Source organism: Apteryx rowi, unplaced genomic scaffold (assembly GCF_003343035.1).
Source record: "Apteryx rowi isolate R43461 unplaced genomic scaffold, aptRow1 scaffold_157, whole genome shotgun sequence".
Lineage (NCBI taxonomy): Eukaryota > Metazoa > Chordata > Aves > Apterygiformes > Apterygidae > Apteryx > Apteryx rowi.
The window spans coordinates 1,371,219-1,515,397 of NW_020447830.1; the positions used below are offsets into that span (position 1 = coordinate 1,371,219).

The window sequence follows — 144,179 nt, forward strand, 5'->3', positions numbered from 1 at the left end:
GTGTTGACAGACTGACTGTACTTATATTGATAATGTTGAACAAAGTGCTTTTATTATTATTATTTTTTTATTCCAGGCAAAACTTTCAGGGAAGACCGCAGAAAGTGGAGCCCTGCAAGAGAAGTGTCTATGCTACTGTGAAGCCAGATTACTGTAATGGAGGATAGTCAGTGGATAGTGGGTTTGAGTCGAGACAGAGGAGGCTAAACAAGTTTATTTTGAACACATAATATCCGGAAGGGACAGAAATACAAGTTTTTGACAGTAAATGAGAGGAAGTAGTCATAAAACAAGAATGAAGGCTTGATGCTATTGTCTTAATTTGCATGTTTTAAAGTCTTCCCTGTAATGCTGTGCACCATGAGGTGTTAATCTTGTGAGATTCACAGATAGGTAAATGCTATTAATTTCAGAAGTTTCTGGAAAATAATGGTTGAGGATTTTGTGTGCTTACAGAATGTCATTATGCCTGTTCTGTTAGGATGTCATCAAATACATTGAGTAATTTTTTTTGTCATCATTACTATTCTTTGCAAGGTATGAACATCCATAAGACTTTTAAAGTTGCAAGTCTTTGATGCAATTTTGTGCACTTGCATTATTTAATAGTGTAGCTATCTCGGTTTAAAATCATTTAGGAATTCATTAAGAGTGGGGACATTTTAGCAGAGAGCTGTCATCAAATGTTGCTAGAGAATCTGTCAGTTTGGCTCTTGCCAAGGTGTACAGTATATGGAGGTACGCAGGAAAAGGATATGGAAAACAGGTCAGGCATAGAAAGTTCTTCATTGTCATTTTCTGGCAGTTATTAATTTATGGACTTTCTCAAGAGTGTTTGCATTTTGACTGTATCTTTTAATAGATAGCGATGGGCCAGCACTGGCTTTTAAAAATGGGGTCAAAGAGGAATGTGRCTTTTGGCCTCCAGCTTCCTGTGGCAGTGAGATTCTCAATTAAGAAGAATGGGGTATGTGTGTGGGGGAAATACTTCCTTTTTTTTTTTGTTATTTTTTTGTTTGAAGCCGCTGCTTGGTGGGTCTGACTTCTTTGTATTTTGAGAAATGGGGAATGGTTCCTCGGTGACCTCTTTGTGCAGTTATCTTATAGGTTTACTTTGTACTCGCTTCAGTTATTTGGTTTTCAGACTGAAAAAGTCTTTGTACTGTTGCTTTCCTCCGATGGAAGCCATTCCATGTGCCATCCTTGTCAGACTTTTTTTTTTTCTTTTTTTTTTTTTGGTGCCACTTTACTCTTTGTGGGCGGTTGTTCAGGACTCTGCTATTCAAGGCCAATTCTGCATAGGGGTGAAACAGTGTTTGCTGTGTTGGTTTGTTTTGTTTCCCTAATAATTCTTCGTGTTTCATTTCACTTAGATATGATCTTTCCTTTGAAGTCTCTTCATTTTCAGTGACCTCCTTCATTTTGTTGCCTGTCTGTGGTAGCTTTTTTTTGCGCCTTAGTGGTTTCTTTGGTGTTACAGCATACCGAGCGTGTGGTCAGGCGTGCTGTACTGTCTGGGACTTGGCGAGGCGGGTGCCCTCCCCTGCCCGGTCCTTCCCTATCTGTCTGCTTGTCACTGCTTTGCTCTTCCTGTCAGTTTTATTTCCTCAGACAYGCTGTCACACGTGACTGTTTGCCCAATATCTCCCTAACCCAGTTTCATAAAAATGATTTGTTGGGAAAGCAGAGCAATAAAAGTGCCTAAGCTAACTTAGATCATCCTGACAGAAGTGGGTAAGACAATCAGATTATTATTTTATTTTATGCTAGTGGATCTGGTGTGTAGTTATTTCCAGCAGAAAATTGATGGTTGATGATGGTAAACTTTTAGCTCAGCTCACCTGTATCTAAAAGAGGGTGTTTAACCTGGGATTACAACTTGGATATTTACAATGTTGCCTTAACTGTCTCTGTTCCACTACAGGTGTTTAGCCCTTTTCTTCTGTTTTAACTGGCTTCCTTTATTTCTTTAATGTAGTTAGATGGCAATAATGCTCAACTTTCTTTTTCGTGACTGTTTACCTTCACGATTTTTTTTCTTCTACTCTGAATAGTGAATTTTCTAACAATCTGAAATGTGCCCCACCATCAATGAAGGTAAAGTCGTCTTATGCTTTCCTTTATGTTCTTAAACATGCAGTGAAGAAAAATAATTCAGTACAACTTTGTCACTGTGACGATATGAGCTTAACTCGGCTTCTGTATTGCCCTTGGCTGTCTTGTCACAACGATTGCCAGCAGGACTGGAGTACTAAAACTACCTGTTTTGTAGAGTGATCACCTCCAATGTTAAATAATAGTATAACAAAGATTTACTTGTGACGTTGGCCTTGCTTTGAGCAGGAGGCTGGTCTAGATGACCTCTGTAGATTCCTTTCAACCTAAATTATTCTGTGATTCTTGGCATAAATTTTACTGCATTCAAGTAATATTGTGACACTAGCACAAATGTTTACTTTCTCTAATAGCAACAAATACTTCTGGTTTGGATTTCATTTTATTGCTCTAGCCATATTCAGGATTCATTTTCTTTATATAAAGTCAATATGAGATGTTGCTTTCTCAGGGATTTTGAATGAAGAAAACTAAGCCTTGCAGATATTTTTGATCAGTATATTTGCATTTCCTGAAAGACTTGGAACCAGCTACTTAATTCAGAGTGAGGAGAAGTTGCAATATGTCTCTGCCTGTCAAATAAGTTAAATCTTTCCATTTTTTGAGTGAGGTACACTAGAGAGAGTATAATGTGAAGTCATATAGAATATTAAGTTAACTTTTCTTAAAGAAATGTGCATCGCTTATAATGCAATCAAGATATTAGGCAGGATTATTTTCAGTGGGGTAAATCTGTATCTAATATCTTGAATTATTTTAAAAAATCCTCTCATCTGATTTTTGAAAAATGATAAATGCCTTTTAAATTTTCTGTTAGCTTGTGGTAAAAATGTTCGTGTGGAAAATCTTCAAAAATATAAAATGAACCATTTCCCTTTAATTTCAGCAATTCAGACAGTGCTGACTTGTGATGTTACAGGAAAGAAGGTTGCTGCTGCAGCTCTCTGGAAAATGAAGCAGGGATCTGTCTGCTCATGTGTCTTAAGGCAGAAAAGCTTGGTTTGTGAACGTGTAACCTGTATTGAGTTTGAATTTGCTATTTTGTTAAGAACTCGAATTAAATTTTATAAACCTCTTTAGTTCAACCAGATACAGTATTGTTTTAAAATATTTAGATGACTTAAGCTAGCGCTCTTCTTTTAACAGTACCTAAATCATCATGAACACAATACTCTTTTGACAGTAGTGAAGACAGATTTTAGAAATACATAAATAGTTTTAGAATTAAGCAATAGGAGATAATCTCCTTTTGCGTCTGCTGCAACCATGTCTCGGCTACTGTGAATAATTTTTGTGGGCTGGAGTTTTTAAATTATATTCTGATTTTTATTTTAGTTTTAAACTAAGACAACATTTTTTCCAGAGTTCCTGGAAATTTGCCTGACTTACCATTTAAAGAAGACTCTAAGTCATTAATTTTTACCTCTCGGACCAGAATTACTAAATGGTCAGTCTTACTCAAACATTTTTGACAGTATATGAAGCTTGAATATTTTAAGTTCCTGGATTAGTTTTTGGCCAGGTCGGTTCTGCATAAGTTGAGGAAGCTTATGGTTGCAAAAGAGTGAATGGAAGCAGGAGAAGGGTAAGGATGCTACTTATAGCATTGCCAGTTAATGCATGTTTATAACATTTGTTGAAGTAAAGCCTGTTAGGAGTGATTATCTTACAACTTTAGCTCTTTGAGTTCAGTTGTGGGTTTATTGGGAACATTCCAGTTTACCTTAATTTCTCATATATATATATATATATTTTTTTTTCCTAGCTGGATTGTTTCTGCGTTTTTTCAAGAAAAAATGCAAAAGCAGAATAAGCAAATTTTTAACAATGGCGCAAACCATTACTGCACAATGTATTTTTGGAACTGGGAAGAGAAATCTACATCTTACTGCTTGTAGAAATGAAACCGCTAGTTGCATAAAGTTGTCACTCTCTAATAAAGGAGAATCACATCACTTTTCTTTTAAGTTGCATCTTTAGTTATGAAAGGCTTTGCTTTAATATTGGTTTGTGTGTAATCTGTCTTGTCCTGAAGTCATTCTGTGGGTGCAGTTTCACCTTGTGCTTTGTTAGAGATAATTGTAGGCTGCTGCCAAAACGGGCCAGAGCTTTGTGGTTCCTCTCCTTTGCTTGCTTTGGCTCTAGCGGTTATGAGGCCACAGTGTGAGTTGATAAGCTGGCTGATGTGGGAGAAACTTCTTGTTGGCAGGTTATTTTTTCATCCTGTCAGCAAGCTGAATGGCGTTACTCTGTGGTTACACAGTCTCCTGTACAAGAGAGGGGATGGGAATGTATTTCAGGAGCCAGRGGAGGGAGAGAATTTGTCCTTTTTCATGTTAGCCTGTAGTTACTTTGCACTTGATCCAAGCTGAAACTTCTTTAGTTTCTCCTGAGTGTCTATTTTAATTGCTCTCTATAGTGTCTGTGATCCAGCAAAATGGTTATATCACGTTTCTTGTTCCTGATCTTTAAAATACTTTCCGTTCTCCTTGTCCCCTCCCCCCATTCATTTTAGCCAGGCAAGTGGCTTTTTTTTAAACTGAGTCTGTAACTTAACGTTCCTCTTTAYTGACTTAATAATGGCTTAAAGGGAAATTAGTTCATAAACAGTTAGATCTTGCTCTTCAGTTACTTCTCATGTTTTTGTGGTTTTTGGTTTGTTTTTCTCAGCAATGTATATGTTTGGAGAYTGTGTTAACTAGCTTGAACACAGTATGTACTTTCTGTACTTTACCTTCCAATTTCCTGCAGTTGGCTGAAACTTAATGTTCCTGTCACTTGAATGCCTTTTTTTTTCTTATTTAGTACTGTTATAAAACAATAATATAAACAATTTTTTTTTTTTTCCCCACTCATTTACCCATCACCTGTAATTTGAATGTTTCTGTTGGTGAAGTTAATTATGAGAACAGATTGCCAAGGCAAGCACTGGATTCATCATTTCTGATATGGTCAAGCCCTTGGATGATGCCCTTATCAAAATGTTCTTTAACGTTTTGGCAGATTTAGMGCTCATGTGTCTATGGGATGTCCTGGTTCAAGAAACTAGCCAGAGTTAAGTCTTGCTCAAAGAGAACCAGCTGGCTGATTTGGCAGCAGACTAAACTGACACACCCTGTAACAAGCATAATTGCCAGACCAGCGTGAGGGAAGAGGCAGTTCGTGGGAGSGAGTAGGGAGAGGACAAGTGTGCAGGGTCATTCATTTCTGTGGCATCCTGAAATTGTTGGATTAGGGGTAACAAACTCTATTTTCTGTAAATAACCAAAGCAAACATTCCTGAAAAGCAGACCAGTGTATCCAGTTCAGTAAGTGCTTAAGTGAAGAACAGAGATTTTCTTGTAAAACTTCACAAATTTAGCTAGACTTACAAGCTGCCTGGGAGTGTCTGCGGAGTTTCAGATTGTCATCTGAAGAGTGGGCCATGGGCGATTTGAAAGCTCAGTGGCCTGTACGGCACTACTTCTTTTGTTCATGTGAATTACCGCTGTTTTGAAGCCAGGTAACATGAAGTGCCATTCTGAAGTTGGGGCRCTAGAAATGCTTAAGGGAGTAATTCATAGGACGAAAGTGAATATATTAATCCCATGCTACTGTGGTTATGTTGGATAAGAAAACAACAGATCTTTCTGAAGAGTGTTTACAAACACCAGAATATAGTCTTTTCATTAAGGATAAATTGTTATAAACTATGCTATTTTGCTTTTGGAAATCAAATCAGTCCTTCATATGTCTGAGCCAAATTATGCATGGTACTGAAAGTATAGCACGTTCTTYAGCACAGGAAAAGAGAATGAGTCTAGAAAGGGGAAGACAATYGTAGATTTTGAGAAGCTTAAGTATAATAGGATCTGCTTTTACTGAATGCCATTATTTGTGTAAGAATGCGATGCAGGGAAACCAGGAGACTGGAAACCACCTCAGATGAAATCTTCTGCAGCTTGTACTGGAGGAGTACTTGAAGGTGTTTCTTGCAGCTGGATATATTACAGAGCTGTATGTGAATTGAACCAGCAGTTGTTTTCAAGTAGAAGCCTAACTGAGCTTACATAAAATTCGGTTTTCTCTGATTCTAGAGGGAGAGCTATAAAATGTATGGATTATTTCATATATATTTATTCTGCCCTCTGAGAACAGTTAAAATGGCAGTTAGGCATGTCTTTGCAGTTGGGCTTAGGGAGAGATCACTAGTGCCTGTTGGTGTCGATGAGAACAAAACTTGTCCTTGGTGGTTACTTTTGACAGGAAGCCTCAGACTTGATGAATACTAGCTGAAATAAAGCTGTTRTAAAACATGACAGGTGCTTTCAGTAGGGTAAGGTGTAGTCTGCCGTCTGCATGCAGCAAGGAAACCATACTAATTTCATATCGAGACAGAGTTCTTGGGTTTTGCTGTATGCGGCTTTATCCCATTTTTGCAGTTCTAAGTAGTGATTGAAGTAGTAAAACCTGTTCTGTATTTTTTTAAAAGACCCTGACACTACATTGGTGATYCTCTCTTTATTTTTTGTGTGATTAGGTCATCAGGCTTTTGCCTGGTAGTTATGAAAGTGCATGGAGACAGTCAAAAGATTTCTTTGGTTTTTGGAATCCTAACTACCTCTTCAAGTGAATGTGCTGAGAATGGTAGAGGTGATGGTTAGCTTTCTATGAACTTGTGTTCAGTTGCTCTGTCTCCTGACTGCCATGACCAATATCCCTTGCCCCAGACAGTTTTTTTGTAACATCCTGTAATGTCTCTGCTCCCTCCTCAAATTCTTCAAATACCTGCAGTTCTGTGTTCCTATCAATTAGCTATGCAAGACACAGCACATGCTGTAGCTGTTTCCAAGCTGCATATTTGATGATTAGCCAGCCAGCAGCGTAGAAGAGCAGCAGTGTTAGGGTTGTACTGAAATCTTTTCMTCAGTGGGGACTGTAATTTGGATGTTTCTGTGCTGACTCTGCAAAAAATTGTGTGACTCGTATTTTTGAGACATGTACTCTTCCGACGTGTTTCAACCAAGTGGATGTGTAGGGAAGGAGTTRTGGGGAATAGAGGGGGGACAGGCTGATAGGCAGGCTCACATAAGCTTTGTTTCATTCAAGTGCACAAGTTCATGCTTAGGTACCCAGAAAAGAGACCTGACCTGTCCAAAATTCTGAGTACCTAGCACGGAAGTGGACATGATAAGAGCAAAAATGAAACTCGGGTGTTCTGCAGAACATCTCTTGGATACCTACCAAGATCTTATAAAAACAAAATCAGAGAGCAAATATATCTTTGTTACATTCTGGGCTTACCGTTTCTTTCCTAATGAARGGTAAGGAGGAGGATCTGGGGRACTGCAGGCAGCCTCACCTCAGTTCCTGGCAAAACTGTGGAGCAGGTCTTGGGAGAGCTGTTTCAAAGCATATGAAGGAAAGAAGGTGATTGGGGGCAGTCAGCATGGATTTACGAAGGGCAAAACATGCTTAAAAAATCTGGTTGCCTTCTGCRATAAAATTACTGGTTCTGTGGACAAGGAGGGAATGGTGGATGTCTTTTACATGGGCAAAACTTTTGAGTGCTTTTTTTAAATTTATTTTTAATTTTTTTTTTAAGCAATTTGGTAGCCAAACTRAGAAGTTATAGGCCAAATGGTAGACTACAAGGTGGTTGAAAAACTGGGTTGGAAGTGTAATGGTTGACAATTTGAGGCCCAGCTGGCAGCCAATTGCAAGTTATTCTTGGGTCGATATGGGGGCTGTTTAACATCCACAGCAGCCCCGATGGTGGGACAGAGTGCGCCCTCTGTATACTCCAGACTGAGGGGCTGAAATTGTGCTGGACGAATGGGCCAACAGTAACCTCCTGGGTTTTCAAGAAGACGAATGCATACTCCAGCCGCTAAGAGGGAACAGCCTCATGTATTGGCGCGGACTGGGGACTGCCTGGTTTGATAGCAGCTCTGTAGAAATGAACCTGGGAGTCCTAGCGGGAAGTACAAGTCAGCAGCCAGCCCTTGCATCAGTAAAAGCTCGCTGGGTACCAGGCTGCGTTAGCAGGAGAGTAGCTAGCAGGACAAGGGGAGGGATTGTTCCCTTCTGCTTGGCACTCGCAAGGCTGTAGCGAAAATAATAAAAATCTAAAATATTGTGTCCAGTTTTGTTCCTCTTTCSCCTCAAGTGCAAGAGAGAGGCCAACAAACTGGTGAGGGTCAAGCATGGTTAGGAGGCTAGTGCACAAGGGTGTACAAGAAGTTTGCTTAGCCAGTATGAGAGAAGGCTGTGGGKGTAAGGGAGCTTTAAAAGCAGATTGCTGCTGCCTAAAGGGGAGTTACAGAGAAGGGTGGTGGGCCATACGCTTCTTGGATGTGCAGTGAAAAGGCAAGAGGCAATGGTTGCAGTTGCATCCCATTGGAATTTCCGTTGTTGTAAAGAAAAGAAAAAATCGCTCGGCGTTAAGTGCTGGAACAGGTGCCCGGAGACAGTTGTGTAATCTTCATTCTTTGGAGACTTGCAGAATTTGGCTGGAAAAAGCCCTGAGTGACCTGATTTAACTTTGGAGTTAGCCTTGCTTTTAGCAGTTTGGAGTAAGTGACCTGCAAAGCTCCTTGCAAACCTGTTTTTTCTGTGATTCTAAGTATTGCAAATCATGMTGATTTAAATTGTGATCTTATAATCTTATGCTGAAGTTCATATAAGATAATAATTTTAATTCCTCTAGATTCAAGTTACAAATAGATGTTTAAAGGACTCCATCTYCTAACTTTTAGAACATGGTAATTGAGCTAATGAAGCAATTGTATCTCATTTAAAACTATCTGGCTGAGGTTGTAGGGTGCCCTTGAGCATTCACAAGTTTTATTGGCTTTTATTAAAAAAAAAAAAAATCTGTTGCATAAGGATTTCTCTATGGTTTTCAATCGACAGTTTGTTTCTTATGGACAAAAATTWCCACACTAAAATATAAATTGACTTCATTAATGCAGTAATTAGTACGGGACATCCTGACTGAACGTGAAGTCAGATAGAAACACTTGCCTCTGTTTTAATGCTAAGCATATTTTGTGGTTTTTGAAAGAACCCAATCTGGGACCATTCAGAGGATTGCATCATTTCTGTTTTTGAAGATGAAGGGAACACTTTGTGCATGCTCCGTACGATGCTTTTAAGTTTCCATAAATTTATTTCAAAGCCAGATTTTTGCCATGTTTGCAGAAATACTAGTTGTCATTCTGAATTAGATATGTGCCAAATTGTAGGCCATCTATCAAAGCTTATTTGCATTTTTTATAGCATGAAAGGAGTTTTCTTTTGGTATTAAACCAAAAGGCTTTCAGAGGCTTTCTCGTTTTTGTAACCTGTGAATTCATAACCTGGAGCTATGATCATGCTGTCCTTTTTGGCTAGATGAGAGTCCTCAAAACCATCTGCAGGAGGAGCTGAGGCTTTTGTACTGCTTTTGTAACACAGGGTCCTGGTATTGAAAGAAGGAATCTTTTATATAATTCAGATACAAAGATATTATATATATATATATATATTTTGTAACTTGTAAAAGTACTTTTAGCTAAGATGAGCAAGAGAGTCTTCTGCTTCAAATGTAGTTTTGTGAGATAATTAATTAGTGGGGGATTTCAAGAAAAAATGTTAATGAGGGATTTCAGGAAAAAATGCTAATGAACCTTTAAATATAGCGTTGACACTGATGCTTTTGTTGCTTATTTAGTGCTTTGGACTCTAAATGAGTTACGATCATTTTGTTCTTTAGAGCTTTTTGGCATGGTTTCGCTTTAGCAGACTAGTTTGTTGGTGTTTCGTGACTCACCTTGAATGTTTTGCCAAATAGATGTTATAAAATTAACTTCAGGGCAGGAACAGAGGAAGAGACAAAAGTCTATATATGGAACAGTATCTGAGTCATGGCTTAAGGAAACGTGGCTTTTTTTTTTTTTTTAATCGCTCCCCTGCGCCTTCTCAAATCCCTCCGCCCGCAATATCGAGTCAGTGGCAGTGTTCACCTTGGCTTGTGCAGCCCGCGCTGCCCTTCCTGCAGGCGGCACCTCTCGCTGCCCGGCTGCTCCCTTGCAGCGAGCTCTGCTCAGAGGTGCAATGAAAGAAACTGCAAGAAGCATAAAATGTCACTTTCTGCTTAACTTGATTTCCTAGATGAAGCATTTTGACCTCTTCTGTCCTTATAAGGTAGTCTGAAATACCTGTAGTTACTACCGATTTTAGTCTAATGCTTCCTCTTTAGCGTCTTATCTTGCTACGTTCCTGCAATTGGGGAGAGGGTGGGAATCTAGTAGTTCTTGCTAATAGAGGTGAGGGGGCGAAAGAAAATCCACAGTTTTAGGGTGAGTTTACTAATTTTGTGACTGAGTTTAAGACATAAGTGTTTCTAATAATATTGGACAAGACTTACTTGGAGGCATCATCTAGTGTCAGTTTTATGTGCAGTGAGGAATGTATGTCTAAAATACCGTCCCCCCCCCCCCCCCCCCCCCCCCCCCCCCCCCCACTGGCTGGTAATGATGACTTATCCGTTAGCGTATTCTGCAGGGTACATTTGTTTAATTCTGCGGGCATGTTTGGGAATGGCTTGCTTTTGGGAGATGAAAACTAACATACTTTTTATTTTTAAATATTTTCTTTCAGTTCATACAGAAAGTTAAACACAAGAATGCATGTTAGAAAATTAGGGAGAACTGGAGTAGGAAAATGAGGCATGTATTCTTTGTAATGTTTCAAGGAAGATTGCTAGAGAGGACTTCTGCTATGCTGTTTTTATTTAATTTTCTTCACAAAGTTTTTTTTGTTAACTGTACTGAAGCCAGCTTGAGAAACATTTTTGAGAGAGTTACTTTTAGGATAWAATGAGTTTCTCATTACTTAAAGTAGTTGGATTGGGAGGAAAGGCATACATTTTGTTACAGATTTCGGTTGTTCCTTTTCTTAATTACTTCAGCCATTCTTACTGGTTTGTAAAATTAGACATAATCTTTCATTAAAAATGTGCATTGAGGCACTTCTTGAATAAGTCAATGGTACTTTCTTCAAACTGAAAATGCCAGGAAAATCCAGGGTGGCTTCCAGACAGATTAGTTCTGTGGCTGAAACCAGGGGGCCTGTTTTTTGTCACTATCTCATGAGTAGACTGCTATTTTTTGTTTTTAATTCTCTTTTTGGGCAAGCCATTGCTGAAGCAGAATTGCTGGTGTAAGCAGAAAATGCTTGGGCTAGAAAGGAGTGACATGGCATAAAGCTAGTTACAGACACAGTAAGGAAGTATGGTAGACACTCAAAAAAGAGAGAGAGACAAAAAAAAGGCAAAGCAAAAAAAAAAAAAAAAAAGCGGAACTTTACTCAAATTGCCATATCATTGAGTGAACAGAGCTGGCCAGGAATCGTACTGTCTGAGAGTTAGCAAATGGGATGTCAGTGGCTTAGCAATAGGAAGTTATTTTGGGGAGAAGGGTTCAGTGGTTAAAATTAACTTGCATTTAATTTGGCCGCCTACTGCAGAATTGCATGTGAAATATAAATGTAAAATTAGAAGTGTGAGAAACTTAATGAGGGCTCTGGCACATCATTTGGATCACCTATCAGTCACAGTATGTCTCTGAAAGAGAACATACTGATGCCAGTTAGTGATACGTTTTATTTGTATGACAGCTAAAATTTTGGTAAACTCTCATTAAAAGACTATTCTGTGCTTATCATTGCAAGGTATAAGACCTGGTGGGACCCCATACTTTAGGGGGGAAAAACAAACAACCCCCCACCCCCCAAAAACAGAACTACCTTTTAGCTCCATCTTTCCACACTCGCAATAGTAACTTTTGTTTTTGCCTTGATGCTCAAAATATTTAATCAAAATGGCCCAAATGTGATATCGGATTTTGTGAGTCTTGCAGAATATGTTTGCGAGTTTCTTTCTGGTGTGGGTTTGAATTTCATTCATTTCCATTCTAAAAACTATCGATAGAACAGTATAAAATACCCTTACTGTAAGCACTGAAGGGTACTTACTAAGTTGATAACTAATTTTGTAAACCATCACATGTTSAACGTCTTTTTTGTGATGGCGTGTAATGTAAAGAATTTACTGAATCCTTGGAGAATACTTTCTTGATAAGCCTCACTACGGTCTGTGGTTGAAAGGACTTTTTTTTTTGTTTTAATTGTTTTTATAAAAATGACTTTTTTGGATGATACAGGAAGCTATGGATGGGGTTGGAAGACTTGGTTGGCCAGACACCTGCAGTTTGGGATGTCACCTCAGGTGCAAGGCTTTGGGTGAAATCTTGAGAAGCAAGAACGAACTGAATGTTTTGCTTTAGTTTGTATGATTGTACAGACCTCATGTTACGTCTTCGCATACCCACGCTGGCCCTCTTACAGCAAACTTACTCTTTCCAGTTCAGTAGTGACCCTGCTATTTCCAAGAGATGGTGGCTTGTCTTTGCACAGTAGCCCCTGGTATTGGGAGGCTTACTGGTTCAGGCGCAACACCGCGTGAATGCGAGCTCAGGCTGGGACTGTGCTCTGGCTGCTGAGCTCTTATGCCAGAAAACTGGGAAGTGCRGGGAGGTCTCGTGGGGTTGTTTAGAGTTTGATCCGACTATGCAGCGTGGCATCAGCACACCGTTTTCATCTAAAGCCGCGCCTAAGCTAATAAGCCTTCTGACGCCAGGAGTGTTTCAGAGTAAGAAGGCTATTGCTGTGTATGGGGCAAATCCAACTCGGATCCAACCTTGAGTCTCTTGTCAGATGTCGGCAGGGTTTTCACTGTGCTTCTGGAGTTTGTGTTGCCGCAGCTGAGCTAGTTTTATGTAGAGGCAGCTTGGGTCCGACAGTGCATTGGAGGTGCCTCTGTCRTTTAAAAGCAATATTTGTTTGCTCAGCACCTGAGCTAATAAATTCTACAGATTTAGGTTCTGTATCTTTGAATAATCTACAACCAGGATAATAAGCTTACAGCTAATTGGGAGTTAATTGTATATGCTTAAAAGAAAATATAGCCAGAATGGCATGAAAATCTTTCAATTTAATAGATATTTCTTTTTTTAATTAAAAACCTATAAATTAATGAAAAAAAATCCTGATAGCTGGGGGCAATTTTTGAATAAGACTTTAAGTCAGTATTTGAATATATTAGACCAGCATTATTTTAACTCAAAAGTGCTTCCTTTGCCTCATCCCTTCCTTGTGACAGAAGTTGCTTGTTAGGGGTATAGATGATCAAAGCTTAAGGAACAGGAAGTAATATTCCTGCTTCAGTATAGTGCTCTTTATGAGGACCAAAGGTGGCATGACTGGTGTAGCTCACTTGGGAGTAGGCACACGTAGGACTGGCTCTGTTCTGGGTCGCTGGCATTTCAGGGGCGGTACGCCAGTGTTTGACTTCCTTTTGAGCTATTCTGAAGGCAGAACGTCTTACTCATGACACTTAAAGGATTTAAGTAGTCCTCAGGAGAACAACTGAGCCCCAGCCTGAGAACTGCAGTGATGCAGTTGTTCTGTGAGTCTTCCCCGTGGAGTATGAATGAGATGGCTTTGCCCAGCTCTGCTCAACTGCARTGTTTGTTTTTCCATAGAGCATGACCTAAACCTACTGTCTTACTGAAGGACATGGTGAACTGTATTGTGAAACGTGTAGGCTATATGGTCTCTGCTAGTTAAGTGTACTCCTTCGTTGTTCAGTTCCTTAATACTTGGAAGCGGATGCCTTAAATAAAAGGCTACTGGATTCCTGTCAACTCGCCTTATTTAAATATTATTTTAGCGTGTGGTTTCATGGCAGCTTTTGGCTATGTGCAAAGCACTGAGTACAGAAGGGCAAAAAGGATAGATCTGTAGAGAGAGATGGCTGGTGTTGGAGACATGTTTTGGGTGTTTTTATTTCATCCTAGTCTTAGCCTGGTCCTGTGAACTTAATGCACTCTAATCGTTACTGGGCATTAAGGGTGCTGCTGGGATACATATCTCTGATTTAACTTCATTGAAATCCAGCTTAATTTCTGTGAGTGCTCCACATTGTGAACCAAGGCATAGTAAATGCGGATAATTTGGAGAGTCACTTAGAAGTGCACTCCTGATCTCGACTGTAGCAATGATGTAGATGTTGACCTAGGTCGGTTTCAATGTGATCCTTCTCCTCTAACCCCGCAGTGAACCATTTTAGGCAGATAAACGTGTGGAAAGTTGGCACTAACAATTTTTCTCTTGGCCTGTTTTCCTGATCTGGCTTACCAGGAGTTCAGAGAAGTACTAATTTCAGTGTAAAGTCAGGGGGAAGGTACCATGTCACTGGGCATGGAGGAGTTCATGGCATCCCTGGCTTAAAATGCCATGGAGCTACAGCTTTACAGGTTTCCTTCTTCGCACTAATGATGCGGCTATCTTAGACACCATCAGAAGGAAGGTAGGTGGAAATACTGTACGGGTCCATCTGCTCAAGATGCATTCTGTCTAGGCTTGTTCTCAGGATGATGCTTATTGGAGTCTGAAAGGAAGGGAAGTGCCTACCTTTTTGCATAAGTCTAGTGGTCAGAGTGGTTTCCCAAAAAGGGGGACATGTGGGGCACTTACCTGCTCAGTGTGAAGAAAACTGTACTCACGTCTGGACCACAAGAAACTGCTTTAACCACTGAGTTACCATTTAAGCTCTGGTAATGACTGGTGTAAGTGAGCTTTCTCCTTCAGTCCAACAACTGTTTTTGACTTAGTTGTAAAGAGTTGAGTGATCATTAAAATAATAGGATTGTGTTTATGGCTGCTATAAAACTAAAATACCTTTGTAACTCTATGTGTGTGTATCCGTACGTGATGCCTAGAATGTTGGTTTAGTTTGAGAGATTAAACTTGTTCCTGAAGAGGGTTATATAAGTGAAAATAACAGCACTGTAAAGTTTGTTTCAGGCACCTAGCGACTGCCCATTATGACAAATTTGAAAAGTAAAATCTCTGTTTTTGTCTTAACTGCAGTTCTGGTGAAACACTTCTGGAGGCCACACAACTTCTCAGGCTTCATATTCCAGTAAATGACTTTTCAGGCATGTTTTTGGTCAGTTCAGATGAAGAAACATTCGTGGAGTATGGCATGCAGTTCCTTGTGGGTTGATGCTAGACCCAGTCCCTCCAGGTCTGCTAAATGTTTCAGCAAGGCTTCCTGAATAATTCAAGAGTTTTATGCAAGGATTTCAGTCATCCCACCAATGATTTTTCTTTTTAGGGCCATTAAATGAGTTTTACAAGGGATTTACTGCTGCTACAGAAAGGTAACAGGTTCTGACAGTGTTGTAGTATCTTGAACAAAGTCCCAGAAATGTGAAATTGTTCTCTTTGCTGGACAACAGTGTCTGACACTTGGTAATTTCTACTGAAGACCCAGGCATGCTATAATTTCAATATATTTTCTGGTCTATTCCTTGATTTCCTTCCCTGCCCCCCCGGGTAGGGGTCCTAGAGAGCCATGGCTGTCTATACTAGCCAACTTTAGAGAGAATCTTGAGGAGCTGAAGACTTGCTTTGTTTAAAATCAGTGAAAGACAGGCCTTGTGCAGTAGGGATTATCGACAGGCCTGCCTTCTGCATGGGCACCGAGATACGGTTGGCAGAAGAGCCGATTATGTAACTCTTGGAGCTGGAGCGTTCACCTATGCCTGCAGTAACCGAACTCCCTTGTGCAGGCTACRTTGCTGTATTGGCTAATAACATTGGCTGTTTTATCAAGGAGTCCGTGGTGGTATATAGGACATTTTTCACTTCTGCCATTGGAAACAATGTAATTAATCCTGCAGCGGTTGACAATGCTGGCTGGCTTTGAGGAGTTTGGTCTGTTTTATTAATCAGGTTTTCCTCTTACTTGAAACCAAAGGTTGGACAGAACACTGCCATAAAGCCTTCTATAACCACCTTTCCCCAGAAGATGTCCAGTTAGTATTTTTTAACTAATATTATTGATTTAACCAATCCCCTTCCTCCTTTTCACCCCCCCCCAAAAAAAGGTGAAAAACCTCAAAAATCAACCTCTAGAAAGTTCTCTAATTCCATTGAATGCTCTGCCTAAAAACTGTCATGGTTGGATGATGGAAAGCTACCACCTGAGGTAAAGATTTGACTGGATTTGGTCACAGAATCACTGAGGTTGGAGGCCCCTCTGGAGGTCATCTAGGCCAACCCCCTGCCCAGAGTAGGGTCGACTCAGGTTACTCGGGGCCACATCCAGTTGGATTGTGAATATCTCCAAGGATGGAGAATCAACAGCCTCTCCAGGCAACCTCATCTAGTGTTCAGTCACCCTCACAGCGAAAGATTTTTCTCCTGTGTTTAACTGGAATTGCCTGCATTTCAATTTGTGCCCGTTGCCTTTTGTCCTTTCACTGGGCACCACTGAGAAAAGTCTGGCTCCGTTGTTTTCATTATTGCTTCCCCCCCCCCCCAACCCTTTACAAAATCAGGTATTTATACACATGGATAAGATCCCCCTGAACCTTCTCTTTTCCAGTCTGAACGATCCCAGCTCTCTCATCCTTTCCTTATATGCCAAATGCTCCAGTCTCTTAATCACCTTTGTGGCCCTTTGCTGGCCTCACTCCAGTGTGTCCATGCCTTTCTTGTACCGGGAAGCCAAGAGCTGGACACTCCAGATGGGTCTTACCGGTGCTGAGTAGAGGTGAAGGGTCACGCACGTGGAGGAGCAGCAGGAGATAGTAGTCTGAGGGGTGGACAAGCCTCGACAGTTTCTCCACAATGTCCCAAATCTGAACCAGCAAGCAACAAACCTCCCTGGACAAGAAGTCTGGTCACAGATGGAGACCAGACTTGGATTCTTACCAAAACAGTGTTGCTGTTTACCTATTAGAGGTCTGGGATAAAGAAATACTTTGTACACAGAGCGGGAAGAGGTCTGTAATGGCCTGTACTACCTGTGAATACTCATTCCACAGTCTCAGCCAGCCTAGGAGAATGTTGTCTTCCTTCCAGATGAGCTTTGGTACTACTGGATGTGCAGGAAAAACACAGTTCATCTCTCAGTGTTTATGCTCAAACTTGAGCAGACTTTTTTTTTTTTTTAAGTGTAAGACTCAGTCACTATGGACTTTTAAGCTACAAAGCATTATTCTGAGTTGGATTTGAAATTGAGATAGCTGTGAAAAGGGCAGAGGGGAAGTAGGATAGGTGTTTTTGGTAGTTTGTGTTGCTGAGATGTTCAACAGCTTTCAGAATCTTAGTTCATCCAGTTACTAGATGTTTTAGTAGCTGAACAGTTTCCTGCCCATTGCACTGCCATCTGAATTACCTGATCAGTTTATCTAATGGCTACTTGCTGATGTTGAAAAGCAAAAGTGGTAAGTGTTCCTCATGAGGGGTATGTAGCTTGCTGTTTCTATGCCTTTTCTAGAAAAATACATGGGATGAAACTATCCTGACATTTCCCATGGACCCCCCCMCACACACATACACACACTTCTCGGGGAAAAGAACAGTTTAGGTGTTTTGTGTAGTTTTTCATAAAAATGAGGATGGGCATCGCTGAGGAATGCAAGAGAAACTTTGGCATCTAAATTTCAAAAATAAAAAATTGGTATTCATTTGCTGCTTTGTGCTGGTGGAACATGGAGACTTCCTGCAGTTGTTGGCATGGCCGAGTCTGTGCTTTACAGTCTGGGAAGTTGACCAAAATGAATGTTTTGTGTATTTCGAGCACAAATATAGGAATACTCCCGCGAGGAAATAAAGAGGCTTTCAAAATAACTAGTTCATGTTGACATAGTGTGGTTATGTTTACCTACTTCAGACTCTCCTGTGGAAAAAGGATCAGGTGTTTGGCAGTTTGGATCATCGTCAGCAATGCTATATGGAGTTACAATGACTCCCCCTGTATTCTGGTCAGTTTTCCACATATAGGACAGTTTTACACAGTTAAAACCTGTATATGGAAATCTAGTATCTGCTAATATCTTTAAAAATCCAGTTTATCTGGAGAGATTTTATATTGCTACTTCTTACCTTTTTACTTATCTGTAGGTTTCCAAAGCAGTTCAGTTGAATTGGTTGGAAGATGACATTTTCATTTTCAGACTGTCGTTGGTAAATGGCTATTGCCTTTATGATTTGTGTCTGCCAGGCTTTCCTATCTGTTCAGCACTATTTCATGTCAGCCACTGAGAAAAAAGCAATTCAGTGCAGCAGCAAGACATGTTTACTGTGCTTGCTCCAGGCAGTAATGGAAAAATATGATGCTTCGAAGCAAGTTTAGAGAATATATTTGGCAAAAATAAATGTATACACTATAAAAATGTGTACGATAGGAGTTCCAAAGTTTGTATTGTGAACAGGTAACTATGGTGATGACTTCTGTTCGTAATGAAGAAGAGTTAAATATTCTATCTCTAAAAACAAAACAAAAAAAATTAGTTAAAGGGAGAAAAAGGCAAAAAAAAAAAAAAGCTAAGTTTTCATGTTTATATTTGACTGTCTCCTCTGTTAATGGGTGTATTCAGAAAATAGCTTGCCAGAACAGATCATTCTAGCTGCTGTTGTATTCGTGGCACCATCATGTAGTTCTGTTTTTTAGCAAGGATTTTCAGACTTCGTGTGTTGGCAGCAAAAGGATAAATGTTATGTTGGAAAATGCATTCAGCAGCGCTTTTGGTAAAACTGTCTGTAGCTAAGAACTATAAATTTTAACGAATTTGTAAGTTCAGTACCAGGAAAAATACTTTCTTGTATTTGATTTCTTATTTGTGAGTTAATCGATGGATGTTATTATGCACTGATAGAACGGGGAGGAATCTGGGAAGAAACCTCTTCAGCTGTTCAGGATATCCATCTTTTAACTCTGTTACGCTCTCCTCTTCGTGCACGTATGCTGTGATCTGCGGAAGAGTTGGAGGCTTCAGTGACAACTTCCCTAGGTTTTGTATTGCCTGGTTGTCCTGACTGGATTTGAGTGGAAGGGAAGGTTATTTGTTTACTGCAGGTTTGTGGAAATTCCTGGCATAAACAGAATTTCTTGATGAGCAAATGAGTCTTTATTGCCAAACAAGCCTTAAGTAAGCAACTCTCATGGATCTCTCATGGATGTTGTGCAACAGGTGCACAAATATGTAAATATATTGCCATGCTTCGCTGAGTAAACATAATTATGTCCAAATTAAATCTTGCTTGCATAGTTTTCTTCATACAAAACCAGATGAATCTGGAGGAGGGTGCCTTCTGAATGTGTGTGCAAATTAAGGAGTTTGATACTGTCAATCAGACGCTTGTTCAGGCTGTAATAAATTTCTTGGATCAAAGTTACAAGAGTATTTTGTACTTAACTGCTTCTCTTTTGCAAACATAATAGCAGATGCAAATCTGAGAATTAATAAGGCGTTGTATGTACGTACCATACATGTAGAATTTGAACCTTACTCTCTGATACCCCAAATATGCATTTAATGACAAATRCTTCTCATGTAGGCGGTGGTTCATAGTGAGTAAAGTCTTGGGCTGGGAGTTAACACTCCTTTTCCACTGCCCCCCCTCCCAACCCCAAACCTTGCCAACAAAAAAAATCCTGGGTAATTTTGCTAGCATTATTCTAATAGATGAGTTTGTCCAAGTCCCTTTCCACTGGTTTTTCCCTCTTGAGAACTGTACAATTCACAAATAAGTACTGTTATAAGAGAAATGTAGCATTTGTTCTTAGGTCTGCCTTTTTGTATTTGCGTGRCTTTGAAGTTGTATATTATCACATGTCTGAATTACATTCACTGTGTTTTTTTCTTTCTTCTTCAGTGGACTATATCGTGGAGTATGACTATGATGCAGTGCATGACGATGAGTTAACGATTCGAGTTGGGGAAATCATCAGGAATGTGAAAAAATTAGAAGAAGAAGGATGGTTAGAAGGGGAGCTAAATGGCAAAAGGGGCATGTTCCCTGACAATTTTGTGAAGGTGAGTTCTGCATTGACTTTTTTTTACTGGAATCATACAGTAGTCTATTATTGAAATGGTTAGAATTACATATAAGTTGTATTTGTAACAAGATGAGKTKTTTTTGTTGTTGTTGCATTTTAACCGGAAGACCTTTTAATTGACTTATTTTCTTTAGTATGTGTTTGAAAGGGTTTTTTTCTTAAGTTGTGCTGTTTATATTCACTTAAGCATTTCTTTTGGTCTGTATCGTGTCTCCTTGATAGCGCTTCAGTGCGCTAGCAGTTGWCTGTAGCCATGGTGACCTGCTTTAGTGAGATAAACTGATTTAAAAAAAAAAAAAATCTACACCTATAAAAGACATCAGGTCAAGGGAGAGCTGGGAAAGTGGGGTCATGGATCAGTCAGCTCAGCTATAATGAAAAACTGCATCCTCAAGCTGTGGTTATGTGGTCACTTCAATCTGGGTTAAAGCTGTTCTCCTGGAAGGTGCAATCCTGCTCTTGCTTTCCTTGACCGCTCAGTGCTGGCGCTGCCTCCTGTGTGGCCTTGCAAAAGCCCAGGTCAGGGAATGGGTCCAGCTGAAAGCTAACTATGAAGTCAGGTTGTTTTTCAGCTAGTTTGATTTCCTGAACAGGCTAACCCTGCGTCAGGAAGAAACGTCTGAAAAGGAAAGGGTGTGTAAGTAGTCCTCTGGGCTGCAGCATAGTGTGTGCTTCGGATTAAAGTCATCTTCTCTTTGAATATGACCTCTTTTCTGGGATCTAGATTTGGCTCATTGCTGTGTGACTAATGACGACTGTCTACCACTGTGAAATTGCTTCTAAGCCTTTTATTTAAGCTTTTATATTTATTGTATGTACTTGGAGGGGGAGGTAAGTGCCTAATTTTAAAGTTCCTGTTTGCAGCTTCCACATTTTTCCTGTTTTCTGTGTAATTTTATAAATCTAGTATTGAGCATGTAGCTATTTCTAGGTAGGAGGATTAGTTACAATAAAGAAGTCTGCAAAGTATCTAGGTATGCTCTTCCGTGAAGAACTTAAGAAATTTGGCATSTGCTTGAGCTGCCAGATATTCCTAAACTATGCAAGTGATGTTGTGATATTACACTTCTTTTATATGCCTTATAATCTTTTTGAATACCTTTCCAGGATTCCATAGTTTAATTTCCCTAAAGCACGATTACAGAGAATTTAGATATGATTCCTGTCTCTTTGAAGTAAAACTATTTCTTTACAAAACAGAATTCTGTTTCATTTTACTGTGATGTTTTGATATTTTTGAAAACCAAATGGAAACTCGTCCAGTATGCTACAAATTTTTTTTTATACTTGCTTACATTAAATTTGACAATTTTTCTGCTCAACTTGTTGAAAAAAGCAAAAAAAATGCCTGCTTTTGATTTACTGCTGAGAGAATCAAATTTGTCTTTTAAAACAGTTCTATTGGAAATAATCCAGTTGTTTCGCAGTGAGGGTCTTTTACAAAGGAGGAATTTATAAGAATGCCTTTCACTTGTCTAGTATTTTTAACTTGTTTGCACTTTGTAGTTTAGCTCAAAATCTGCTTTAGGTTTAGAGCCCTTTATAAATAGTAACTTAATTTTACCATAAGTGGTGTTTTTATGCTGCTATTKTATTGATGGTATACTTGATTGAATGCAAGAAAGTATCAGACATAGCTCTTCTTGTGTCGCCAGGCCATCTTTATACTGAACAGCAAAGAAGGATCAGGGTTGGCTTGCTTTTGTGTTACAAACTAAATTTGTTGGATGTTTTCTTGTCCTTCTGCTGTTGCAGGGTGGCTTTCGCAGTCTTTGAGTTAAATTGTTTCTATGCTGAAAAATCTTTGTATCTCAGCTCCAGGTAGTTTTAACTCTACAACTTTTTGATATTTGTAAGGAAGATCAGATTTTCTGAATTACAAGAGACTTGAGTTTTCTAGAAAGCTTAGGAATTTGGAGAAGTGAAAAGGAAGTTTTGTAGTAGAAGAAAATCTCTTTGCTTTATTGTTTGGTGGGCAACTATGCAGGCTAACTTGCCTTCCTGGTACAGACCTTTAGTGCTCAATTGTGAGGTTGACTTGGTGAATTTTTTATTTAAGACTGCATGCGTAGGTTGAATAATCTGTCTTGCAGTGATTAGACTATGGAAAAACCTTAACTGTTGCGGAAATGAAAGTCCAGATTTTCTTTGTGACCCTTTTGATTATGTGACCAAACTGCTACAAATGTCAAGCCCACAAAACTAAACTTTAGTCATCCAGCTGACAGCTTGGCCTTGTGCAATGCTGTGTTAACACACTTAAGGGGTCAGTGAACTGCAGTAAGAAGATGGAAATAAACTGAAGCAAAATTGTACTTTGGTATCGTGAACAAGGAAGGTCCTTTTGAGAAATGGATTTACTCCTTAGCTGCCTCACCTAATAGTTGTTGAAGCTCTAAATGAGCTGCTTGCTTATGTGTCCTCTGGACCTCTCATGGAAAGCTAGTTGCGGTCTTAGGGAGACTTCTGCTCTGAGTAGTAAAGCTCCTGCAAGGGGATGTAGGGTTGAGAGTAACAGCAAAACAGTGAGTTGGGGGTGTCTGTGCCTCCGAGAAGAATGCTGAAGAGGGACAAATATTACTGACTCTTTGTGGCTCGCACAGAAGGGGAAGGAGACTTGAGGTCTGGGTGATGCAGTGAGTAGGAAACAACTGTAAAGAAACGAAGCTAGGAGGATTGGGGAAACCTGGGATGAGCTTGGTCCAGGTGCCAAAATATCCTGCTGTCGCTCAAGGGGAAGGCAACGTGGGATGGATCTCCCAGGTTAGATCAGTGAAGAACCTGACTGGAGACAGCAAATAGCGGGGACAGAGGAAGAGTAGCACCAGGTTTACACATTGTAATGTGAGATTCTGGGACTCTAATTTTTATGTCTTTCTGCCCAGTTCTCCTTATTCTCCTTTTCTGTATGTTACTTCATGCATCACATGGAGATCTGGCCTGAACCTGTTACACAGATAACTTTTTTTCTGTGATATACGCACTAGCCTATGAAGAATTTAATTGAGGCCAGTATATAAGCTGTCCATTCAGAATTTGGGTGGTAAAGTTCAATCTCTGCTGATCTGAAATGCGTTAATATTTGTTGAAAGAGTGCATGTTTTCCACTGAATTTGTCTGGCCTTTTGCTTTATAAAATATTTAAGAGTACAATTATAAGACAGATTAAACTGGGCAAAGATGGACGCGTTTTCTTTGTTTTCAAATGTTAGATGTGTTTAGAGAAGTATCAAATAATTCTTTAAAAGAAGTCCTTGGTTTCCATCAAACAACTGCAAAAGCATTTGGGGGGGGCAGTAATTCCAGACTATTTGGTGATTGTTAGTTTTGTTAGTTYGTCTCTTATTAATCGTGTCCGATTGCAGGAAAAGATCCTGTTGCCTGGTGGCAGCTGCAAACTGTCCTTGGCTGCCAGGCAACTTACGGCTGCTTCTTGCCTGTTTGAAGGACAACCAAAATGTCAATAGGAGGATTATGGCTGCATGCCTTTTTGATGTGTTGGATGCCCCAGATTCTGACTGTATCATCACAGCTACAGCAGACCACAGTGCTGTTTTGTTCCCGCATTCTGGGCTTTGGTAGTACATAGGATTTACTGGCATTTTTATGCCATTCCACATTCTTTAACTTTGGATCAGACAAATGCAGCTTTTCTGTTTTAAGTCTGAGTGCCATCAACTTCTTTTCGAATTAGACTTATAGGAAATAGCTTTTGGATGATGTCTTAATTTTTCTGAATTGTAAATATTGCGCAAAAAAAAAAAAAGTTTTATGAAGGCTATGTAGTGGTAGTAGCTGGTTCTTTGCTTTGTCAGGAAGCCGAAATTTTTTTCAGAGATGTATTAAGGTTATTTTGTTGCACGAACAAGTAGGTGAGCTAAATACTACCTTAATTTGAAGTGCTCATTTACAGAAGGGAATGTATGGAAGCTCCTGGAGGATGCTGATGTGATACTGCTGCTTGGTACCTTGTAACATGTGCTGTTAGCAGGACTTCTTTCAATTTCTCTTTGGCTTCTACCCGAATCTTTTGCGCTGTTGAGGTTAATATCCTGAAGAAGGAGAGGAGGTAGGTGGTGCCTGGCTACTGGTGCCAGCTGGGATTGGGCATTTGCTGCAGGCCTACCACTTTGACAGGTTGAAGAATGGCCTGAGAGAGAGTATGCCAAAAGACACAGCTCTTGGTGCTGAATTGCTTCCGTCTTATTATGAGTTAATAAGAAAGGGAACAGATAGACCCAGCTAAGGAAAGCGAGACTTCCTATAACGCCAGGGCACTGGGATAATAACGGCATGACAGTGTCATGGGGTCGGGAAGCGGAAGGTATTTTAAAGGATGGGAGGGGAGGGATGTTCAAAGCTGTCCTGAAATGAGAGCTCAAATGTGGTGGAGAAGCTTGTAGTGACTTCATAGTTGTTAAAATAAATAAATAAATAAATAAATAAAATAGTTGAAAAAGATGGATACAATTATAATGCCCCCTTTTGAAGCTAATTTACTTGAATTCACATTTCAGTAATAGTCATTTGTTTATTTATTTATTTTCCTGTAGTGTGAAGTTGGATTTTAGAGTATTTTGGGAACTTTTGTTGTTTTTCCTGCTTGACTTATAACAAAATGCAACTTTTGCATTCTTTGTTTTCTGCTCCTGGTTTTTACATGTCTTGTTAATACAGACTGCATTCTTCTCTTGGTGTTATATAGTTCCTCTGCAGGTGAAAGCTTTCCGATTTTATCAATGAGTTTGGATTAAAATTCTCATTTGGACTCTGTGTGTATACGCGTTCTGGTGGATGGTGTAATATTTGAATTGAAAGTCTTGCTCCTGACATTATTTCATCATTCTTTCTTCTTCCTATGTGGGCAATAGAAGATAGGCAACTTCATGAATTCCTGAAAGGACACTCTTAACATCGGAAGCGTAGCAGACTTCTATTGTTTTCTTTGACAGTGGCTTTTCCTTTTTAAAATTCATCACTGTGTAAAATGTAGAAAGACATTAATTTCCAATACGGGTTAAAGCAGTGCAGTAATGCAGTTGAATGGAAAGTGCAGATTTTTTTTGAGAGAGCAAGTTGGTTTTTGTAGTGGGGTGAGTGTGGTTGTTTTTTTAAATAGCTTTGTTTGCTATCCAGCTAACTCTTGTGTTAGTTCGTAAGCTTGAAGTGACGATTTGGTGTCGATTCTTCTGCTTGTTTTTAAAGACTTTTTGTCTGTTTGTAGCTGATAAGGTATTTCAGATTTTAAAGTTGTAAATTTTACTTCCACCACTGCTGTCTTAGCTTTGTATTTAGCTGCATCACGAGTCTGTTTTTTCACAGTAGTGAAACTTTGGATTGTAAACTCAAGGCAGTAACTTGAGTGAGGGAGGAGCCACAGATTAATAGTTTTCATCGGATAAGGTAGAACAGTTTCCGGATAGGCTTAGGTGGCTTTCTGGTGTACAGACTGGCATACTTCTGCTAGTATGTTTTGGATATGCACCGTTTCTCTTTAGTCACTCGCTCGGCGGAGGAAGTATCTGCGACAGATCTGGTTCAGAGAAAACTCTGCCAGCACAGGTGTGCTCAGCTGCTCCTGCTGGCTTAGTACAGAGCCTGGATCCTTTGCAGGTTAATATGTGAACTTTGCTCGCTACGACATTTTTCTTCCTCCCCCTAAATAAAAAAAACATAACGCTGGGTGTGTTCGGGCAAATATGTCCTTGGAAGAGGTAAGTTTATTTTCTGTATGTTTTTAAAATCAAATATTGCAAACTGAGTTTCAGGGCAATAAGCATGGATTTAATAATTTCTGGCTGCAATACAATTTTTAGATTTTATTTAATATACTTTGTAAATTCTTGGCCTCAGTTGTTCATATAACAAAGTTATTTGTTTTCGATTTAGATTGGCTACTCTTCTGCAATTTATTGAAGCACCTGAGAATTTTAGTCAACTGCGGTGCTTGCCTGAAGAACTTGTTTAAAAAGGGATGATTGTTTTTAGGGCTAAATTTCATGTACAACTTCCTGGTCTTTGTGTTCTCTGTCTAGTTAAAACCAAAACCAAACCCCCCTCCTCCTGCAGAAAGCCCCCCAGAACCAAACTTTTTCGCTGAAAAAGTTACAGTATTAACGCAACTAACCTACTTTCTTAGTGCCTCTTAGCTTTGTTCTTGCTGCTGTTGGGCTGTCAGTACAGAGCATGCTGTTAACCGATGAGRGAAGTGTTGGCTGACAACTCTTTCAAATGTAGTGTCTTCTGTAATTCCCTTTTAAAAACAGAAAATTGGCCTCACTCGGAACTTTAAACAGGAAGTATGGAATCGAGGGATTATGGACTAGATAATGTCGACCTTTACTGGATTGCTTTATAAGAACTCTAATCTAGTTGCACTTTAATATAATAAAACATTAATTAAAAAACAGTTTAACAGTATAAGTTTTTGCACTTAATGTATAAAAAATAAGCCACTCTCTCTGTTTATAAGGAAGCAGAGCAGTATACCGTAAAGGGACTTTTCCATTTTTAGGGAAGAACAATTTTGCTGATATGATTGTCCCCTATGTTATTACTGGCAGAGCTAACTGTTGCCACAGTGGAAGGGGTGTGATTCAGTCTATATTATACAGTCCTGTCTTGCACAGAAACAAAAAATAAGTAAAGAACATGCAAACAAGCAAGCCAGTCTGTCTAAAATCTCAGTTTGGGATTTGACAAGGGGATTAAAAGGGTTTTTCYGTGTTTCTGCACCTAACTTAACCTCTGATGCCAAGATGTGCATCTAGTTTGAAGAGAATGAGATACCTGCACTGTAATAGAATAAAATACATATTTATTTCCTGAATTTTTGGATTTGCTGTTCTGCTGGGTCTTACACTAGGCTGTATGTTTTATTTCCTGTTCTGTCACTATACTGTCTGAACTCTTGGAATGCAAGTAATGCTTGAAGAAAATTAGATATACAGGGATTTATTGATCTTATTGGTCAACTGAGACTTTGGTTTATATGGCGGCTTCTGTTGTTTTGTTGCTGAGTTGAGGAAACTGGTCTGGAAATGGGTTGCACAAGGACGTGAAACTCAGGAGCTTTGAGGTTTTGTTAGCTTCCCATTAAGAGAGGTAGTCAGCTCTTCAAAGCAACGTTCAAAGCAATTGAAGGTGGCACTTTCGTTTTTCAAAAACAAAGATAATAAGGAAGGTTGAAAGCCGGATCAAGTAACATTGGTTTTAGTGCTGATTATATTAGAGAAAATATGGGTATAAGCTGGCTATTTTTGTCCTGGCAAGGAGTAAGATTAAGAGTTTGTGCTGATTCTTTTAGTCCTATTGCTTGTCTCTGATACCATGGTGCCATCATTTGTGCTGGTTTTCTTCTGGCTTTTGGAGAAAATAGTCCCACCGGAGAGTGCACTCTTCACGGGTGAGCCTGGGTAGTAGCACTGCTCTTTGCTCTGGAGGAGGGCCCACGTGTGGCTGCGTAAGCTCCTTTCACATTAATCCCATCGATTGGTGTATATAGGGAACTCGTGGGAGCAGTGATGAGGAATCCGGTGTTTATGGGATGAGACACGGTTCTCGACTATCCGTCTATTTTGGCCTTTCTGAATAAACAGTGAAACAGGTTTCTCCTAACCTGAGCATCAGGCTAAATGACCTGGGTGAGGCTTCTGTATGATGGGAATCTTTTAAGAAACAGCTGAAGATATTGGCCCCTTCAGCGGACRGAAGAATTCACATAAGGCAGCAAGAGTTTTCGTTAGGATTCGGAGCTCGCTGTGAATTATCCCTGCTGCTGTGACTTTTTAAGCAGATCACTGGATTAACTACTTGGGTTTATACCAGTCAGGCCTTGACCCTGCAAATCCCCCCTGTAAACTAACCTATCTAATGTGAAGAGTGAAAAAACAGTGCTGAGGGTTTTTTGAATTTACAGTGGGGCTTTGTCTATGCCCTAGAGCTACCGTTGCTGACACGGTCGTGCCGGCACAGCTGTTCGTAGGCACCTTGGTGAAAGCAGTGCGTCTCCCGGGGTAGTTGTGTTGGGTTACGAACGGAATAAGCTAAGCAGATACAGTCTCGTAGTACCATAACTGTGTCCACACTGGAATTTTGTTGTCTAGCTGGTGTTAATTATTGGTGTCACATGTATGAAGAACTTCATATTCCAAGGCAGTATAGCTATGTGAATTATGAAGAACTTGCATAAGAAAGATGTCTGGGTATATGAATTGCTTTTGCTTATCTTGGTGGACTATTAGATCTGAAACGTTACAGATGCTTTTGTCAAACGTTAACTGTTTAAGTGCAGAACATGTGGCGAAATGATGGTGCTTTCCAATTCTAAGCAGGCACCTGCGCTTTCAAAATGTTTAAAATAGCACCTGTAAAGGAGGCTGTAGTTTGCATTTGAAAAAGTGGTGTTTCATTTTAAGAATAAAAATCTACAACATCTTGAATTCTTCTGTGGCTGAATGTGAACATTGAATGAAGAAAACACTAGCACTTATTTTATTTTTAGTATTTTAAAATGCTGTGTTACAAAGAGCATGATTAGTTCGTGGAAGTGCTCCTAAATTTTGCATCAGGAGACAGTATTGAGAAGAAGGGAACTTGAGGTATTGTTCCTAAGGAAGACCGGATAAAATGTGATGACTCATTTGTGTGAATACTGCTTAGTATGCTAATTATTCTCTCTCATTTGAGTAATCAACGTTTCTTGATTGTACGTGCTCCTCTTGCTTTTCTAGATGTCGTGTCTGCTTGTGACTTTGTTCTGTTGTCACTCTGCATACTCTTGGATATCTGTAGTGCTGCTCAGCTCGGATGTAATGTTTTGTGCGCAAGCTAGTATGAAAAGGTAAAAAATTATATGTAAACTGTTATTTTTTTTTTAAACCACATGAAACCATCTGCTCTTTTGTCTTTCCTCATCTATTTTTTAAACCTGGTTGTGCATAATTTTATGACTTGGTTTTACAGCCCTGTAGGAAGGTAGCCATTCGCTACTGTAGGCACATAAGCCAGGAGTACGTTGCATCAGATGGCATTTGCAACCATCCTTAAGTAAACTCCACAAAATGCGGACAACGTCACAGTCAGAAATAATTGACTAGACATTTGCAGAAAACATGTTTAAGTTTAGACCTTTTCTATGTACAGAAGTCTAAAGTAGTCCCATAAATATGTACTCTGTAATTAGCTTATGTAATAATACCAAAGAGGTCTGTTACTCCAATTAATATATGTAATGTTTGTTATATCCTGGGAATCTCAAGTTCTCTGTATGTGAACCCCAGAATGATGTTTTTAGTACTTTTTTACCTGTATAGTAAATCAGCACATGTTTACACCCAACACTGCTAATATTAAATTTGTTCTGTTACTTTCTCCTATAAAGCTGAATGGAGGGGATGGATTTCTTACAGTTTAATTTATGATAGTCCTGGGAAGGATTAGAAAATTTAGGTCAGGGTAATAATACTTGCAAATTTGAAACTCAAAAATTTGCATGAGGGTAGTTCTTATAGCCTGTGGTCTTGCAACCGTTGGATCACTTGTGAGTTTTTTGAAAGCGTCATTGTTTTGCAGGGGAAGCTACCTGATATGTACTGTAACTTTTTCAGTGTTAAATTTATTTTTAACGTGTCTTGCTTCCTTGAACATTGAGTTCAGTATTTGGAACTGTTATCAAAATTGAATGTGCTAAATGATTTCTAGGTCTGAAAAGCTTTTCGGATATTTTCCGCTTCCTAAAAATCTTACTTTGGTGTGGATATATATGTGTGTGTTAGCTTTGGACTTGCTGTACTATGCTGTCAAACCAGTGATGACGATGGGTGGATGCTCTTTGTCATCTCTTATGAAACATGAGCAGAAAGCAAGACTCATTTTTCGTTAAAAATGTTAGTTATTGTGTGAAGTTTTGATGAAATTAATTTTCAAAACTAGTTTTTTTAAACAATGATAAGAGGTGGGATTTTAAAACTTGCACTTTTGTGATTACATTCTTAGTCCTGATCCAGCAAGATGCATAAAATGCATGATCTTTGTATCTTAGGCAAGAGCTGCAAAGGGACTTGCAGGGACTTTTTTTTGGCCTCCGCTTTGGGAGGAAGTGGCCCTGAGTTAAGTACTGAAGGTGGGACAGGGAACGGAGAAAGCTGGATGCCTTTGAAGAGGGATGCACAGCTAGAAGAAAGTTATATTCTGCCGTCAGAATACACGGAGCAACGATGATAGTGAGAATGAGCAAGGGATGATGTCCTCAGTTAAACATCAGAGTGGACCTGTGGTGGTTAATTGGTCTGGACCAGCATACAGACACTTAACTGGGAGAAGGGAAGGAAATGTGTCTTTCCCTGTCTTCCTTTGCAGTATTGCTTGATTTAAATACTGAATTCTGCAGAAGCTGAATCAGTGTCTTGCCCTCTGCCGCATGCCTGGTTTCATTGATCTAAGGCGCTATTTTACGACTAGCTGTTTGCAGGACTTTAATAACTAGCCTATAAAACAATTGCAAGAAATGAAAATCAAATTTTCGTATGTCTGAGCAAGCAGAATGGAAAAGAAATGCAATTAACATTTTAAGATGTTTTTATTTGGCTGCAAATAAATGTGGCAGCCCTATAAAATATCACTTGGATGTTATTTTTAAAAATACTTCAAGATTTATTTATTTTTTAATTAAGTGGGGGGGGCAGCACTGACCTAAAAATTTCTGCCTCCTCTAATTAATCCTGTTAATTTTGAGATTATTTACTGTCGGTTGCACTAGTGATTAGACTGCAGTGTTTTTCTGGATCTGGGCTTGAGTCTTTGATAGAAGCAAATGGAAAAAGTTTTTTAATGTTTGCAAAAATTTAAGATGCTTAGATGTTACAAGTTTCTAATATTTGTAAAGCTCAAGAGGCTTAGTAAGAGCTCAGATCAGGATCTGTTTTGGCCCTTGTTTTGCATGAGCTTTATAGGTATCCAGAGTAACATATGTAGCGAACTCTGAAATTCCAAGTCCGCTTCTACCTTCCCACCGTAGAGATGAACTTTCCTTGTCCAGACCTAAATCGGGGCAAAACATTAACCCGCGTGATGTTAAACTCCTAAACAGCCCACGAAGTAATTTGTTTTGCTGAACAAAAGTGAAGGCTGTAGTCAACTCTGCATGCTGCTTCAGGGGACTCTAACTAGTTCCATCTTTGAAGTGATTTATTTCTGTTTTGAAGAATAACTTTTAATCCTTTGAGGTGTTGATGGGCTCCTTGTGACGTCTGCCATCTGAGCTGTGTTGTCAGGAGATGGGAATTACTGCAAACGCGAATGTGCTCCGTGGAAAGAGTTCAGCTAGCATTTTATCTAATTTTGTTGATAAATTGTCTTGTTCCATGGCTTTAATTCATGGCAAATATGATAAACGAACAGGATAAATGTGGATAGTTGCAGATTATTCATTTTTCTCTACTTGCCCTTATTAAATATTTCCGTTTTTGTGTTCTGTGGATGCCTGCATTCAGGATGTGACAACTTATTTTCTGTTCAAGGAGGGAATGAAATTGCTATTCGAAGGGGCACTGACAGGCAAAATTAAAGGACTTAGTGACTTAGATTTGAATAGGCAGAAGCTGTTCAAGCTGTCTCATGCCTTCTTCTACTAAGAACCTAAACAAATACACATTTTAAATTATTTCAGAGTTAAAGGGTGCTTGAATAATTAGATATAGGAAGATTTTTGTATTCCAGGAACCATAATTTTTAATTGTACCTGAAAAGAGTTTTTGCTGGCAACATTATATCTGTATGCAACAATATATTTCATATATATATAATATATGTGTGTGTGTGTGTGTATTATATATATATACACACACACATAAAATGCATGCACTTTTGTTTGTTTTTTTGGTGAAAAGTGTTTTGCAGGCTCTAAGGTGGAGAGAGAAGCTTATATAAACAAAACTCTATTGCTTGTAGATTTATTGCAAGCTTCCAACTCTTCCTTTTCCTCTAAAATTGAGTGGCAGGTTTAATTCTGACTTCCTTTTTTTCTGCCCAGTAAAGTATGAATCACAAACTTAATTCATGAATGGACAATGCTGTTACTGCTGTTCTGGTGGGGAAGAAAAGAGCTGAGAAAATCATGTGTTCAGACTCAGATGTTTACCTTTATGTATTTCTCATCTCAGCCTCCTTGGATATTGAGACCATTGGAGATCTCATTTTGAAATATGATCAGCCAATAACACAAATGTATGTAGAATAGGTAGTTTTTGTACAAGTTGACATTTATTACAGTTATACAATGGAAATGAYGTAAAAAGTCTAAAGATGGTTGTTTTTGGTATAATGACATAGGAGAATTAAAATCTTTTATGTTCGAAGATTCTAGCTAAGGATTTAGGTTAATTCGATAACTAACTTCTCTCTGCCTTGTAATGCAGGAGTAGACTTCGTACTTACGAGCATCTRTCCCGTTCTTGTTCCTTCAGACAATCTGATCTGGTTCCTCTATCACCAGATTGTCCAATTGATTTTTAACGTTCTGTGCTTCTGCTACAGGAGGTAAGGAGGATCCTCCTCTTCCCATTTTAGCTAACAGTGGGAAGGCTGCTGGCTCGCTTACAGAGTAGGTCAGGACTGTCTGCTTGTTTATTTAATGAGCATCGTGAGGTTATAGATGAACATAGACATGTTAGATCTTGTGCATGTTAAAGCAGCAAGGAATAAATTCTTGTTTTACATTTTGATGTACCCAGATGATCTTGAGGTTTTGTTTTGTTTTGTTTTGTTTTTTCCTGAGGAATTGTTAGACTGGGACAGGTCCTCTCGGGTGTCACTGCTGATCTCTTTTCCTCTATTGTGTGAGAATTATACACATTTTTAAAATAACACCCTGGTAGTGATTTCATATTTTGTGAAAGTGTTGTGAAATATGCATTTAATGGCGATTATATAAAAGTTGTAAACCTTAATGACCAGAGCTATAGTTTGCAACAGAAAGTGTGGGTGGTTACTTATGATTTGAGTGTTTCATGCCAAGATAACAATGTGTAGTGAACTTGTACTGCCAAATCATAAATTCATAAAATCTGTGTTGCTGATGGAAAAGCTGACAAGCCTTTTATTGTGGTGGCCTGGCATAATAGAAATATTAAAATTTCCAGCTGCAGCTAATGTCAGATTTCTGTTTTGTTTTTGCTGGCTGGCAAATAGTGGTGGCCTCATCTCATAACAAGCTGACCAGTCCAGTATCCTGGAAACTTTTTATTGGTATTGTCATAACACAAGCTCCGAGTCTGTAAGTCTAGATGGACAGATCTAACTTAAACCGCAAACCCAAAACCTTACTTGTTCCAAAGTGAATGAACAGGAATTTTGGAATTTCAGGTTAGATATAATGATAACTGAGACTTTTTATCTGTAGTTTGGATGCAGACGTTAGACTTTTGTGCAGTGTTTTCCAACAACTTAAACTCAAGCCAGCTGTTTTGGCAGAGACTTAAGTATTGCAGACTTGATAGGGACCTTTGACATTTGAATAAATTATTAGAGTCAGTTTCCAGAGATCCGAACTGTGATATGTCTTGGTTAGCAATGATTTCCCTTTGTAAAATCTTTGCACGTTCGAAAGGTCAGAGAGTCATAGCAATGATGTTCAAGATGAAATACCTGGAAATGGTGGTTGGGAAGTATCCTAGAGGATCCTGAAGCGTGCTTTTGCAAATGAATCTAGAGCAATTTCCTGCCATCAGAGGACTGATATGAAATACAGGTTTGTGGAATAGTGGGCCAAACGCAGGCCTGGAAATGAGGGATTCCTACATTTGTTTTACCTTGGCTTTAATGTAGTTTTTAATGCCCTGGGGAAGGATAATTAATGCTGCAGTTCCTCTTTAACAAAAAGATAGTGCTAGCTTTACGTGGAAGTTCCAAAGGCGGTAGGTTAAATATTGAGAAAAGTTTTTGGCTTATCCATACGCTGTTTATTAACTCATTCTTTTGTAGTATTCTTGCCAAAACTAGATTTATCACCTGCCACTGTCCTTGGTTGCAAACCAGTTTTACTTGATGTTATGATTACAATGTGTATTCTAATGCATTAAGTAAAATATTACTATCCGTTGTCTTTGATTCGAGCATGGTTGACATAAATCACTCTTTCACAGATGTCTATTCGTTGCAAATCTTTTCATATTGGTTTGCAGCTCTGCACCTGTCTTTATCCCATAATCATCCTGGTCTTTCCCTTGCTGCCTCTTTCCTTTTATATATCTTGGTTTAGTTTCTCTGGGAAGTCCTTGTCTATCTGCATATTGAAGTGTTCAATTGTCATATCTTAACCGGGGTCTTATAATACCAGTCTCTGCCAGTGTCTGATCATTCATTCTGGTTTCTGCTAATGGAATTCTTCATCAATAAATCCTTAATCTTTGAATGTATCCTCAAGATTTTCCTCATGTATCTGCTCACAGAATTCTTTTATATCTCTTTTAAAATCTAATTCCCCTGTATTTTCTGTTGTTGTATTTGCCATTGGTAGTCTTTTTATGTTTGTATTTGAATATTTCCTTCCTGTGACTGCTTCAATTACCGACTGAACCCAGGTATTAAAAGGTTCAAGCATTCCTCCTTTCCGTTTTGGGTCTTGATCTTTTGTTGCCACTGCTTTTGTCTCAAATTGTTTCCTATTGTTTATAACCTACCAATTACTTTGGGTGTAGTATTACTATTGGACTTTAAAGTATGTTGTCTGTTGACCTCAAATTACTGATAAAGGTGTGGCTTATCTTAAAGCCTCTTCTAGCACTTGGAAGCAGTCTTTTATTTAAAGTAGGTCATATTTTTGGCCAGGCTGCATGTGTATGTCTTCCCCATCTCCCTTTTGCTTTCTTCATGCTGCTTATGAAGCATGTTTCAAAGTTATTACAGCACCCGCTTCTGAGGTTGCGTGTGAAGTACAGCATTAGTGCAGACCTGGAGAAAGGAGTCTGTAACAGGCTCCTTCATAGGAGAGCCTTATGATTGAAAAATCAGTTAAATGGAGAAACTTTTAATTTTTGGAGCAGCTGGAAGTTTTGGAGGTTATTTAAGTTCCATAGTGTAAGATTTTTATCTTAAAAATCCATAGACAGATCTACTCTAGGCTAGTTCTCAAGTGACACTATGTTTTTTCAGCAGAGCAGAATGGCCTTGTTAGTAAGGCAGCTAGATAGGGGACTTTTTTGGGTGGTAAGCTTTTTAACTACAGCCAACTTTAAATAGCTTATCAGACTTTCAAGCAACTGCCCCCCCCCCCAAAAAAAAAAAGATTGATAGCCCAAGAATGACAAAATCTTTATTTGTAATGCCCATTTGAAAGGGAAATAGTCATAGTACTTTGCTTTTCTGGAGCTTTTTTTGACTTGGAAGGTGAGGCTTCTGTAGAACAGGCTGATCAAGAGAAGAGGGCTCAATGAATCGGGGAGAAAAACATTAGGAACTGCTTGCTTGTTTTTTGAAAGGATCCTTTATGTAATGTAAATGAGTGGGAGGAATAACTCGTTCTGTGGGCCCTGCTTATTCTGCTCTTCTCTGTCCTCTTGGGAAACAGGAAGGTGCCTTAGATTGCTTGACTTGGTTGGTATGTTTTGAAAGCTTCAGTAGCTTTCTGGGCCTGTTGAGTTTTCCAGCGGAACAGTTTCAGTCAGTAGCCTGGGTTTTCATGTTCTAAAAAGCATCGGATAAATCCTGGCAAATACGTTTCTAATATTTTTAGCATTTCAGAGATGCACATGGTTTTCTTGTCTGAGAGCTCATATTTAAGCATTCAGTGGATATCAGTTAGTATATATGTTGTACAATCTCTGTTTCTGAATAGTATTAAATATTCCGTTGAAGTAGCTGAAATGACTAGTGGCGTCGCTGACCAGTGGCTATTGGTGATGGATGCAAGAATTGTTCTGAAGTGGGTCACAGAAAGGTGCAAAGTAATTATTTATGTAACAGACTTTCACAATGGATATCTACTTTCCTCAAGATTTTATCCAGCTGTGGTGGCTGTTTCTATCAGAGTAGCTAGTGGGAATGCTACGGAGCTTTGAGGGGGTTGGTAACATACAGATAAATGAGATCCAGTGGACATAATACACTCAGATTCTCAGAAAGTCTTTGACAGAGTTTTACATCAACTTATTGAAGAAGTGAACTTCAAGAAATGAGATTAAAGCAAAAACCCTTTTATGGACTGAAAGGTGGTGTTCAAGATTAAGAAGCAAAGGACTTCTCAGGATAGAGAAGAGTCTGCGGTGGGATCCTTCAGGAATGGGCCCTGGTGCCAGTTTTATTCAGCAGCATCTTCAGTGAGCTGGAGAAGGGATTTAACCATGGAATCTGCACTTTTGTGAATGTCATTAAACTCTTTCCAGTAGTTTGGATGATGATGGCAAGGAACTGAGTGATCAAAAAGGTGGCAGATGAGCTTGCAGGTAGATAAATGCTGGTTAATGTATGGAAGGAAAGGTAATCTATAACATACCTACATGCAACTGCCAGTTCCAAGCTGAGCATCAGCTCATGAATATTTTGGTTTTGTCATTTTTCAGTTCTTTAAAATCATCAGTTCCACTGGCAATGACAGCCCCCAAAGCCAGCAGGATGCTGGGCCTCATCAGGAAGGCTATTAGGAACAAGACAGCTAAATGATTAAGGGGATGGAGCAGCTGCCTTGTGAGATCAGGACTAACAAGGCTGGAGCTCTTCAGCTGAGAGAATGAGGCCGAGGGGGGATATAAGCAAGGTTTACACAACCATGAAGGAAGTGCTAAATTGGATGCAGAATAGCAGCTCCCCAAATTCCATAATACCAAAACCAAGCAGGAGGGACTTGGACTAGTTGAGGCATCAGTTTAAAACAGAGAGAGAGAAACTTCTTTACACAGTAGGGAGTGAATATCTGGAATTTATTGCCAAAGGCAGCTATGGAGGCAGGTGGGATCAGGGGTTTAAAAAGGGATTAGACAAATTTACTGGCAGATGTTAAAGGGAATGGGCGGGATGTACTTTCCTAATGAAACCTTTATGGGTGCTCGGGGAATATGAGAGGAAAAGACAGCAGAAAGCACTTAGGATTGCATGCTTGCTCTCTCTAAATAGCATCTCATACTGCCACTGTTGGGAGCAGTATTCTGACTGGATGGACCAGTGGTCTAGCTCGATGGGTAATTTCTTATGTTAAGTGACTTCCTCCTCCCCCCCCCCAATTTCAGAGTATTCATTCTCAGGTAGAGTCTCATTTAATGAGCTAATGCAGTAGAATAACTGCTGAATATATGGCCTCTTTTGTCAAGAACTGATGCTTTCTTATTTATAGGCTTCTGTGTCTTCATTAGCACATTCCTTCTAAATTAAGGTATTAACATTGTAACCGGTAGGGAAACAGCAGAAATATTATGGTTTCTGTTATTTTCTTCCTGCACCCTCCCCCCTACTCCCACTTGTTTTATGTATCTTGTTGTCTTTTCCAGTCATATCTTCCAGCAGTAGTACCATTACATCTTGCCTGTAAACATCACTTGAGCTTTCTGAGGCAGAGATGATCTGTTGTTAAAGATTTATGTACTAGAATATTGATTTTTATTTAGTACCCTACACCATGGATCTGTAATTGAGGTTGTATTCTTACAATTTTTAAAATSTTTTTTATATAAGCCATGACTTCAAAGTTGTGTTAATTGTGACTTTTCTGGGCTCAAAGCTACTTAGGATTGGAGTAGATGACTAAAACACTGCCTCTGTTTAAGTTTTCTTGGCACATTAGCTTGCCTGTTTCCTAACAAATTGTGTGGAAGGTTCATATTTATAAAGGCCTTTAGTATATTTAGATGCAGGATGCCGTGTGTGTTGAGTATTACATGTCATTATACACCAAATGGTAAGTGCAACTGAAATCTGGTAGGCTATAGAGTGGCTCATTAAAAACACTGTGACATTTTGGGTAATTTAAATGGCCTCTCAGTCTTTTAAATCTCTTGTTTCAGGAAGTTAAGAAGGATGTAGAACCCAAGGATGACGTTCTACCAGTCAGGAGGGAGAAATCTGGCAATGTAGCAAGTCTTGTGCAGCGTATGAGCACCTATGGGCTTCCAGCAGGAGGATTTCAGCCTCATCCCCCATCTAAAAGCTTCAAGAAGAGTATGTAGTCTTTCCAATTCCTTCAATTGCATAAGCTGCTGAAGTGTAATTTTTTTTAAATAAAACATTAATTGCTTAATGCCTAACTTAGTTTTAAGTCTGTACAGAAAGCTAGAGACATAAGAGATATTTTACATTCTAAGCCAAATTCTGCCCCAAATGCATGCAAAGCTTGTATGTAGTTCTTAATGAMAGCAACAGTAAGGAGCAGAATTTTAGACCCCTTCTAGATTCCAGAGCATATTACCTTGATTTTTTTTTTATTATTATTTTTTTTGATCAGCACAGAGCAACAGTCCCTTTCAGTTGTTTTCTATGACTTCACCTGGGCTGTGTTTGTATTGTGAAGTACCTGAATGAGAACCGAAGGCCTCTTCATGATAATTAAAAAACTTTCTGGGGTTGTTTCTTCTGACTAGAAAAGTCTTGCTAGAAGTACAKGGCTTTGTGATGAGGAAGTACTGTTACTGTCTAGCTTAGATTTCTCTTGTTTAGGAAGTTTGCTTGTAGTGTGAAACAAGGCGAAGTTGGAGGAGCAGATTTGGTGATGCCTAAGAAAAGGTGGTGGAAGTCTTCCTTTGAMTGTAAATTTAACCCCAGGATAGTCAGTAGTGGAGACTTCTGTGTCTCCATATCTGTAGTTCCTAGGTTGTGATGCCGGTGTTTAAGTCAAGCTGGCTAAAACACAGAGCAGAAAACTTAGTACTTGCTTTATCTGGAAAACTGACTTGTGATCTGTATTTAGATGTCTCAGTCTCAAAAGAGAGATTCCTCTAAATTAGTCTGGCTTCATCTCTATTACAATGAATTGCAGGCGTTTATGATTAAAGCTTGTTGTTTTTTAAAACTTCGTAACTAACTGTTTTTGGTATGTTTACACTCTGAGTTATTGCTCATAAAAGGAGAAGGGCCCCTAGCTGTCTTTTAAAGCCCTAAAATGGGACCACCAGATTTACAAGTTTGTCAAAGCCCTCTTCTGGGCTGCTAATGACCTTATCTTCAAAATAACTTTTTTGTGAATGTGTTCTGTATACGTTTATTGGTGATGGCATGTATGTGCCAGTTAGATGCTTGCATCAACAGGCTTTTGAAAATCTAATCTTAAAGATTAATGCTTTTGCTAGTGTAGTGCAACCAGGTTCCAAAAGGGAGTCATTTTGATCTGATACCAGTTCCGCATATCCTCATACGCCTTCTGGTCTCCCTAACCTTTGAACAATCATGTCTTTCAACAATTTTCTCTTCCTTGTGTTGATTTCTAGGTGGCCCTGGCCAGGGTAGGAGTTACAATTTGATCTCAGACACTGCAGCTCTGTGGCCATCCTCATTCTCCTGGAAGAAAATAGAATTCAAGCACCTTCCTTAAAGCAATACATGTTTTTAAAAACAAAATGGAAAAAAAAACCCACAGAGCAGTTTAATTGGCATAACCATGATCTTGCATTTCCATTTTACTAGCTGTTCCCTCTTTCCTGGAAGACTATTTAAAGAGCTTCTGCAGATCCTTTTTGTTCTTAGCCTCTTTGCCTGGGCAATCGCTTACTCCCCTCAAAAGGTTTTTAATGCTTTAGTCATCTTTCGGTTTCTAGTTCTAACTTGGCAAAATGAGGTTTACAGTGTTAAAAACAAAGTTAAGCATCTTTAAGAATAACAGCAAGTTTCCCGTGTGTGGTGTCTTAGGTTTTATCTACCTAGGAGGTCCCATGTGTTGTTTCCCCATGCAGTTCTCATTGAATTCAGGCATTTTATATCAGGTGAATAAGCTGCTTGCAATATTCCTATGAGTTAGACTGCTGCATTTATTCAGGAAAATCAAAATATAGAAGGTGCACTAACTTGTGATAATGAAGGGCTTAATTTGGTTTACCCTGCACAAAGCAAACAAAACCTGATGAGAGACAAGTTGTTCTGGAAACAGATGAATTGCTCTGGGGCTGCCAGTCTAACGGTTCCACTCGACTATATGAAGCAGAAGGATTGGTTTTTGACCTGATCAGTTAATTTCCTATGTTAATCTAAGGACTTTCCAAAACTGGAAAACTCTACTTCCTAAAATGGATATAACTGAAAAAGACTTCAGTGAGAGCTACTTCTAGATGTGACATGCATCTGTTTTTTCTTTTCTCTTTTTTTYCCCCCCCCATTCCCTAAAAAAATAACATTACAATACATCTAATTTCAGCCTTCCTTTTGTATCCCAAATGGCCAAGTGACAGTTTAATTTGTCTTTTTTTCTGATTATCAATTTGTCTGCCCTCTCTGAGGTAGGGAAGCATGTGCAGCCACCTTGAATTTTTGCTTGCTTACTCTAGCTTAGACAAGTAAAAGCGATACGGAGCAGGTGTAAAGACAACCCTAAGCCTGCCATTCAAAGGAGGAGCCCTGAAAGGGCAATAGGAGGTAGTAAAGGCCAGTGGACCATTTATTTCAACTGTTAAACTAATAATCCTTCTTGACTGATAATGAATTTCAGTAGAGTAACTGGGAGGGCGTGTTATGTGGGGAAATGACATGTCAATAGAGATAACCCATAGACCTTTATAATATTTTTGCTTTATTTGATTACTGCTTTTTTTGTCCTCAGAGCAGAGGTGATATATTAGCAGGTAGGAAAACGCTTCTTAGTTAGGTGAGCCCTGTCTCAGCAATTTTAGATGCTGAATATTACTCAGATATCTGRCTTGTTCCGTACTGAGAACATTGGGTGTAGCAGTCTCTAAACTTCTGATTTTGGACTTCCAACAGTACTGTAATTAGACAAGGAACAAATTCAGAGGCAGTATCTGTGTTTGTCGTGTTTTCACCCAGCTAATCTTAATTGCTCAAGTTTGAGAATGGATGGAGTGCAAAGTGTAAGAGGGAGTACAGAAATTATACAGCTGCCGTAGCGTTACCACTTAAAGAAGCAAATGTGATCTATATCAAGCTTTTGGTTCATTTTTTCACTGAAACTTGGCGGCAGGTTGTTTTGGGGGAGGGATAAGGAGTAGCTATGGAGTGTGCATGGAGCTCAAGATGATGGTTGCCTTCARAAGTTTGCTGGCTGTTCTGTTCTGAAAAAGGCCTGGAAGGGATGGTCTTAGTTTGAAGAAGAAAAGCCGAAAAACGTTCAGAGTTCAGGAGTAACATCACTCCAGTATGATACGTGTAGGGTAGCTGCGTAATCTGAGGTTCACACACATGCGGCTGCTGAGGCTGTTGCTGTTAGAAGCCGGTTGAATGTTTCCCCCATCAGTGTGTCATCATGTCTTTAATGTCTGCACAGTTTTAATGATTTGTGGCAAACAGTCTGTTGATTTGCTATTTATTTTAATTTTGCCTCTGTGGAAACACTGCTAATTGAAGTATAGATTTAATTTCCAGGCTCCATACTGGCACTGGGAAAAGGGATTTTTTTGCATTCTTGGATGAAATAAATTTGGATTTTGAAATCTGAGCAAAGCAAATGTTAACATTACCCCAGACCTGTAGTTAGCAAGATCTTTGTTACAGGGCAGAAAGGCTTTTGGTGTTGGGCAGAATAAAACGTTTGTTATTTTTTGGGGGATGCTTAAACATTGGAGTCTCAAATTTGCAGRCTCTTTCGAGCAAGTGCTAACGCTGTAACGGGCTGCTGTTGCGATTTTGCAGGTTTCAGTCAGGAAATAGCTTGAAAATCATTGGACTGGGGGCTTATCTGACTTGCTTATGTCACCGTGTTTTTTATAGCATGTTGGTAATCGGCAGCGGAGTGTTTACTCATTTGTAATTGGTGGTGTGGGAAACAGGTTTTTTTCAAGCTGCCTCTGTGGTATAGCTACCTAGTTTGAGTAACACAAGCAAACTGGAAAAACAGACACAAGACCTACTTTTTCTGATGATTTCCAGGTGTTCCAGTCCAAATTTGATCTTCTGGAGAGTCAAGTATAGAAAAATTAGTTCTTTTTACGTGTTCTTTTTTTTGTGATTTCCCTTCTCTCAGGGTCCAAGAAGCGCCAGTGCAAAGTGCAGTTTGAATACATCCCGCAGAATGAGGACGAGCTGGAACTCAAACTGGGGGACGTTATTGACATCAATGAAGAGGTAAGCTGTTTTACAGGACTGATCATCTCTTCATTTGGCCAAAAGTGAAATTGTTTTTTGGCAGAATACTTGAGTTGTAACAATGCTGGAGAAATAGCGTAGGAAGTTTGAAGGCTAAAATTAATAGTTTAGAAGTTCTTTCTCTCAGGATCTAATCCTAAATCAATACATACTAGACACGTGTAAAGGAAGTATTTGATCTTTGCAGTAATAAATTATGATCCATTACATTGATTTTTCTAAAGACTCTTACAGTTCTTTGGCCCTGTCTGTGATTCTTGCTTCTAGGGCACTTAAGTTAAAACTATTTGACCAATTACCTATAACTTTACATACCCTAACTTGCTTTAGATGAAAAATGTTATTTGACCTGATTTTCCAGTTCTGCGCTTTCCGGCGAAGTCTTTCATCATTGAAACTTTGTACTGATCAAGATAGTAACAGTAGTCAGTGCAATAAACAGTACAATGTACTTAAACCCACTTGCTCAAAAATACAGAACATAACAGATTTATCTGATGTATCGGAGAAGACCAAGTAGCCAAACAGAACAGAAGGATCACAGCAATTCTAAACAGTTAGGCTGTTTTTAGTCTGTTTTCTTAAGGAAACATGGATTTGGGGATCATGCTGTGTATATTCTCTCTTTTTYTGTTTTGTTCAGTTCCTGTCCTTCCTACTTTGATATACCCCACCTGGCTGATTTCAACAAAAAGCAAATGTTTCGAAGATGACATACTTCTGCAGAGTTTCATGGAAAAAAAAAATAGGAAAACCTTCATATAGCAGTCTTTCCCTCAGAAGGGGTGCTGGGAACACATCTGTTTCTTTAAAAACAAAATAAAAAAAAAAATCACATACAGGAAATCCACTTAGCTTAATGATTTGAAAATACAAACTTGTAGTAGCCTGCCTGTGCTAGTTATGCTGCTACTAGAGCTACGTGCTTGTTTTTACTGTATTCTGCTTATATTCTTCCAGTGTATATGCTCTACATTTGGACAGTGTCAGTGCCTTTACTCTACTCCAGCAGGTTTTTTTAGGGACTGAATTAGACTGAATTGCTGTGACGAGTTGCTGTATAACTATGGCAGCTGTTCTGAGGATGACTGTTAATCAAATGTTAATAGGTGGAAAAATGCTGTAGYGAACTATTAGCACAGAGCTGTTTGCAAGCTGTGGCGCAACAGTTTATGATGTGGTAGGATATATCTTTCTACGAAGGTGTAGGATAGATCTGTCAGATACAGAATAGATTTGCTACACAAAGCTGTACTGATGGGCAAGAAATGTGAAGAATTTTAGAAAATACCATTGGTTGTAGAATATGCTGAGATAGCTTGTCTCAGATAACATCTTCAATAATGTGAAGCAATCCTTGCTTTCCTTTAGATATAAAAGGTGCTATATATATATGCAGGTAACTTTGTTACTTTTAGTGGTATTTAGCCACTTTTTTGCAGAGGAAAAAATAACAAAGTAAAACTAACTCCAGCAAGGGGATCGTTTCTACCTGTTACCCCTGAAAATATTTCAGTATTTAACACTTATAATTGTTTTTATAAATTGAGTAGTTATTAATGTGCACTAATGCTCATAAAATCAGAGCTGGAGGCAGATGGGTTCAGAAATTAAATGGCTAATATTGAAGAGAAAGCAGGCTACAAGGAGCAGAAGTAGCTGTTAGGGAAGAAGGCTGTTGTACTACATGGCGGCTGAATCTGTAGGGTTTTTTTATTTTACATAACATGTAGGTTATGAATGCAAAATACATACTTAAAGTGCACATGACAACTGTGTAATTTCCATAAACCTTTTGTTTCCGCTTCATACCTTTCCTTTTCCCCCCACTCCTGCCAGATGCAGAAATAAGTAGTAGACTTATTTTGGTTTATACTRTATGCGTAATATTTGCACACTCTTATCAAGCATAATCTACTTTTAAAACCCGTTGTAAGCTATTTTCATATGACTTCATTACTTTTTTTTTTTAAATCAGATTGGAGGAAACTGATTGTTTTAATCATTTTTTCCCCTTTGCTTGGAAGTCTTGAGTTTCTATCCTTTTATAGAAATAAGCTGATGAAATTCACACGCGTACACACAAAAAAAGTACTGCTATGAATGTACCAGAACTGTAACTCCCTCTTGTGGAAACTTTATTATGTAGTAAGATTTTGAAATGAAAGGTAGAGTTCTGAAATCATCTCACTTAAATGTTATAATTCAGAAATCCGTAGATGCTTCATAATCTCTACTAAAGTGATTTGAGCCTTCTTGCCCGTTTTTTAATGTTGGTTAAAGGTGCCTCCTTTGGTAGTATATTTTGTACATAGTGGTTGGGGTTTGGGTTTTTTTGTTGTTGTTATTTAGTTGTTTTAAGACAGCATGGTGACGAGGCAGAAACATGTATGCTCGAGAAACTTCGGTTCTGTTTCCGATGGTCTCAGTTGGCACTTGCCTTGCTGGTCTGCACAGGGCTTTGACAGCCTCAGTTCATAGCAGAAGAGTGAAGAGAAAGTGACTCAAGCCCCATATTGGAAGCATTAAAAGTCCCTTTCTTTTGGCTCTTTGGTATTATTTATGAGTCAAGGCATTTTAATTTTTAGTTTTGTGTAATGTAGCGTGTAAAGCAAGAGGAGCCAAAGCCCAGTCAGCACTTGTCAGTGGTCTGGACTTCAAATTCTGTTTGGAGGACCAAATTCTCAATTTGAACCATCTAGAGAAAAAGCTGGATTTGAGGACCAAGGTGTCTTTAAAACGCGAGATGTTCTTTTTGTTCCATGCCTCTCTTTGTGGCTGCCAGGTTTTGCATGTGTTTCACTTGCCTGAAGATAGGCTAACATTTAAAAATTACGTCTGTGTCAGGCAAAGTGGCCTAGAACACAAGGCTAAAAAAAGATTATGTGAACAGCTGCTGTTGTTGTCTTCTTTTGTTGCTTTTCTTTCTCATCTAAAAGTATTTTCCAGCCCCCAAAACAGAGCAACTAAAATAAAATATTTTGAAAACTTATGTTTAATTCTTAGTTTTTAGTGGTGCTCATTAGGCAAGTAGCCTCAATTTATTTAGAGACATCTTAAACTGTTCGTAAATAAATGGAAGAGGCCAATCCTTACAGAATCTGCTGGCAATTATCCCTTATGCTTGCCCAGCATCTGTTAATTCTGCTTTGGACTGCAGGATTTTCATAAGCGTTCTTCCATTAAATTTTGGAGCGATGCAGTGAACTTGCACACCAGGAATCTGGGCACAAAACAGAGCATCGCAGAGTCATTATGTTCTTGAATTCCTAAACAGGCGTCTAGTGTGAAAACAAGTTGTTTTGTGAATGGCAAAGCTAACAGAATTTGGCATCTAGTGGGCTTGTACACGAAGAACTTCTGCGCGCCACCAGAAAATCTTTGCGTCTCTTAGCTACCGTTGCTGGCAGGCCAACTGAGTAGGGGAAGGATTCGTATCTTCTGGCTGGTCTGGAGCTATGCATATGCTCTTTGGCCAACTGTCTCCTGCCAGAAAGAAAGGATAACAGCTTAGTTCTCTGTTGCTCTGTAGTGTCATTAAGGACTTTTCTCTATTCTGTCCAACAAAATTTGTTGAAGTTATGTCATTGAAACTGATATCTGTTGATCAAAATTGCTCGAAGCTGGCCAATGAATACCAGGGCAGTGGAAATGGGGATGGTGCAAACTGGACAATACAGGAGAAGAGGCAGATGGGCAGGAAGGCTGTATAAAAATCTCTTTGGGAATCCAGGCTACAAGGAAAATATTTTGTAAGCAGTTTAATACGTTCTTCCCCTGTCAAATGAATAATGCTTGCTGTTCTGTGTGCTTTTGAGAGAGCTGACAAACATTTTGCCGCTCTTCTGGATTAATTCATGTAGGACTGGTGTCATGTTTCAGGATCATTGCTGTAGTGATAGAAGTGACAGGCAATGATTTCCTTCTTCTTTTGGCCTAGTGGTTCTACATCTTTGGTAGGTTTCTTTTAAAGAGAAATCATAGTCCTTTGAACTTTCCTAGAGTTATTGTTAAAGCTTTATAAGTGACATACGGATGGGATATGTTTTTCTAAAATTACTTAGTCTGCTATAGTTGAATGTTGAAACAGCAGTTGTATTTAGGTTTGCTTTTGCTTTACTGATAATCTGCAAAATCTTTCTATACAGGTAGAAGAAGGTTGGTGGAGTGGAACACTAAATGGCAAGTCGGGATTGTTTCCTTCAAACTTTGTGAAAGAATTGGAATTGATTGATGATGGAGAAACGCAGGACACTCTGGATGACACAGGTGGTAATCTGATGTGTTATAAATCCTTAGCAAAGTCATTTTACATCTCGGTTGTAACTTGGAACATTATGGTTTTACTGGAACAAAGGTAGTAAAGAACTCAAGCTGCCTGAGAGCCTGCTTGAGTATTTCTTTTTTTTTTTTTTCCTAGAAAATATTGCTAGTGAGGATTGAAGTTGCATAATGTTCTCCTAATAATTTTCTCCCAATACATTTCTAATAAAATTGCAGTTAAGGTCTTGATCTTACAAATGCATATTCTGCATTTTTTTTTTACCAGAAATTTTATCATATTTGGAGTTGAGCTTTTTTAGTATTGGGCTATAAAATTATATTTTCATTCAACAATTTTTTTTCAGCGTCTCATTATCCTACACAGAAGTTTSACATTGAAAACTTAAGCTTCTAACCACGTCAGTTGAAATTTAAAACTTAAATCAAAGCAATTTGAAGAGCCTCTGCTTAAAATGAATCCTGGGAAGAAGGCCCTGGTTTCTTACTGTATTTAATTCTAAGAATAAAGTGTTTTTGATGCACTGGCTAACTAAAATATAAAAATGGACAATGGATCAGACATATACTGCTTAGGTTTTGTTGTTGTTGTTGTTGTTGTTTTTTTGTTGTTGTTGTTTTAAAGACAGTATTTAAATTTAGCCATTCCTTTATGGCTGTGACTGTAAAGCTAAGATAGAAGCAGAAGCAGACTGTCTGTAGTTGAACAGTAGTTGTATGTTGAGTGGGTGCCAAGCAGGTGCGTGCTGGAAAGGAAATGGCTCGGTCTGTTACCTTGAAACTGTACTTTAGAGGCACTCGGTCTTTGAAGACCTGTTTGAAGGCTGGGAACTCGTGACGTGATACTGCTGAAATGAGAGCATTCTTTATCCATGGTGTCTTACAGCCATCTTTAAGCATTAATTCACTTTATAATGTTAAAAGGAAAAAGTGGGGGGATTTTGGTAGCAATGTGCACTCTCATTTTCAAGATGTTCTGTGTTACTTGTTTCTAGCAAGGATGTGCTCACAGATGGGAAAGAAAAATCTGGCTTGGGTTTTTATTTTATTTTATTTTTTCTTYTTTTAAATTCTGGAAACAGTTGAAATAATGCTGACCATGAATTGTTTGATTTGAGCAGTCCCAAATAGTTCAATAGCTATCTTCTTGGAGTTCAAGATCACTAAGTTTAATGGTRTCTGGTAAGATAAACTTACAAATGTACGTGTCAGTCTTAATTCCKGAATACAGAGATCAGTGAGACTTGACAGTAATTCAAAGTGATTGTAATTTCTGTCAGTAACTAACACGATGYGACTTCCACCTTCTCACACCCCCGAAGGGTTTTATTTAATGCTCAGTACTTTACAGTCAGGATCTCAAGTGTATGCTACGTCTCTCCTCATTCCTGAGAAACAATAAGTGCCACAGTCACTGAGCTGTGTGCTTTCAAACAGAGATGCAACTTGGAATTTTCTCATAAATGAAATTTCTGCTTATCTTTTAGATATCTAAGAGGGAAGTGACTAACTGAAGAATAACATGGTTGAGAAAGGATGAGAAATTGAAGCTAAGAGGCTGTGCAGTATCACAGTATTATCAAAATTCCTTRAATTTATAGCTGAAGGAAGAGGTCTGCTTAAATCTTTGTTGCAATTGCCAGGAGTTTGTACGCTAGAAAGAACTTAGTTGAATGGCTAAAAGCTTATATGGAGACTGTTTTGACTTTGACTTGCAAAGCTTTCTAGTTTCAGATGACTTTCTTGTGGAACTCTGCACGTACAAGTAGTTTGCCTATAAATACTAGTTTGTAGGTTTATAAGAGATTTGACTATTAGAAAAATTAAACAAGTATTGTCTTAGCAGCTTCTAACACCTAAATTCGGTTCTTCTCTGAACTTCATTTTTTGGGGAAGAAAAAATATTGCCCCTTAAACTTGAAAGATGATGACAAGAATCCCAAATGCTTGTATTATCTAACTAACAGTGATTAAAATCAAATGAYTATATGTGATTTGAATGTTTAACTCATTAAAAATATGTCCTGAAGTGTTATCAGATTTAGAAGTTACTTAAATCACAATTAGTAAGAAACTTTCTCAGGTATTTTTGGTAGTTCATTCTGAGGAATAGAAAGGTTTCACTTTAGTGCCTTGAGAGACACCACTTTCTGCTGCTGAAACCAAATTTTCTCTTTGCTGTTGAAACATGGTAGGACTCATTATGGGCCTTATTAGTAATTGTTTTCAGCAGCTATAGCTGTGCAGTAATGGACAAGCTTTTATATGCGATGTTGAACAACACACCTTCAAAAGAATGCATAAGCAAAGTTTCATTAAAATTAATGAAAAATTTAACATTGATAATAACAGGTTGTGCAGCCTGGATGGTATTTGAAATGTCAAGAAAACACAGTGATTTAATTCTACTTGCCAGAATATTCAGTGCAGTAATAATGTCGGATATTAAGCAAAAGACCATTTGAAACACTATTAATCCTACAACTGGAACCAAATATGGGGGATGAGAACTACAATAATGTTCTTAGGAAACTTGGCAAGAGTAGTGCACACAACTGGGTGGCTTTTTCCCTAAGAGAAAAGAAATAATTTCAGATATTAAAACTCTTTTTTTTTCTTCTTCTTCTTCTTCTTCTTCTTCTTCATTTCAGAGTCTGTTTTCAGTGGTCCTACCTCACCTGTGGCCTCTCCAGGAAATGGAAATGAACCTGGATCTGGACCAATAGCACAGCCAAAGAAAATCCGAGGTGTTGGTTTTGGAGATATCTTTAAAGAAGGCTCAGTGAAACTTAAGACAAGATTATCCAGTAATGAATCAGAAGATAAAAAGCCAGATAAGGTTTGTAGTGGTTCATGTTATTTGGGGATTTCCTTAATAATTAAAGAAGTGTGGAATCTCAAGACATCGTATCTTGCAGATATTAAATACATTGGTTATTTTAAAATGTGTCAATATTATTCAATAATCATACCTTAATCATTTCATGGGGTAACCAGAAAGTCAGGAGCAGTCTCTTGCTCTTAAAAGCAAAAAAACAAAACCCAAACTTCTGTCATAGTAACTTATATTTAATGTTGATTCTAAAAGGTGTATTCAAATGTCTTGATGTTTAAAAAAATTAGGAGAAAACAAAGTTRGTATGAAAGTTATCATTTCAAAGCCATGTGGGTTAAGAAACAGTAAGTTCTCTAAAACATCTACAGTATTACGACCGGGTTAAGACTAGCAATAAGTGAATGCGGTAGGTTTTGGTGCTTATCTTTATTTGGAAAAGCAGAAGAATTTCCTTAGRCTGTTTTGGGGATTCTTAACGTCACAATAAAGAGGGAATGAAGGGGGACTTGGTCAGGGTATTTATCACTTCTTTTCATGATGTCCAGAAGTACAGAGATGTGTGGTGTGGTTGTGGTTTGTTGTTTTGGGTGGGTTTTTTTTTTGGTTGGTTGGTTTTTTGTTTTTTTTTGTTTTTTTTCTTTCTTCTGATCTGGGGCAAGACATCTAAATCTTTCTATACCAATTGTATTTGACCTCTAAAACGGATTTTTTTTTTTCTCTGCGTTTTGGTGAGTGAGATTGCAGTACTAGCTGTCATGCATAATGGCCAATGTCTTCTGAAGAATGAATGGGGCACTTTTGTTCTCAACCTCTAAAATAAAGCTTAGGAGAGAGCAGATAGTGTGATGATAATGTAATTGCTTTGAGGGTTTTTTTTTTTTTTTGATCTGAATTTGAGAGAGCTTTTATCCCTCAGAAGCAAAAATAGCAATGCTCGTGTCTTTATCTTGAATTTATGCGTAGTTTATACCAAGAGGTTATGTACAGGTCTCAGCTTTTTGATAAATTAAAGCCAACTGAAATAATTCAGCATTTCAATTTTTACTTAGATGAACAATTCAAGAAAGCTTTTAAAGTCTTTGTCCAATTTGGCTGCTTTTGACTGTGGGTTGTGTTCACTGAAACTATTTGTCGGGGGAAAAAAGTCCTGCCTCCCAAATTTTGGTTTCCTATGCTTTGCTGACATACTCATGCAGACATGGTATTTTTGTCTGCTCTCTGAGTTAGATCAGAGATGTTGCCTGGTTGAAAATTAACAGCGTCTTTCTGTGTTACTTCTGTCAGTTCAGTTGACTGATCTGGTCTCCTCTGCCTCCAGAGAAATGGTTGTGGTGGTGCGGTGCGAGAGGTGAAGTGAGGGCAGGGGGAAGGAGGCGTCCGGCAGCGGGCGGGGACGGAGACTTCTAACTCTTCTCTCTCCGTAGCAGTGCTGAGAGAAGTGCTCATCACACCACAGACAGGCTATGCATCTTGTTTCCGACTCGGTCAAAACTTCAGATGATTCAGAATACCAAAATTATGAGTGTGTCGTCCTCTGTTTACCTTTTGGGGAATGTAAACTCCTAATAAAGGCACGTTCCTTTTCTTCTGTTCTCTCCAGGCCTTTCCCTCAAAGTAGGAGTTTGGGGGAGCCGTTGCATCTTTGTGCAAGTGCTGTCGCAGCAGGGATTCAGGAGCTAGCTTTCGCTTTGTTTTCTTGTCGTAAGATTGAGCGTTCAAAAGTTTCAGGGTTTTCTACTTCCTAACTTGTAACTTGGGAGTGTGATTATCCTTTCTAAGATATGTTGAAATAATATGAAGTCTGCTCAGCCATTATAAACTGCGTTACTCACCACGTATAAGCGCTAAAATATGTTGGTGCTCTGTTTTGTTAGCTGGCTTGTCTGGTAAGTTGTTGCAGGCTGTTTCTCAACAAGGCAGGAAATGAAGTGAGAATGCAGTTTTGCAGGGCTTAAAAACAATGAAATAAACAGTTGAGTTTTGCATTTAACGTTCCACTTATCTTTGCACGTTGCCAAAATCATCCCACAGGCAGATGGAGACAATGTGAAAGAACAGGGAGTTAATTCTTGTTAAGGTTTTGCTGAAAATTGATGGATTCTTAATACTTGTGCTTGACTTGCTTTGTAGTTAGATGGAGGGATGATGGAAGGGCGTTCTCCGTCTTCGAGGCAGTAAGGAAAAACGTTGCCTTCAGGAAATTCTGGAGCAGAGAGGGCTTTCTTCTCTGAGGACTGGGAGACTAGTCAATACAGGCAGGAGGAGCACTTACGTATTTCAAGCACTCAAGAGTGTATGTGCTGTTGCAAGCTTCGGTAAGACAGGTTTTAGTTAATTCCAGCATCCTGACAGGGTTCAGGTTATTTATATTCTCTCTACCTAAACTTCCTCTTGTGCTTGTAATTGCATCTCGTTTTGAAGGGGGGATGTAGAAAACTATTTCTGTGTGCCGTTAAATTTATTTAATCTCACAGGTGGGTTATTTTAGTGCTTCCTTTATATAGCACTCTGGAGAGAGTTAAATTGCATATGTACTCTGAGAACGTCCCAAATGACAAGCTTCCTCTATGGTATGTCATAGGTATCAAACACCAGCCCACAGACAAGATGTGTTTTTAAGGAGAGTAAATCTAGTTTCTCTGGCAGTAGGTCTATGAAGTTTAATTGTAAATAAAAATGAGCAGAGGCAATGGGATTTTTCACATCAGTAGCACTGTTAGGGTGGCTCAGGTAAGCACCGATTATCAGATCGTGTTTGGTGTTTGTAGCTCATGTGATTGTGAAGAAAAAGATGTACCTGAAGCTGTCTGAATCATCCTGACAACTCAGTAAATCTGAAATGAAAATTGGAACAACTGTTTTTGTTAGATGTTAACTCTGAAGCATGGTACCTGTTGAGATGTCTTCATGGTCTTTTTGGTACAGAAGAAATCTCTGGTGAATGTTTTTATCTGTTTTGATTGTGTTCTGTAACAATTGCGAGGAGTGCAAAGAATTTGGAGTAGCTGCTTTAAAATGCTCTTACAGTTCTGTGAGTAGTTAATACGATTGCAAGACTGTATATATCTGACAGTATCCTGAGATTTGCTTCCAGTTTGGAAGCTGCATAAGTCAAATACTTAATAGGAACATCTCAGTTAGTGCATTGCTTGGTGGTAGTGATTCATGTCTCAACTAATGAAAACCTGAGTGTGTCCTGTAGCCTAATCAAAAATAAAACTTAAAAGGAATTTTTATTAATGCAGTTCTCTTTCATTTGTGTAGTCACCATCTAGTCATCCACCTGCAACCAAACTAATGCATTTTCCTAGTATCACAAAAGTGGAGAACTCGTCAGAAGCAACAAAATTGGAAACTGAAAGTAAACCAAAAGGTAAGGTTAGTCAGAATTTGTATCTATTACTTGCTAGTCCTCTAAAGAGGAATATAGAGTCATCAAAGCAGATATTTTTTTTTCCCTATTTAAAATCTTAAACTTTTCTCTATACTGACTACTTGTGTAATATTCTTTACCTTTAAGGAGTTCTGCAAATGCAGAGTCATCTGAAGGAGTTTTTGCTTGCATTTTTGTGGAAGCTGAATCAAAAAGATTTTTGTGAGGATGTTTTCCAGAAGAAAGTAAGACTAGGGTATCAGTTTTTATTGCAGCAGCTACTTTACATTAATTTGCTATGTTGACATACTTAAACTGACTTTCATTCTGTCTAGCTTGTAGTGTTTAGCTGAGATGCTGAAAATCTGTTGCTGTGGAATAGTCCACTAATTCAGTTTCTGTCTCCAGGCTATAAAATTGTCTTTCTGTTCTCAAGATTTACTGTGGAGTTGCTAGTGTGCATGCTGTATTATTTGTATCCTCGTTGTATTTCATTGAAGTTTGTTCTCCAGGTAATCCAGTTCTATTGCCATCCTGTGAAAAATAAAAGTTGTCTCTAAAACATTAAGACTTCATTTTACTGCTAAATTGCATGGTTTTAACTGAAGAGATGTTCCTTTTTATAAACTTTAATTAAGCCAGCTCAAAACTTCTTGTGGGAATGCCAACCCCATATCAAAATCAACTTCTGTTATCCGATCTGCGGACAGCTCAGCTTAGTTCCAAAACAGATGTGTTTTCGATGTCTGTATTGTAGTTTCAAATGTATTTTTATCTTATGTCTAAATTCCTTATTTTGGTGTAAGTGGGTTATTTCACTTAGAATGAATAATTTGCAGAATTCAGAAAACTAAATCAGTTCACTTTTTGCCTGTATTTAGAAGTTGCATAATCTAGCAGAACAGGACACTAAGTGGCAGGTTTGTTGGTAAAAGCCCTAGCTTGTCTGTAGCTATAACGGTATAAGGCATCCATGCCATTTTAGCTGTCTTGTCTTGTTGAGCTGGATAGCTATAAATAGCATGACCGTGTTTATAAATACCCAATGACTCTCTAGGAGTGCTTGATGTAATGGGCTAATGGCAAAGTTTAAGTATTAATTACTATTACGAGGCAAAGAATAAATCAAATTACGTATGATATATTCAACTGATGGAAACTATTGCTTCCTTTTAACTTCTAAATCTTTACTAAACTATAAAACTGGGATGGTTTGGGGATCTTGCTTTTGAACCRTTCCGGCGCTATTGCTGTAAATGCTTTTCTGCAGAGCCAACATGACTGCGCAGTACTGCGCATCATGAAATTTGACTTGGCTAAAACTTCTAAATAAAAATTAATCCAAGTCTGGCTAAAAAGTCTGAACTAATCTAGCAAAGTCGGAGGATCCAAATTGAAGAATATTCTGCGCTTAGCTGTTTTCATAATTTCAGATGCTAAAAGCATGGAAATTGGACTAATCMATTTGCCGTGCTGTGCTGAGTTGTTTGATTCAACCTCTGCTCCCCAAAGAAACAAAATGATCTGAAAGAAACATAAACACTTTAGCGAAAGATGGAATAGGAGAACAGAATAATGCCTATATACAGCATTAAAGAGCATCTTATACCCTTCAAAAGAAAACTTTATTTTCTTTCTTAGTATTTTTATTTTAATATAGACTTTATTCTTATAGCCTATGTATGTCRTCCTCAGTTTTGAGAGAGAATTTAAAACAATCTGTGTTCATTATGTTAACAAACAGATCTCTAAACTGTTTAGACTAGTGTGACTTATTTTGGTGTGCCTCTCCTATTTCTGGGAAGCCTGTGAATTTTTTTTAAACAAAATATTTTTATATACTTGTACCCTTGTACCAGAGACCAAAACCCTTTGATCCCTCCCCCCTGCCCCCTCCAGTTTATATCAGAATGCATCATTTGTGATTCCTGCCAGTGTGCTATTAGTCCTGAGTCTTTGGAAAAGATATAGTTTTTAAGTACAATATAATTCAAAATAGCTGCTAATGTTCAGATTTAATATTATTTTTTAAATACAGTGTTCTATTTAAGTGCTAGAAAATGAAACTGGGCTCTTTCATCATCTCAACTAGTTTGCGAGCCTGATATTCAGTAAATAAGGTGGCGAAATGGCAAATTGTAAATAGTTTCAGCTTAGCYGGGTGAATTTCTCGGGAGGAGCTGACTGCCAGGTTTTGCAGCCTGGCGCCTGTAGATGACTGGACAGTCYGCAGAGTTCAGCGCCCTGGCGAATCGCAGCCTTCCCAGCATCTGCGCCAGAGTGAAAGGTTCCCTTTCTGGCATGGTTTTCTGTGGGTTGTGGGGCTTTTTGTGTGTGTGCGGGGGCCGGAGGGTGGTGCCTGGAGGAGGAGATAAATGAGGGATTTGTCTGGTTCAGCTAGACTGACCAAATCTCCCATGCCTTAAGGAAACACGTATATTTTTACAAAATCAGGACGTATATAAATGTATTAGATTTGAAACCAGGCTAACGAATAAAATCGCTGAATTTGATAAATATCTGCAGTGTAGCTGCTGATTTATTTTATTTTTTCTAGAGTTGATGTGATATTTGGAGCTCAATTTAAGTATTCCTCTCTTTGACATTCCTCAGCTTATAGTTCTGTAATTCTTCAGACTCCAGCAGATTCAGTCTATGATTAAGCGTTTGTGATCACTAGATAAGACAGTAAAATGATATCTTTTTCTCGTACCTGACATTACTGATGTATGTATATCTGAAGCTTGGCATGCTGTTGGATTTTAACACAGCGGTTGGCAATGACCAGACTTTTATTTAAAAATCAAAATTGTGCATTTGTTTAATCAAGGTACCAGTCTTTGATTTAAATGCAACTCACTATGTTTGATTTATTTTCTTACCATCCAGCAAAAGTCAGTTATTAGCAAGTTGACTTGCAGGCAGTGGCAGGGATGATGCTAGATATTGTGTTACCCTTTAACCGGGAGTTCATGCAGCTGCTGGCTTGTGTGTGTTACCAGTGTTGAAGACCTGATACGTTATGTAGGCACGTTAGGTTCCTCTGCTTTGCTTCCTCTTCCTTAATCTCAGTTCTGGAAATCCAGTGTTTTTATCTGTTGAATTTTAAATGTGCTGGGTTTAAAAAAGGTGCTGAACATGCTTTGCAATTAAGACTTCCATACTAGTGAATCTTAGCATTTATCACCCAGTTTTCCTTTGCTGTGCTAGAATAAAAAAACAAGTCTTCCTGCTTTTTCAATTGAAATTGTTTTTACAATTTTAAATTGATTAGTTATTGAGCTGTACCAAATAGAAAGGAATTATTCTTTCTGCTTTTGCAGAAGAGACTATGACTGTCAAAATTAATTATTCAAATGAGCTCTGGTTTCAGGTGGTTCGCCAAGGAATTGCATTCCTTCAATTACTTGATTTGAYTTCAGAGTTTCAGCAAATGTACTTCTTGGGTATTTGAAATTTCTGTAATGGAAGTGTTGATGAAGGATGTCACCATTAAATATTTACATGTATTTAAATAGAACTGTAAACTTGAAACTTAGATCAACTCTGAGATTATAAAAAAAATCTGATATAAATTCTCAATATAAAACAAAGTTTGAAACCATTTTTGTGTAAAGCAGCTCATAAAATGGAATCTATAGTGCAACTGGGAGGTTTAGACAGGCCTTTCTAGTTTTAACTGACTAGACTCTCTTCTCTCTGAAGTCAGAGCACCGTCCACTGACTCCACAAAGACTTACCTCCCTCTCTCTAAATACTACTGTATTCTTATTTTTATTGTGATATGAATTACACAGTGAACACTTGTAAAACAGTCTCAGATGGTTGGTCTAGAAGAGAAGTATGTTAACTTCTGAGCTCTCCTGTGGACAGCAAGAGTGAGCTGTTCTATGTACTTGAATAACCATGTTATTGTGCTGCTTCGTTTCAGCCAAGGAATATTGCAGGACAATATTTGCCTATGACGGCTCAAATGATGAACTCAGTTTTAAAGAAGGAGAGATTATTCAAATAATCAGTAAGGTAAGATATGCAATCTGCTTTAATAATTTATAGCTTTTGCAGGTTTTGTGTAAGGAGGTGAAGCATAAATGTTAGAGCAGGAGACTCTTTGGGGTTGGATATTCACAAAGACTAATTTTTTGACTCCTGTGAGGTCCCCTTTTTGCTTCTATAGTCAGTGGAGATACAGGTGCCCTTAAAGACACTTCCAGAGTGGGAAAGTAACTTAGATTCCTCAAAAGTCAGAACAGTGTGTGCCCTGTACCGAATGCAAAAGTAGCTTTCTTTTTTATGAGGAAACTGGAAAACCTTTGGAAATAGTTCTTCTCACTTTCAGCTTTATTGGGCTTTTTCTTTGGTAATATAACAGTTCTGACCTAAAGGTAATGGTTAGGAAGTGTTATGGTGTCAAAAATGAGAAATGAAGATTTGTGCCTACTGTTTTTCAATCTAGTCGTTTTGAAGAAAAAATGAATAAACGTTTTCAGTAAGAGTGAATCCAGCTTTCAGAAACACTTGCTGTTTCAGAATAATGATACAGTAGTTAATGATACAGCCTTGCTGCTTACCAAAGGATAACTGAGTGTTCATATTTGTGTTGAATACTTGTTGGAAGGTCCTGTTGTTACAAAGACAGTTTTTAACAACAAATGAGCCTACCCATATTTAATTTTCCTGCTATACTCTGCAGTCTCTTGTTAGTTACAGTCCACTTTCAGGCAAGTTTTAATTTTTTTAATATACCAGCAAGAACTGAGAGTTTTTTGTTTTGTTTTTTCTTCTTTCRAATTCAGCTTTCACGCGGTTGCTTGTACTAGAGGGAAGAGAAGTAACATTTAATGTTTCTTTATGAGGATTAATGGAAAAATGCTACATTTCTTAAATGAAACAAAATTGATACTGTCAGTATTATTTACTTTCATTATAGTGAAAATCAGTAGTTTATGGAAAGCACTTTGTTGTTTAAAAAAAAAAAAAGAAGAAGAAAAAAGACAGTCCAAGCCCCAGGAAATTATCTTCACTATCTCTTGCCTGTCTGTCTCTCCTGTGTTAACTGCTTCACCCAAAGCGTATACTGGTCTATACTGGAGCAAGGCAGAGTTATCCAGGGCAGAGCTCTCCCTTCTGCACCATATTCTGAAGTATATTAATGCAGTTATCAGGTGACGAATTCAGCCCAGGGTTTTGCTCTTGCTAGCACTTCTCGTTTCATGTCATAATTTTTAGGCACAGATATGACCTGGAGTAAGTAACTTTTCCGACTTTAAGTCTTCTTCTTTTTTCCACTTTACAAGTGAGGGGGCATGGTTGTAAAGTAGCTGTCTTTTAGCATACCTACTTCTGAGCCATTGACAGATCTTCCATATRTTTCTGATTTGCTCAAAGCAAAAAATTTTTTGCAATTGCCTTTAAAAAAGGTGCCTGTGGCTTAATGCTTGGAACTAGATAACTAATGTTTGAATAAAGTCTTTGTTTTTTCACCACAATGTATGAAGATTAGAAGTTCCTGGAATATGACTGATGTGTTTGAAAACACCCCTCCCCACCACCACTTTTCAGATAACAGTTGTTAAGTTGGTAAGAGGCTGAGGTTAGCATGTTTAGTAACTTTTTTTTCTGGGGGTGAGGTAGAGGGGGTTGATTGCCCTACAAATACAGAAAATATTCTCCTTTTTTTTTTTTTTTTTATTATGGGTTTTAAGGAGTTCTCTTCTAGCATGTATGCTTTGTATAAAACCTGTCCCTATTGGCCCCCTCTGGAATAGTTTGGCGGCTTAAAAATACAGCATTGAGTATTACTGCTCTGCCAGTCTGTTAGCTAAACCGGGCTTAGGGTGGAAAAAGACATCAAGTTTCTTGTCACTCTTTCCAGAAAAGCACACAATTTTTCTGAACACAATTCAGAGATAAAAATATAGGCTTGTATAAAGAAGTTTGTTTATGATTTGTTTTTCCTTTGCTCGCAAATGACTTTTCTTAAGCCATTGTTACTGGGGTGTAGGGAAAGTGTAGATCTTCTCATTTCTTTTCTGTTTCTTCTGCGTGTGATTATTTTCCATGGAGCTGTCTCTGGCATTCTAGCATGCCTTAGCCCTGCCTAAATTAAGTTTAGCAATAGACACCGTACCCAGTTTATGACTTTGCAGTGTTCAGAAGTCAGACTCTGAAATGCTTAATTGAAAGCCTGGTAGAAAGAGAAACTTAAACTTGAGCACATTTTTACTTTCAGCACTAATAACCTATGTAGGTCTCTTTCCTGCTGCTTCCTCCCTTAGTTTAATGTGTGGTGTGATTATTTTTTTTCTTTTCTTTTTTAATTTCATTTTATTTTATTATTCTCTTTTCCTGTACCTGTTCAGTGTTTCTTGAACTGAATGGTTATTGGCTTTGGTAGCTAAACTCTGGAAAGAACTAGTTGGTGCCGTTAGCAGCAGCACATTATCAGTAGTGATCCATTCACACTTGTATAAAGGAGCAACATCTATAGTATTTTGTAGCTAAAGCAGGGAGGAAAGCTTTTGTGCTGCTAAAATATTTGAGTAACTTGGTACTTCCATGCAGATAGTTGTCTTATGGAAAAGACTGAGCAAATTAAGGCTTCTGTCCAGTAAGTTCATATAATAGAAATCTATGCCGTTGAATTAATTTGCCATTTTTTCTTGCATCTTAACTTGCTTATTTTTTCCTCAGTATGGTATATCCTGTTGTTTCTTTGCCTTTTTCAATCCAGTGAATCTAATCAATCACATTAGATTGTGCGTTATTCAGTAAATATGAGTGTAATTGGAATAAGATGCCACTCAAGGAAGCTGAGGATACTGAATATGGTGCCTTGGGTCTTAGCTGTTTTTACTTACTTACTTTTTACTTTGCTTACCTACTTACTTAGCTTCCCCTCATAGATCTTGAGCTATGTATGCGATGTAATATACCTCCATATTCTGCTTTATGAGAGGGAAAAAAAGACCAAGCCTGGTGTGACTTGTAGCTGTTTCCCCTCTCTTTGACTTAAGTAGCTAAACCGTTCCTCTAACTGTGTCCATTCTGTAAAAGGAGTAAAGATTGAATGAACTATACTATTATTTGTTTTAGGATGGAGAGCCAGGCTGGTGGAAAGGAGAACTTAATGGTAAAGAAGGAGTCTTCCCAGATAACTTTGCTGTTCAAATCCAAGAGTCTGATAAAGACTTCCCTGTAAGTTCTTATGTGTGCCTTTTTTTAACTGCTAAAAAGTATTAACAGAAATGGAAGGAATAAAAGCAGTTGCAATACATTATGCTACTTATAATTTTAATATGATTCTGGCAGTGTTTAACTTTATCTTCAATTACTTGTATCAAAGAAGATTTAAAGCTTAACATTTGTGTAAAACTTCTTTAATATTAAACTGAAATGTACCTTTTCAGATTAACTGCTATTAATGAGGGTGATTAGGTCTTACAGAAAAGAATACAGTTCTGGTCCCACATTACAAAGAAATTGTGATATGTCTAACTGATTAATGAGTTAAACCCATACTGTTTTGAAAGGAGATGTACATTAGGTCTCTCCCATCCTTGATCCTGTAATTAACTATCATTGCAAAATGCTGAATGACTCCTGGGGAATGAACTGGAATTCTTCCATGTTAAAACTTGCCAGGAGGTTTCAGTGAGTGTGGAGGTTAATCCTTGCCTGGTATCTAGAAGTCCCCCCTGCCCCCAACCACCATTTGTTGTGCTAATCTAGATATCCATGTTTTTGTGRTACTCCTTGGTCTTGTAATTTCAGTTCCTCATCCACTTTTTCTTGTTGTAGCACATCCTTTTGCTGAGATTAGCATGATATTTTGATGCTGACAAATTTGTGTGACAAAGATGGTCATGTTAATTCACAGGCGTACATTATCCCAAGGTGGGATGGATTCAGCTCTAGAACAAGACATCTAAATATTGATGTTTGTGTATAGGGAGCTGAACTGAGTTTCTGAACATACTTGTTCAGTGCCATTTGGTCGAGGATTTGAGGCGTTCACAGAGGATTGGTAGGTATGATGTCATGGGTAACCTGATAAACTTTAATTTACGGAAGTTACTAACTTAGCATTTAACCTCAGTTACTTAACACACACAAAAAGTCTAGTTAGTCCAAGTCAGCAGTCTCTCTTCAAATTGATTCTCAACTTTGCCAGGACCGTGTAAATGCCGTAACACATGGCTGACCAAGCGCCCTGCCCTGGTCTTAACACGGAGAGTTGAGGGGAGGGTGGCTGCTGCTACGATCTTGCCCTACAGAATTGCTGCCTCAAGAGAGAGAAATTATTCTGTGACCAAGAGCAATGTCTTTGYGGACAGACTTTGCTTTGATCCACGCTGCTGCCATGTGCAGCGTATCCCAGTGCAGGGACTCACCTTGCACTGAGCAACGTTGAAGTGCGAGGCATTGGGTGGCTGGTCATGGTAGCCCRCTCTTTGATATAAACTTAGTAAAAACAAACCGGCATCATCCAACGGCAGGCTCACGTTGAACTCTYCATCTAATTGTTTTGATATAGGCAGCAGCACTGCATCAAAACAGCAGAATGTGTTTGTTGCTTAAAAATTTGGGTGGTATACTTGTTTTTTCCAGAAAAGACAGAAAATATTGTGGTGTTAGTTAAGTACATTGGCTTGTGTTTACTCTGGGGCTAGGGAAAGAAATTTTAACAAGAGTTTTCCTGCTTGCTTAATTGCACTTTATTGGTCAGAGTAAAATCTTGCTGCATTAAGAAAACCTTATTCAATAGTTGTAGTGGCACAACAGTAAAATCCACATCCATAGCAACTGTTTCCAAAGTACCCATTACCAGGAATTTTTAGGGGTGGTGTATTGGACTGGCCCCATGAAACTTCCAACAGCGTTTACAGAATGAGTTTAGTAGACTACTTCGATCTTTTTATTGGTGACTCTTGTCCTTCCTAGTACAACCAAACAGATACCTCTTCTAGCGTGTTTTCATAACGGGATCCAGGGCCTGGGGTGGGTTGCAGTGTCTGCCTGGAGAATATTCCAGTCCTTCCACAGAGGAGAGAAAGTCAAACCGTTGATGACTGCCTGCCTGTTAAAATAGGGCTAATTCCAATGTACGAGCTGTGGCATGATAATTTGAAATTTCTTAATGACTAAAGCCGTTTGTGCATCTTTCTCCACTTAAACATAAGCTGATAAGGAAGCTCAGAACAGAACATTTTTCATGCAATTGCCCTGTTGGTTGCAAACACTGCTATTTTTTGTCTTATAACATTGTAATTTGGAACTTCATGAATAGAAATAGTTCTTCTAATCTTCAATATAGAACCTTCTCTTCAGCAAAGGTTCAAATTTGATCTGATTCCTCCTTTAAACTTAGAGTGTACTGATCGATATTAAGTTTTATATGTTGGAACAATCTTTTGGACTGGAAAAGACAATTCTTAATTTTTAGTTKTTCGTACCTCTGCTGCTTATGCACATTGCATAAGCACTGATCCGAGATTTGAAGAAACTTGTTCCTTGTTCCTGGATTTGCAACTGGCTGTCTGGGAGATATCAGATGAATTATTTCAAATCTTTTTGTTTCCTGTCTGTAAATTGATTGCCTCCTTTGAAAAATACTTTGTAATCAACCAGTAAACAAGCTAGACATTGCAAAATGTAAAACAAAAAGCAAGCAAGTCTGTCTTCTATAGAGAATATAATTTTTATTTTTCTTTCAGAAGCCAAAGAAACCTCCACCTCCAGTTAAAAGTCCAGGTATGTAAGATATGCACACAAATAAGTGTCTGAGGAAACAGTAGATTTCAGAAATGATGCATGACTTTTTTCTTTAAAGGTGGTGTATTTCCTAGTAATGTAGCTACGCTTAATCACTGTTTGAGGTTACTTTTTATGCTTTAGGTATTTTTACTGCTGTTATATATTTTTTCCAAATTATGATGGAAACTACTTTGTAATCCTTTAAATACAGGCCTGCAGTTTCCTGGCCTTAAATGAGTGTTTATAAATGGTATTACGCTCCTTAGAAGGGAGAAAGTATAAACACAAATTGGTGTATGTCATTTTTAGGTAGTGACTAAGATAWTTAAAGCTGTTTAAGAAATGTCTATGGTTTGTTTTTTTATATTCAGCTCCAAAGCCTGAATTGCCAATTGGAGAGAAGAAATTCYTTTCTTTGAGGCCTGAAGAAAAAGGTGAGACCAGTTTTATTTATAGTGAGTTTCCAACTGTGTTCTTTTAAATGAGTTACCATTTCTAGCTGGATTGCTCTACACAGTATATACCTGTTTGGAAGACATCATACAGATTCATTTAATACCGTCTAATAAAGTTGTCACTTCTGTGAAGTTATGGAAGCATGTTAAGAGTGATTGGAGGGAGAAGCACACTTATGAAATGTATATATATTTTTTATTATTGTATTACACCGTGAAAAAAGGTTATTGCAACACATAATAACGTAATTGCTATTTAAGTCTATGATAGAGACTGCAATTTTGAATAACAATAATAAGCTATGGAAAATGAAAATGTCTGCCACTGCTTCTGAATGTTTCAGCAAGAATCAGTCTCTGACTGAAATTACTTTTGAAAGAAATATCTGGAACACTTAACACCCCTTAGACAGATGTTATGGTCAACAGTGCTTAGAAATGAAGGTTTCTTGTCCTGTTAATTCTTACTATCTTCCAAATTTCCAGTTTCACAAAATTTGTAGATATTTGCTAAGTTTTTCTCAAATTTAAAGAAAACTTTCTTAAGAAAGCAACAGGGGAAAAAAAATACTATTATGACCCAAACATAAAATGCTAAAATGCTTCTTTTAGTATTTGAGAACTTGGCAGTTTAATCTGTTAAATTAGTTCCATTGTGTTAAGGTCAGAAGCTTAAATAAATTTGCTGGATGAGTCTTAAAAGAAGAAATTTTAATGTTATTGCGGCTTAATCGTATCACATACAGATACTTTGTTATGTGAGTAGCGAATTGTGAGGGCTGAACACTGCTAAGAAGCATTTGGAAAGTAGGCCTGCTCCATGTGTTTCTTGGCTTCTTTGAACAGTTTTTATAACCTACAATTTAAACCAAGCACATTCTCAGGTGTTTCATATGAAGAATATTTGTTAAAATGATCTATCTTTCTGCCGCTTCTTAACGAGTAAATTATTTCTATCTTTTGGAGCAATATCTTCATATTTGAATGGAGATCAGTAGTATGATGCTAGAAATCTTGATCACTTGGATGTTTAAAATCCTGAGATAAGTTTAAATTTAATTTTAGTTTGGTTCTCTTTCTACTATGATGTTACCTTTCCGTAGCTGAGTTCAACTGTTCATGGAGGAACATACAATAAATAGAGTAGCACCATCCAAAATGCTTAGAAATTTGAAAGCTGCTGAAAAATTAAATAAGATAAAGAACCATGCTTTTCCATGGTACAAAAAATAGCAAAGGAAAACTATGTCCTGTGTTCTGCTTCAGGGTCAGGTTGCATAATTGTACATGGTCCTTTCTGGCCTTAAAAATTATTTAGTTAACAGTAGTGTTTTACTAGAAATAAACTCCCATTTATCARTGCAGTTTGATACTTCTTTTGAAAAGTAACTGTTAATGATCAGTATCATTAAATATGAAATTGTATTTTAATTAGTCTTACTAAAATTATTAACTGAGCAGCTCTAATTGCAAGCTGTCAAACAGTGTAATCTTTTTTGCATATTTAGAGGCTAAATAGTCTGCCTTTTATCATGGGGGAAAAGGGCTGGCAGGATTTGTAAAAGCTGTGCTTTCGTAACCATTCCTGTGTTTATAGTGAAAGGGCACTTAGTATCATGTAGCTCTTTAGTAGTTTTGTTTGATGTAAATGTTTCAGGTTAGCATTTTTATTTCCCTTACAAAACTGCTCATTTTTAACCAACCCTTATCTCTTTCATTGTATGGTAAAATACAAAAAAAGGCACACTACTTTGTAAAGCAGAATTGTCTGATTTGTGTATTCATGATTAATCTTGAGCTTTGGAATTAACTTTTTCCATTTTACTGCGGCCCAATTTTATATTCAGATTTTGAGCAGAAAGCTCAAGGGAAAACTGTCAGTTTATAATAATTCAGGAATACCATTTAATGACATTTTTTTGCCCGTTATGTGAACTCGGAAGCTATTCTTTGTTGTTCTTAAAATGCAAGAATAATGTTTCATTTTGAGATTTTGCTGAATAGCATTTAGGTAATTGATCTTCAGTAATACTAGCTACCCTTGGCCATTTAAAATGTTGTATATAAAATCAATAGACGTAGGCAAAGCTTGTCTCATTAACAAGGTGTTTTATACAGAATCCAAAGGTGCTTTTTGTCGGTCAGCACCACCAAGTGGCAAAGTTATGTATTGCCACACTACTTCAGTACTTTTTTTTTTTTTTTTTTAACTCAATGCTGAGAAAGGCTGAAAGGGGATGTGAGCAAGTTTAATTTCTGTGTTTGTATCTCCAAACATTCAGAAATCATAAAGAGGGAGGATAATCCTATCCTGAAAAAGGAAAAGTGGAAAGTACACTCGGGATAACCCACAGCCTGCGATTAGGGAACGTGGGTTGAAGATTATTCCATTAGCGCTTGTGATGTGGCCTGAATTTTTGAGTACTGTGTACCATTTTATTTTTGCCAGCTCATCTTGAGAATATTCAAGTAGCTTATACAATTACTGGACAGTAAGAGTTTAACTTTTTTGTTTTATTATCTATACTTAATTTATACCCTTGAATTTGTGGGAAGATAGTCTTTATCTCGAATAACATGAATCTAATACACGTAAGTCTTTTCCCAGAGATCTGTTCTGCTGTTTGCTTTGTGTCTGAAAGAAGCCTAGCTTAAAAAAAATAAGACAACATGTGATGAATTCATTAAAAAAGGCAAAGCAGTAGTAGTACAGAGATTTTTGTTTGTTAGCTGTCATTTGCAGTGTGATAATGTGAATCCAGAATTTCTTACTCCTGTTTGATATCAAAAGGAATTTTTCTTCATTCATATATATATATATATATATGTATGTTTAAGTTCAGATTAGCACTTTGTGTATTTTGAAAAAATGTCACTTAAGACATTTGCTTATATATTTTTCACTTTTATCTGATCTTCAAAAAGTATTTCTGACAGCATTTGCTTTCTAATTGACTAGCATTGTAAGTGCCATAGGCAACATGTCTTTTCTAAAATGTTTTGGTGATGTGTTTTGTCAGATGAAAAAGGAGCTTTGGACCAGAAGCCTTCTAAGCCAGTTGCTCCTCAAGTACCGCCCAAGAAGCCTATTCCTCCAAGCAAGGCTAATAACTTACTGAGAGCAGGGCTTCTGCACCCAAAACGACCAGAGAAACCTGCTTTGCCATCATCTGTATCTAAGTCAGTATGTCTTTAATCATGTGTAGTAAATWTATTTTATTTGGTTTGCTGTTCTATCTTCTTTCTTGGCTGAGATAAAATTGGTCAAGGTTCAGATCCGTTTGCTCTGTGAGGATTTTTGAACCAGTATCTTTCAGTTCCTAAGTCACCTAACTGTAAGCTCTAAAGTGGGTTTGTTTTGTATCTCCTACTGATGCTTGTATTTCTGTATTTAAATATTCTTTGGAGAGGGGAGGTGGGGCATTGAAGGCCAAATTTTTCATCTTGCAGCTGACTGTGGCCGCTGTGCTCTAGCGTTGAGTCACAATGTTTCAGCACTTTATGCAGCATAAACTACATGAAAAGGGAAAGTTGACAGAATGCCTGTGCTTAGAGATACTCAGTGTAGTTAATGGTTTTCTTTTTTTGGGGAAAAAAACACTTAGTATATACTGAGAATGACTATGGTTCTCTTGCCTGTCTTGAATATTTGTAGTTGAATATCTAGCCAAATAGGGATGGTAATAGCAACTATTAGTTCTTTTTTTATTTTCTTTCTTTTTTAAAAAATATTTTTTTCAAACTCATGAGGAATAGAACATTTACAGTGTTTCACCAAGGAAAAACTAATTTTTGAATTAATAGAAATTCTCCCCTGCCAGGCTTTTTGCCTCCATCCCAGGTTCAAGTATTTGTCATAGCCTTAGTCATGAATGCAGATATACTGCTCACAAGTAACTGTGTCCCTTTGGGGTGTTTGGTTGACTTGAAAGAACTGTCAGAAAGTGAGCTCATGATGAAGCTGGCCTTGTACAGTACCAGTACTACCTCAAAGAACCTGCATCTTAAATAGTGGGGAGGATAGGGAATGGCCGCAAACATTCTTTGAGGTTCTTTTTTTCTTTTTCGTTCTTTCTTTTTTCCTTTTTTTCTCCATCCCTCCAAAAGGAAGAATAAACTAAAGGGAGAAAGCAGCGCAGAGGAGGACAGTGGGGAGATGGAGTGGAGAGAATGCAAAGGTTTAGGGTTGAATCCAACAGGCAGCCTACAAAGGACAATGTAGGCAGAGCTACCTCTAATGCACACCCTGCCCAGCCCTGGGACAATTCGGTGCTTGATGAAGAACATCCTAGGCTACTTGTCATTTTACCTCTGTTTTGATTTTTATTTTATTTTATTTTTTTCAGTATGTAATCTCACTATATCACTTGATGCTTTGTAGCTTCCAAACTAGAGGATTTTCAGTCTTTAACCCCAGCAGTCATCCCCATCCCCACCCCTTGCAAATTTTGGGCAATAGTTACAGATACAAGAGGGTACATGGGCAGTTAGAGAGGCATGTAGTAAATTGTGGTCCTTCAATAATTGAAAACTTTAAATTTTATGGATATTTAGATATGTATAGAAGTTTAACATTGCTCCAAGGAGATAAAGTTATTTTTTTTTTCCATCTACAGTTAAATTTACAAGTAAATAATTTGGGAGACAGCGAGTTAATGAAAGGGATACATTGCAGCTGTCAGCTCTTCCATTTATATGCTTTATTTTTATGCTGTGGCATAAATGATGGCATGAACTGTAAAGGAAAAGGTCATCTGTTCATTTTTTTGGTTCTTGGATGATATGACCCAGCATGAAAGAATAAAGAGCAGGAGTAACAAAGACTGAGAGCTGTATGTAGAATAAGAGCTTATACGTATTAGACACTTACTTGCATGCTCAGAAGAAAATAACTTGTTCTAGGTAGTTTTTTCTTTACAAGAAGATTTTGATGTCAAGGAGTATGAGTATTTGTATCTGAATATTTCAAGAGATATTACTGAAGGTGCTATTCATATTCAGCTGTCTTGTTTTCTGTTTCACTGAAGTGTAATCTTTTAGATTTAAGTGCCAAAATATGCCTGGTTGTCAAAGCATTAAGAGCTTTGGATGAAATTTCAAGGGCATTTTATGCATCTGAGCACTCCACAAGAGTTGAAACAGAAGAACTGGCTTTTATAGGACTAGAATTGCTTCTAAAAGACTTAATTTTAAGTAAGGCTTTAAAAAAACATAAAATCTGCTGAAATTTCMCCTTTTGCTTTTAATTCTTAGTATAATTCAGTTGTAAACTGTCTCATGTCCTGACTAGATATGTTTTGTGTTGCTTGTCTTACTACAGGTCTAATGGAGAAGTTGTTTCTCTTCGACCGAAATCTGATATTGAGCCAGTAGCAAAACCAAAGTTAGACTCTGAACAATTACCACTTAGACCAAAATCAGTAGAGGTAGATTCACTTGTGGTAAAGAGCTCTAAAGAATCAGGTAAGAGAAGAATTAAAAATTTCTTCTGGGTCTTTCTGTTTGGATTGCAGTATTTTACAGGGTTAGAATAAGCTCTCCAAGTAATTTACTCAAAATGCCACAGAGTGTAATTATGTTAGTTCAATAGMAAGTGTATTTTTTAGAACTGCTGTAGGTAGTTCCTGCTAAGAGCCGGAAAACAGTGTACAGATGTCAGTAGGCTATTTGGAGATAATTGATGAACTCTGTGGTGGAAACAGATGGGAGGAGCAGAAGAACATTTAATGGTTTGTTCTACCAATTTGAAAGCGTGTTTTTTACTTTCATCTTGTGTTTTTATGAAAATGTTTTCTTACTGACTGGTACTSTTTGTTCTTCTGCTCTTGCATTTCAGATACTCTTTGCATTTCTAGCTAACTTCCRTATTTTTAGTAATGCCATTAAGTATAGCATTCTGCAATTAAGTTCATAGCTGCTATAGGTTATGACTTTATCATACTTTAAAATTTGGCCAATGTGGTGTATTGGACCTTTAAATTTCATGCTTATGGGAGGAAGAAGCTGGCTTTGCTTAAGGTACCGTGAGCCAAATCTGACATCTCTTTAAATCTAAATCTGTGCAGTGAAAACCTTATTATTGGTTAAAGCAACCACATTTATGGTCAGGCTCTCAGAGCTATTATATAGATACATTTTGCCCTTTACTGACAGTGCAGCTGACTTCAATCCTCTACATGCATTTTATGCAGAGTTTGCCTACTGTGGGTATTTTTTAAATCTCTAAAATATTTTTATTGTGTGACTAAACACTGCAGATAAAGATTTAGTGCATTGTACCTGCACTGTTTGGTTTGTATATCTCAAATACAACCCTTCGTCTCAAAAAAGGTTGTTTGAGAATAATACATTTTGAAATTGTAGTATAACTTGATTTTTTTTTTTAAATTTTTAACTTTTAATTTTTTTTAGGCCAGTTACAAAGAGATGATATCCAGGATGTAGAATGGTTTTTACTAAACTGTAATCAAGTTGGTCTGTGAAACAAAAATAATACATTAAAAAGCTGAAGCAATTTATGAATGGGAAGGGGGACTTCTGATTTTGCTGTTAAGACACATGGCACTTTAAAATGTGCTTCTATGCTAAAATGTTTTGTTTGGGGAAAGTTTAGCTCAAATACATTTTTAATAAAGCGCTTTCTTTCAAAACAGCAAAAAGTTGGATTCTGTGTACATAAGCATCCTGGAAAGATTATAAATATTGTCAGTATTAATGCTGAATGTTCTTGAAGCATTTATAAATTCTCTTTTTTATTATTCATTGAAACTTAGGCATGTGCTTTGGTATGCCTTTTTCTTTTAAAGATGTTTTGAATTGGCAGTTTAGTAATTGCCTCTATTATCTAAATGTGTAGCTTGAGTGATTGTACAGAAGAAACACTTTCAGGCCAAAGTAAGCAGAGAGATGAAAGACTGATGCACAACATAGCATTAAAAATGTAAGCTTTGTCTTATTACTTAGATGTTCAGTTCTAGGGTTGTGCTAGATGTGTTTGTATAGCATAGTATCATATATCACCAGGAAAAAACTCGTGAAAACAGGTGGAATATGTCTTTTTCTTCAGATGCAGTTATTTTACATCTTTAATAATCAGAGTGGCAATGTGCTAGCTATGATATTAGATATTCATATTTAAAAGCCTTTTTTTTTTCCTGATGTAACATATTCATTCCTGTTCACTGACATGTGATTCTACAGGTTCGCAGARAAACTCAATCTTTTAATACGCAGGTTGGGGGAAAATAAAAAAACAAAACACTCAGTAGCTGACAGAGTACTGTCGGTGATTGCAACCTTATAGTCTATCCAGATTGTATTTTTAATAATTTGTCAAGTTTAGATCAGAACAGTTTAATCGCCTATCTGGAATAAAATAGAGTGATTATCTAAGGCTTTACCTTGAGAATATCAGCCTAACTTGCAGCACTTACTGAGGACGGAGGATAGAAACAGTCAAAGYGCAGAGATACCTCTCTGAGTTTGAAGCCCCCAGTCCTGCAGTGGCCTCCCTGCAGCCTGGTATTCTGGCAAGGAATTACTTGCTGATCAGCAGAAAAAAATTGCTAAAGTTTATCTGATGTAACTGTAATTCTCTACAGTACGAAAGACCTATAAATATAATCTTAAAGCTTGAAAGTGTGTGTTAGAGGTTCAGCCACTTCAATTTGCTTTAAGGAGCAGCTGTAAATATTCTGTACCTGTTGAAAACGAAACAAAACTATCCCAGTCATCAGCTAAGGACAAATACATGAAAACATTCAGAATCATTGATCATGTTGAAATACCTCTTGTTGAAGCTTTATTTGAAAAACTGCAATAAATGTTTGTTTGATTAGAATTAAAGTACTATAAAAGACCTAAAGCTGTAATACTAGTATGCTGAACATGTAAAGCAATTCTGTTTCTTCTACAAATGTTTCTTTTTCCTGCTTTGTAAAATAATTTTTTTGTTCAGAATCTTTTTCTAGACATTCCTCTCCTTGACTTTTCTTTCCAGATTTTGTTTCCTATCCTGTTTGCCATGTTTCCCTTCTTACGTGTCAGGAAATTACCCTACCCTTCTCCATTTTGGTAAGATAACAATCTATAAGGAAATCCAAATGCTTTATGCCATACACATAGCCTCTTCTTAACATCATAAACGTAATTTTCAGTTGCAGTTATCAATACTAAAATTTTTGGGTTTCAGTTTAAAATGCTTTTTTGTTTGTTTGAATGCCTGTTTTCCTTAGCTGTTAAACAAGAATTTATTTTAAATAACTGTTCAATTAGGAACTTGTAGAAGTCACACAAAAAAAAAAACTTTCTTACAACCTAGGTATTGATAAGCCATGCACAGTTTTTGTGTTCAATATTAATAGCGCTTCTGGTGTCTTTAGGTTGAATGGCTTTACTTTATCTTTCTGTACACACAAATGACATAACTACAGAGTCTGTTTGCACTGAATTCTATTTTATTCTATATGGCTAGTTAGGATTAGGAGTGGTGAAAAATAGTATTTGTAAAAGTTGCATCAGGTCATGCTTAATTGAAGCAAGCAATCTTATTTTTGCTTGACTTCAAATTTAAATATTCCTAAACTTATATCTGTCCCCTAACTTTTACGGGATGTAATCTCAGCAAGATGAGAAAGGATCTGGTAGGAGAAAGGACTGCCTTTATTTATTTATTTATTTAAACTCTGGAGATTAATATGAGGTCTTGCCTTCCAAAATATTAGCAACATTTCACTTCTCTCCTGAATTTTTAAGCCCCAGCAGCATATGAAGCATTGGAGCCATAATTTCTTCAGTGAGCCCTTCAGCTTTACTTCTTTTTGTTAAGGTTGTTTTTAGACAAAATGGTATGAATACACTGAAGCGTGCACAAGTTTACTAATGAAACCTCTTAGCTAACTATATCTCTTAAAGCTCCTGGCAGTTGTAATGTATGAATCTAGGCTAAGGTTGCAGAAAAGCTGTTTCTCACAGTCTGTCCATAGTAAGTGTTTAAGGTTAGCTTATCTTTCTCTTTCTAGAGAGAAAGATTCTCTCTCTCAGCCTTGATCTCTTTTTGGACTCGGATAATCTGCAGATGTGCGAGATTGCTTTTCTGGCACTGTGATGGGATTTCCATTGGTTACTCGCAGGCTGTCTGTAAGAGTTAACTGATGTATTATTTTGTTGATTGAAATGGATGTAAATTGTGAAATTGCAATGGTTTTCATCAGGGACCTGCTGTCCCTACTGATTTCAGTGGGGCCAAGATTTCTGCTAATATAGGTAAGAAAGCTGTAAAAAAAAAACCCCAAACTCCCAAACACCCTATGATTAATGTCGTCTTCTCTACCAAGGCAACAAGAGGGAAAGAAAAAAAGGGAAGTGCAAATAGAGTCGGAATTCCCTCTGTCTGCAATGTGCTGGCAATATTTTGCGCTAAGCAATTTATTCAGGTGTGGCAGTGTAAGAGCTTCCAAGAGGAAAAAAGAGTGGCTTTAATATCATCCACCATCTATATTTTTAATCATAGACAGCTACAGTCCTGAATCATATTCATGTCCTCAAGCCTTGTGAAATGTTGATTTGTTTGTTTGTTTKTTTTCCTGTATACAGACATTGTTCTTAATATGTCCATGACTGATGTTCATGGAGACAGGGCTGGCATTACAATAGTAATAGTGACTCAATTTCTGATTCTTATTTAAATTTACTGCTAAATAGATTGTCATTCCTGCAGAATGACAAAAGGAGGATTGTTTAAAAGATGGAAAAATACATAAAAATTTTTCCTGCTTTCTTGTTAGCTTTTTTTAATAATAAATAACTAAYGTAAGTCCTGATTTACTTTTTGGCATGGATTAATGGTCTGAGACTAGAAGATCAAATGAAGAACATGAAAATATCCCCCCCTTTATTACTGTTGTATAACTTCCAACAAGTTAAATACTTTATTGGCACAGACTACAATAGAAATACTTTCATAGTCATCTCTTCTCCCTCATCCTTTCTTCCATCAGCCCCTTGCCATACATCACTCTTCTGTTTCTTCCTACTTTTGTTTTTCTTCCCTGCTTTTTTTAATTGCAAATATGATTACATGTTTATAAAAGACTGTCCTTACATACTCYAATAAAATTGAAAAGTAGCAAAGCTGAGAAGTAACTGATGGTGTTATAAATACTTGTAGTTCAACAAAACAGATAATGAAGTAGACAGGTCCAGGGATGTCTGAAAGGTGTCAATATTTTAAGGACTTAAAGGATAGTAATACAGAGTAGTAAAGACACTAAAATCGGTCAAAACATTCAGTGGAAAACTTAGTTCCTACAGGTATAAAATAGCTTTGACAATGCATGAATAAAACTTGTATTTAGTGGATGAGCTTCAAGTGATTCAAACAYTGCATTGGTACAAATGGTCTGGCCAGTGTTTTCATAGGTTTTTGTTTCTTATCTGACCTCTTGCTATAGATTTAAGAATAATAAGGAAATACGGAAAGAAGTATCAAGCCTTCTGTTTGATAAATCATAATGCTTACATAAAAAACAGAGGTTACAAAACYAAAGAAAATATGCTTGGATGTTACTTTTGGTGTCCATATTAAATGCCATGTGACACTTTAATTAAATATATAGAATCTCTGGAATAAGTCAGACTAATTTCAGTGTTGTAAATTCATATCTAATATTCTGTAGTCTTATGTCAATACATAAATAAAAAACAACTCATTGTGCATCTGTCGGGTAGGTAAGTATTAACTTATTTTTGTGGAAAAGTTCCCATAAAGAGGTTAGGAAACCCAGTTGTTAAGCAGGTGAACTACTTGTGTTATGTTTTTGGTTAGATACAAATGTTTTATTCTACCTATTAAAAGATTCCCCCCCACACCCCTCCCAAGGTTGCTTCTTCCTGTAGGATGTAATGAATTCCTACTGGAGGAATTTCCTCCTATAAGGAGGATCTAGGTTGCTGAATAAAGCAAGATTTCATCCAGGAGAGATTTTACGTAGAGTTAAGAGCATAAAGAAACTATTCAAAAAAATAGATCAGTAGATCTTAATAAAGTATGAGAATGAAGTTCTGAAACGTTTTATTACAGACTGTATGGAGGCTGTTTTAAAAAAACAATACTGCACAGAAATATTTGCAGTTAATAACTTGTTAACTTACCTTGCATGAATCTGTGGACATACAATTTATCATGTTCCTTATATTTTTGTATTCATAAGTAGTTGAAAATGGCATGTCTCAAAATTGTTTTTAATTGTCCTGGAAAGCAGTCACAGAAATTTTTCTCCAAATATTTGTCAGGTCTCTTTTATGCTGCCATCTTACTACAGTACTTCTCTGAGAGCATGAATTTAAATGCTCATTGAATCAACTCTTAGTCTTTTCAGAGGGAAAATGTGGTTTTCCAGATATGCTGAAGTCATCTAGTTGTTTCAGCRCATGCAGCATGAACTGTATGAAAATCCTTGAAACAATAAGAATGCAGATAAATTCTTTTTTTTTCCTTAAGGAAAAAAATGATAAGTAACACATCAGAAACTTCTGATCTTGATGGTGGTTCATGTTTGATCTTTTTCTAGATCTGTTAAGCTTTGATGACTTAATAGCTACCTCAGAAAATCTCTCACACCCTACTGCAAGCAGACCCAAGATGTGTGGCAGGAGGCTGCCTACACGTTTCGGTGGCAGTCATTCTGTGAGTATATTGGCTGTATTTTTCCAGAGGTAAACTAAGAACCACCTTCCCTGGAAAGAGGGTTGCACTGAGAAACGGTCTTCTGAACCGTTTACCTGAGAGTGAAATGCAAGATGCTGAAGAGGTTCATTTCCTATAGATCTTGTCTGTAGGAATTTTCATTCACAAATCAGAGGAGTGTATGTAAGAGAATGAAGACAATTGAACTACAGCGGAAGGAGTCCACTTTCTCTTCTGTGAGGTTTTGCTGTGAATCCTCAGCTCTTCCAGAAGCGCTGATGATGAAATGCCTTGCAAGCATACCAATACATAGTCTTTACCCCTAACAGAGTTGTCACTTAATGTTGATGTTAAGTTKGATGCACGATCTCGCGTGCTAAGACATGAGATCATCAGACCATGAAAACAAGGTTTCAGTCCTTGAAATTGAATAAATATCTTCTTAACGTTTTATAGTTTAATCAYGCCAGTTACCATCTACTATTATTGCTTATTAATGTATGTGTGTTATGAAAGTACCTACAGGCTTCCAACAGCATCAAGGACTCATTCTGTTAAATAATGCAGAAATGCTTACAAATGCTGTCCAAAATTCCTTTGTGTGATTTAAATTCTGTTGAATGAATATTGCAGGAGAATTAAGATTTTGAGTGGAAGGGAAAGAAAGTCACAGTAGTCTAGGAATTTAAGGTTTTTTTTCATCACACCTTAGAAACGTGCAACAGTTCTTGTTTTTTCTCTCATGAAAATGTTTTTGTTTTGTGTGAATGTTTTATTTACCAGCCAAGTCAAAATGCGAGTCCAGAAAAAATTTTGAAGGTGCAGAAAGAAGAAGAAGAAAGTGCCAAACCAAAGCCATTCGAAACAAAAAAGGTATGATACCAGAGAAGCTAGAGATGTACCAGGCAGCTAGTTATTCTGTTCCTCTTGCTTGTATTTACAGTATGGAYTGATGCAACCATCTAAATGCAAATGATTGTATTTAAATGCAAGTGAGCCATGTCAGTTAATATAAAGCTTCTGATGAGAATTCTGATATTGAGTGGCATGAAACTGTTACCATTTCCACATAAGCTTCGTGTCTGCCTAGCCTTTAGTCTTCCTACATGTAGAACAAATGAGCAGATCAGAAGAGTGTGCAAAAGATTGCTTGTAGTGAACTAAGGGGCTCCATTAAATCATGGCTTTTTAAAATGTAGAGAACTGCAATGCAAGTAGGGGTTTTTTGTTTGTTTGTTGTGTCTAGTATTTCCATGAGGTTCCTGCATAGGGCATAACTATTTTATATACTACAGTAGTCCATTTGAACTAGATAGTCCTTTTKTACCATTCCTATATTTTAATTTGGGTGGAAAATTAAGGAAAATTTTGTGCATGTAACTAAATGCTAATAGCTAACGTGTATATGCAAGATGATCCACATTCCAGTACAACTTGTACACTCTAAGTGTTCAGTTTGTAAAGATTTCACTTAGCTTTCTACTGATTTATTTTTTCAGCCATCTGTATTCACTCCGCCACTTCCATCTTCATCTCAGAGACAAAACTCTGTTATACTCAGCTTTTCTCCTGGAGAAACTAAACTTAAAGGAGAAACAGATGATGGAAAAACTTCTGTGGAAGAGCTCAGGACTCAGATTAATGAATTGATGAGTTTAGTAGAGGCACTGAAAAAAGAACATGGGTAAATATTTTCCTTCTCAATCTGCAAATGAATATATATTAACATTTTCTAAATAAGCTTAATTCCAAAATTCTTTTTAAAGATAAAGCTATTCTATATTAATATATTTTTATTAATTCAGTGCTGCTTTCTGTAGAAGCTGATCCAAGTAGGTGTCCTAAATGTGTACTGATTTGATGCCGAAGTATTTTTTGAATTTGTACACAATTTTTTCCTTCCTACCTTGTACTCCTTCATTCGTTACTGCTTGCTGGAAATATTGCTTAAACACTTTTACTTTTCCTTACAGTAAAAGTAATATCACTTTTATGATATTTAGCATAAGTTCATGTGCTACCTTTGCTTGCGTAATAACTGTGCATAAATAAATGTAGCATCAACATCACTGGTAGTAAGCAACAGATTACTGTGCTGTTTAAATTGATGATCATGGTGTCCCCATCGTCTGTGCATGTGTGCGTAGAGGTGTGTTTAGAGGAGGACGTGGAAGAAAGAAATCTAATTGGTGTTTGAACAAGTGCCACAAAGACCAATACTCAGGAAACTCTATTTTTAGTTTTACAGCACAGACATTCATTTTGGTACATAAGTATATACGTATAAATGTTTGTATGTATATGCAAGCATATAAACAATGCCTTGTGCTAACCAAATCAGGCTTTAGAATGACCTCCAGAGAGGTTATAAAGCATCTTCGTCAGCTGGTCTCTAAAGCAAACTACTAACCAAGGAGTCCCACAGATTAATGCATTAGTTTATCAGCTACATGATGATAACTCTTTGCACTCTCTTATCTGGACCCAGTTATGGAATACAGCACGTTCTAGGAACTTTTTGCCCAAAATGTTCCATTTGGGAATGCCGTATTTTGAAACCATTACCATAATGGCTGCTTGTGGCCTGATTTCAGGTCTGTCCAAAAAAGGTTAAATTTGAATATAGCTTTCAGCCCAGCAATGTGTTTCTTGTACACCTTCAATTTGTCAAAGTAAGATTCTTATAATTCAAAATGCAAGTCTGTGATATAAAAGAGAAACTGTTTTATGGATTTTTTTTTTAAAGCATTCTTTACAGAATAATTAGATGAATTATCTAAAGTTTGGATCCAGATTTGAACATGCAGAAAATTCCAGGTCATTTCAGTTCAACCTCCTTTCTTAAAGTAAAATAGCTGTAAAAATGCTTTTTAATTAGCCTGCTTAATATCGCAATCAAAAGTTAAAGATAACYGCATGGTGATCAGTGAGAGGTGTTCAGATTTGGTGAAAGCCTCCAGTCAAAATCATTTGAGAAACAGTTCATGTAACTATAAATAAAGGCTTATTTATAAGGTGTAGCTTCAAACCTTTGCTATGTGAATTCCTCTCGTAAAATTTGAACAGGGCTTCCAGGGTTCAATAACATGAAAACTTTTATCTAATTTATGTTGTATTTCTGCTCTCTTAACAATTGTTAGGAAAGAACTGGAAAAACTAAAGAAGGATTTGGAAGAAGAGAAGGTGATGCGAAGTAATCTGGAGGTAATACTAGTTTATATATATATATAAATATATATATACATATACATATACACACACACACACACACACACACACACACGATTTTATATAATACATATAATGTAAAATTGTGTATGTAAAAAATCTATATAAAATGCATGTACAGTGTTCTAGAATTCGATACCTTTGTTTATTTGGAAAATAGTTATTAACAATGTATATGGGTGTTGGAGTGAGAGTTCAGTCTAATGGCACTAGATTCTGTTCTGTGCTAGAAATATACCACAACTGAATATGCTCCAAGAGAATAGATAAAATTTGTCCTTCAACTTTTACAAAAGCAAAATATTAGTTTATATACAGGTGGTCCAAAAAAATCAGGGAATTTATCAACTTTTTTTCTTAATTTTGGATGAACTATTTAAGTATTAAGAGGATAGTTCAAACTAATTCAAAGAGGGTGCAGTGTTTTTAGTGATGTATGTGCAAAGAGTAGAATGTATCTGAAGAGCAAGTCTCCTTACGAATGAACCCCATGCCCCTCAGATTCTTCTTTTAGTGTATCTCTATAGCAAACAATGAAGTTATGTTAAGTATGCACTGAGAATGAAGAAAAAATAAATTTCATGTGTCTTACAAATCCATTTGAAGAGATCAAATTAAGCATGGCACAATATTTTGCATGAAGCCTACTTTAGGAAGCTAGTCTGAGATGATACATCATTGTGCAGAACACGTTAAGTAAGCTGAAAAACAGCTTTGTTAAGTCGTTACCTTATTCAGAATGAGTTTATCCAGTAAGATGTATCAGAAATATAGGTGAATTTTTGATTATTTTAAACCCTTGGTTTAAATATAATATACTATAACAATACAGTAGTATGAACTGTAAATATTGAGTTTTTGAAGTTTATAATTTTGGTGAAAGCTTTGAAGACTTTAGGTTATTGCTACCTAAATACCAACCTTTTTCTTAATATCTGTTTTTCAGCTTGAAATAGAAAAATTGAAGAAAGCAGTGATGTCTACATGAGACAGCGATGGACTCCATGTCATTAACTTGCCAGGAATTCAAAGCTGAACACAAGTAGAACTGATTTTCTTATTTCATAATAATGGAAGCTGGTGTTCTACAGTCTTAAAATATATAGTAAAAAGGAATATAGTCTTTTATTCAGAGAGATAAAACAATGGTGTAATTTTTTTGCCAATATAAAAGAGGCCTTATTTCTTACTGTGCTGGAATTGCAGACCTTTATTTTTTGGTTTGCTTGAAAATACTACTGAGTCTGTATAAAAAGCAGAGGGAATTCTTAATAGATTTTTATTGAATACCTGTAGCTTAATTTTTAAAGAGATCTATACTATAAATAGCGTGATCTATCTTTACAAGTAATCTGTAACATAGTCTACTGGGAGGAATGGAATAGCCGTATAGTAATTCAGTCACTACTTTTCCCCTACGTGCAAAAGGGAATATATGATATTTGTATATTTTTTTAATTTTGGCAGTCCTATCCAGGGTGTTATGCTGTTGTGCCTGTCTGCAGTGAGAATATTAATAATATGCTGTTTATAAGTTGAGTAATGAGATAGGAATTCATTAATGCAATGAAGCAGATGAAACACCTATGCATCATAATAAGAACGAATGATCTAGTCAGAATAGTTTAACAGAACACTTTGTCACTTGCACTATTGGATTAAAAAGGGATTTGGGACTGAATCATGAAGTTACAACGGAATTAACTTTTAAAATCACAAAATGCAAGAAATATAGAAACAAGGCTAGAATCCATTCTTAACTCAACCTGTTGTGCCTAGAATATTACAGTACACAAAGGGAAAAGTAAACTTTAACTCTCAATTTCTGTGCTTCTGTGTATCTAAAATGAATTAATCAGTCTTTTTAGTGGTTAAATTTACATCTTGATCTGTTTTTACACGAGTCAGTTTTTGTTAATAATATGGCTCCAAATAAATCCTTTGTGACTCTGATACTCTGAAGGTCTCAATATGTATATATTTATGCCATAAACTTTCTCTGTATGTTGTGTACCTCTAAATTTAATAACATCTTTCTGTTTTAATGATTGATTAGAACAGTTGCTTGGATGGCATTGTGTTGGCATCCAAGACTGTCTTTCATATATTCTTTATGGAAAGCAGTTGAAGTCTTGTGGATTGCCATTATCTTTAACCCCTGAGATCAACACAGTGCACAAGAATAATACACAGATAACATACAAAGTGATGGGAGAAGAAATTCCTTTTATTGCTGTGTTTAACTGATAAAGAATTACAGAACATACAGCTTTAGAAAGCCAGTCAAATGCATTGCTTCAGTTAGCAACAACCTTGCCTCCTTTTGGTCTAGCAAAACTTAAATGGCAAAAGAGTGCCACACAGGTTGACAAGTCCATTGGTGAGAGAAATAATTGTTTCTATTCATGGGAATAGCCATAAATATAGTAATTATTTAGTATGTCACTTAAGCAAGTGACATGAAAGTGTTATTCTTCAGAGTATGCTTTTTCTACAACTGATACATCATAAAAAGCAAACATCAAAAAGTCAATTGGAAGATGCCCGTCAGTGGCTGATTTACATTTTTAATAAAAATTGAATAATATACTGTGCAGGTATTAAGTTATGTTTGCTAGTCACATCATAAGCTGATTCTGTATGAATGCTTTTAACTTCTAATTGCATAGATGCATCACAATTGAAGACTTCAGTCAAATCTTTATATTGAGGAATAATGTGTGGCAGTAGTACTTCTGCCAGACACTAAACTTTTATTTAGAATTCTTACCTCTAAGTCAGATAATGAAAAGCAAGAATTGAGCCTAATGGAATAGAAAATTTTGTTATACAAGCCATCCACTGTGATCAGAGCATAAAACAAATCTTGTAACAGTTGACTCTACAGAAATTGTGTGTCTGCATTTATGCTTGTAGCAGACAAGCAGAAGAAGACAATCAGTTGAAACCACAAATGAAAGGTGTTAATTATTTAATGGCCTTTGTTCGCTATAGCAATAAATGACCCAAGTGCAATGACTTGATTTAATAAAATCCTCTTTTAAAAGTCGCTGCTATGAATATTTTTAGCCATAAGGAAGTTGCCCTGATACATGTCTGTCTTGTCTTCAGCTAGTGTTATGGACTGGAGTGGAGGGAAAGAGAGTAATGGTTTTGAAGACATTCCACAGTACAAGTTCCTAAAAGCAGTATGCTTCACTGACTTGTTTACCGGTGCTGTAAAATGATGCATGCTACCCAAACCCAGCAAATAAAATAAGTTTAAAACCTGTTAAAATGTCTGCTCACTTATGTTCAGGAGTATTTTTTTTAATGTCATTAAATTCTTTGCAGCAGAAGTTTGAAAAAGAAGCAGTGTGTATTATTCATATAGCCCTCCTTGAGGCTTTCAGATTTGAATTTACTCACTGGAATACTGTGGTTTCTGACTGTCAGGAGAACTAATCAAACAGTTGAAAAGCCTCGGGTTTTTCTTTACGTCTAGCAAGTGTGACTGGGAGTCTTAACTTCTCAGTAACTCCTGTTCCTTTCCTTTTTCATTTTTGTTARTCTGAACTGAACTGACTTTTCTGTGCATCTTCAGAACTTCTTTGGATACCTGTTGCCACTCGGAAACGTGGATGAATACTGGTTTGTTTACGTACACAGAATTTGTGCCTAGGATCTGTCTCATCTGGGGCTACAAACTGAACAGATCTTTTGAGCCTAAATGTTTTGGGGCTTGACAAACCAGCTTTCTAAAGATGAAATTTTTCCTCAGGGGGAATTTTCTAAACAGTTCAAATGACAGCATGTTTGAATCACTTAAATATATAGTAAAGGATAATCTGTGTCTGAGGAGCTTGGAGTCTAAAGACTAATGTATGTTTAAAAGGTGTAGAATGGATGAGGAAAAAGGCAAACAAGGGCAGGACAATGGACAGGCATTTTCAAACTACAAGCTTTTTTATTCAGTTTTCAGAACATTCTTTAAAAAACTTTTGTTTGAATACTAATTACAGTTTTGGAAAAATGTACAGGTGTGTTTATACTTTCTTTTATTTAAACGATCAACACTAAGATAATATTTTTCRTTAATGTTGCTTTAGGGGAATGAAATTTCTGATGATGTGTTGCAGGGTTTGACTTTGAGTTGTTTAGCAAAGTATTTGTTGAACTTTTAAACACCTTGTATTCATTAAAGTCATATTTTAACGGAAGTCTCTTAACTCTTTCAAAGGGAAATGGTAAAATCTGTTTTTCACAGCTACCTTACTTTTGACTGTTATTAAAGTTCTCTAAGAAGTTACTGACTGATGGCTGTTTGCTTTCTCAGAGCCCTGTCAAAGCAGCTGCTTGTACATCTTGGGGCAATTGGATTTCACAAGTGCTGAAAAGACAAAACCGCTCCCTTTTGGGTGCTTAGGCATATAACTCCCATCTTTAAAAATGCAAACAGCCTTGAGAAACTTGTGAAGCATGAGACTGATGCTGCTGCGTTCATGGGAGCCGACAACTTGTTTGTGAGAAATCATGGTTTGAGTAGCCTACTAAGCCCCAGAGAATTCAGGTTTATACTCCTTCCTTTCTAGGAGAAGCATGTGTGTGTCTGTTTGAGTGTATGCCAGCCTTTGCGTCCTTCAAGGAACATTGCTTAGGTTGAGAGGGTGCTTGAGGATTGAGTGGTATTCACTCTTGGCATCATAGCAAAGGTTCTGAATATGTGTGGAGGCACACCTCCAGGTGCCTTAAAAAAAGTCTTTGGAAGCAGATGTCCCTACCTTGACGTGGTCTGGTCTTTGGCCTTTACTTCTGACTTAAAGGAGTGCTAAGGTGCCACCTTTTTATTCATCTCTACCTGGTATTGTATCAAGGGCAAGTCATTTACCCTCCCCAGCCCTGTTCTCTTATCTGCATCTAATAGTGCTTGACTTAATTCCTACTTGATACCAATGTCAGGTGCAAGGCTGGTTATATCAAAAATGAACAGTAAATAATACCTAATTTTAGGCCAAAACTGGAGACCTACCTTGTGGCTGAGGACTGACTTAAGATATGGTAGCACAAAAAACATCAGTCCAAGAAACCTTGTAAGCTCATGACAAACACATTGTAGGATTGTGGAAAAAAATTAGCGTGACCGGAATTCTTCTAATATGGTCCTGTGAGTGGAAAGGACAGTAGGAATTGCTTTTTTGATATGATAAACTACTTGCTGCAAATTACTGATTATCGGAAATCCTCAGAAAATTAAGAATGGTTGTGAGCCAATATCAAGAGAGACAACATTGAATGTGGCACATGGTTCAACCTGCAAGCTCTAGCCCCCTTTCTGTGGATGTAGCCCATAAGGAAAAGATTGTAATTTGCTAGCTGAGCTGTTTAGGTGCATAGAGGACAAGATACCATCAGTAGTGTCATTTTTGATTTATGTAGGTGAATGCATTAACCTGACCAAACATTGATCACAATTCTTTTTTTTCTCCAAAGTCTAGATGATCTCTTAAATACAGAAGAGCAGAAATACCTTTTCTCCTAGTGGAGGAGGTACAAACCACATAGGAGTCCACATAAATGAATCATGCCTGGCAAAGGTGGCAGTCTGGCAGTCTTGTAGGTGTGTTTGCAACTTGTTTTGTCAATTTACTATGCAATACCTTTATCGTCACCTGAAGATTCCTCAGTGCTAATCCAGTCAGACAAGAAAAAAGCAGGCTGATGCCCAAGGTGTTTCCTTCTGGGAAAACTCTAAATAAATCAGCACAACCAATACTGGATGAGACCATGAGAGTGAGACCAGAGAAAGATGGCAGCAGATGAACAGTTAGACACTCATCTGTGGTATCTTGGGGATCTCTGACTGTATTAATATTGCTTATGGTAGAACCCAGGCTTCTAGAAACGGTGAGTACCATAACAAAACTGCATTTTTCAGAACTGTTTGAAAAAGATCAGCATGGGAATTGAAGGAAACTGTGAAATTGGTTTGTTTGCAATCTAAAATAAATCTAATTGGACTATATTTATTTTGCATTTATTTCCTTATTTTTATATTCCCTTCTATATCTATGGAAATAATTAGACATGTTAATTATCCTCTGATCTTTTTGCTTGTAGTTTTGTAAYTGGTCTCTAATCACAGTGTCATCTCTTCTAAGAAAATCCAAACTCCCTGTAGCTAATATTATTCTAAAGATCACTTTCTCCTCACAAAACTTGCTTTATTTAAATTCACATTTTCCAAATGTGAGCCATTTAGAAATATAACTAATACCACTCAAGCTTCTGTATAATTAAGAGCTTTAACTTCTATCCTGAAATGACCATACTAGTGTGGAGAACTCTTAAGGCTCCTGCTACAAAATTTTAACTTAACTATGTAGCAGATCACAAACCATTGTAATTTTATCACTTAAATTGTTTACTGTTAAACTGTCTGGGTTTTAAGTTAACCATACAGCCATTCAAGTCATAAAAGTAATAAACTAGTTTCTGTAACAAAGGATTTAATAATAACGATAATGAAGTTAAATACACCCTTGCAAGTCTGCAAGTTTTCAGGGAAACATTTATTTGTATAAAGTAGAGGAATATGACAAACCCAATGTGAAGTTTTTTGTTTTGCACAGCACGCACTTGTAATTTCCATGCAAGATACCTTTTCCCATAAATTTCACTCTATTTGGTCTTCCAGGGTAGTCGTGAGGGGAAAATTGTAACACCAGGTGATGGAGAGACCTTGGCTCTGCCAATCTGAGGGTGTAATTTCCACAGGTGTTGCTCCTTGGGCTGAGTCCTCCAGTTGCTGTGATTACTCTGGATCCCACTGCCTTGCAGTACATCCTTTCAGAAGTTGAGAGCCAAGAAAATGTGCTTGAGGATTGAGGGGAGGAGGGATGATTTTTAGGATTCAATTGCACTTCAATTTTAAACCAACAGAAGTCAGCAGAATAAGGACTTTGAATTTAAAGCTATGTTACAGTAACCAGTTTATAAATTACTTTTTAAATAAATGATCAGTTCACCTTTTACTGTTTTAAGAAGAGGTTCTTTCCTCTCCCCTAACCATTATCCCACCCAGCTACCCATTCCCCTTCCTCCTCTTGAGACCTTTGCCYCCCTGGGATGCCATAGCTAAATTAAATTAGTTGGTGAAGGAGGATCAGCAGCTGGTGACAACCTCCTGAGCTGGGTAGGAGATACCAGGGGGAATGGAAGTATTCTCCGAGTGGCAAGTCCCTTCCACATGAAAGGTTTTTGGCAGCTCGGCTGCTTGCATGCCTCTGCCCTGATGGGGCAGAAACCTCTGGAAGAGAGCAGAGTAGGAATAACATTTTTACTGCTTTTTAAAAAGGARGCAAAAATAATAACCTAGTACTTCTGCCACTGCCCTTCAAATATAATTCCCAGCAAAGATGGATGAATGGAGGTGCAAGCTGTCCTTCATCCAGAGGACAATTTCCCCAAAGGATGTGTCAATTTGCTATAATTTCCAATTGTGGCACCTTGAATTAAGAACTCAGCTGCTCCTTACAGACCTTTCTCAAACAAACATGCAGTGCCTGAGGTTGGACCAGGAGATCACTGTGTCTGATACCCTGTTTTCTCACTGTGTGTTTCTGTTAATGGCATCAGATGGTTTATCTGCTCCATCTGAAGTACCATAATTTGGGGGGAAGGGGAAGAGGGGCAGGGAGAGAGAGAGGAATAGGTGTGTATACGTTCACATGGGCTCATGTCAATATATGCGTGTTCTTTCCTTAAAGTGACTGAGTTGCTGCTGCATTGCTTGTTTTGCCTTAAGTGTGTATTGCTGCCTAGTGGTTATTTCAGTGTGTTCTTACAGTGGTGAGACTCTGGGTAGTTTCATGATGAGTCAAGCAATGYAACTAAACCAGATTAATGTTTCACTGGTAGATGGGTCATTATCTAAATAGGTCTTATGTACCTGGACCTATCCCAGATTTTTACCTTGCTTAAAGATAACAGCCCTGGGTGGAGTTACATCAGTGATTAAATATAAAATGAATATGTATTACTAATGATGAAACACAATGAACTCAAGGATTCCCAGGTGTGAAATAGAATTAGGGCTGAGAATAAGCGATAAATATTTAAATATTTAAAATTTAAATCAGAAGAGAAGTCAGTACAGTTCTTACCTGAAATCTGTAGGTATTTCCTGGCTACATCTTGTACTCTTCTAGTTCTCTTATCATTATCAATTTTATTTCCTTAGAAGAGCTGATGGTCACTAGCTTTAAAATCAGGAAGCCTTTTTACTAAAATTAGCAGCTGTGTGTCTTGCCCTTTGATGCCATCAGAGGGTTAGAATTTGGAATATCCTGAATACAAGAATACCTCTGTGTTCCATCAATGCAGGACTCCTATTTGAACATCCTCTGTGCTAATCGATACTTACCTTGAAGAAATGTGAGTGGCTCCTAYTAAAACCCTGATGTGAGTAGCCTTGTTGTGTGTGTACCTCCCGAAATCCAGCTGTTATCCTCCTTTGTTATCTTGCATTTGTCTCCTGCTTTAGTATTTTAGCTCACACATCTTATGTATTTTATTTTTTTAGATCATGGCTTAATCTGCTAAAACATCCCGTGATTAAAGGTCAGTGTCTCCTCTCTGTCAAATCTGCAGCAGCTGTCGCTTTTGCCCTTGTAGCTGACTCTGGGCATGTATGGCATCTGCTAATAATCAGATTTTATGCAACACATTACTTTTCCTCGTTTCCTTTCCTGGATTATCTCCCCCCCCAAGCTTGTATGCCTGTAACAAGCTGCGTCTCAGGGTAATAAGCTTTTACCAAGAACCGTAAGAAATGCTGGGGGAGGCAGAGGCCTGAATTCTCCTGCAGGGCAAATGACGCGCGACTTCGGTCTGATCCTGGTTTCRTGGATGTAATCACGGGGATGGGAAAGGCTGGGCGTTCCCGCAGGTCAGCAGGCGGCAGYGCGGCTGCCTGCAACCTCCGCATGATTTGGGTTGCGCTGGATCAAAGCTGGCCGCGGCGAGCGGAAAGGGCCTTCCTTCGGCAGCGTCCGGGTGGCACCTGCTGGCGGCCGTGTCCGCACGCGATCGTTTTAATTTGATATCCGAGCCTCGAGGGCCCGAGCTTTCCGGCTATCCTGCGTGGCAGTTCGCATCGGTGACTGCCTGAGGGGAGCCACAGAGTTGGACGCTGCGCAGAAAAGGCCCCGTTAAATCACTTCCAAAGGGGCCCACGGGCTGAAGTGTTTTAATAAGCTCTTCACGTCACAGTTTACAGTAAACTGTTAGTGTGGCAGCTTCCAGTGTTGACCAAACTTATTTAAGGAAAGGCTCACAACTCATTTGTATTTGTCAGTAAGAAACTAATACGTGTTAAATGTCTGAAAACCACCCTGTGAGCCCGGTAAGGACAGTCTTTGGGACGGGTTTAGCTGCTGTCTTACTAGCGACTGGATTCTGGTCAAAAGTGCCAACAGAGGTGTCATCTTGTTTAACGCACCTGTCTTCCAGGAGGAAAGCAGTAGGTGCGCGGCAATGGCTCGGAGGCTAGTCCAGTGCCTGGTCCTTTGGGCTGTGCGGTCCCTCCTGGCCGAGTCGCGCGGCGCTGCCGGGGTGAGTCAGCAAACGAAGCCGGGACGCCGAACCCTGCAAACCACAAAGCACCGGCGGGTGCTCTGCTGTCTGGCACAGAAGTCTGCAACGCTTAATCTGGTGGGAGAAGAGAAAGCACTGACTCACCCTGGTTTATTCAGAATTGTCTCTCTCACTAAGGGCTAGGTGTTGCAATGGCTTGGACAGCTCTGCTGGTAAAAGTGGRCTTTCAGGGTGGAAAAACCCTGCTTGCAGGGAGAGGATTGGGCAGATCAAGAAGTCTGGGAGGACAGCAGGGACTGAGGAGAAAATACTTCCAAGCACACCAACTGACCTAACTCTTGGAGTGTTAGAAATTCAGCCTACACTACCAAGCAATAACAATGTGGTTTCAAAGGCATCATATAGCTAAGCTTTATTGCAGACTAACACGGTTTGACTGGCAAGAGTCAATCCTCAGCCTGTCTGGTGGTAGATGATAAATCATTTGATGAAGCAGTGAAAGCCAGGTCCGATCAGCCATCCTAGAAGGAATCTGGCTGTCCTATATACCCTCCCAGCAACTGGCCCTGCCTGCAGTACCCCCAGCTCAGTGAGTTGTTTTCCAGTCAAAAGAGGAGCAAAGCAACTGTTGATATTCTATACCACTGTAGTTTTATCTTCTGGCAAAAGACACAAACAAATCCTTATGCATCAACATAAGAATACTTGAGAGCTTAAGCCTAATACAGGCTTTTTGACTTTGCTGCTATGGTGGCATGTGCTATTCAGTCCACTAGTTCCCCTTGAAATTGCTTTCCTAGTTTGTGCCAAGAAGTCCTCTTTTTTTCTTTTTCTTCATTTTTAACATTCAGTGTACACATTCTACTTTTCCTTATTTTTCAGGTTCTCAGTAAAGAATCAAAGGCTGGTAATCAACAAGGTACAGTGAGTAGTTCAGTGTCTTATTTTTTTTGAAGTGTTATCTGTGGTTGATACTCACCCCTATGGACCATGGTATTCTGTCATATACCTTAGAACAATACCTGCTTGATTTATTTTCCAGATGGGTGTGTAAGCCTCATTCCCTGCAAAGATAACAGAGATGTTTGTGTTCAGCCTTGTTCTCCTTCCTTCCATGGGGAGACGAGCTTTGTCTGCAAAGACAAAAAGTGGCAAATGTTCACAGATGCTTGTGCGAATCTGGATATTCAGTCACTTTTTCAGGTGATGTAACTGCTATGCATCTACTTCAGCAATGGTCATAACTTCTTGCAAAGGCCCTTTCACCCACATATCCTTTAAATCTTGAGCAAAGGGAAAAAGATGGGATCCTAGGATACTTGTCACCGTGGTAACATGCTTTGACTTCATCTTAAATGAAGTGATGGTAAATGAGTTGGTACCTGGGAGATTCCTGTGTGGAAACAATTCAGAAATGAAGTTGCCTTATTCACTTTGGCTAAAGTCCTTTGCGTTTGTAAGCCAAGATGATGATATACTTGGGTGAACCTGAGAAACCAGCAAGACAAATGTGTGTAATAATTAGATGATTTGTGGTAAATTCCCTGTAAAATAAAGAACTTTTTTGAGGTCATTTCAAGGATAACACATTAGTTCTTGTTACACCTTCCTTCATGTGTGTTGTGCAGGCAAGGCATTCTTTGTAGTTGATAAATAGCTCTTGATCTTGGGTTTCAGGCCTTCCAGCACATTCATTGCACACCCCAGCGTTGTAGCAGTAGCCCCATAATCTCATTCTGTTTGTTAATTCTCTCAATTTATTTTCCTCCCTCCAGAGAATCTCTGAACATGGACCCTTTCTGAACCCTGAAGAACACGTTAGTTTTGCTGGAGGACACCTCCCTTTTGTGGGGAAAGGAAGCCCAATGAAGCCTGGAGATGGAGCAAAATATTCTGGTGCTGATGACCATGGGAATGAGAACTGCCAAGCTGATTTTTCATGCATTATTCCAGATATCTTGTCTTCACCAGCTATTCCAGGAAATATTGCTGATATAGTGGACTTGCTAAAGCAGATCTCCCGGGAGTTATCAGGGAAAGTCAGTAGGGGAAAAATGCAGGTATTTCCTTTTATGGGCTTCAAGAGGATGTTTCCAAGCTTGACAGAGCATCCATACAGTGTTTCTTTCTTATAGACATTATCCAATGAAGTGCTGACTGCAAGTTACAGAGAGATGACCTGGAAATAGTTTCCAAAGAGGGCCATTTTTTGTAGTCAGAAAATGTGACCTACTCATGTATGGTGGAAATCCTCAGCTTCAGCTAGAGTTGGAATTTGCTTTCTTTAAAAATAAAAGGTTGCACCAGCTGCTGTAAACATGGGAGACCAGTACAGGGAAGAATTTATTTTTAAAGTATAACATTGTAGAGAAGGCAGCCTTGGAGATGTTGAAGTAGTACCACGCCTATGTTGTCATGTGTTGTGTGATGAAAACAGAAATCCCTCCCTGGTGAGCTCAGAAAGCAGAGAGGTGGGGGAAGAAATGTAGGGAGGGGGAAATGAGCAGAGTTGCCAAATGGGTCAGACTATGAAATAGAATTTAAGTGTCCTGACTTTTGCTTTATACTATTTATACTAAGCATCTTTTGAGCATGATGTGAAGAGGGAAGGAAAATTCTGGCAGTGACTCACCTCAATGAGATGTTTGGGTGTGGCTGGCATAGGTCATGGGAACCTGTGCTTACTGTAAAGGGAACACACCCCTTTGAAAAAAAAACACTCTTTAAATTAAATGAGCCTTTCTGGAGACTCTGCCACTGAATTACTACAACTTGTTTCATTTAACATTGAAAATGACTTATTTTTTCTTGTCTGTTTCAGAGTTACAGCAGAATAGCAAACCATGTTCTCAATAGCTCCATCGTTTCCAGCTGGGCCTTTGTAAGGGATAGGAATGCTAGTTCAGTATTACTGGACTCGGTGAACTTATTTGCTGGAAAACTTCTTCTAACAAATGGGTCAGAAAGTGTACAGGAACAATTTATTTCTACAAAAGGCTACAGCATACATAAAAATACTGCAGGGAAAAGCTTTGATTTTTCTATGGAGTTCAACTCAGACAATATCACTGGGCATGTGTTCATTCCAGAAGAAGAACTTCTGAAGCTATCTAAAACTTCCAAAGCCATCAGCATCGCATTTCCAACTCTTGGGGCCATTATAGAAACCAGCCATTTGGACCCTGTTTTTGTGAATGGAATGGTTTTATCAGTGGCTCTGCCAGAAGAACTTCAGCATATTTTGCTTACCTTTGAAAAGATCAATAAACTGGAAAGTGTCAAAGCTCAGTGTGTTGGGTGGCACTCTGCTGAAAGGAGATGGGATGACAGAGCGTGCCAGATTAAGTCAGATGACGTCAGCAGTGTTGTTTGCTTCTGCAAGTATCACCGCCAGACGTTCAAATCCTTCTCCATTCTTATGTCACCCGCCAAGTTACGAAGTGCAGTGCTGGATTACATTACGTGTGTGGGGTTAGGCCTCTCAATTTTCAGCTTGGCTCTGTGCCTTACCATTGAGATTGTTGTCTGGCATCACGTTACAAAAACTGAAATAACTTACATGCGCCATTTTTGTTTAGTGAACATAGCTACATCGCTTCTCATTGCTGACATTCTGTTCATTTTAGCAGCTATTGTGCATGATACAGCCCGAAACTACCAGCTGTGTGTAGCTGCCACTTTTTTTCTTCACTTTTTCTATCTTGCCTTGTTTTTTTGGATGTTTAGCCTGGGCCTCCTTATTCTCTATGGATTGTTATTAGTTTTTTTTAAGATAACAAGATCTGTGTTCATAGCTACAGCATTCTCTATTGGATATGGATGTCCTTTAGTCATATCTGTCCTCACTGTTGCTGTTACTGAACCAAGGAATGGGTATTTAAGGGCTGAAGCCTGCTGGCTCAATTGGTATGAGACCAAAGCCCTGTTGGCCTTCGTTGTACCTGCTCTGAGTATTGTTGCTGTGAATCTGATGGTGGTGTTGGTGGTTGTGGTGAAGACAGGAAGGTCCTCTGTCGGAGAAGGTTGCAGGTCACGAGATTTGAGCAACATGATCCGAATCAGCAAAAACGTTGCCCTCCTGACGCCTGTTTTAGGCCTCACCTGGGGGTTTGGATTAGCGACGACTGTTGATAAAAGCTCTCTCGCGTTCCATGTTACATTTGCACTACTTAACGCCTTCCAGGTAAACATATATAATAGTGCGTGCTGTACCTTTGCTGAGCTTGGGAAAAGGTRGGCCATCTAAGAGGGGTTGGCAACATGCAGCATGCATGAAAAACTGGCTCTAAGCTTTCCTTTCAGCTTAACTATTTTACATGGTAGGCACACCAGACATCCTGAATTGACACAGTAGATGCAGATGGGTAGTGAAAACGAACCAGTAGGTGTAAAATCAAAGGAAGAATTAGAATGTTTGGTTATACTGAAAACAAAATACCATGGTTAATGTCCATTAACTGCAAAAATATACAGAAGATTCTCACTTACCATTGAAGATAATTTCATTTAACTCTTTAATGTAAAAGTCAATGTTACCTGACATACCACTGTATGTCCAGATTTTCTTAGATCTTCTTGGCTAATACTGCTATTAAGTGGGTTGAAAAAATTCTGGTATGTAACCCATCAGTCCTGTTCGTAATGAGATTAAACATGGATTATATATTCATTCTTGACGTTCCAGGAGAGTCTATGTGACCTGGGGTGTATAAGCTCATTTTGAACATTGCAATTACCTAAGTCATAGGTGATGAGATTTATTACATTGACAAAAATATTATTTCATCTCTCCATAGGGAAACAACAATCTAGAAGCATTTAAGAAATATCATGTGTTTATGCTGTTTTTGTTAATTCTTTTGCAATTTTCTAGGGTTTCTTCATCCTGTTGTTTGGGACACTTCTGGATAGAAAGGTACTCGGGTCACTTCAACACCTATCCTTGATTATTTGATGATTTTATACACTTTGAGAGACTGTTCCATTTAATCTTTTTTTTTTAATCTACAGACAAGAGAAGCCTTAAGGATGAACTGCCTTTCATCAAAGAGGAAGTGTGGTCTAGCAAAGGTAACTTTTTTTTTCACCCCCTCTTAGCAGCTTACTTCTGAATTTTATGCCATCTTATGCACGTGCTCATTTGTAAATAGAGGAAATGGAGCAATCCACTTATCTTACATGGTTTAATATTTATCTAAGACAAGTGCTTGCAGATAAACATACAGGTATCCTGGAGGTATGTTGCAGGTATTAAGCTACTAAATACTAGAAGTGGCAGTCTGTAGGCTTTAATGGTCACCACCACATAACCTACTGATGTTGTTACAAAGTATAAAATAGCACCTTATTCTTATCTTTTTATCCATAGATATCAAAGCTGTTTAGAAAAAGAATGTATATTATTTTTCTCATCTATAAAATAGAGATACTTTAAAGTTACTGAGTAATGAACAGAATAAGAAGTGCAACACAAATGATCTATTTGTCGTCTTCACAAAAATATGACTCTGTGTGGCCCCAGGGCTGCTCTGGATTGCCAGAGGGTGATTCTGTCTCCAGCTCAATGTCTGTTCATGATGGAAACCACTCAGAGCCCAGCCAATACCAAATGGTGCAGACCAAAGCTGTGTACTCATGATAGCCTGAATTTCTTAAATTTTAAATATCAGGGCAATTCATAAAAATAAAATGTTTAAACCTGGAGGAAACTACTATGTTTCAAGAGCTCCCTACAAAATGTTGAAGGAATTGATGTGATGACATCATTGAGTTAGTATTTCCTACCTCTGCTGGAAAAACTTTGGCTGCTGTTAGGTTTCTTCTGTTACCAAGGCTTAATAACTTTGCACTGTATTTATACAAGGAAATGCCCTCTAGCTATCTCAAAACAATTAGCTGTGGTGCTCCAACTCTCCACAAAAAGAAACTGTCAGTTCAGTCTGGACTTTAAAAAACAAAGTTCTTTCCCTGCTTTTCTCCAGTCTATTCATTAATCAATCTTGTTTCTATCCTGACGGCTGCAGAGTTTCTTCTAGTAAGAGCATGTCCAAATGTACTTGGCTTACGAGGAGAAAAAAATGGAGGGAATAAGGGAACTGTATCTCCTTTCTGCTATTAGCATTTCCTGGTGGGCTTAGGGTCAACTGGTGCACGAGTGGCTGCGTTTCTGACAGAGCTTTCGTTAGAAAGGGTTTCTCGGACCAAGCACGGATTTTCTCATCTCATCTGGGCTAACCCATCTCATCTGTACTAACCGATTCCTTGACTAGTTCTTCACCTGGGAGCAAAGTACATGGGAGACCTCTGTCCACGTGACTTAATCATGAAGCAAATTTAAAGCTTGCTTTCACACATCTTTATTGAGGAGTTATCTGAGGATCCAATTTTAAGTTTTTAAGTGACTGCCTGAAACGTACGTGCCTATGTATACGCATATGCAGTTTATCTTGCTTGTCAGAGAGGAGTAATATCTTTTCCATAAAATCTGTTCTTATTTAGTATGTGTTTTCTTTTCTTTATGCCCTGTGTCTAGAATTTAACCATTCTTCTTGCTTTTACAGTTATTTCTATTTGTAATGTCTATCCTCTCAGCAATCATTTTGTCAAAATATAGCTGTAGAGTTAGCATGTTCCTTTCAATAACAAAGCTCTTGTTTCCTTTTTTGCATATTGACCTTATTTCTGAAGACCAAGAGTGTGAAGGCTGAAAATCTGAATTTTTTTTTCCCCTTAACTTTAAGTCCGTCTATCCAGCCCTCTAGTCAATTAGAGTGTTGTACCATTCCTGTCTGGTGTTAATAAAATCAGGAATATTTTATGGAAAATAGTTCTCTACAACTTGAAACAACATAAATACAAGTTCTGCTTCATGTTATAATATGTTTTTTTTTGGAGGGGGGGGTTGGCTGCATAGCAACCCGTTCTCTTCCCTCAAATACTTTTGGTAGGTAAGAGTTTCCAAACTGAGACACTAAAAGAAAGCTTTATTAGAGAAACAAACCCATCTAGATAGGTACATCTTAAGATGTGTGAGGAATTATGCATATTTTGGAACAGATCTTTGCTTTAAAAGATGCAGTAAAAAAAAAAATGTAAACCCAGTGTTTATGTAGTATTTTATAAAAACTTTCTTAGCCTTACTTTCCTTTCTCTCAGAGATAAGTATGCTTTCTCAAAAATACAAATTGAGGTATAGATGATTTTACGCTCAGTCTTGGTACTGGGGAAGTGAGGAACTCTGTGCAGGTGAACATGAATATTTTCTTTCCTGTGACTCAGGCACCAAGCACTATTTAATGGAGAACAAGTATTATGTATAATGTTACTTATTAAGATAAATCAAGGTGTCTTTCTAATATCCACACAGAGTATGAAGTCTTGTTCTACAACTTTTCTGCTTTCTCGGTTGGAAAGTTTCAATTCTGCTTGAATCACCGCCAGTATAATATTCTGGAAACAAAAGATGGATATATCGATAGTCCTGTGACTCAACAACATTAGCTAAAAGTATTAAGTGATCTCGCTGAGCAAAACTAGATACAAAAGCCATGAATGCATGTGGCTAAGAATTTGGGATGATGCTGTTGCTCAACTTGGAGGAACAGATCACATGTAAATGTTCATCATTGCATAACAGGGGGAGAAAAATGTTTGTCATCCACTTGTGATCTTGGGTGTAAATATGGAGCATAACTCAACAGAGCTGGAAAAGTTTGCCACACCTGAAACACATGGCATGGTTATTAAAAAAGATTTTGTGTCTGAGAGCTTCATAATGGGACACTGATATGCCTGCATATCTGGACTTGTAATGGCAAATACTTAAAAAGTATTTAGAAGGAATATGCAGAATCTCGCTTCAGGTCCTTTAATTTCTCCAGACTCATAAGAGCCTTTCTTATAGTTCAGACTTTAAGATGACCATCTACTGTGAGGTTTCTTGCAGGATTTTCTGAGGCACCTCTTGTCTGAAATGGGACCTCCATCTATATGGATGAGATATTTAATCTGACCTGAAATTTTCTTTTCTCCTAGTCCTAGTTGCAGACAGCGGTCTTCAATGGATCTGACCAATGAGAGGAAAAGGAGAAATACTCTTGTACAGAAATCCTGTTTTGAGATGAGCCTTACTGGCTGACCAGCTTGGAGCGTGGACAACTTTGTCTTGGAGTGTGACCACAGGAAGCCTCATGAAAACCAGAGGAGAAATAGCCTTGAACATGCTGTCAGGAATAGGAGACAATTGGTGTTGCTGCAGCCCTTAGAGGAAACACAGTGATACATACGGGTTGTTTCTCGGCTTTGTGGAAACTGCTGTGAGGGGAATTTGTCCTCGTTTGCCATTCCAATGTTTCAAGTTGTTTCTGTTCTTTCATATCGGTGCAGTAAGGAGCACTGTACAGCACGCTGGGCTGTTCTGAAATTATTTCATTTTAGGTGTGAAGTACAAATAATGAATATTATCCAGCTACTAGTTGGCTATCCTTCATCACAAGAAATTCTGTTAAGTGGCACTGTATTCATCAAGTTCTTATCTGTACTGCCAGATAGATGGACAGCATAACGCTATTCCTGCAGAACAGCTCTTCTCTCCACCTCAATACTTGTGTGTCACAGGAGCTGTACAGAAAACATTTTTCCTGTCCTTCAACAAGAAGATGAAGACCTTGGATAAACAAGAAAGAACATGCCTTAACTCCTCAATAAAGATGTGGGAAAGCACACTTTAAATTTGCTTTACGGTTGAATCACATGGATGGAGGTCTCCCACATCGCAGGCAAAGTACTAATCAAGGAATTGGTTAGTACAGATGAGATGGGTCTTTAGAAAAATCTGAGGTCTGAAAAACCTTTTCTAATAAAGCAGAAATGCTATTGTGTCTTGTTGTGACAAATCAGTGCTTTCAAATGGGAAGTAAAGCTGAAATTTCCTCATTGTTTCTAGGATGTGTTCCTTATCCTCTTGAGATTGGAGAATTGCTTAATTATCAGAGTTTTCCCCTGGAACATGCATGTGAGGTAGAAGTGTGCTATTCAAGAGATGGATGGGGAATGGAAGTGTGGGATAGGCTTGACTGACTGGTTCAAAGCTGATAGTTGAGCCAAGAGTATGTCAAGTCTAAGTCCAACGCCTTTTCTTACAAACGGACTCTTCCTAATCCATTCACCCTTACTGCTTGTATTACTTATTCCTCTGATCTGTGGAATATTAAAATATTTCAACATTTCAACCTTCAACGTTAGTCATTTTCTGGAAATTTCATGGTTCATTGTTGTTGCCAACAACTTAGAAACTGGATTTTTTCATTTGAAGTGAAGAATTATAGAAAGCAATAGGTTTCATTATTAAAGGCTACTTTAAATATCTTCCATTGTGTTAAACTTTGTAATATTTTGATTTGCTTTTGCTATTTTTTTCTCTCTTAGATACATGCTGATACAATAATATAACTAAATCATAGATATGTTAAGCAAATTAAGTATATCCCTTAATCGTACCAAGGTAAATGAGTATAGAATGAACCTCCTTTCTGGAGTTAAAAAGTAGATAAGCACCCTTTAAAATAAGCTGGTGTTTCTCAAGTCAGACATCTCTATTCCTGCTCTCTGGCATCTGCAGAAGTAATTCTTCACTTACATTTCAGTCTGAAAGATAGATGATTCAATCAAAATAATATTGGTTTATGTGTTATGTGTTCAACACCCCTTTACTGAAGAGGGAGAAAAATACACTGGAAGACAAACTGTGGGATGCTGGGAATGTGATAGTTAATAAGAAAAAACATGAAGCCCAGTGTCCCAGAGGGAGAGAAGCTGTGAGAAGATGATCTGGAGAGCAGAGAGCTCTGGTCTGCATGTTGAGACAACAGTTTGTGTCCCCAGGACTCTGTTGCTTCCTCACGTTTTTCTCTCCTATCCTTTTTCTGCCTGGAGTTTAGTCTTATTATAAGAGACTATCTGTGCTCCTTTCGTACAGAATATTTGTGTGCTGGAGAACTTTGGAGATCATATGAGCCTCTGTAGTGCTGTAATATAAATTTAAAAAGACCCTTACCCCAGAGTCTGCTTCTTAGTGTCAAGTGGCATCATCTGTGCTTTGCCTTATTTCTCTTCTTGAAGCAATTACGGAGCTTTCTTTTTTTCTTTTTTTATTTCTTTTTCATTAAGTTACATTTATCTTGGATTTGTCTCTGTTAAACATTTTTTCAGTATGTCTTCCAAGTCCCTGCATGGCCTTTTTCAATGAAGTATCAGAGCGCTGTATACCTGACATGTCTGAGAGTTTTATTTCATTGTGGTAGAATTGTACTCCTGATTGATTAATGAATCAGCTACTGTGTTTTAAAAAGTTGTTCAAAAACTTGCACAAGAGTTATCTGGGAATCAGGACTGTATAATTAGCTAATGTATACCTCATTCAGAAACTCTAATTGTCCCTTACACTTCAGTAGATAAATGGACAATTTTTACCGGAGGCAGTGGGATTTTCATTATATTCTAATTTATGGATGGTCCGACCTATGTGTAATGTCAGGTGAATATTTTTGCTTGTATCCTTTGCAGTCATTAACAGTTGTACAGGTGGTCACCTCTGAAAGAAGAGGATCCCATTTTGCAGTTCGCAACATGCAGCGAACAACTTGTTTGCACCAGGATTTGCTGCAATGTGTTTAAGACCACCACTGTTTTTCCCCACCCCTTTTTTCAGAACTGTGTATAACTCAGCTCGAATTTTTTGGTTGTTAATTTTACTGATAACAGTGAAATTTCATTAATGAAATGTTGGGGTTTTTGGTAGTACCTGAAAATTTCAGAGAATTTGCATGAAGCTAGCACCTCTCCCTTCTCTCGTGTGTGGGCACACATTACATGCACATTAGATTACAGTCTATTATAACTGCATTTACAGACAGTCTTAGGTGAGGCTTCCTATGTCATACACACCCCCTCAAAAACCCCAGGAAATGCAACATGGATCTTACCCATGCAACAGTTCTGTAAAAGGAATTTGATCCACAGGTTGCTGAGACGAGCATTGAAGCCATTTATTAAAGGGTGTTTGAAGTGAGGTGCTTTTTTTTCAGAAGCTACCACACAGCACAGAGTTTTATCCTCTGTTTGATGAGAATTTAGCTATTTAAAAATAACTGGAGTTTTACAGAGAACCAGGAAATGTTATAGGGTGTGGATGAGCACTGAGGCTTTATTTTTAATACTCTGAAATTAAACTGGCCAAGAGTGTTTCAGGAATAAATGTTTTTGAGAGAGGTGAAAGCTGTAGCTGTCTTCTAAGGGTTGTGAACTGGTAATTCTTCAAATGTCATGGGCTGATGGCCCAGTTCTAATTGCAACTAGAAGCAAAATACTGTTTTCACTAGAGTTGAAACTCTGCCAAATTCCCAAGTCATCATAATGTTGCAACAGCTTAATAATGTCAATGTGAATGTTAGCTAGACCCCTTGATCTGCCGGAGCTTGCTTTGGAGCTGTTCCACCCTGCCTCCTATGTGTGTTCAGACTTGCATAGATTTACAGTGCTGGTTACACGGCCAAGTGTAGAGAGGTGTTGGAGCTGCACGGTCAGGCAGGTGAAACTGAATTCTCTCACGTCAAGCTTGAAGCCAAAATAAGTTCTTGGGCAGAAAGTTGATTTACCTTCTCTTCTCTCTCTTTTTCTCTTTAGCATGAGGGTCTTCTCCACAGTAAGTAAATCAATACAGGGAAAGATGCAAAAGCAGCAGAGTTTTGGCAAGCTATTAGTAAGACTGCCGGGGTGCCCCATAAAACCTGTTCATAGCAGATGGTTGTCTACACCGTGAGGCTCAGTCCCGCTAGCTCCAGCCATGCTCTGTGCCAGCCATTTGCTGCCAGCAGGCCCTGCATCAGGGTCCTTCACCAAGGCACTGCCTGGCTCTGGCACTGGCTTGTAGGTCTGCCTCTCTGTTGAGAAGCGATGTGATGCCTTTTGATTAGAGGGTGGAAAAACTCATGACTTCATCACAGAGAAATCCTGGCTGCTGCCTGGAAAAGTATCTAGTTATACAGTCATGTTCTGAAGTGATTTAACTAAGTGGACACTGTGGAAATGTCACTTAGCAAGGAAGCATTTGGGTGCTGTCTTGTGCTTTGTCTGTTTAGGTATTAACAGTAAGCTTTACTAGAGATGCAAGGTTTGCAGAATGCTATCCCTCACTGAGTTGAACCAGGTTTCAGGGCATAGGAGCAAAGCACACTTTTGGGCATGCAGCACTTCTAACCTGGACACACGCATCTTCATACGTGAATTTTGTGATGTTGCCTCTGTCACTGCAGCGGAGACGCACCTACCGTCTATGATGGATGTGCTCCCAGGAGAGAGCCCCTCAGAGGGCACCACTACGTTCTTTGACCCCAGTTTCATTTTTTTTATTCCCCTCTTTCTCAAAAGTCAAACTCGTTGATTCTCAAAAAGGTCAGCAAGCCACATACTTCCCTTGTCTGACTAGAAGTGAATTCCTTTGCTATTTTTAGTATTTCTCTTACCTTCCCATTGGTTGGCGTTCCTTCTCACTTCCTTCTGTTACAAAATTCTCTTTCTATATGGCTTGCTTACTTTCTGCATCTCTGGATATTCCTCTTTTTCCATTTTCTCAATGCCATTGTTCCTTTCCCTTCTACTGCTTGTCTCTCAGTTTTTGTAGACTACAAGACAGGTCTTTATTGGCCTTCTGGCTTGTGGACTATAGTGGCAGATAGCTGCCTGCCCTACTGCAACAGTGGGAACTACAGCTGCATCCTGGACAGGCGGCAGAAAATAAATATCTGAGCTAGCAACTGGATTGTGCAAAAAGGCCTGTGTGCTGAGACTTGATTTTGTCTTAAGCAAGATCCACAAATGAAAGGTGTGGTCTTCTTGGTGTTCAGGTCAGAGGGATATCCCCTACAGCCCTTCAAAATCCCAGCATTCTCTTTGATTTGAAAATTAGAATGGAAATCTGGTAAAACTGGGCTTTTCATAACACCTCTTCTGTGTGGCTTTTTCTTGGCCAGTATTGCTGTATGAATATTGTTTCATTATTTCAGTTGATGTGCTCAGATTAAAACTCTAAAAACAGCAATATTCCCCCTCCCTCGCTGCCAAGTCAGATGTCCTATTTGTATTCTACAGGCAAAGTGATACAAACAGTGTTGCTGATGACTAAGTTTACCATTTCTAACATATTCTGCAATAAAAAAACACACTTTTGTTTTCATTCCCCTGAGGGGAATAAAATCAATATTGAATGCTCTTGCAATTGTATGAAATGTTAATGTTTATGTTATCTTTTGATGCCATCAAATATTTTCATGGTTTTGGTCTAAACACTGTAGTGAAAGGTGGTTTTCTCTAACTGCTTCCAATGGGATTTTACAAAGAGAAACCTTTCTAATCGTGTGAAGTTTGTGAGCTTGTTTACATGCAGTCTGCATTTCAGTTCAGCTTTGGGCACAGTGTTCTTTCTAGCCCCTCAGGTTCCCTTTATATCTGAGACAGAGCACTGCTTTAGTGACAGGGGCCCTGATGGGATGCACCCATGAGTGCTGAGGGAGCTGGCGGACATTATTGCTAAGCCACTCTCCATCATCTTTGAAAGGTCATGGAGAACAGGAGAGGTGCCCGAGGACTGGAAGAAAGCCAATGTCACCCCAGTCTTCAAAAAGGGCAAGAAGGAGGACCCAGGGAACTACAGGCCAGTCAGCCTCACCTCCATCCCTGGAAAGGTGATGGAGCAGCTCATCCTGGAAGCCATCTCCACGCATGTGGAGGAAAAGAAGGTGATCAGGAGTAGTCAGCATGGCTTCACCAAGGGGAAATCTTGCCTAACCAATCTGATAGCCTTCTATGATGGAATGGCTGGCTGGGTAGATGAGGGGAGAGCAGTGGATGTTGTCTACCTAGACTTCAGCAAGGCTTTCGACACTGTCTCCCATAGCATCCTCATAGACAAGCTCAGGAAGTGTGGGCTAGATGAGTGGACAGTGAGGTGGATGGAGAACTGGCTGAATGGCAGAGCTCAGAGGGTTGTGATCAGTGGCACAGAGTCTAGTTGGAGGCCTGTAGCTAGCGGTGTCCCCCAGGGGTCAGTACTGGGTCCAGTCTTGTTCAACTTCTTCATCAATGACCTGGATGAAGGCACAGAGTGCACCCTCAGCAAATTTGCTGACGATACCAAACTGGGAGGAGTGGCTGAGACACCAGAGGGCTGTGCTGCCATTCAGAGAGACCTGGACAGGCTGGAGAGGTGGGTGGAGAGGAACCTCATGAAGTTCAACAAAGGCAAGTGCAGGGTCCTGCACCTGGGGAGGAATAACCCCATGCACCAGTACAGGTTGGGGGTTGACCTGCTGGAAAGCAGCTCTGCTGAGAAGGACCTGGGAGTGCTGGTGGACACCAAGTTAAGCATGAGGCAGCAATGTGCCCTTGTGGCCAAGAAGGCCAATGGTATCCTGGGGTGCATCAGGAAGAGTGGTGCCAGCAGGTCAAGGGAGGTGATTCTCCCCCTCTACTCAGCCCTGGGGAGGCCACATCTGGAGTACTGCATCCAGTTCTGGGCTCCCCAGTACAAGAGGGATGTGGCACTACTGGAGCAAGTCCAGTGAAGGGCCACAAAGATGATTAGGGGACTGGAGCATCTCTCTTATGAGGAAAGACTGAGAGAGCTGGGCCTGTTTAGCTTGGAGAAGAGAAGGCTGAGAGGAGATCTTATCAACGTGTACAAGTATCTGAAGGGAGGGTGTCAAGAGGATGGGACCAGACTCTTTTCAGTGGTGCCGAGCGACAGGACGCGAGGCAATGGGCACAAACTGAAACACAGACACTTCCATCTGAACATGAGGAAAAACTTTTCCACTGTGAGGGTGACAGAGCACTGGAACAGGTTGCCCAGAGAGGTGGTGGAGTCTCCTTCTCTGGAGATATTCAAAACCCGCCTGGATGCAATCCTGTGCAACGTGCTCTAGGTGACCCTGCTTGAGCAGGAGGGTTGGACTAGATGATCTCCAGAGGTCCCTTCCAACCTCAGCGATTCTGTGATTCTGTGACACCTTATAGCTTGAGGCTAGTTCAAGTTTTGGGAAAAGGTGCATGTCTGTTCTGATTTTACAAAAATAGTTCATCCAACCCTAATTGCTGCAGCCATGCGCTAAGGTCTTCCTTTTTCACAGCTTAAAAAACTCACCTTTGTTCTATTTATTTATTTATCTGCAGCAGGTAAATCAGAATTGCACTTTTGTTTAATCGACAGTGTTAAACTCCAAAAGCCCAGTGCTCTCCTCCTTCCTTAAGCATCAGGGTTTAACTGTAACCTTTCAACCCACATAAAACATGTACATGTGCCCTTTGGGTACTTTCCTTTCAGGTTCAGGCCATTAACAAGTAATCTATTTGGGTATTTGAAAATTAGGTATTGAACAACTGATTGATTAGAAAGAGCATTCCAACCCTTGGGGACTGCAAGTCAAGTTTTATAATTTACTTCTTAATCATACTGCAACTTCTCTGGCTACAGAACAGGAACACTCTCAGAATTATTGGACTATGGGAAGATCAAGCTATTTCAGCTTGAACTCGTCCAGCTTCAAATACCCTTCCTTAAGGAAGGATAAGTTAGTAGTGGAACAAAATATTTTGAGAAGCAGTTGTTTTTTTCCTTTTTCTGGTATTGCTAAAACAGGCTTTCAGTAAACACTAACTGTTGGGATCTGTGCAGTGCTGTGAAAGAAGCTCTCCAGCCTGTGAAACAGTCCCTTCCGGCCTTAACACTTGGTAACTATCCCAAGCCTTTCCTTCCATTACAGTTTTATTGTAGTTAGCCAAATGTGAATGTCTGGTATTATTGGTGGCCATCTCCAGGCAGGGCTCTCTGCTTTGGCTGGCTCTTCTATGGCAATTGTAAGGAAATGTAAGATCAGGCAATTGTATCAGTTTACTCACATTGTGCCAATGTTTTTAATAAACCCTTCTATTCGTCAGTAGTGTTTTTGGCCCCCCTTCCTGCTCTTAGTGTCCCTTCCTCCCAAAATACTCCATTGACATCAGTAGTTAATCTAGACTTCTTGTAGTACAAGAGAGCAGAACTGGACTTCTGGTACCTCTCATGTTTAAATCATGCAAGATTTATGATACTGTGATGTGTGTCTCTCATCACTATTTCCATAGTAAATGATTCATGGCTTCATGTAATCTTTGTTCCTGTCATGGTGTGGCTGAAAATCTTCCGCGTTTCTGGGATGGTTGGTCTGGGAGCTTGGAGGCTGCCTGGATTTCCTGCTTAGCTTCTGTGTTATTACAAAATGTTGTCTTAATCTCTGCTCGCTGCAGAGAGCCTAAGGCATTTACACAGCCAGTTAGAGAAGTACAGCTTAACAGGAGAGACGCTCTTTATCTCCTGTAATGCAAGTATAAGTGCTATGGGGCAGAGCAGGACTAGGGGAGTAGAAAAGAGAATTTTGACCTTTTATTAGTAAGTTGTAAAACTACTAGAGTATACTGTGTGTCAGGATCTGCCCAAAGACCTATTGATGGCAAGATTGAAAGGATGACTTTGAAATGTGCTGATTAGTAGTAAAATTTCTACTGACTTTAAAAGGAAAGGCTAAGCCATGAGTGCCTTGAAAATGCCTGTTTTGGGGAAAAGGTTCACTATATATGTGTGTGTATATGTATGTGTGTGTGTGTGTATATATATATAGAATTAAGTTTTTTTTTCTTAGTTTTTAGGCCAGAAGAAATTGCTGTGATTAGTTAGAACCTTCTTCTCTCAGAAATCTTTCTGAGTTAGGAATTAGAAAGTCATTCAATCACCCTTCAACCTTCTTTTGGACAAGCTAAATAAATTGACCTGTCTTTTTCCTTTCAGAAGATGAGCTATAGTATTGAATTTGTATTGATTTCCTTTTTTGCTAGCAGACAGAAAAGGAATTTAGTACACACATGCATCCTTCAGGTTACAGGCTATGTTGAACTAATAGGAATTTGTGTCTTTTTGCTTACAAGAATGTGTGTGAAAACCTGAAACAAAAAGCAGGGATCGAGACTTAATTCTTGGTTACTGAGACTTAAGCTACAATACAGGACCGAAATTCATTAAAATTAGTGACTGACATTTGAAGCAGACAAAAGGCAACTTAATCATGATGCTGACAAAGAAAAAGGCTGTAGACACTTAGTTTTCATTGACTAGCTCAAGGGAGGCTTTCTGCTTCAGCAACCAGCCCTTGAAAGCCCATCTGGGACCTGCTGATAGCCAGATTGCAGCTTGACCCAGGGTTCTGGCCATCATGCTGCTTCAGTAGGGCACATGTCTTTGTGCAGCTCCCCACTGTGTCGTGCAGCTCTAGCTGGACCAGACCCAGTTCTTGGTGAGGCCCTCAGAGGTTGCACTGGTGTGAAGCGGGAGCGTGCTGTGGGTGGAGGTGGGAACTCCAATGCTGGTGCTGCCCTGAGGCCTTTGCGTGCACTGGGAAGCTTTGTCCCAAGACATCTGGGATGTCCGGGGATTCAGTGTGTGGCAACTGGAGCTAACAGATGCCTGAAACCGAAAGCAAAGGATGGTGGGGGAGGTGATGAGATGTCTGAAGACCACTGTCCCAGGTAATCTGGAGCTCTGCAGCTGTTTAGCAGCAGAGGAAGGCAGCCTCCGTGTAGGACGCTTTATTATGGAGGGTTTATGAGGAATAAGCATGGATGGTTTCGAGGAATAAGCACATAGGGTGGGGTGTTCCTGATGAATGCATGACTCCTTCCTTCTAAAGGAATGTTACCCTTTTGGCTAGTCACAGTCCTAAATTACTTGAATTATAAAGCTGTGTAAATAGCTGGCATGTGTTCCTGATCACTTGAGCTAGTACAAGATGCCTAAAAATAATGTGCGTTATGGAAATGGAAGAAAGGAGATCAGGGGTCAAATGAGAAACACTGTCATTTGCTTTCAGCTCTTATATGAATGCTGGTTGCCCCTGGACCATCCCAGCCTGAACCCCGGATGTCCTGGGAGGAACTGTGACCTGATTTCTGGCTTTTCGAGGTAGGTAGTCTGGATTGGAAGTCCAATATTACTGTGTAGCTTCCTGGTGATGATGCAGTTGTTCAGAAAGAAGACAAAATGTTTCATTGACTGTGCAGCCAGTCACATCAAACTGAATCTAATCATGGTTAGGACAATCCATAGCTCATACAAAATACATTCAGAAGCTTAATGCCCCTATTAACCTAATCAATTGTGTAGCAAGGCATTAATACCTTCAAATGTGCTCTACCTTTTCAGGCTCCAAAATGATATCTACAGGCACCAACCTACATATGACTGTATTCTTTTGCCTTCTGTTAAAAAAAAAAAAAAAGATGTTTGCGTTACTGAAAGTTGTTGATAACTTGATTTTCATAAAATTTGACCAGTCCAATCAATCATTTATGTAGATGATTATTTTGGGTGTTAGGACTCTAATCTTTAATTTTATTTCTTGAAGGTCTTGACACTGGTAACTGACCTTGATTTCCTGACCTTGGTTCAATTTTCACTTGGTAAAAAGGAGTTAACACAAACCTGACCTAAGTATAAATATTGAGAGTATGACCTGCTCTCTTGTCCTATGACTGCACAATGCTTAGCCTGCTGGAGCCCTGGGTCATGGCTAAAGATCCTACATGATACCATAGTATAAGTCAATAATAATAATCCCAGTGATGCTGAAGGCTTTCTCTTGAATGTCTTTTGTTATGCATGTATTTATGAAATTATATTCTGAAATGTGTTGGTGACAGATCAGACAAACATTTTTAAATTTGCAGATATGTATCTGGCCTTAAAAACAAAAAAGTCATTGTCCTGTGCAGTTCTGAAGTCAAAACGATGTGGTTTAGTAGCATAAGATAGTCTTCCACTACAAGCAGGAAAGCAGAGGACTGGCAGTCACTTATCAAATTCTTTATTCTTAGGAAGTTGTTAATTTTGTTGATACAAGGGAGAAAGGGTGTCCTACAGACAATTTCTTGGTTTTGGAGTCATGTGTTTTTATTATAGGCACTCTGTTAAAAGTTGTATTTTCATCTGGTGAACTCAGGGCTTGACCTCAAGTTAACTTGATATGATTTGACATAGCTAAATCATTGTTTCTAGGAAATAAACACAAGTCATGTGGCTCAGTGACAGATCTTATGACAATGTAAATAAAAGCAAATAGTATGAAATGAATTCTTAGGTTATTTCTTCAGGGTAAACCACTGTTTTCCACAATACTTTCCTATCATCATTAATAGATGTATTGTAGATCAATATCCTTATCACATTCCACAACAGAAGTACTTTTCCTAGATTCTACATTCTCCTAAATTCCAGTATATTAAGGAAAAAAAAGCCCAACAAAAGTGTTAACAGTAGATACGGAACATGAAAGGTAACATTTTGAAATGTAGCTGGGAGCTACAAGTCTCTCTATTTTCTGTTACTGTCTGGAGATCTGACTCCAGAAGGCTGAACTGCTAGGACTTTCCAAAAGTGGCAGTGCTAGAGGTATGTTTAGGTGAACATCTTGAAAAGGTACACATTCTCACCAGCTGTGTCTGCAAACCTTGGACAAAGTGAGCTCAATTTCCCTATATTGCTATTTTCAGCCCAAAGTTATCTTAATGGTGCAGTGAAGATAAATCATGCAAACAACAAAAATAGAAAATAAAATGTAACAGCCTTTGCTCAGTTCTGTTATTTGTACAAGAGTGCAATCATTCTAATAAGGAGATTTTGAAAGAGTAGGAGTTTGAAAGAGCAACTGGGGCACTTGTAGAAATTTTTCTTTGCCCTGATGTAGAGACCTCCGAAGCTTCAGCTGTCTCATACCAAGATCATCTTGGCCTTCATTCACCCCTGTTTCTGTATGAGTTAAGAATGAAGAAAACATTGGTGTGATGAAACATTAATTTTGAAAATCACATTTGAAGAGAGTTCCACCTGAATCTCAACTTTCTTCTGGTCTTTGCCTGGGCTGTTCAGTGAAACTGAAACCTTTCTTGGAGAACTGTAGTTGATGTAATAATTTTGCATTGCTCCTAGTGTGTTACTTTTCCATTGAGAGATAACCAGAAGACATCAATTATACTCGTTTGGAGGAAGCTTTGGCCCATGAAGTGTTCTGGGCAGGGTTGCTCTGACTGAATGCTGGACACTCCCCTCTGCTGAGCCAACACCCTAGGCTCCCTTTGTAGCCCTGGCAGAGAAATGGGCTCATCTACAGTGCAATTCATTACTTCCCAAGGATGAGGAGATGAGAGAGGCATTTTTAGATGTCTAAAATAACTTGGATATGTTGCACCCAATGTCCTGTATTCCCCTCCATTATCTGTACAGAAAACCTCTGGCTAGATGTGGTGAAGAACTTGCATCTGTATTTGGTTAAAGGTAGGTGATAAGATTTCTGCCCTGGAAGTCCCACAGACATCGCTCCCTAATACCTAAACTCTTTGGTACGTGTAAAGGTTATGTTGCTTAAGATGCTGTGGATAGAGGGTTTTTTTGCCCTGACACAGTTTTGCGCAGTAGGAGAGGAAGGCAAGGAGAAGAAATATTCATGCAAAAGGACTTTATTAAGTTGTCTATTTTGAGTAGTAACTTGTGTTGTTGTATTTATCTTTTTAATTATGTTTTATCAGAGAAGGACAGTCACCAGTCTGCCATTGCTCTGCTTATACTTATCTCCAAATGTCTATGTTTCTATGAGACCGGTCTAGAAATCATATGCTTTGAGTTAGCAAATTGCTATTTTTTTTAATCCCCTATATACACATATGCTGTGACTATGAAATGCGGAGCTTAATTTGTTGAAGGCTGCATACACATTTTCACCTTTTCTGTATGTTGAGAAGTTGGAGGATTCTCACAGACTTTACGGCAGATGTGCTGTTTTGATCAAGTCCTTCCAGTTGTGTTATCACCTTGACTTCATCACTTTTCTCCTCTAGTGTTAAGTTTTCTCCTTTTCATGCATCCAAAAATCATGTTAGCCTTTCAGCAGCAGCATCATAGTACAAGCTTGTATTCATATTGGTAATCACTGTGATCTCTGTTCTTTTCATTAGAGACTTGTATATTAGATATAAAAATTAAACAAAGCAGGTAAGACATTGGTGAATTGTCTCTTTCAGAGCATTAACGTTAATGACAGTCATGATTACTTTCATTGAATAGCTTTGAAGGTGACGTGGGATACTTTGCTAACTACTCAGAGATACTGCTATCAGTGAGCAGACTCACCGAATGCTGCTTTAAGAGATCATGAGCCACCCACCCCCAAAGCTTAACCTTAAATACGAAGCCTTTCATGCCTTCCCACATTGCATATCTTTGTAGCATCTTTCAGGGGAAGTACATTATTTTTATTTTCTCAAGCAATATACATCTCAGTGCATTATCTTTGAATTTTTTTACTAAGATGCTGTAAAAATAGGAAGGGATAGATTTATAGATGAAAGATAATTCTTTGGCTTTATCACTAGACTTAATGGTATGTATGTGCATGCATGAAAATAGATTGTGTAACACTTCTATGTGCAGAAAAAAACAAATATGTCCATTCAATATCAACAGGAGCTGTGCATATAATAAATTCTTTTGACATTAACATCTTTATAGGCCTTTATATAAAGCTATTAAGAATAAGCAACCAAACCAGCCAAATGCAATATCTCAAATAGCAATAAAATTTGCCCAGTTATGTTGAGCAGCAAAGACTTGATGTGTGCTAAGGTGTTCGTGGTTGAGGCGACAGAGTACTGAGGTTGTTTGTTGCCTGCACTTATCCTGAGAGGGAGGTGAGGAAATACATAAATGCATTTCCTTGTTTTAATTTTTTTATTATCAAAGCTACAGACTTTTCTGGTAAGCTGAGCTCAAAAGACAAGAATTTTTCCCTACGGGTAGGGTATTGTCGATTTTCCCAGGGGGAGCAGAAGTATCCCCTCCCACTCTGGAAAAGTTCAACAAAAGAATTGAAAGCAACCTCATTATTAGAAAAAGTCAGTGAAAAAAGTTCTCGTATCCTTTGACAGAGTTGAATTTGAGATGAAAATCCAAGTTTGAATCCTTGTTCAGTATTTCATCTTGGCTCATTTATGTATATGTGCTCCATACAGCATTAACAACCATCTCTGAAATATCTTTTCCTGCTGGGTTCTGGGCTGAGCATCTTTGGAAATGTCCAGCCTGACTCTCCCTCGAAGGGAGAGGACTCCGCTCAAGCCATGTGGTTATTACCATGTGAAGTCAGAGATGAGTCAGGTTCACAGAGCGCTTCCCTGCGGCAAGCGAGCAGCGCCCAATTAAAAGTCTGGGCTTCCTGCGTGACCTTGATAAAAGCAGTTTTTATAAGTCAAAGTCATCTTGCTCAGCACGTTCACACTTTCTTTTTTCCTGACCAGACAGCCATCGAAGGTGCAAATATAATGGAATCTGTTGTTTAAATGTCATAGGTTTTTTTCCCCCTGCTTTCATCAGTGTTAGTACAGACCCGTGGGGAATTTGCCATGTGAGCTCTGAGATCTCTCCTCGGTGAAACAGCTCCTCTGCTCCGTTTAAGCAACCAGAATCTGGCAACCTCTGCACAGAGGAAATCCAAAAGGTAATTTTTTTTAAAAGACAAAAATGTATATTTAAAGTAGTAATTTAAAAAAAAAACTATTCCTTTCTTTTATTAATAAAAACTCTTAAACCAAAATGCCAGGATTTTAATCATCAGGACCTAGTCATAATCATAACTCTTCTGTCCGGCTGTGAACTGCCTCTGGAGAGATATTGGAGATCGATATAATCTCAGATCTTATCCCAGTTAGCCAGGTCAGTCATATCACCAATTTAGTTTGTAAGCAAAGTATAGGGAATGTGTATTCCTCTCAGGAAAGCAATTCTCCATCTGTGAGTGTAACTCTTCAGTTATGTTCAGAAGAGTGGCAGAAAGCCTGCATGAGATTATTGTCATCTTCTTGTCTGTCTCCGCGCAGGGTCATAACCCATGGTCATTGCTAGGTGTCTCCTGCACTCCCTGGATATACCAGGAATAGCACTTATAAGTACCGTTCCCTCTGTTAGGATTTGTAAAGATGACTTGGTCACATCTGCAGCTCTGCTTGCCTTCACCATTGGGCAGGAAACCGCTTCCTCGGGCATGCTGAAAGGTACATCCTGTTAATGTCAGGCCACTTTTCTTAAAAGTGTGGATTTATTTCACAGTGACGATCAAAGAATTTGCAGTGTGCAAACGGGGCAACAAAGTCCAGCTGAGCGGGGGAGTTTATAGGATTTACAAACTGCGCCTGTTAAAATTGAGTGACGGATGATCTTGCATAAGGCTGAGGCCTGAGGCTACGTGCTTTCATCTCTTCTTTTGCCAAGGGTCCTTCTGGCCCTTCCTCGGTTGTATGACGTATTGTGCAACATTATATGAGCAAAATGCAGTTGTCCTGCAAAATAAGCATACCTATCTAGTCCTGTTGCGGGGATGTGCCTTGTCTTACTCCAGGGCATAAATGCTTTTTTCTCCTGTGACAATTCGCACACAAAATGTTTTTATCTGCTGATATCATGGGTGTGTCTCAGATGATGTGACAGGAAGAGGAAAGTAGTAGGAAGCCCTCGATCATCTGCATGCAAAGTTACATGACCGGTACGTGTGGATTTGTTAATTTTTGTGTGGATGTTGTCCAAAACTGGAGGCATGCATCTTCCTTCTGTACCCTGATAGATGATTAAAATTTCTGAATGTGGCAGAACAAAAATTTAACTGAATAAAACCAAAATTCTACTCTTAATTTCATATAACCAGACTTTTGTGCAAAAAGGTATTCTATTTTGGGGGGGTTATGAACATTTTCACAAACACTTATGAAAACAGCAAGTGCACAGTCTCTCTCTGTATGATAGCATTTTTTCCAGATGAAACCAAAAGTCAAGTCTCTGACCTATGTTCTGCTGAGTTTTTCACTGATATCAGTACGGCTGCTCTCGATGCATGTCCAGAGAGAATTTGGTAAATTTAGCAGTACAATTTTACCAAATTTTGTAAATATAATATGAATAGCAAATATTATTTCTAGTTCTCTGTTTCCTCTGTTATGTACAATTATTAATAGATGCTTTAGACAGCTAGTTACTTCTCTGTTATTCCATTTTTCTTCCTTGATGCCTGTGTTAGCTCTGGGCCCTTAGTACATGAAGCAGCTGATAGCAATTTGGTACCACTCTAACCAAAGGCTTTACTTAAATTTAGCCAAAGTTGGTCTAATCTAAACAAATTCTCAACACGCATTCTAATTAATCCACAACCTTCCTTCCCTCTACATTTGATTCAACCTTTTCTTAGTATCAAGATACAATTTTGCTCATTTGCTTCTGGGACCATGTATGCTCTGAGATAATTCTCCTCCTAGGTTTTCTGTGCTACTTCTGATTTTATGAAATCCTCTTTCACTGTGGCCATTTGTTCTGGTATGGGATGTAATCATGTATTAAGGGAAAAATGTTTAAAGAGATTCTTCAGGGAGAATAATGAAAACATCTTTCTGTCTTAGCAAGTTAATGCATAGTTTCACATTTGTATGTGTAGAATGGCTACATCAGCTAAACATTTAATGCTCTTGGTATTGCACAAGCATGTCATTTATACTAAAATATATTTGAAGTGTTTTATTTGTTGTCTTTAGAAATATGAGGTGATGTGGCTTTTCCTTATTATCTGATTTCTCTTTAGGAGAAAATGTCAGTATGACTTGATTAAATTAGCATTCTTGAGGCAATATCTCAGACTGTGAACTTTTCTCAGAAAAATCACCCATATATACTGATCATCTTGAACTTTAGCATAAATTTAGCATGCGCTAATGTTGCTGGAAAATTGTTAATGAAAGAAATCTTAATTATGTTTAACAAAACCATGAAAAGCCAAGTGCAATCACAGAGATGCCTTCCACAGATGAAGTCTCTCTTTCTTTAGTATTCATGAAATGAAGATGATATGATGACTAGGAAACTTTCTAGATCTTCAGCTGTAATTCAGGCCCCCCAAAATCTTGAGGAGTTTGAATTAGGAACCAAGTACCCTGTAATTAAATCAATGATATCTTAACAACATTACTTAAATAGTTTTAAAATAGATTTGACATGTAAGGAGAAAACATTTCTCTGTAACATTACAGCTGTTAACCTCTAATCAAATAGTACAGTTGTGTGCGAATAAGAAAGAGAAACTTACCTGGATCTTACTGCTTCAGCTTTTAAGACTGGTCTCTTTAGATTTACCAACTGAAGGAAGAAATAAGCCTTATAAGGCTAATAACCCAATAAGTGGTTCAGAAACAAATAATGTTGCAAATCTCAAGCTCATATAATTGGCATACTATTGATTTTAGACAGAAGACCTTCTCCAGCTTAAACAGACGTTCATTTTACTGGTAATTTAGTGCACCCTAATGCACTAATGGACCTAAATAGAATTATTATAAGAAATGTTCTCTATTGTGCATGCAATGGCAGATGAACATGTTTCCAGCAATGCATTAGATACTACAACTGTCAGTGTTGGTATGTAACTGACAGGCAGTGAGCTAACTTGTCTGCTCTGCTAGAGATGGTTTAATGGCCAAAATATATTGATTTGTCACATTATACATATATATATATATTTTTTTTTTTTCATGGTGCAATTTTCATGGTGTATAAAGACTGGGGACCCTATCAAACCACAGTTAAGAATAGTTCAGTGAAGTACCTGTAAACATTCATTGCTACATAAGCTGCAATGTCCTAGATAATGAATACCTGAAGCAGGAATGTGTGAGAGGAGCAAAGCCATTTTTCCTTATTTTGAAATTCCCCCCAAGTTTGAAATTCTCCTCTGTAATGGTGGCTTATTTTATGAATTATAACATTCTTGTGAGAACCTCTCTCTTTGGATATCACTGTTTACTTCCATCCTGAGGTGGAATTGAATCATGCTCTGGAGGACCTGTGTGTGAGCTTTACCTATGAAGCTTAGAGGACTACCTTAAACTAGATGCCTAACTTCTGGAGAACCAGGTTTAAGTGAAATGGATCCCACTTCCTTGCACTTTGTGCATTTTCACATTCTATGGTGCATGCTAGTACTCAGAGGAGATGACAGAGACCCTTCCCCTCATACTGTGTTAGATTGCTTTCTCACCAGTCTGGGCACCACAGCTCCCAGGGAAATGTTGTTGACTTTCCACAAGCTAGCAGGAATGGGCATGTGGCAGCTTGGACTGAGCACAAAACTGGGCATGCGGAAGACAATTACAAGGTTCTTTTGACAATGTGTTGGCCATTTCTTATGTTTTTCAAAATATAACAACAAAGTATTCTTGCCTTGCTAGTATTATCCTTATAATGAATAACCTGTACTGTCCTTGTTCTGCATAACACTGTTCTCTTAAACTTCCACTGTATTTGTACGTGTGCATGCACGCACACATACATAACACGTCTACTACAGAATCTTCTGTCGAGTGCCTCAACAGCTAAAAAGCATTAGTGCTGCCACTGAATTCAAGATGTGGGAGACCCTGGTTCTCTCAAAGGGCATCTGAACATCTCTCACCCCCCTGCAGCAGTAAGGCATGAACGCACGCTCCTGCCGTTGCATTTTGTGTGGGAGATGCATGTGACTTTGAACTTGTTCCACAAAGGCTTTGCTTTACATCCCTGCACCAAACCACAATTTAGTTCACATTCACCATCTCCACTTCTCAGGAGTGAGAGAAAATACTCTAGCTTCTGGGTGCTTGGTTCAAACCTGCATATTTATTTATTTATTTATTTATTTTTCCTCTCTTTCCAGCAGTTTGGTGATTCTAGCTCTATGCTTCGCTTCTGCTATGAAGCACTTGAAAAGAAACCATCTTGTTCGATAGAAACAGAAAACGTTTTTGTTCTTGTTTGTGAGAGAAATTCCCAGCATGCTATTCCCGTCAGTTTGATCTGTATTACCCATTTTTGGTGGGTTTGATAAAACAGAAGGATCTTACTCATGGCTTCTTTCTTTTTCACTTCAGAAGTGAATGACAGGACACTTTTTCCTGGAGAACGGCTCAGTGACCTAGGAAATATGCACTGCACCGGTTCCTACCAGCCTATTTGTGTTCAGACATACAGTGTATATATAATTTATGTTGATACCCTTGAAACAACCTAAGTAAGTTCAGCAATGGCTTGCTTGTGTGTGATTCCTATCATGATATGCCTGAGCGTTTTCTTATTCTCTTTACTTTAAAATTAAGAAGTTAGCCATTTACCAGCCCCAAGGGATCTCTCTCGGTTGTGAAGACTCCGAGTGCTTCAGTAATTCTCATTTTTCCTTCTGTGCCTTTCACAGATTATTGTCTTGAAATGGTGTGTTTTCAGTTGAGAACAAGTTATTTGTTAAAGCATTACACTGGAATTTCCTGCTTCTGTGATAGATTATATTTTGAAGTTCCAGTTCCTGTTATAAGGTCCAGCCCTCTGACTCAGAGCTGCTAATACCCCAGTGGAGATCAAAACACGAATGTGTCACCATTTAGAGACACATATTGTGAATAGCAAGGGATTCAAAATAAATATATAAGCCTCTTATGAACCCTTGGAATGGTTGAGATGAAGGCTTATCCACCATTACATGTCATGGGTTTGCATGTTTCCAGATCTCTTATTCCTTTAGGAAGAAAATGTTTTTTAGAAGATAACACTTCAGGTTACACTTTTTTACTGGAACTTTACTCAGCTGTTCTGGGGAATATTAAGCTTTCCTAGTGTGAAGACTGTAAAATTAATCCACTGAGTGTAGAGGGCCTCTTCTTTATGCAGAAGTTTTCTCTAGTAGTATAACTCATACTGCTGTGAGACCCTCATAAGAGCAGGATTTAGAACAAAAGAAATGATGGGGTCTCTTTCCATTGGTTTTTACAAGGTTGAACTGGGCCTAGCTGCTTACCATGGTAATGCCTTCTGGTTACGCTTGCCCGTGCTGCAATCGCTCAGTGCTGTACCTCTTCTTTGGTCTACATCTGTTAGTGAATATAATCTGTCATGAGTGTCCTTCACAATTGCAGTGCCTCACTTGTTTTTATTCACCCTGTAATTCTCATTCTATTGGTATTGTTGGCTTCATCTTAATTCACTTTGGGGTCAAAACTTCATTCATTTTGTTGGAAATACATACATTATATTAAAATATTTTTAAAAGCACATTGAACTCTTATGCTAAGTATATGCTTAATTTCTTAGACACATTAAAACGTCAAAAGGTCAGATTCTATGCTCCTATGCATGTTAAAATAATTAAATTCCCACCATGAGCTATAGGAAATCAGTTGGATTTTTATAAAAGCTTTTAGGATTTAATGATACTTCACAGTTTGAGGACAATAACATTGTCTTTGCAATACTTTGTATAGCATGAATAAGAATTAGTCATTAAAAAGTAATCCTTTTGTTTGTGGAGAAAGATACAATTAATACCATGGCTGTTTCAAGAATTAGGTAACTAATTTTTTTTGTAATCAGGACGTATCTTCTACAGGAGCAGATGTGCATTCGTTTTCTATTCAGTTAATGATCAAAAAGTCCTTAATCTAGTGTATGCTTAAGCAGAACATTTAGACTGCTTTATCACTGCAAAAGAAGTTTTTGGAGCCACTTCCCTTAAAAGAGTTACTCCTCCACTTTCTGTTATTAGAAATGCATCTGCAGCATGATGACTGTTCAAAGACTAGGTTTTTATATGAGGGAATCTGATTCCCTTTATTACCTTTAACTATCTTGTATAATATTGCTTTGGGGTGACACAAAAATGCCAGTCAGTATTATCTGAGGACATTATTTTAATTGCCAACTTAAAAAAAAGCCAGATTTCTTATAGGCTTTACTATTAAAAAGGATAAAATGTTCCTTTTCAGTAATGCTGTATGATCTCCATTCTGTAAAGCTTTATTCTCCTCTAAGTTCGTATCAGTGTTTCTGAAATTCTGCGATAGCCTTGAAATTTCTTTGCTGTAGTCATTTGTAGCTAGATGTTATGTGTAGCAATTTTGTCAGTAACTTCTCAATGTAAATAGAAATCACTACTTGCCTATTACAGTGCCGTGCTCCAATGCTTCATATTCAGTTATCTAGTATTAAACCATATCTCATAAGCCACATAGATCAAAAAGTTAAAATTAGATGTCAATATTTTTTCCCAGTAAGTGATAGACTTTCATAATCATAGTTCTTCACAGCCATACTTAACTTTTACAGAGGTAGAAAATCATCCTTATTCCAAAGACAAATGTACTGCTTTAAATTGATTTACATTCCCAGCCATGAGACAGGGCTGTATCATTGACCATGGTTAATCTGGCTTCCAAATTTTTTGGATTAGAAACCTCAATACTTAGATACCCACCCAGTCCTTTTTCGCATATGCATAATGGTATGTAACGTTTAATTAAAGATCTTGGACAGATGAAGAGTCACAGTGTTGTTTCAACAGCACGTTGCTATAGGGTTGGGAGACCCAGCTGGAGAGCAGTGGTGGCTTGCCGGAAGAAAGCATCATTGCTTTCCTGCCTCCCCTCCCCCCATGACCCTGAGTCTGGAAGGCATTGCTGGTCCAGAATGAGGTTAAAAGAGCAGACATTGGGTGCATCAGTACTGTGAAAGTAAGCAGTATCAAAGTTGGCTCTTTGGTCTTGACGCCAGACGGCACTTAGCTGCTGTGAAGGTTGCTTGGCCACCAAAGCAGGATGACCACATCCAAACTACCTTTTGGGAATGGTTCCTGGACCCTGTTAAGTCCTGAACTGTGTCTGGGATTTTCTGGTGTAGTGCTGCTTTGCCCTGGCCAGAAAAGCACCAGGGACCACATACACAAGTATAAGACCAGGGATCACACCCAAGCATAGGTGACTGAGATCCAGTGCCAAGGAACAATTTACCAGTAGGGATGTGGCTAATGAAAACAGAATCACCCTGAAGTCTGAAATAATGGAAATGGAGTGAGGTAGATAAGTATAAAGTACAGGGATATACCCTTAGGAAATAATAACAAGAACTGCTATTATGTGGTTTGCTGAATTCAGCTTACCTTGAAGTGAAGGACTGGCCTATCACAGGCTGAAGACGAACCCTTAGTCTACTGCTGTCAAAAAGCTGAATGCACTCCTAAATTGTATGAGATTAAAAAAAAAAAAGAGGAATGGGGGATGAATTCCTCTGGTACATGGTATGTATAAAACCTCATCTAGGATGCTGTGTCTTGCATGGAGTAAAGATGGATAAACTAAAGCAGATCCTGAGAGTAGCTAACTATGATCTGAGAAATGGGAAACCTCTCTTCATAAAGAAACTAAAGGTATTTTGTTTATTTGGAAAGCAAAGTGAAGGCTGAAGTGATATTGGATCCTGTAATACATTGGGGAAATAAATGCTGGAAAAGGGAAAAGTAATCTGAACTGCAAGACAGTTTCAAAATAATAACAAATAGGTATATATTCAGGCTGAAAATTAGAGAAAGACTTCTAAACAACACTGAATGAAATTCTGAAATGTCCTTCCAGTAGAAGCAAAAAGAACAAATATTCAAGCTATTTAAAAAAAGGGGAGGGGTCAGGAGGACAGAGAACGATCAGTTTACAAACTGGCTGCCTGCAGTGCAAGGTGGTGAGACTTTATCTCCAAACATTCTCGTTAATTCTGCATTCCTATTTTATATACATTTTTTCTGGATATTTATTTAGTTCTATAAATCACATTAAACATATAAACATTTATATATGATCTCAATAAATAAATTTATAGCTTATATTTCTATGAATGTTCAAATGAATATTACATATATTTACAAAGATGATACATAACTTCAGCTAGGACTGGTAAGCACATACCTCTCAGTTTCCCTAAAACAATGAGAGAGAAATATTTAACTTGTGAGACCCAAATGCTACTCATAAATTGATTCATCTTTGAGATTGAAATATCAGCTTCATCCCATTTTGATAGGAAGAGGAAAAGTGGAAGAATCACAAGTTCGTTCTAAAAAAGAGATAAATGAGATAAATTGCCTTTGGGAAGTGCTGGTGTCCCCACAGACAAAGCTCAGATGACAAGTCACTTCTAGGTGTGTGCTAAGATTCAGTTCTTCTAAGGGCAACTTGTTTTCCCCTTATTTCCTTACTGTCTTCAGGCAAGAAACAAATTTATCGCAGAGTGTTTTAGTAGACAATGATTATAGTTTATCCAGTTTTTATAAGACTTTCAATAATTCATCCACACAGTGTGAATAACTGGAAGAATGAACAAACATTTAGGATTAAGGGAATTACTGCCTTGGATTAGCAGAGATGACGAATAATTTGTGCTCTTGAGTTGGTTTAAAACAGTAACTGTCTTTGTGGTAAACAAAGATACAACTAGAATAGGTGAAAAATGATCTGAAAAGTCTTTGCTGTTATTTTCTGATTGGTGGTTTTGCAGGGGTTGACATGTGCAGAAACACCATTACAATTAGGAACCTCTGTTTCATGGTTATTGCTGGTGGTGGCTCTTGGATAGTCATCTAGCATAACTGACAATGTTGTCTTGACCTTTTTTTCTCCTTCAGTGGCATGCCTAGACATGGTCAGGGTGAGACAGCATGCTTATCTATGGCTGACTCGCACTTTTGCCACTTCATGGCACCACTTTTGTAGCTGTAGAACCACTCAAAAAGTCCTGGCACCCTGGAGACGGTGAACAAGGTAGAGATGTCATCATAGTGGGACCAGCTCAGACAAAGGAGGTGTAAAACTGCAAGAAGCAGTTGGTTTACTTTTGAGGAGGCTATTTCGAGACTCCTGTCTGTGGTAGACCACCAGTGGGAAGAGATCTCTAATGTCCATCCCTATGCATAAGTGCCCCATGCTTTGGATTTATTTTTTAACAACCCCCATGCAGGCTATAAGATCTGTCAGCAGACAGGAAAATGGAGGTTAGTGATCTGCTTCTAGAAGTGTTTTACCTAGCTGTCCGCAGCTGTTTTTAGGTCTTGTAAATTGGAGATGGTGAAAAATTACTTATACCAGATTCAAATTTGGTTACCTCTTGCGTTTGTTCTTTGCCCTTTTCTCTCCTCTTGTGGTCTTCATTTTAGTAATTGCTAAGTCCAGGGTTCTGTATAGCTGATATACTGGGGTATTTCCAAGATATCTTCTGCCCCTTGGGAATGATTTTCTTGTTCTGTGTCATTTCGTTTACATCTTGTCACAAGTGATGCAAAATGGGTGAGTGTTGGTTTATTTATACAAAAATAAACATTGGTTTATACTTTAAACAGATATCCAAAAGTTTAAGTATGATTTTTCCATCCACATTTGAAGGTCATGAAAACACCATGCAGGATCTGATGCTAAACATGTACATCTGTCACAAACACATGCACAAAGTCTCTGTCAAATGGTCAAAACTGAATACTTCCTTTGTACAATTTTCCACAAAAATTAAGTTAGTTTGTTCAAGCAATGATTTTTTCCTGCAACTTTCCTTTTTTTTTGTAAAGTATATTTTTTATTTTTAACTAATCCACCAGAAATGAATCAATGTCAAAAGCTCATCAAGCTAATACTTCCCATCTCCAATCGCTAATTCTGTTGTTGTATTACCTCTGTGCAACTTGGGAAACCTACCACTTTTCTTTGCTGCCACCTCCTGTTGCGTTGAAGGTAATGCTGTTCAGGGTTTTTTTGTTTGTTTATTTCTGGTAGTATAAAAGTGTTAATTTGATGGTAGTATCTACTTACTACTCTGCACACAGAGAATTTCCTAGCTCCCACATTTATTCTTATGAAGCTGGTACAATATGCGTTGGCAGGCCGTGATGAGAATAACCCGGCATAGGCAGAACATCCTCCTCAACACTTCATGGCTACTTATTTTTCTTTCTCTGAAAGTAAATAGAGCATGGTAAATAGACTTCAGCTTGACACTTGCAGGACTGGGGAGATGAGGACACTGTGATCCGAAGATCAAAATGTGTGACATGCACAGGGCAGCAACAGCACCTGAAAAGGAGGTGAGAAGAAAGGAATAGTGATTTATAAGACTTACAATAATTCATCCAGAGGGAAGGGATTGCGTGGGGCTGAGAAAGGGCAGGTTGTCCCTACCCTGAAATATTAAAGAAGGTGTTGTGGTCTGTTGAAGTAGAAGGTGCAGTTTAAAATGACAAAATATTTTCAGAAAGTCTTCCTCTTTTTTTTTTTCCTGTCTTTGAGTCTTTTTCATCTTCTGATCCATTTTAGTTCAAGACTTTTCTCTCTCCTCTCCATTTTTTACTGTTTTGAAGGCCTTCCATTCTGTCCAGCTGGAACTGCTGTTTCTGCCTCTTCTTTGTCTCCCCTCCTTTTCTCCTCTTTTGCATTCGCTCTTTCTGTCAGTGTTTTTGCTTGATAGACAAGTGTCTATGTTCTTTCTCTTGTGCACTGTGCTCAAAGAGCTTCCAGAGAAAAGGGAGACTTAAAAAATATATCACTCACATATATAGTTGCCAATTAACAACTCAGCTTGCAGCCTCAGCTGGGTCATCCTTGTATTAAACAGGCTAATCTGGTTGTTAGAGTCTCTGGATAACTGAATCTTGCTGGAGATCATCCAGGCTATGCTGTAAAGGCCCTTACACTGTGGCGAATAAGCCAGTGACTCCAGGGAAGACTTGTGTGAGATCCTGGGAATTAGGTGCGTTTAACAAATCCTAGATAATCCTGTTTCTCTACGGTTCCTATGAGCTTTGCTTTTGCATGAACTCTTGTGAGTCAGGATACAGTTTCAGGTACCTTTTTCTTGATAGTAATGCTAGTTTAAGGAATTCTTATCCTTGCCCTATGCCCTCACCTGTATCATGCAACCGTTCGTAGGGCCTGTATGATAAAGGGGATAAATCAACTGATGTGGGTAAAGAATATTTCCCCTGTCTCTCTCCCCCAGAAGCATCACCCTGAGAAAAGCCTGGGCTGACTTACCCGACTTGAACCTGTGAGTGAAGACACGACGCAGCGGCTTCCAGTATATGGGGCTCCAACAATAATTTCATCTTCTCGCTAATCCTTCTCTAACTGTTCACTGAAAAGGAGGTAGATATATATATATATATTGGCATAATGGAACTTGTGAACTGAAAAGTTGCCAGCGTGATCAAAGAGTAAATGAACAGGAGCTGAAATGAGAACCACAAAGTTAAAGGAATACGATGTCTAAAGGACGTTGTTGTAGAGATGGTCACCACACAAGCAGAAACTTTTATCTCATAATTAAAATTATTGTGATGCATTGGGTGAAATCCTATCAAAACTATTGTTTTAAACCATTGGCCTAAGCCAAATTAGCTTTAAAAATTACACAAATAATAGGGAAGTTTTTAATTTAAGTAATGGCAGGTACCAAAGTTGAAACCCCAGTACTTGTCTCCAGCCAAAGATGCACAGGAACATGATTTGCTTTCATAGAAGGGACCCACTCCAGCCTGAAAACTTGGAGACATCCTGTGCAGGGGAGACGTGTATCACGGAGAGAAGGGTGGGAGAGGATTTTCATGATGGAGAAAGAGCCTTGGAGCTTAGAATAAAGACCTTATTTTTTTTTTCCTGTTTTATTCCACGTGTATGGGAAGAAAGAATCACATTCCTTTATATTCAAAATTTTGTTAATGATGTATCTGACTCTATCAGTGACTTCCCTTTGCTATAGAGCACTATACTTTTGAAAGTTCCTTGTGTGAAAGGATGTCAAGTAGGTGCTCTTTTGTAAGTGCCAAGCTAATCCCTAAATCTGTGTAATTAAAAGGATCCTAATTTCTATTAGCTATTAAGCTACATTTTTGCTCTTAGGAGGACACTGACCATCTCAAACAGTATTCTGAATATTAGCTCTTCTAATACTATTCTAAAGTTCAGAATTTGGGCTTTAGAGTTAATTGTCTTAACTAAATTGCATTACTTCAGTATTCCCTGAGCTGTCTCAAGAATTCAATAAATATGAAGTGAGTGTTCTCAAGTTAGTTTTAGAGGTTATCAAGTTTTATCTTCTCCTTCAACAGGAGAGAAATGGAGAGGCTGAATTTTGTCTAATATACAGGAGAGTTAAAAAACAGACATACTTAGACAGACATACCTTTTTCATTTGCAATGAAAATAGAGAGGTTGTAGGTGGGAAAATGAAGGGTTTGGGCGTGAGCTGTTTTTTTTTCTTTCCTTTCCTCAGAATGCTACCAAAGTGTTTAATAATTAGGTGTAGGCAGAAATAGGTGTTGGGAATCCATTTTTGTATCAAGGAAAATGAAAGATAAGGAGAAGATGCTACACTTTCTAGCAATTAAAAGACAATCATTGCTGAAAATGCTGGAGGGTCTCTTGTTTCAAATTCAGAAGAAATCCTTCCATCAACGGAAACATTTAAAAGGGCTTTTTTTTTTTTTTTGGCAAAGGAGGGATTCTAAATGAAGTGTGAACTATTAAAGCAGTCAAGATTCAAACAGGCAGTCTCTTGTTTCCAATGCAGCAAGAACTGCCTGGGGGCCTATTGTCGTTAATGTACACCCCCCATGAGGATAATCTCTGTCAACAGATGTGTTTGAATGTTTTCTTAAACTGATGCTATGAGACAGAGAGATGTACAATGGAAGTAGACACAGATTCAATCAAATACCGTTCTGTACTCTTTTCAACTGTTCTATTTCTCTCTCTTCAACATCCAATTCAAAATTGCTCTCCCTGTTTTGAAGGGCATCCTTTTTTTCCTGTTAGGATTGCCTCAATAGTTACTTGGTGCATGGGCTGTTTTCATAAATGGGTATGGCTATATTACACAGACTCAGAACAATAGCAGAAGGGAATCTGAGAAGTCACCTAGTCCATCTCTGTGCCCTCAGCTCCTCTGAACCCATTCCTGCTAGGTTTTGGCCCAAGCTGTTCTTAAAGCCCCTCGGGAATGGATCCACTCATTTTGGTGCTTACCTGTCCTTACCATTAGACTGATTTTTTTTTCTCTCAAGAGGTCTCTCTTGAATAGTTTCTATTTCAAATTAACCAACCTTTTTTTCTTTATTATCTTTCCTTGTCTTAACTGGCTATGCATGTGCATAGCTTGGGGCAAATGTAAGATGTTTGTCAGGTTATCCCTTCTTCAATTTTGTACTTCCAGACTTTTGGAAAAGGAGGGCTCAGACTGGACTGTTGGTTGAGCATGCATGCACACAGTTACCACGAACCAGCCGGTGGACTGTAACTTGCTTGTGCATCAAAGCCTGCCAACACCCCAGCCTTCTTTGAGGTAGGATAACTTGTGTTTGACTACAACATAACCTGTTGACTTTTTGGAAGACAAGCTGTGGAATGATGAAATGGTGGATTCTTCCCTCTTTTCTTGGTATTTTGATGGCTGAATTAGCTTGGGTGTGAGCTTACTTGGGACAACATGGACTCACATAAAATTTTAGTGAATTGGGAAAGACAGGAAGTACCAGAAGCATTTTGAGGCTGACTTGAATTATCCTTTTCCAGGATAATTATCTGCATATGTTTCATCTGCATATAATTAAATACAGAAATCTGCTCACCTGTACATGGGCTGCTGCATTTTATTTAGATATCTCTTTGTTGGGCTTGATGATTTAGCTATCTTTTATGTTCCTTCTTGGAAGCCTGGAGGTCACAGGCAGAAAACAGAAGATATCCAAGCATTGTCTTTGCCTGAGACAGGTTATTGGTGAAATGAGATATGTACAGATGGTCAGCTACTTGTATGCAGCTGCCTATAATGTGTATGGGGAGAGCGCTGTGTTTTGATGAGAAAAATATGCTGGAGTTTTCATGCTTCCAGTACCTTTGCAATTTCTCAAAAACTTACAGATGACCATTTCATACTTTCAAAATTTCAAAAATGGAACTCCTGTTAGTTAGAAATGCTAGATTAGGCTGTATCGTGGCAAATATTTAATCAGTATTTAATCAGTGTCAGAAGTTAGTGATAGTTTTGATACAAATGACTGTGTCTGAAAGAAAAGCCAGTCTCTGCACCAAGAAACTTATGGCTGAAATATAATGGACAGGCTGATAAATGAGAGAGATTTTGCCCTAGAGGCTAAAAGATCCAGTTCTGGGTTTGGTTTACACGCTTTGGACTGTGACTTAGGTCATGCTATTTACTGTCCACTTGAATGCTTAACTGAGAATTGTGTAGCATAGGGGCCACTTGAAAGATAGGTAGCCAAAATGAATGGAGAAAGAGATTTCAGTGATATCTTGCTATTTCAAACAAATTGAAAAGGGCCCGTAAGGTTGTGGTGCAGTATAGATGTACTACTTCTTCCATGTGCATTTTCCCATCCCTTTCCCTTGCATTTTTCTTTTCTTTCTTTCTTTCTTTTTTTCTTTCCTTCCCTCCCAGATTAGGACTCTTACTAACTAAAATGTTCTATTTTCCCGCTTTTGTTTGTTTAGCTTTCCAGACCATTTCTTGGTCAAAAAATAACAACAGTCTTTATTTCTGCATGCTACTTATCACCTCCTTCCTTCCTTTCTTTAATTTAATTGTTATGACTCTATTTGGAAGATAGTCTTCACCGCTTCATCTCTGTCTGAGAGAGGACTTCATCGGAAGTTTTGAAAGCAGCAGTTTTCTGTTCTCCGGAGACAGGAAATTTTCAGGGGTCTCTTAGATTTGTTACTAGACAGTGCAAGACCTGCACACACTTCTGAGCTGCTTGCCAGGTCTTCTCAAACTATAGAAAAAAATCCTTCTACCAAACTGTTGTGTTGCTTTGAAATACCATAGCTTCTCCACCCCATAAATCTGTACCTTCTCACCAGCTTTCACACTGACAGCAGTGGACTGATACATTTGAGTCATGATTGTTTGGTGTGCAGAGTATCTTTCTTGGTTGGTCAGTCATTGCAGAGAAGATTTCAATGTCGAGCAGGTTAGAGCTCATGCAGTGACATGCCAACAGGGAAGGTTTGGGCATGTGCACAATAGCTCTACTTGGCAAATTGCGTCCCAGCATTAATATTTAAAATATCATCCCAAATGGTGCTATTAGATTTAGCACAGTCAACGGCTCGGTTAACAGTTTTTGGCAGCTAGAAGATGAGGCCCTGAGAGAGGATGGCACCCACCACCACTGAGCTGTTCTGTGCCTCCAGCTTTGCCATGGGATTGTATTAATTTGTTCTGTCACACGTCATGATGTACAACTTGGAGGTTCGCACAGCCTTGCCTTGTGCCTGCTCTGTAATGAGTCCTGGCATCTATTTCTTAATGAGAGAGAGTGCATGTGCCACAAGAATAATTTGTATAGACACATCCTGATGGATGAGGCTCTTGCACTCAGATTCCCTTCTTTCAAGCCATTGTGTGTAGCCAAGCTGAAATTTCATAAGTAGATGAGGAAGTTGCTTCTTAAATTTTATCTCAGCTGATAACATTAAACATCAAGCCACAAAATTTTATATAACAATGGGAAAGAAAATGCTTGTAAGGCAACCTGCATCTGGCACATGACAGCATTAACTTTGGATGAATGTTCTACCTGCTGTACCAGGAATATTGCCTATGGTGCAAATGATGCAGTTAACATAAGGCTTTACTGTTTTACGTTGTTTGTTGGAGAGAGAGAGAGAGAGAGAGAGGAAAAAAAAGTGTTACAATGATGTAAGGTACCAGTAATCAAAGCATTGCCATTCTGATCTTTTTTTTTTTGGCTTTCATATTAAATCATTAATTCATTACAAGGCTGCTTTAGAAATGGAAGAAATTGTTTGCTAGCAAAATACCAGCATTTCCCTTCTGTGCTTATTCACTGTGTGCAGCTGAACTACTAGGCCACAGCTTTTTTTTTTTTTCTTGAATATTTTTTTCCTTCTGTGCTGCTGATTGATTCTTAAAAACTAGTTTTGTTTTCTCTCAAGCATATTCACTCTTGACTTTCATTTCTTTGTTTATGATGGTCTTGAAAGGTGTGTGTCAGCTGGACTCTTCCAAGCTTAAGATGACCAGCAACTATTTGGTTCTCTCCAATGACTAGAACACGTCTGATTTCTTGTCTTTCAAACTATGGCTTTTATCCCCAAGGTTCTTAAAAAAAAAAAAAAAAAAAAAATCCATAATTTGAATTTTTAAGCGTTACACCTTCCCTATGCCTCCACATGCTTGGCCTACTTCCTACTTCAGATAGTCCCCAGCGTTTGCGTTGGTGCCACCTCCTAAGCCTCTCCTGGCACACTCAAGATCTTGTTATGGACAAAAAGGGAGCACACCTTATATACACATCAAAGAATTGATTGCTAGTCCAATGAAAACAAGGCAAAAGCTGTTACCTATTCAAGGAAAATGAAACCCACACCTACATGATCCAAATTGTTTAATTAAAATAAAAGGTGTGAAATTACTGGTATAATTAATAGTAATATTAGTAATATTTGTCCTATTGCTGTCCCTCTTCTCCAAGCTACTTTCTCACCCTTCTCTTTGCCTGTGGATTGCTGCAGACACTTGGCCAGTTGTCTTCTCACCGGGGACTGCCATGGCAAGGTATTAGTGCCCCAAGTTACCACTGGGTGAACATTGACAATGGTTTCTTCCTCTTCTGATTGTCCTTGATTTTGGGCTTTGTTTGGGGATATTTTTATACTATTGCTTCCTAGTGCTTCTTTCCCATTGATCTGTGATTCTGTGCTATGCTAGGATTTTTGCTCACTTGTGGCTGTTTGCTGGGCTTCTGCTATACAAGGTATGACTAAACCTTACTAAATATGAATACATCCAAGGTTTAAGGCTACTGAACAAGGACTGTAGATTAAAAACAAAAAAATCTAACCATTTGTTTTTGTTATTGGAGTTTAGCCACCTGCCTGCTGCACACAAAGCAAGTCAAGACTAGTTGAGACAAATCCTCGGACTAAGATGAAGACTTGAAGTCTATAGTCTGTTGCTAGCAACACCATATCACCAACACCACCCACAATAAATTGAGCAATAAACTCACTTCTCTTCCACTGCTACCTTTCATGAGCTGTTTGCAGTGATTTTTGCAAAGGGGTATAGCAAACTCCTTCCTGGAAATGAGTGACATGCCCTGGAACGATTTCAATTTATGCTTTATGTCTGCAGGTGTTTGGCTCCGTAGCAGATGTCAAAATCTTCCTTAACAAGTGATGTTATAAGTCAGAAGTTCCAGTGGCAACCCTAATAGAGCAGTTCTTCTGGTATTGCTTTGGAGGAGAACCATGCTCCCGTTGTCTCCTAATGCCAAAGGCTCAGTGATGCTATAAATCATGCCCATTTCCCTTTTCTCCTTTTCACCCTTTCCTCTTTGCCCTTTACAAATCCTGACACTTCCATGTAATACTGATCTCCTTAAACCTTGGTAAGTACAGCTGTTTCTCTCTCTTCTCCATGTGTACGTGAGAAAAGTTGAGGAAAGGAGTGGGGGGCTACTACACAGCATCTGTCTTCAGGACTTAGCACCTGTAAAGCATCCTGTTAACTTGGTCACTTTATCTTGAGACTCGTAGGGTGGTAGAGCAGGAGTGGTTTTGAAGGAGCTGGAGCCTCACACCCCAAGAGCTTTCCTGGCACCTAGGGCCATTTTGGCACCAAACTGCCAGTTTGGAAGACTGAAAATCTTGCCTAGAGTGAATTGTCATTTCTGAAAAGTGTCCTTTTCACCTTTCTCTGCCTTGGTTTTTCACTCTGTAAATAAAAGATGGCATTAACAAGGAGCACTTTCTGCAAAACAGTTTCAGGTCAATTTAGTATAAAGCACTATGTTTGTGTTAATTCTTTAGTGGACTGTCCTGAAATCACTTACATTCAAGGTTTTTGATGCTGTAGCCTGAAAGCCAGTTTTGGGTCATTCAGAAGGTCACTCTGGAGTTGCCTGATCTCTCCTTTCATATGTCATGCTTATGGGATGAAGGACCTGTGTATGTGTAGGGATAGATAAAAGGTGACAAGGCTGCAGACTAGATGGACTAGCTGGGTCCAGTCTGAAACTGGGCTTCTCTAAAGCAAATCATCCCTTTAACATAAGCTTTCCTGTCCCTTGACTAGGAAAAGGCAAAAACATGTTGCTTTTCTTTTTATATAACCATCAGAGAGTGATAGCCAGACTTACTGTAAGACTCAGCCCCTGGCTCAGAACAATGTCACCTGTCCTTATTTCTAGAAATCATTTGCTTGCTCCTATCTTCTTTTAATGTTTTTTTCTCCTTTTTTTTCCCTTTTGGATCTTTTAATTACAGGCTGCAATCCTTTCACATCTAGGCAAGAGCAGAAAGACACTAACAAAGCTCATGGTGATTCTTTTTTAAAATAAAGCAAAAAAAAAAGTGTTTTTGTATTAAGTAATAGAGCATCATGTGAGTTATTTATGAAAAATCCATCAGTGACTTCTTCAGCCTCTTAATTTCTGGCCTCTAGCAGAAAGGTGACAGGGTTAGTCTATGGTTACAGGACAACTGAAAATGTCCCTGCAATCCATATTTTTCCCTATCCAGGATAACGTTCATTTTGCTGCAATACCCAGGAAACTGCTTCTTGAGCAGACAGTTGATAAAAGCAAACTGATTCTGCGGGGCAGAGCCATAAAGACTCAGAAATCTTCCTTGGTGCAGAAAAATCTGGGGCTGATTTCTGTATTTCATTTTTGTAAACTTCTTTTGCAGGCACTCAATTCTATTTTACTGTAGTGGTCCTCGAAAGACTTCAGGGTAGTGATGATGATTTACACACATGGGTTCTTACTATCCACTACAGTTTTACGAATGGCTGGGGGGTAGGGAAACATTAGTGAAACAGAATACCAAAAGATGCTTTTATTAAATCTGTAAAAGGACCTTTTAGGATTTCAGATTCCTTTCCTCTCTTCCCAGAAAGGAACTTGATGAGAAAAAACATGCAGTCCTTCAAGTCTAAAAGTGTTCTGAGTTTTGGGGCACGGATAATAAGCAGGATTACAGCTGTGCTCTCCGAAACGCACAGGAGGGATCCAGCAGCCTGTGACGTGTGCTTGGACAGTTTGGCCAGCTCCCGCAGGTCTGCCTTACACCCCTTCCCAGCCGGCAGCTGGCTCCTGGGAGCGCTCTCCGAGATGTCACTGCTCCTTTGGAAAGCTGCTCGGCGAGGCCAGGGGGGCTGGGTGCTCTAGAAAGTGGTTTTCTTGTGGTGGAGTCGAGGATGTACAGCAGCACCGCGTGAAAGAGTGAGAGAGGGAGGAACGAGCAGCACAACATCCAGAGCCGGCTGCCAAAGTCAGCAAGGGGAGGAAAGAGAGAGCTCGTCTTTGCAGCATGTTTTCCCCCTGTCCCTCTTGAATTGTAAAACCTGAAGCATCAAGTGAGCTGTGGATTTACAGTTTTTGAAGATTATTTTGATCTGGACATTAAAATAAAAGCAGCAATGAAGCTATAGGGTGAATGCTCTACACGGAGTTCGAGAATAAGGTATGTCCTGTTTCTCCTGTTGTTCTTGTTAGAAAAAAATTAAATGCTGCAAGTGTGAGTATGTATGCACAAAAGGTAAGTGCAAAAATGTATGTGTATGTGCACAGTTAGGCGTTTTCACTCTGTATATTCACTGTTTTATTAATTTAGGTTCGTATTCAGATTGCCTTCACTAATACTTAGTTTCACATAGAATCCTCTCAATTATCATTCCACCTTTTTCCTCCTTCCTGGGGAATAAGATATTTCGTCATACACATAAAGATTTTAGGATCTAGCCTTCTTAAATGTATCTGAGGAAGTCAGAACAGTGCTCTGAAAGTGTTGATATTTAGTGGTTGCACAGTCTCTTTTCTTCTCTCTCCCCTCCATCCCATCTAATAGTGTTGTGGTCACTAGGCATGTGTGATATAACCAGAGATAACTTTATGAGGTAGTATGCCTGGGCAGCATTATGGAATTTTGATAAATATTGGTCTTTCTGGACCAGTATTTCTGGAGGTGTATAGAGATCTGGCATTACTTTTATTACAACATTAATTTGGGAGAGACCTGATCATTTTTGTTACTGGATAACATCAGAAACACAAAATATTGGTTGGTTGATTTCAAAGTCAAAAATTAAAGCTAATGTCCCAAAACAGTCTCTTACAGCACAAGAGAAAGTATTTCCTTAAATTGTGTGTTTGTGTCCCTTTCTCACAGCTTCTGCTTGTTGTTCATAGAGAGAAGGTAATTGCCAGAACGTGTAAAATTGTAAGTCAGCACAGTGATGTGATGGCACTTTTCACCAGAGGGAAATGGGCTCTTTGTGTTTCTCGGACTTCTGAACTATTTTTAATGGCAAATTAACACTCAAGCACTCCTACGAGAGTCAGGTATTGGGGTATCTCAGTGTTTGCACGCAGTTAGGAAATGACTGGACAGTGTTTCTTTGCTGAGTTAGATGAAGGTACTGTCTCTGTGAACCTTTTTGCACAGAAACTTGCAGTGTTGAACTACTGGTTCAGTGGTAAAAATGCAGAAAAAAAGGGCAATTTTAGTATGAATTTTAGCCTGTGATAGGAGGCGAGAGATCCAGCAGGGAGACTGGGGACAGGGATGCAGCAGTCTTGAGTTACATCCCCAGCCACTGCCTCACTGTACGACTGCATGTAAATCACTAAATCGCCCTAATTAGGTTTATCAACTGGAAAATAGTTATGTAAGTACATGCTCTGGCTCTGTTTTAAGGCCTTATTGTTTTTCATGAGAACAGAATAGATGAGACTGCACAGGCTGGTCAGCCAGGAAGCCACTTTTCTCTCCTTGTGACAGGGTTAGGCTTTTGCTTGTCACCAGGATGCTCGGTTAGTGGACAGACATATATCAGTGCAGGGGGAGCAGGGACAGGTAAGGCTCCGAAATGGGAAAACTCCATCTAAAAATGTTCAGGAGCTGGGCACAGTCACCCTCAAACCAACTGCAGGTGACGTATCTTGTGAGCTGGGATTGCCTTTCCATGCCGCTTTGGTTTGTCTGGTGTTTGTAGCCCTTCCGTGTTGTATGTTCTCCTGTAGCAGTGCGATTGGTACCATTTTCTGACAAACTCCATTTACGGAGTTGAAATTGTGCTTGCTGAGTTGCTTAGCTCCATTTTTGTCCTCTCTGAAACATGCCGTGGCTACGTCTACTTTTCCTTTTTGTCTGGTCAATCTCTGCTGATCATGTAGCTCCAGCATTTGAGTGTCAAACAATTTTTTTTCCCAAGGCAACATCAGGAAAGCAGGAGTTTGAAAGCTGCTTTATTGCTGCTGTGCTGGAGGTACTGCAGAAATTTTCTGATTCAATGAGGCCTTTGCAGCCTTTTCAGATCCTGTGACGTGTCTGCTCTGTTTTCCTTTCCTTTGCTTTGGCTCAGGACTAAACAGACACCTGAATTCGTTTTGCAACATTTGAAGCGAGGTAGAGCTGGATCTTCAGCTTGTGTAAGTCAGCATCACTCAGCTGCAGCCGGATCTGAAGGTCTGCTCACCCCGAGGATTCCCAGAAACTTTATTGCAGGCTTGGCACTGCAAGAAAATATACTCCTGCCTATCCCAGAAAAGAGTAGGGGTTTGTGCCCTGAAAACCGTCAGCAGAGGGAACTCAAACATGGACATATGGTGGGTTACAGTGGGAATACAGAGCTTTTGCTTCTAATATGCTGCAATTTAGAGTCCACAGAAGCAAGATCTGGCTCTTGCATTGGTCCTTGAAGTTGTCTGAGGAATTTCACAGTGAGGACCTGAATCTGGGGATTAATCTTTCAATCCAAGCAGGGATCCTGGTAAAATGTGCCCGTCTTCTCGGACAAGCTGTGACTGTGCTGTGCTTTGTCTGTGGCAGCAGCAGAGGTGCTCACCAGAGGTGACTGGAAATGTCCTCCACCAGGGAGCATGGCTCAGCGTGCAGGGCTGTGTGTTGCTGTGGTGTTGGTGTACACAACGCGTTGTGGTTTGGTTGATTTTCATGTACTAAAAGCTGAGCAGAAGGAAATCTGTATTATTGCTTTTCAAAGGTTTATGGGTTTTTTTGCTTTAATTTTTGTTCCCAGATCAACTTTCTCTCAGTGTCTCTTAAACATTCTTTGCTTTTCTGGTAAAATAATGCTTGAATTTGATCGGGTTCGTCCAAAGTGGTTTCCTCTTAGCACTTCTTCCTCTCCTTCCCCCAACTACTTCTCTTGTGATACATTTATGTTTCATAATATAAGGTCCTGGTGACTTTTCTATCTTTTTGGAGTCCCTAAAAAGCACTTTTGATGCCTGATTCTTGCCAAAGCAATGATACTTGTCACTGAACAAGTGCAGTTCTTTGTAATGTGTGTTACCTGTTCAGGGCACTTTTGAAATGTTCTTCCTTGTGCACAACTCAGCAACTGCTCATACTCCATTTTACATTAATAAGTCTTTTATCAAGGTTGAATTCAGTAGATTATTGCATCTGCCTTAGCTGCGCTCTTAAAATAGTGAACTTAATCCCTAGTATTTTTCCCCCCAAAGGATCTGCTTGTATTAGAAATTAAGAGGTGTTCTGGGAAAGGGAGTCTCTCTCTGATCTAAGGATATGATTAGTTTAAGACATGACAGGTCCTAAGTTACTTTTTTTGACAATTTTAATTAACCTTTGGAAAAACTCACCTAGGGGGGCTACTGAATTTTCATTGTTAAAAGTTTTAAAGAACAGACTAGACAGTCATCTATGATGAGATGATTAGAGTTCAGCCTGGCTTGAAAGCAAGCAAGAACTAGCTGTTTGCTTGAGGTCCTTTCCAGCCTGTTTTGCAGCCACAGGGCTTGCAATGATTGTATGTTGTAGTTTTGTTTCCCAGTGTCTGTCTCCTGGAGGGTGTGAAGTCCCTGTCACCACTCACTCACGTTTCTTGGAGTTACTTAGCACCAAATACTCCAAACTTCTCACTGAGCGCAGTGGCACTGACCTCTTGGAAGCTGCACGTAGGGGGTTGTGTTAGCAGCACGAGTGAGCAGTTACAGGCTTACCTTCCAAATCAGAAACGACTGTTGTGAAGGCTGCCACTATGTCCACCTTGTTCAAATGTAGTGCTGTTCTCAGGATGGAGAAATTTTCCGCAGTTTGGATGCCCTCGCACCTTGCTCGCTGGATACAAACATACGTTCTGGCCGCTGCCTGGGATATCAGCAGGGATTATGCCACAGAGAGCATTATTGGTTGTTTTGTTGAGTCCCCCCACCCAAACAAATAAATCACAAATTTCAGGTGACCACAGACTTGTGAATGTGGTCATGTCTGCTTTTGATATGGAGGACCAAATGTGTAAACACAGCGCTTTGAAAACAGTGTTTTTGACTTTGCACATCAAAATTTGAAAATGTAACAGATGGCTCAGAGCCGAGTTTCAAATTTTAGTTTTGATCTGCTTATTGCAAAGACATCACTCCATTCTCTCTCAAAGGTGTTGTCCTGGGGAAAAAAGAAAAATACATCGCTCACAGCTTCAGGTCCCTGCGTAGGCCATCACCTGCAAAATCATAGTTTATTTTTACTAGAACTAATAAATTGACTGTTACTTCATAACAATGTTGTGTGCCTTTGCATCTGTTAGGACAGTCTGTGCTTTATAATGTTTTCCCAAATTAGCAGAACGCATTATTCTTGCTCGTATGGTTGACTTCAGCGCCATCACAGCAGGCTGCATTAGTCCATTGGCCCACCTCTGCCGTAGATACAAATTCACTCCACTTCCCCTTTGGGGAAAAGAGGTTTAACCATCTGCCAAAAGCTGTGCATCGAGCGGAAGAAGAGACGAGGCTCTGCGGGTCCCAGGGGCTGCCCTGAGCTTGGTCCTCTCGGCCTTTCTGCTCCCTGAGGGGGCTGGAGCCTGCAGGAGACTCTCCCATCAGAAGACCGGAAAACCTGAGGGCAAGGATGGAAAAAGTGGACCCTGGCAGGGTCACGGTGGGAAGTGAGGTGTCCACGGGCAGAAATTTTAGCCTGGACAGATTGCACGAGTGGCCTGAAGCTGCTGCAGCTGCCTTCCTCGGGGCAGCAGGCAGAAGAGGCCTGACAAACCGCAGAGGACACGGTGAAAAGCCCCCGCGAGAGCTAAGGAGAGCAGCGGGGAGCAAAACCCACGCAGGGTTGGAGAAACAGCATTGATTAAAACCAAACAAAAAAGCCCCAGCCTTCTTTTTAGTCTGAGAAGTTTTGAGACCTGCTGCTTTATAGTGTCTGAGTCAGGATTTTGGATCTCTTGAGGTTAGCTATAGCGGAACAGTTCCATTTTAAAGAATATATTATTTAAAAGTGGAACTGTTTGTATTAATTAAATATGAATGTCTGCAGCACAGGAGTAAGCACGAGTCCATTTCTGGTAGGAAGCAGAGGATTGGTGTCTTTTGTTCTGGCTTTAAGTCTGTTTTCACAGGCACCAGGGGCCTTTCAGCACTGGATGTGCTGGAAAGATGGTCCGTAGATGAGCTAGATCGGCAGGCTGTGGTGTAATGCTCTGTTCCCACGCTTTGTTCGTCGGAGACCTGCTGCAAAGTGGTATCCTTTGTTCTTGCAAGGGAGCAAGAAGAAAACAGTCTTGGAAAACTGACTTATTTTCCGGTGCTTGTCTGAATCTGCCTGTCACGCTATCTGGAAGACTTAGGTGTTACAACAGATCTTTTGAGAGCCTGTTTTTTAATATATGCATATTAATCAGAAACAAGGACTTTAATAAAAAAATGATTGGAGGGATTTTTTTCTTATTTTTCACTTTATTTTCTTGTATTTGCTGTTGTCTTTTTTTTTCTTGAGAACACTTAGAGGGCTAGCTCTCAAAAAGGGCACAGCCCAGGAAAAATGAATTTTATTTTAATTTGAGAGAGACTCCAAAATGGGAATAGCCCAGATCATGACTCATATAGTGGACAGTCAGTCACTGTTTTCTGATGATCAGGCCACGAGGGGTGGGCTCCCAACCTCTAAGGCTCTGTCTGCAGCTACATGTGAGTTTATTTTTACCCCACTTTTTTGTAACGATTACATGGCCATCAAAACTGAGTAATAAGTCTTACTGCATACTTCTAAGACCAAAAGAAGGCAGAAGCACCTAACTGGGGCTTTAACCCAAAATTTAAATTCCACCTTTTAGCAGGGTGTTCAGCCTGAGATGGAGCCACATCATGCAGCTACACGTGTGATTGTAGCTTTTCCTCTACTCTTTCCACTGCAGTATTGCTATGTGATGTTGCATTGTATTGGCTAGGCAGATCATCAGTGATTCTTCAGCGATAGCTGGCCAGAAAAGTAATTTCCCAGTATCAACATCCAAAAAGTTGATGTTCCAAAAGCTTTCCCAGCCTCTATTATGTGAGAAATATGAGATATTTCTATTTTACCATTTTCTTTCCTGATTAGCACAAAAGAAGTTACAGTCTTGTATGATGGAGCATACAGCTCACCTGAAATGTAGGAAATCTTAATTTGAACTTTTAACCTGGTGAATAATTATTCAAAGTGATTATTCCCCTTCAATAAGAGCGTGCACGAGAATCTGTCCTAGAATAACCAACAGTCTGGTGATTAAAGCAGTTACCTATTAAAGAGAAGAAATAGATTCAAGTCCATGGCTTGAGTCGTCAGGCCTTTTAAATGTAACCTGAGATTAAATCATGACATTCGTTCTTAAAGAAATCTCTCCTACTAACAGTAGAGCTCACTACATTAAAAAAGAAGAGGTGCTTAGTGTTTGTTCTGGGAGAAGTGTTCTGGTTATTTACTTTCCTAAATACAACAGCTGGTCGGACTGTTGGAGAAATACCTGACAGGATGCATGTCATTAACTAAAACCAGTTTTGAGAGACATAATCGGATCCGGGAAAAATGAGCACAGGGAAGCAGATAGTTAAATGGTGTAGCGATGCTTGTTAGCAGATGTGTTGAACTCATTATATCATGACCATATGATGAGCGAGTGACACCATAGCAGCCAAGATGGCTGTAGGAGGGCAAGGCAATGCCCATGTTCCCTTCGGCCTATGCCTTTTGTGGTCCATGTTTGCAAGACACACTCTACAAAATTATTTGATGTTTAGCTCCAGGTTCTTGTTACCTGCAGTTCCTTGAGCTCTCAGCTGGTGCTATGGGGTCCTCTCCTTTCCCTGATGCTCCTTGATAAGGAGAAGTGATGTGTGATGCTAACACAACCTCAGTATGAAGTTTATTTATGTTGAGTATTCATATTGCACACAAAAAAATGCTGTGAGATTCCTCATTTTGTTATAACTAGCTGTTTCTGTAACCTTGTTTTTCTCTCTTTTTTTTTTTTTTTTTTTTTTTTTTTTATACACTCTCAAAGTGAGTGGATGCCAAATTTATACGGAGTACAGGGGAGTTTTAGAATAAAAATTACTCTCGATAGTTTGAATTTGGATCCAGTTGGCACTGAGACTTGACTAACTTTATTGTGGAGACTCTGAGGAATGGATGTCATTGAACAAATTAAAGAAAAAAATAATTCCTTTTTTTCCCCCCCTTAGAAAGATAACGATACACTTTGGTGCTAATGTATCCCTTTAGCTTTGTCTTTTACTTGAAATAAAATTAATTATAGTTTTATTATTTTTAAGACCTATTACATGTCATGAGAGGGCATAAAGTTATTTTCTTAATTAACGCAGTTGACAATGTTATTGTTTTAGCTGTGTTAATTTTTTTTAATAATGAACTCTGCTAATTCTTTCTAACAGGCTGCACTGGGTCAGTGGCCCTCTTTTTTTTCCATCTACAATTTATCTCTTGGTAAATTCATCTGCTTCCACAAATTATTATGACACTTGTAGGTGGCTCATGTCTTTGAATGTAATATTCCATTCCTTGTGTGCTCATCAGTCACGTTAAAGCATTTCTGCCCTAGTAACTTTCATAGAGGAATCTTGTGGTAGCATTCAATTGTAGCTCAGTTTCTGTGATTCCTGTGGTACAAATTTCATACTGCTCAGGCATTGTCATACTAAGTAACTCCCGCTTCTGAGTTACACAATGCCTTTAGTTTTTAGATTTTTTTTTTGAAAGTGTTTGGTGTTAAATTTTCCCTCAAAAGTTAAAAAAAAGAGACTTTTTCATACAATTTTGGCCTTCTTCTGTAAACAGAATGCATCCATTTTTTGGCAAGCTATTGTTGATTGTTTTTTTACTGATTTAGACTAAGGTCTTTAGACTTTGTCAATATCTGCCAATAGTTAGCTAAGCCATATGGAAGAAGGATTAGCATACCTCACTTGCTTGCAGCTTCCCAGGAACTTACAGGCAATGAGAAATTGTAAAGTATAGATCAAAGTTACACCATGGAAGTTTTCATTACAATAGCATTTTGCAGTCACTGTCCATGATTCAGGCTCCCATTAACTTTTAGGTGCCATGACTTTTTTGACCTGCCAGGCTTTGTAATACCATGGTGTCTTAAACACTCACTCACCCATCCACCACCACCACCACGACAGAGTTAATTCAAATCTTGTTTCATGGAATACTTAATCTTGAAAAATGCAAATCCTCTAAATTTGCTAGGCTTTATTTGATAGTTTAAAAGCTGTCCCTCTTCTTATTTATTCTACCCAACACTTGGCAGACCTTAGATGTTGCTCAGGACTACGGTTTTTCTTGACTTGGAATTGAGAAGGATAATTATTCTGCCTTGTTAATTACATCTTCTTTTTGGTTCTCATACTCTAAAAGCATGAGGTTTGACTCTTAAACAGATTTGCACGTTGCACAGGACCCTGCCCAGACGGCTTTGGAATATCTCCAAGGATGGAGACTCCACAACCTCTCTGGGCAACCTGTGCCAGTGTTTTGTCACCCTCACAGTAAAAATGTTTTTCCTCAGGTTCAGACAGAAGTGTCTGTGTTTCGGTTTGTGCCCATTACCTCTTGTCCTGTTGCTGGGCACTACTGGAAAGAGTCCGGCCCCATTACCCTCCCTTCAGATACTTATACCCATTGATAAGATCCCCCATCAGTCTTCTCTTCTCCAGGCTGAACAGTCCCAGCTCCCTCAGCCTTTCCTCATATGAGAGATGCTCCAGTCCCTTCATCATCTTAGTAGCCCTTTGCTGAACTCGCTCCAGTAGCTCCACGTCTCTCTTGTCTTGGGGAGCCCAGAACTGGACACAGCACTCCAGATGCAGCCTCACCAGGGCTGAATAGAGGGTAAGGATCCATCTCCCTTGACCTGCTGGCAATGCTCTTCCTAATGCACCCCAGGATACCATTAGGGCGCACCAGGGCACATAGCTGGCTCATGGTGAACTTGGTGTCCACCAGCACTCCCAGGTCCTTCTCAGCAGAGCTGCTTTCCAGCAGGTCAGCCCCCAGCCTGTCCTGGTGCCTGGGGTTATTCCTCCCCAAGTGCAGGACTCTGCACTTCCCATTGTTGAACTTCACCAGGTTCCTCTCCACCCAGCTCTTCAGCCTGTCCAGGTCTCTCTGAACAGCAGAACAGCCCTCTGGTGTGTCAGCCACTCCTCCCAGTCTTGTATTGTCAGCAAACTTGCTGAGGGTGCACTCTGTGCCTTCATCCAGGTCACTGATGAAGAAGTTGAACAATGCTGGATGCAGTATTGACCCCTGGGGGACACCACTAGTGACTGGCCTACAGCTGGACTTTATGCTACTGATCAGAACTCTCTGAGCCCAGCAGTTCGGCCAGTTTTTAGTTCACCTCACCGACTGCTTATCTAGTCGGCCCTTCATCAGCTTACCTATGAGGATGTTATGGGAGACAGTGTCAAAAGCCTTGCTGAAGTCTAGGTAGACAACATCCGCTGCTCTCCCCTCATCTACCCAGCCAGCCATTCCATCATAGAAGGCTATCAGATTGGTTAAGCATGATTTCCCCTTTGTAAGTCCATGCTGACTACTCCTCATCACCTTCTTGTCCTTCATGCACTTGGCAATGGTTATCCAGGATGAGCTGCTCCATCACCTTTCCAGGCATGGAGGTGAGGCTGACTGGTCCGTAGTTCCCTGGGTCCTCCTTCTTGCCTTTTTTGAAGACTGGAGTGACATTGGCTTTCTTTCAGTCCTCAGGCACCTCTCCTGATCTCCATGACCTTTCAAAGATGATGGAGAGTGGCCTTGCAATAAGGTCTGCCAGCTCCATCAGCACTCGTGGGTGCATCCCATCGGGGCCCATGGATTTGTGGGTGTCAAGTTTTCCTAAAAGATCTCTAACCCGATCCTCCTCGACCAGGGAAAAGTCTTCCTTTCTCCAGACTTTCTCTCTGGTCTCCAGGGTCTGGGGTTCCTGAGGACTGGCCTGAGCAGGAAAGACTGAAACAAAGAAGGCATGCAGTATCTCTTCCTTTTTGGTATCTTTTGTCACCACAGCCCCTGCCCCATTCAGTAGTGGGCCCACATTTTCCCTAGTCTTCCTTTTGTTGCTGACGTATTTAAAGAAGCCCTTCTTGCTGTCCTTGACATCCCTTGCCAAATTAAACTCCAAATGGGCCCTCTTCTTATACCTGAAACTTCTCCTATTCTTAGTCTGATGGATATGATTAATTAGGAAATTTTGTGTGTGTGTCTTTTTGGAAGTTAGACATTAATCTCCCCTCTTTTTTTTTGCAGAAAATCTTCAATAAATCTATGTTCCCATAAATACTCTGGTCTCTCTGGTTAAAGTCAAGATAAACTATTTCCTTTTCTTTTAGCGGCCAAATAGGACTAGTCTGTCATAACATTAATATTTACAAGCAGGTAACAATTTAACAGAAGTTGCAAACTCTGCCATGTTATAGTGGTCCATTTTGATCAATTAAGCCTTCGTGTCTGTCCCATGGCTCTGATTTGTATGGGAAAGGTGCGCCTTTTACAGATCAGTAATGACTGGGCTTCTGGATGAAGTTAGCATATGCAGAAGTCAAAATTTCCTCTTGAAAACTGCTTTTATGTGGGGGCTCGCAAGTTAGATGATATTCTCCTCGTGCGCTGCTTAATATTGTCATGACTGGGAGTTTTTAATGTGGCTCAGGAAAGGAACATGCCCTTAAACACTTTGGTATTTCTTTATATCAAACCCAAATTGTCCTGACAGGTCCCAGATGTGCTTTTCCATTTGCATCAGTTCAACCACTACATGGTTCAAATGCAGCAGCTGCATAAAAGTGGCAGGACTGTGAAAGCTGGGGGACAGAAAGGCACAGGGGTCCTTTTATAGGCCAGGTGGCAGTTGGATTGAGACCCGTGGCTGTGATTTGATGGAGAGGAAGATTAGCCTGATGGTTTTGTTTCTCAGATTTGCTTCTGACTTGGTCCTTTTGTATGAGACAGTCTTTCTGGGCCACCTCCAGGTTGCCCTATTGTGGCACCTAACTCAAGCCTAGACAGCTAGTTTGGCATCTGAATTCAAAGGAGCAGTGAAAAATTTGGACAGCTTATTCACCAAGGTTGTGGGAGAAGAAGAGGGCTTATGAAGTCACCCACGGTATTTTTCTAATTAATCAGCCTTTGCTTAGTTTTTCCTTCACTGGGAACAAAGGAAACCAAGGAAGCTGCTGAACTTTAAAGGCTGTATTACTACTTGGAGCTATATGCCCGGGACACCTTTTTGTTTCTTGCAGCATTTTGTGGTTTCTTCTTTCAATTTCTTCTACAAATCACCAAGTTCCCATTACTGCACCGATGAAACGCACCTCAGCCTCAACCAAAGCAGCTAGCTGGGGCCTTGGTGTTGAAGGATGTACTGACCATGTGTGCTTCTTTGTTCAATTTGGAAAACACATAGACACACACCTCTCTAGACGAGGTATACAAATGTCACTGCTGTGGTGCTGGCTTCAGACTAAATTGGGTGCTGGTAGCCACAGAGGAGCCAGGATCTGGAAGCATGGGGAACGTGGCTGGGTGTTAATAGCCTTTTGTCACTGCCTAGAGGGGCAATGTGCCCTCCCATGGTCTGTTTCTCTTAAAGGAGGTCTGTCTTCAAAGGTTGAGGGACAGGTGGAGAGGGGATTGTGGATAGTTTAGGGTAGGTAGGTGTCATCTGCTTCAGGTCTGGCCATATTGGGCTGTTCTTGAGAATACTGTCCAACTTCAAGATGCAGAAGAGAAAGTGAATGCGTAAAATAATTAAATTTTCCCCTGTTTTCTAGGGGAAAGCTGTGTATCTCTGAATTTGTTACATGGGGCTGAACTGAAGCATCTTTGGCAGCATATTGTGAAGCAGTCCAATGCAGAGAGTAAGAGGATAAACAGGCATCTGAGAGCAAGGCAGGGTAAGCTATTTTTTCCATGAAAAACACTATTATTTGTCTCCTCTGGGGAAAAAAAAAAGTTAGTTGTTAAAGTCAGCACTTGTTTCTCTCTCACCTTTGCAGTAAAGTTAAATAAACTATTTATTTTCCTCTTTGTCTTGATTAAATGCAAATGACGTGAGTACTTCTCAAAGACCAGACTATGAAGTTAACAGTAGGAGCTCGTCTCTTTTCATAGCAGGAAATAGGCCTAGTTCTGTCAGAAATTTCAATAGTAATGGCCAGGTAAAGTGGGGCTGTCTTTTCTTAAAATATTAAAGGTGGTGTTCATCTTCTGAAGTTTAACCTCCTGTAAGTTAGACACCAAGTATGGGACCTCTTACCCAAATTTACTGTTTATATCATAGCTACCTACATGACAAAAAGATGTTCTAGCCTCCAGTCGCAGTCAGCTTCATGCATTATGGAGTCCTCACATCCTAAAGTAGGTATACAGGGCTTGATCCAGTTGCTGAGACGTGAACACCTAATGTCCTTCTCAGATACCTAAAGTTAGATAGCTGGCCATTGCAGTCTCCTACCATATTTTGAGAGGAGACACCTGTAGATGATGACTCAGTCTAAGTTGGGCTAATGTCACCATCTAAGCTTAGCCTACTCTCTCCACCAAGGAGTAGAGGGCTGAGACTTCTAGCTTATGCTTCCTGTGTGTTTAGACTTTGGTGGGAGAAATTTAGAGTTTCATAATTTGCCCCAGGCACTACAGAAAAAAGTATGGAAGAGCTGGCAGTTGAACATAAAGTCCCTACATTCCACTCCTGCCTCATAGGCAAAGCAGCCAGCAACAATCTGGCACAAAGAACTGAGATGACTGAATGTCCAAAACAGCTCTCGACTGGGTGGTTTCAAACATTTCTACAATGTTTTTCATCTTATGCTAGAATTCCTCACTCTACTCTTCAGCTGTCCTGGAGGGGTAACCTGCATGGAAACCTGGGAGGTACTAGTTTTTCCATATCAGGGTACACTGTATTTATTTTAGCACATTTGCCCTCAATAGTCCATTTCCATAAAAGTAGAAACAGTAAAAAAATTCCAGCCATTAGCGAGCTTGCCTAGATGCCTGTTATTGCTTGCCTATTATTCAATACCTCTGCTGCTTCTCTGTAACCATAATAGCCAATTACCACTCATAACCATAACCATACAAAGTTGTTTACAGTAGAACCACCTAAATAATTCTAAGGAGAATTTATGGATACAACTCTTAACCATGAAATTTGCAGAGCTACCATTTGTAGACATAATGCCCCTCAAGATATGAAGAAATTGCTGGGACTGTCTAACTGGTAATTCCCAGTTTCTTGGGATCATGAGAACAGCGTGTATAGATAAAGACAAGTTCAGCATGCATTAAACACATTGAACAATGAAGCTATTCAGACACAAACAATTGCCCTACTTGGTTTTCCCGGATTCTGACTCTTGGGTCACTCTTACACTCAGCTGGAAGTGTCAGGTTCCTTAAGATATTCAGAGAAGGCATTTCAGATCCCTCTGGCTTGCATCTTGCAATACAGCAGTTGCTAGATGCTGCTCAAATGGATTACAGTGATGACTGCCACATGAATAATGATATACTTGGATAAATAAAGCCATGAAAGAAATGCTTTATGCAATTTTGAACTGGATCCTGAAATGCCATGGGAGCTGGTAGAATAGAAATGAAGATGGGAAGGTGCTTCCTGTGCATGAACAAAAATATTGTCATTTCTGGTGGTGGATGTGGTCTGTAACTGAATCTGTTCTTTTGTTTTTCAGACGCTGAGCTGGACATGAATGGGATGGCATCAGATCACAATACTTCATTTCAGGATGAGTACCTCCCACACTATCTCCAGAAGGAAGACCCCTTTGCATCAAAGCTTTCTAGAGAAGCTGATATAGTAGCTGGAATTTATCTGACAGTGATTGGTAATGATTTTTTAATTCATTTCTGAAACACAAATATATCACTGCACCCTTTCAGACACTCACAAAAAGACAGTGACTGCTGGGCATTAGATGTGTAATTACATGTTTCTTCATACCAGAAGGAAAAATCTAGGCAAAGGTAGAGAAGAACATACCAGAAAYATGGTTAGCACCATAACAGAATGCTGGTCTAGGTAGGCAAAAAGCCTGTCTTCAAAAGTGACTATTAGTGGACCTTCCAGGAAAAATTGCAAGAAATCCTCAATAATTTCTACTGAGAGGTAACTAGCTTGCAGATTAATTATTCCTGGCCAAAGCTGACTTCTGCCCTTATGCAGCTTGGGTTTTATGTCCTGTTTTCAGCGCCTTTCTTGTGTGTCTACACAGCAAAAGAGAACATCCTCAAAAGCGTCCATTTGAATCTTGTTCGATTCTTAGCATCAATTCTTTTGTTACTCACTTCATTGAACAGTATTTTCTGTCTGTGACCCTCCC

The 144,179-nt window shown here is 38.9% G+C and overlaps 3 protein-coding genes across 4 annotated transcripts in view; all 3 read left to right on the forward strand.

Moving 5' to 3' along the window:
- Positions 1 to 19,029: 19,029 nt before the first annotated feature.
- On the forward strand, positions 19,030 to 79,848 carry CD2AP (CD2 associated protein; the record flags this gene model as incomplete). Its single annotated transcript, XM_026059388.1, has 18 exons — positions 19,030 to 19,069; positions 19,870 to 20,030; positions 38,044 to 38,197; positions 42,159 to 42,259; positions 46,429 to 46,549; positions 49,213 to 49,400; positions 52,662 to 52,770; positions 56,702 to 56,793; positions 59,866 to 59,967; positions 62,487 to 62,523; positions 62,898 to 62,960; positions 66,002 to 66,161; positions 68,302 to 68,444; positions 74,552 to 74,667; positions 75,451 to 75,540; positions 76,167 to 76,351; positions 77,808 to 77,871; positions 78,842 to 79,848. Coding segments are annotated over 18 exons (1,968 nt in total), but the record flags the coding sequence as incomplete, so codon positions are not given.
- A 7,560-nt stretch (positions 79,849 to 87,408) lies between these two features.
- On the forward strand, positions 87,409 to 95,528 carry ADGRF4 (adhesion G protein-coupled receptor F4). The gene is made up of 8 exons (XM_026059389.1): positions 87,409 to 87,486; positions 88,351 to 88,387; positions 88,511 to 88,671; positions 89,244 to 89,528; positions 90,290 to 91,651; positions 92,342 to 92,383; positions 92,479 to 92,538; positions 95,503 to 95,528. The coding sequence occupies exons 1-8, from the start codon at positions 87,409 to 87,411 to the stop codon at positions 95,506 to 95,508; spliced, it is 2,031 nt and encodes a 676-aa protein (XP_025915174.1). The 3' UTR covers positions 95,509 to 95,528.
- A 47,991-nt stretch (positions 95,529 to 143,519) lies between these two features.
- OPN5 (opsin 5) overlaps positions 143,520 to 144,179 on the forward strand; it is a 22,641-nt gene continuing 21,981 nt past the window's right edge. Inside the window, exon 1 of one of the 2 annotated variants that reach the window (XM_026059412.1) lies at positions 143,520 to 143,684. In XM_026059412.1, the coding sequence (XP_025915197.1) occupies positions 143,546 to 143,684 (139 nt within the window). In that variant the 5' untranslated portion in view covers positions 143,520 to 143,545. The remainder of the gene's footprint in view (positions 143,685 to 144,179) is intronic. The other variant, XM_026059413.1, reaches the window with a different exon arrangement.

Coding starts and splice junctions, on each gene's coding strand:
- ADGRF4 (XM_026059389.1), top strand. CDS start 87,409: ATGGCTCGGAGGCTAGTCCAGTGCCTGGTCCTTTGGGCTGTGCGGTCC. Junction 91,652..92,341: donor CACTACTTAACGCCTTCCAG/GTAAACATATAT, acceptor GCAATTTTCTAG/GGTTTCTTCATCCTGTTGTT. Junction 92,384..92,478: donor GGACACTTCTGGATAGAAAG/GTACTCGGGTCA, acceptor TTTAATCTACAG/ACAAGAGAAGCCTTAAGGAT.